The 111101-nt window shown below is 44.7% G+C and overlaps 6 protein-coding genes and 1 non-coding gene across 8 annotated transcripts; 4 read left to right on the top strand and 3 right to left on the bottom strand.

Moving 5' to 3' along the window:
• Positions 1 to 10011: 10011 nt before the first annotated feature.
• Positions 10012 to 41155, bottom strand: CRCP (CGRP receptor component). The gene is made up of 6 exons (XM_075720040.1): positions 41148 to 41155; positions 36503 to 36539; positions 33008 to 33106; positions 29623 to 29717; positions 18639 to 18696; positions 10012 to 10162 (listed from the first exon to the last, which is right to left on the bottom strand). The coding sequence occupies exons 1-6, from the start codon at positions 41153 to 41155 to the stop codon at positions 10025 to 10027; spliced, it is 435 nt and encodes a 144-aa protein (XP_075576155.1). The 3' UTR covers positions 10012 to 10024.
• A 229-nt stretch (positions 41156 to 41384) lies between these two features.
• Positions 41385 to 41455, bottom strand: TRNAG-GCC (transfer RNA glycine (anticodon GCC)). Its single transcript has one exon. It is a non-coding gene; the product is annotated as a tRNA-Gly (tRNA).
• Positions 41456 to 46125: 4670 nt separating this feature from the next.
• LOC142594655 (argininosuccinate lyase) lies at positions 46126 to 54723 on the top strand. Its single transcript, XM_075719572.1, has 16 exons — positions 46126 to 46137; positions 47559 to 47753; positions 48591 to 48674; positions 49003 to 49059; positions 49618 to 49715; positions 50376 to 50453; positions 50901 to 50978; positions 51123 to 51175; positions 51539 to 51601; positions 51785 to 51899; positions 52578 to 52662; positions 52834 to 52893; positions 53143 to 53226; positions 53499 to 53579; positions 53955 to 54061; positions 54573 to 54723. Exons 1-16 carry the CDS (start codon positions 46126 to 46128, stop codon positions 54721 to 54723), a joined length of 1401 nt encoding a protein of 466 aa, XP_075575687.1.
• A 4475-nt stretch (positions 54724 to 59198) lies between these two features.
• Positions 59199 to 68301, top strand: LOC104024441 (argininosuccinate lyase). Of its 2 annotated transcripts, none has more exons than XM_075719569.1 (16): positions 59199 to 59216; positions 61252 to 61446; positions 62284 to 62367; positions 62696 to 62752; positions 63323 to 63420; positions 64081 to 64158; positions 64606 to 64683; positions 64828 to 64880; positions 65244 to 65306; positions 65490 to 65604; positions 66283 to 66367; positions 66539 to 66598; positions 66848 to 66931; positions 67204 to 67284; positions 67533 to 67639; positions 68151 to 68301. In XM_075719569.1, the coding sequence occupies exons 1-16, from the start codon at positions 59199 to 59201 to the stop codon at positions 68299 to 68301; spliced, it is 1407 nt and encodes a 468-aa protein (XP_075575684.1). The 2 variants fall into 2 exon arrangements, with proteins under 2 accessions (XP_075575684.1, XP_075575686.1); XM_075719571.1 differs by having other exon boundaries at positions 59199 to 59210.
• Positions 68302 to 70768: 2467 nt separating this feature from the next.
• GUSB (glucuronidase beta) lies at positions 70769 to 82909 on the top strand. Its single transcript, XM_075719645.1, has 12 exons — positions 70769 to 71008; positions 72763 to 72951; positions 73395 to 73576; positions 74102 to 74244; positions 74757 to 74944; positions 75858 to 76010; positions 76794 to 76972; positions 77359 to 77505; positions 78664 to 78748; positions 80336 to 80512; positions 81181 to 81316; positions 82568 to 82909. The coding sequence occupies exons 1-12, from the start codon at positions 70769 to 70771 to the stop codon at positions 82717 to 82719; spliced, it is 1971 nt and encodes a 656-aa protein (XP_075575760.1). The 3' UTR covers positions 82720 to 82909.
• A 6070-nt stretch (positions 82910 to 88979) lies between these two features.
• On the bottom strand, positions 88980 to 102118 carry VKORC1L1 (vitamin K epoxide reductase complex subunit 1 like 1). Its single transcript, XM_075719797.1, has 3 exons — positions 101925 to 102118; positions 89943 to 90052; positions 88980 to 89237 (listed from the first exon to the last, which is right to left on the bottom strand). The coding sequence occupies exons 1-3, from the start codon at positions 102116 to 102118 to the stop codon at positions 89011 to 89013; spliced, it is 531 nt and encodes a 176-aa protein (XP_075575912.1). The 3' UTR covers positions 88980 to 89010.
• A 3762-nt stretch (positions 102119 to 105880) lies between these two features.
• Positions 105881 to 108314, top strand: CHCHD2 (coiled-coil-helix-coiled-coil-helix domain containing 2). Its single transcript, XM_009480988.2, has 4 exons — positions 105881 to 105953; positions 106467 to 106713; positions 107298 to 107460; positions 107993 to 108314. The coding sequence occupies exons 1-4, from the start codon at positions 105904 to 105906 to the stop codon at positions 108001 to 108003; spliced, it is 471 nt and encodes a 156-aa protein (XP_009479263.2). The 5' UTR covers positions 105881 to 105903; the 3' UTR covers positions 108004 to 108314.
• The last annotated feature ends 2787 nt before the right edge of the window (positions 108315 to 111101 follow it).

The raw sequence follows: 111101 nt of genomic DNA on the forward strand, positions 1-111101 counted from the left end.
CTCACCATGTACTGCTGACCCATCCTGGGGCAGTCAGATAACTGAACACATCTAATTAACAAAAAAATAGTATTTTAAATCTGTCACCAAGTCCTCTCAGCCCAGTGCAAGAGCAGACCTTTGAACCACAGCTGCCAAGAAAATCCTGGCTGATGCCCTCCTTGATGGGTGGCATGGGGAGCAGTAAACTTGAAGATCCTTTTAGACCTGGCAAAAATATCTCTAGTCCAACAGAGCACTTTTTTAAGGCCTTTAGGATGTCTTCAGGGGTTAACTTTCACTATATATATAAATATATGCATATATGAAGTGTGTGAAGAGCTGGGAGAAACCCTACCACCACCACCATGCTCTCCACTGAGCTGGATAATTCAACAGCTCAGACTTTCTATTTTTGGATGCCTTTTTCTCAATGGCATCTGGCCTAGAACAAAAGGGATTTGCTCCCCCAAACTGCCATCCTGTGACAGAGGAGCCCCAGGGACCAACACGGGGCGAGACATGAGGTCAGGGAGCCCAGCTGGCTCTGCTCCCCCAAGACATCCATGATTTTTGCTGGAGGAGCAAAGGGTGAGTGCTTGGGGTGAAGGGGGTGGTTTATCCTGGAGGAGTCCCGAGGGCAGCACAGGGGTTGCAGATGGGCAGAGCTCTCCTCGGCCAGAACACAACTCACCGCAGGGACAGTGGGTTTAATCTCGGGCTTAACGTGCCCTTCTCCCTCCCCAACGCTCTGCAGACCCCCACAGCCCCTCCCCAGGGGAACAGGTTGGGTTAATCAAGGCATTGCCCACTCAGGGGATAGCTGACCCCGTCCAGCACCCCGACCCCGTCATGGAAACCTCTGGGCTAACAAATCTCTGGGTAAAGCAAATCTTTACCTTTGATTTCATCTGGGCACTGCAGGGGTCACAGACTGAGGCCGGGACAAAGCCCAGCGAGAAACTGCTCCGCCGCCAGCTCCTCCACCGCGAGCATGCTGCAGAGCAAATGCTCCAGAGAAGCTGCAAAAACACCCTGAGCTCCAGGAGCAGCAGCCGATGCGTGCTTTAATTCCATAGCTTTTAAGAGGAAAAAGCCAGCCGGTGCGTAAAGAGCAAACCTGGCAGGAGGAATCGCCCGGCTGCAGAAACACAAATGTACCAGGTCCCCGACGTGCTGCAGCAAGCCAACGCCGACAGGAGCAGCAGCGAGGCCGCCTGGTTATTCATTTCCAGCTGAGACCGACGCTTTGAGCTCATCCCCAGCCCTGCTGTGCTGATATCCCGGGTTAAAGCCTTGCTCTGCAGCCCCGCTGCTGTCCCGGCTCACGTTCGACATCGCTGTCCCGCAGCCGGGTCTGGCTGGGAAGCGACGGGGCGTCTGTGACCGCACTGTCCTTCTGTCCCCAGGGAGACAAATAGCGGGGATTTTTGGGGGTAAGAGGTGGAGGACTTTGCAAAACAGCTGGGTTTGGTGGTTTTTTTTTTTCTTCTTCCCTTTTGTTTTTCCCAAATGAACAATGAAGTTTCTGCCTGGCCCCATAAAAGAAAAGGGCTGGGTGATTCTTGCCAGCTTTTCTCCCGCGGCTCGGCGGGGTACCGAGTGGGAGCCCAGCAGGGCCAAGCGCTAATTGCACACAGCGGGTCGGGGGGTGAAGCTGCCCGTTAGAAGGAGGACAAGGCGCAGGATGCACAAACAAGGGCTTTAACCCACATTGGCACAACGAGCCCTCATGCTCAGTGCCAAAGCCCATCCAAAGTGACCAAAGATACTGGTGCCACCCTCCTCTCTTGCGCCCAGGCACTGCCTTGCCAGCAGCCTCCAGCACCAGCTGGGAACAGCTCGGCCCCTCTTTCAAGGGAACAGGAAAAGGCTAAAATAAACCAGAATATCCAATAGCTCTGCAAAACCTGCAAGGGCTGGACATCAGGTGAGACGGAGCCATGCTGCAGCCAGACCTGGGTGGCTGCGTAAAAACGCACCATCAGCACCATTTTGCAGGTGGGCATGAGAAAAAGCCCCTATGACAGGTTTGGCTGTGGGAAAAAGTGGATCTTGGACAGCGATCTTGGTGCCGGGCGTTTCCGGTGCTCCCGTGAAGCATGGCCCCCAGCTGCCTTGCCATGATGTGGCAGAGATGCTGGTGAAAGCCATGCGGAGGATGCTCTTTATTCCCCCGTGTACCAGCCAGCCCAGCCGCAGCTCCCACTGGGCATTCGGCCCCACTGTGACTATTTGCAGCATCCCTGAGCCCTCCCTGCAGCTCCCTTCCCAGCTTTCCTATTTGCATCAAGTCCTTCCCAATGATTTTTTGGCTTTCCCTTCTCTTTCAGATGTTCTCTCATCCCATTTGGCTGGTTCTCAGGCTGGCTTTATTTTAATTATCTTTAAACTTTAACAGCATCGCAGCTACCTTTGATGGTTGTTTTCATAAACACTAAAGTTAATAAAATAAAGATCCTTAATGCAGAGGGAAATTAATTTAAGCAACATGTGCAGGGAGACTTGCTCGTGGCAAGCAAAGGTTCTTGGGGCTTAACAAATGTTTCCTGAGTGCTCGCTGCATTTTAGTTGTGCTTTGGCTGCAGCTCTGATTTTTTCAGCACAAGCATTTCTTTTTGCTCAATAAAAACTTTGCAGCAGGATTTCTTTCTGTGGGAACAGAAAATATTTTCTCTGTCAACGTCTTCGGCAGCTCCAACCTAAACAACACTGCCATCAACTCCCTCCAGGATGCTGGCCAGATCCCAAACTGCGCCTCAATAGCAGCCTTTTGGAAAGGGGGCTAACATGACCTTCCAGGGAGGCTACAAAACATCACTTGTGGTTTTTAAAGGGTGCTTTGGGCTTCTTTAGAGAATTCCCTGGGCTCGTTTGAGGCGGTGGGGGGGAGGGGGGGGTTGGATGCATCCAAGCTGCTGTTGAAATATTTTAAAGAGCTTTAGCATCCCAAGGACGACCAGTTCCCTGCCTGCCTTGATCCAAACGCCCTCGCCTTTTACAGGATCCCACCCGGGAACAGGGATCCCAATCCCTGATCCCACAGCCCAGCATCAGGAGCGTTGGGTTAGCAAGCTGATGGTGAGGAACCAGTGTCCTTAGGGAAGGATCTCCTCACCCAAAGGCATCACCCTCACAGCTAAGAGGTACAACGCTTATTTTAGTACTCACCGCTCATTCATCTCTTGGTGGCTTTCCAGCTGCCTGCTCCCTGCCCTGCTCTTCCCATGTTCCCACCCACGTCCCCAAGATCAGCTCTACTGCAGTGCTCACTTTGGGACACAAACTGGATCTTCCCTACCAACACCTTGCCGATGCAGAAAGGCCAGTTTTGGTGTCCCCGAGTCACCCTTTGCAAACTCTCTTGCCGGGATGATGCCGAGCACTGCCCTCCCCACGTTTTCCTCGAGTCACAGGATGCTCCTGCGCATGTTGCTGTTGTGCCACTGAGGTTGGGAGAGCAACGTCCATGTATGCCAGCTCAGGATCTGGCCCATGATTGCATTTTAAACACAAGAGGAACCTGTGTAATTTAGCTTTCCTGCAGAAACATGACCCTCTGTTTGCCATTAAATAATTTAAATTAGCTGCTTCTCTGGAAAGCATGACTTTCTCCTGCTGAAGGGGACACGGCCACCAGCCCCATGACTCTCTGCAGCCCACCCGCAAGGGAACGCTTTCCTTTGGCTTCATGGCTCAGCCCCATCCTCAGACTTGATCTTGTGCCTAAATCAAGAGCACAGATGTTTTCATTAGAAAGTCACAGTTCATGCAGTTCAGCTCCCTGCTATCTCTGCTACAAGCAATGGGAACGATGTGCAGCACATGCAGGACATGCCTTCATGGTGGGGTAATTCCTAGGGGCTCAAGGCTGTGAAGTCTGGCACTCCTCACCCTACGAAATTCCTAACTCGACTCCCTGTAACAAACAAGCTCCCAAGGGTTTGCCGCAGATATGCAAGTACATGGTGACGTCAGGACTGCTGCAGGAAGGGGACAGCCGCAGCAGAGCCTGCGAGCACGGCAGGCACCCATGTGTCCAGGAGGACGGGGCCACGGTCACAGCAACGCTGCTGCGGGTGCAGCCGTCCCAGCAGCAAGGCACGGACACCCGCACGCTGGTCTCAAAGCACAGGGGAAGCTGAGGGCTGCAGCCTCCTCATCAGCTCCGTAGTTATTAGTACAAAAGGCCGCCTTATCTGTCAGGATGCACAAAAATCTGAAACAAGCCCTTGGGCAGTGCTCCCGCAGTCAGCCTCGCTGCAAGCCCCAAGCAACAGCCTTGTCCGTGCCCAGCTGATCACTCACCTGAGGCCTTCGGGGAAAAAATAATGGCCTTTGGCCAAAGAAATCAAGGCAGAGAGAAGAGAAATAACTTCCCCAAGGTCACAGGCTGGTGGTAGAGCTGGCATTTGCTGACTGAGTCTGGCTCTGAAGCCACCATATCACTCTCCTCTTGCTGGCTGGGTGGTGGTAGAGACCCAGCGGAAAGCTCTCAAGGTGGCAAACGCTGACCCTGCGATGCGGTCCCCTCTCCACCTGCACCTCGCTACCCAGCGCTGCTCCATGCACCCATCCCACAGGCACCTCCCGTTGCTGGGACAGACGCTGTCCGTCCTGCCACGCCAGCTCCCTGCTCCACACCTTCCACCTTAGTGCTGCTCATCTGCGGGAAAGGAAATAAATCTCTAAGGACAAAGAACTGACCTCTGGGAACAGCAGGAGCTGAGTTTTAGGCCCTGCCTGCTCACCATCTCATCGTAAAAGGATGATAGTTGTTGCTCGGATTTAAATGTAAGGCTTTGTTTTTGTGGGTCAGAGCATGAAGAGGCAGCTGCTGGGTGGTGAACTTGCGAGCATCGCCTGTGAGTGCTGCCTGCCTGTGCTGGAGAGGAGTCAACGGAGATATTTCCATGAGTCCTTCTCAGTTACCAGGAACATTTCATAACCACGGATGTTCTTATCAGCGAGGCAAAGCTCACAGGGCGAGACGCTATCTGTTATTTAGACCAACTGGTACAACTGCAAAAAAGAGAAAAGTTTTCAGGCATGAAAGGTCTTCTTCATGCTCCTTCTGCAGTACATCTTTTGAAACAGCCTGGCAACCCCTTTGCTCTGGGAGCTGGTACCAGGAACAGGCTGGAAAAGGCCAGTTATGGCTAGCAGACGGAAAATGAAGAAAGAAAGGTGGGAAAACCCCCATCTCGGTCAAGCCGAGATGCACACAGGCTCCCCCGACTCCCCTTCCCCCTGCCAAAGCCCAAAGCGTTTCAGAAGTCACTCTAACAACAGTAGCTCCCAGTTGAGACCAACACTTTCGAAGCCTGTGTCCAAACACAGAGAAGCGGATTTCATGCCTAGGAAGCGAAGCATTTCCTGGGATACAGAGCGTGCTGTTCGCACGTTGCCATGGCAAAGAGCTGCCACCCCAGGGAGGCAGAGGCAATAAAAAGTTTAGTCATAGGAAATGCAATACAAAAAAATGTGTTTCAAAACCAGGATCCGGAATAATCCCAGTTTGGGTTAGGTTAATTCACCCGTGGCTTGAGCCAGAGGGGCTGAGCACAGCCAGTGTCAGTGAGTGAACGGTTCTGTATTTTGGGCCAAATTTAAGACAGCAGAGACACCATGGATTAATTTGGCCCATGGAGTAACATTAAGAAAAACACAAGAGAAAACCATGATTAAGACCACACTGAAACACCGTCGTAATCCCAGCAGCACCCTGGAACGCATCCTTCAAATCAGAGGAGCCTCTTTTGGAACAGACTCAACCCACTGTCATAGCTGCAACGTGCAGGACACCCTGCTAACGCAGAGCAACTTCCTAAACTGCAATTTCAGGCTCAAGCCACTGATGAAACTGCAGGCACGATAGAAAATCCTGCTGCGATACTTGCAAAACTTTCCCCTTCCCTCTTTTTTGGTCAACACCTCAGAAATAAAGTATTTGCGCTGTGCCAGCGGCCCAAGCACCCACCTGCGAAAGGGCCACGCTGCACCAGGCACAGATGGAAAGAGGGACGAGGGAGAAGCCCCCAATCTGCTGTGTCTCAGCCTTTAATGAGAGCAGCCTTTGCCTCTGCGCTGAGCAAGCAAACGAAAACATCCTGAGTCCCTAGTGGGGGGAAAGGAAAGCAGAATGACGGAAACATTGAGGTTGGACAGGAGCTCTGGAGATCACCTAGCCCAACCCCCCTGCTCAAAGCAGGGTCAACCCTTCAACTATCAGCTGGGAGAAACACGTATTTCCAACGGGATGAAGAGCAAAGTACGGATTAGGCAGCCTGCAGCTCACCCCGCTCCCTCTGAGCAGCCTCCAAGACAGGTCTGGGAACAGCAGGAATTTGCTCCAGGGCACACGCTGACTTTGGTCTGCAACAACTCAGCTGCGTTCTAGTTAAGTTTCTCGACTTTATTTCTTCTAAGATATGACAGTTTGAAAAATATATCCAGTTTGATTATTCTTCATGTGTCAGGGGTCTGCTAGGATTACAGCAGCTGCAGACATCCACGCCTGACGCCGTATAGTGATGTGACTGCTTAATTATTTTAGGGCATGGTTCTCAACCAGTGTAAATCAGCCAGTTTGGTTGACTTCAAAAGCAATAGCTTGCCTATGACCGGTAGAGATTTTAGTAAGTAAAAAGTTATGTACAGAACCATTTGTGACAGGACCTTTTCAAAAACATTTGTATAAACACTTTTTAACTTCAAGACATTCTATAGATGTTATTTAACCCTTCCAGCACACCAACACATTAGGCTTGAATGCCACCTCAATGTACCGCTTTAATGTTGTTTTAAAGACATGCTTCAGAAGAAAACCTGCCCAAAAGAAAACCTGCTTCAGAAGAAAACCAACACTCCAAACTTTTGGGGTTTGCTTTTTAAGATGACACACCTTAATCTAGTAAATACGGCACACAAATACAAACAAAATGCATTTTGCTCCCTGCAAGAAAAGGCGAGCTTGTCAAATTCTGCATTTCAGTGGTGGGCAACAGCCTCATACACAGCCCTGCCACAGCGTGACCACCACCAAAGCTGCTCAGCTCATCGGTAGGGATTTCATTTTATCTTCTACAAAATGTCCCTACGGACACCTCCATTTCCAGTATATCTATTTCTCTTTCCCAGCACCGGAACACAGCCAGGTAAGAGCGACAGCTCCTTCTCCTCCCATAAAACAAAGCTTCTTGCTAATAAAACTTCGCCAGCAAGGACTGCCAAAAAATCCTAAAGAAAGTTGGCCTTCTTGGGCTTGAATTTATGAAAAGAGAAACCCCAGGTATTTCCAAGTATCAAAACAGCAGAGGAATTCTGGCAGCTTGTTCCCCCTTTCTCCCAGAGCAGCGACTAGAGCGCAAGAGCTACCACAAGCAGAGCCGTCAATCTGCCAAGACCCAAATGCACGATACAGGATAAAAGCGAGGATCACACAAGAAATGAGAAAGCCAAAAGTAACATGCTTTTCTTAAATATTCAGAAAGTGTCGAGTATTCTGCCCTTTTCTTCCCAAAATTACAGACCAATCTTTTAAGTGCCCAATATGCACATACTTTTTCTTGTACGCATGATGCATCAGAGGGCCACTCTCTTCATGCTGTCTTGTCTCCTCAAAAAGAACTAGCAGAGTACATTTATTGTGTTAGGTAACTGATTAGTTAAGAAAACAAAAGGTAGCCTTGGAAGACAGGCAGATCTTTTATGTAATATATAGGACACCAGAAAAATGGTATCACATAAGCAAGATGACACTTGCTTTCCATAAATCATTTCCAGGTCTCAGGTTTCCAAAGAACACACCCGAGAGTAAACAACACAACACGAAACCTGCTCTCAGAACCAGAGTAATTCCTCACCTGCACTTACATGGGCAGACAGCACAGACAGTAGATTTAAAAAAAGATTTCTTGATGTAATGCAGATGTTGAAATCCCAGATCCCTTCAAATATTACTCAGTATTGCATTTTTAGGGCAATTATAGTTTATGTATCCTAATTGAGACTAAACAAGCTATCCATGCATTTGCACAAGTTTAATATATGTATCCATCTGGAATTGATTTTGATAAAAAGGTTAAATACAATAGCAAGTGAATTGGTTCTTAGTTAGGTTAATGGTTGGACTTGATGATCTTAAAAGGTCTTTTCCAACCTAAACGATTCTATGATCTTGTACAATAGGCATACAACAGAAGACGACATGGATGCTGGCAAAAATCCCTTACAGTAACAAATCAGCAACTCCCAAGATGGAACATCCAACTTCAGAGATCTGTTAAAATATTCTCGCTGGCTAAAGATAATTGCGATCTGCTTCTATGTGCTTTTCCTAAGTTTAGAACATGCTTCAATCACTTAATTTTAGAAAAAGAAGAAAAATGTAAACACTTGCAGCCCAAGGCCACAGGGTGTCCAAACACCACCAATGACCGCTAAGCATAAAAATGCTAATTTTAAAATTAATTTCACATCATTCCATGATATGATCTACTCATCTCTTCTGTTGCCCATTTAGAGAGAAAATAAGTATTGACGTACCACAAAAAACCCCAAGGACTTTTCCCTCTAATACTAGACTTACCCAGTCAAAACGTACCTTTAGTCTTCAGCCTTGGAATGCACTCAATGTAGATAAATTATGTTTAAGAGGTAACAAATGTATTTTTTGGTAATTTCCTTTCCCCTCCAAACATCAAAGAAGCTTAAAATGCCAAGGAAATGCATATCATAAGCCCCCCAGACACTGGAAGTTATCGCTCCCTTTCATATAAAGCACAACTAAAGCTCATAAAGAGTAAATTCTTTGTATAAAAACACAAAATAAAACCATCACAGAAGTGGGAATAAAAAACCCCAAGACCTTGAATCAGAGTATCTGACATCTTGTCTATAAGCCACAAAATTCCCAGGATGTACTCCAAACATTATTTCTAGTACATTATAATAATTATAAAAAAATCTGCAGTCATAGCATAAAACCAGTGCTATGTGTAACTCACGACTTTACATATATATGTATACATACAAAAGATTTATTATAATTGTCAATGCTTTTAACATTAAATACTTGATCCTGAAATCTTTAATCAGACAAAAGCTCAGTACACAGAAAATTCTGCTTCAACCAGGACTGATTCTCATTCTTCTAAACCAGATTAGGACTTCACTTCCGTGTTGACTCATTCATTTATTCCACAGTTGACAGCATGTTCACAGGACTGTGACTTGTCTATATATAAATATTGGAACAAACGTTCAAAGGGAAAATATACACGTCACGCCTAAATGTTCTTCTGTTTGTATTACTAAGAGCCTTAACATTTGAGTCCAGAGCCTCAACTGCTGTAAACTGGTTCAACTCAGCTGATTTCAGTGGCAATATGTTGATTTAGCTGATGATCTGGATCGCTCTTTTATCAAGTACGGACTGTCAGACATTCTTGAGAACAGTTACCCTACCAACAGATCCTCTCACTTCCATGATGCCAACAGCCTATTTGAAATCGTCTGGCCAGATACCAAGCAGTTCTTGTACATTACTCTATGTTCTGATCCCTGAAAACAGCCCTTTGCACAAACAGCTCCAAAAGTTGGCTTTGTATTGTAGACCGTATTCTGAAAACCAGTTGGGCAATTCAAAAGCACATGAAAGCAATTATAATTATAGTACTGCTGTGATAATTAAAACATTGCCAGCTGTATATAAGCCTATTCAAATGTACAGCTGTTATATGGGTAACGGGAAAAATACAAAAGCTTCAAATTCCATGCCTCGTAATTTTTCAGACTGCTACATTACAAACTCAGTTACTACCATCCCCATTTATGACAAAATGCCAAGACAATAGTGTCCTTTTCCATGCTTTCTTGTAAACAATTGGTTCCCTCATCACCTCCGAGTAATAAAAATTGTAACATATTCTACAATGATGTCCAATACAAGATTAAACTGGTTTCAAGTAAAAAACCAGAAAAATATTAGCTGATTCTCTTCTGCTGAAATTGTTGCCAGCTTTGGTCTAGATGCCTCCTACGCTTAGTCACCTTTGTCTTCGGTTGCCATTGCCGAGTCTCTCTGTTGTTCCTCTGGATCCCCTGGAAGAATACTGGTGACTGTCTGGAGAAGTGACTCAATCTGCTCTTCTGTTAGCCTTTCCTCACTTTCTTCTACCATCTGCAGGTCAAAAAACAATCTATTGTTATCATTACAGCCATACTTCCTTCCTCAGCTCCAAACAGAAGGACTCAACTAATGGGGAAATTCTGTTTTCAATGGATGCAAGACATAGTCTGAGCTCATTACAAAAGCATTTTACAAAGTCGAACTCTTACAATATTTAAAAAAAAAAGAAAGAAGAGCGCCATTGTTAACCACAACAGTTGGCACTCCATGAGGCCCTGCTTTCTTACAAGAAAAGCAACACACTCAGAACAGGCTTTCCTCCCTGGTTTCTCCTCTCTCAACCTACACATCAGTATCTTGAGCCAGGCTTTCATTTAGCTCACGTGCAGAGCTACCTTCCAGAGCTATTTTCCTAAGTTCCTGTGCTTTCATGCGAGAACTGAAATGACATAACCTGTGTCGTGGCTTAACCCAGCTGGGGTTAAACCACGACAACCTGATAGTGGTTACCTGAACCTTGGTATCTTATCCAGCACCTAGACTATAAGTAATTAGGCCATAAAAGAAGGCATCTAATCCTACAGCAGCCATACTTCATTGGAATTTACTTAGATTGTGAGATTCCTGAATATAAAAGCATATAAAAGCTCTGAGTAACACAAAACATGCTGTCACGAATCAACAATAAAATTCCGTAAGATTAATTAGGGACCTACTCTCACTGTGGAGCTGTGGGAACTCTTATATCACTGCTACCAGTAAAAACAACTGCCCTAATTTATAGGCAGCTGTTAAAAGGAAAAGCTTGTCAGAGGACTGGAAAAGCAAGCCAAACGAACTCTTCAAACGCAAATGAAACCAATTAGGATTGCAGGGTTTGAGATTTTCTTTTTTATACAAAGTCCTTTAAAATGTCCTTTGAAGAGCAGTGATTTATATTAATTATGGTTCCAAGTCAATGCAGGTTTATTCAGTTCTAGCTATCAATTGTCAGCTGTTCAGATGCATCTTGCCTTCTAAAAAAGTGGTATATTCAATTAACTTTTCTTTTTTTCAGCATCCTATGAGCCCTCTTTGCACAATCTGATCATCTTTCATCAGCCATTATCCACAGATCCTTGACGAGAGGAAAGCAAGCACACTACAATCCACTCATGTAGCAAAAGGCAGACAGTGAACATCCATTTGCAAATGACTGCTTCTGGGGGCCACTGTGATCAAAGCATGAAAATCTCTGTGGAGCGGTTTTCCAACTACAGTTAGGTCAAGAACTACTGCAGGACCCTGGCTTGAAAAACAGCCCTGGCTCTCATTACCACCAGCTGCTCTACTATACACTATGAGTTAAAATATACTAAAAATCCTCTTAATGTTACCCTTCCGTGTAAGCAACTGCTGCAGCTACTGAAGTGGTATGAGATAACTGCCTGCTGGACGGCATTTCAGAAGTGATCATCTCAGCAGCTTGACTAGCATACCTTGGAGCATCAACATTATACAATAAAGTATGTTACAGTGCGCAAACACACTCTTGGTTGCCAATACTGCTGACAAAGCCATTACTCTACAGATGACCTATGCTATTAAGTTTTGTAGGGGATTATCAGCCTGGTTTTTGCACTGGATTATAGCATTATTAATTACTGTTACATTGAACTTTAAAGGAGACAGCCCCACAGCAGCAGGAACCGTAGAAAGAAAAAGCCTTTGGACAGGCAATATCCCTTAGGGCAGAATGATTTATCTCTTAGTGGCCAATGCCTCCTGCATTCGTTACCGTCCCACTGCTTTCCGATCTTCAGAAAAATGGCACTTTGCCTGGTTTAGATTTGATTTATTGGATCACATGAAGTCCGCCTCTCCGCCATTTAAATTTTATCCCTCCCTATATGTCTCCTTTCCCTTTCTTCTCCAAACGCTTTCTCCTTTAGGTGCTTCAGGTAGCCAGAGTTAAACACAAGGATTTGATCAGAACTTAAACAGATAATAGAGAGTGATTTCTAGATCGGCATCAACTCTTCTCAACATCTGCATTTAAGGCAGCATATACTTATGCGAGTGTCTAATCACTGCTTATGTGCTCCTGAGTGCTGACCCAGTAATGCCCCAACTCCCAGTATGAACAACCATGTTGATGTCATTTGTACTGGCTGAACGTGGAAGCCTGCAGGACCGACAAACTGCAGATACAACTCGGGACACGGACAGACGAGCTCTGGTGATTGCTCTGGCAGTTTAAGAAATCACACTTTACCAGAAAGCTGATGACAGAAAACAGTCTCTCATGTTTCAGATGCATTGGTGCTGTAACTGATGTCTCATTAAACTGTCGAGAAAAACATCTTTAAAGAAAGAGGCTGGATACTGCACTGTGGAGTGGGTAAAGTAGCTCCAAACTCCCTTCTGTTGACAGATCTGTAGACTCTGACAGAGGGAACTGGTAATTCCTTAAACTGTGTAGCAAATTCATCAATGGCTCACCTCTCGGTGCCTCCGAGCCATGCATCCTCACTGCCAGCTCTCACAGCAGGTATTACCAATAGTCAAAAATCTACATTTGGCAGGATGGACAGTTTATTATTCAAGTTGATGCTTCAGCGCTATTTTGCTGTGATACTATTCAAGAGTTCAAAGGATCAAAAGCATAAGCTATAAAAATAAATTTTTTTCACTCTTCAGGGAAACAGCCTGAGCAGCGACTTATGGAAACATAAGCAACTGCAAAGCAGCAAAGCAGCATGCCAAAAGGAAAAATTCAAAAATTAAGCACAGAGAGCACGTAGATAGAGACAAATGAAACTGTCCTAAAGGAAAACAAGTACCAAGGGAAAGAGAAGGTCACTCAGAGGCTTATTCTGGATTCAACAGATGTTCGCACAGTCTTCTGATTTACAACTATTCAGACAAATACCTTTGCTACTAATCGTACCAGGAAATAATTTTATGATGCTCAGAAGAGAAATTACGCGTAAGAAAAAGCCTAAGAGGCAAAAAGAAACAATTGTATTCAAGTACCTACTTTTCCAGCAAGGATTTTACCAATATATAAAAAAAAAAAATCTATCAAAAAGCCTTGCTAACGTCTAGCTTGCAATTGGCTGAAACTGCTCAAGCAACAGACTTAAAGCATAAGCAGTCAGGAATGCAAAGTTTATACTAAGGAAAACAAAAATGCAAATGTTTTTAATAAGCATATGACATAAGATGTTTATGTTGGCAGTGCCACACACACCAAATGGAAGTAGATTATCCTGACATGATGCCATGTGCAAAGTGTAGGGTATCATCAACCAAAGCTCCGCTGAACTGTGTGTTTTCAATATTCAGGGGTTTGCGCAAGTAACAGAACTGGACAGTGTTAGAGTAACACAATTTATAGATAAAAAGCACCCTGATGTGCAGCAAGACAAGCATGTCTACTTCTCAGGGCTGAGAGCAAGGCTTTTCTTGAAATGAACATAGAGAAAAGCAGTAAGTCATGTCAGCTATGCTGCTTCTTGTAATAAATATTTCCCAAGTCGTTACTGCTTTTCAACATTCAAGTCTATACTATCCCAAAATAACTACAGTGTTTTTGTAGCAAGTGTTATAGCATATCAATGTCATTCATACATATACACAGTATGTATTTTCTATGAAATGCAACTACGTGGTCAAGATCAACTCAGTCAAGTCAGGCCTCAATAATAACTTCTATTTCACTCAAACTAGTAACAGTTAGTTATTAAGCTCTCATTGCAATATATCCATACAGTAAGCAATTTTCACATTTCATTTCCCCCCTCAGCCAACGCTCTAAACAATATAATCTACAAGATGACCAAAGAAGAAATCAAGGAAGGAAGCAGGAAAACTTTATTTGATATCTTAATTAGCATAAAATTCTTACAGCTAAAAAAAAAAAAAAAAAAAAGAGGCATGTTCCCCCTGCAGCTAGTATATACTTTTCAAGCCTGAGTACCTAGAGTTGCTTCTTACTTTACTGATAAATGTATTAACAGAAACAGCCAGATCTTCAGAACTATGGAATATACATACAAATTGCTCAGAAGGCAGCTGAAGCCACTGTACCGCTCACCTTTGAGAGCGATGCTACCTACCTTTATTTAGAAGTCTAATAACCAATCTTTCACCTGCTTAAGCACCTTGTACCTACAACTGTTAAGCCACAGCTTATGTATTGACTTAATTTCAAGTACTCAAGAGGTCCAACTAACTTAACTGGACTTTTAAGCTTAAAATTAAGCAAACATTTACTCAATGGAGAGTACGTCAAGAAAAGGATGCCAGTTCCGTTCTGCCTCTCCAGATAGATCTATGCATGGGCTTTCTAACACAGCAAAATGAAACATGCATCACTGAATCTTGCTACAAGAGAATGAAAAGACAAATTGCTCATCAACTGCAGAATTAAACACTGGCAGATGCCTTGCTCAGTAATGTAACTGCTGCTGGGAACCAGAGCTGTGCTTATTAAACAAATGCGTATGTGGAATATTTTACTACCATGCAGCCCTTCCCAGCTGCACATTTTAACAGTAGCTTTTTTTAATTGAGCGCTATGTATGAATTTCTCAGAGGAACAAAACAACCATAATTACCAAATCAGAATGTAATAATAGAATTACATTAAGCAGTAAGCCACATTAAAATCTGCTGATAAATTCTCATGGCAGAAAGTAATTTTCAGAAGCTTTTAAAGATTTTGTTTATTGAGAAGGCAAATCAGAAAATAACAGCTAGCCTGACTATCAAGATAATTGCAAAGACTAAAGTGTTTATTCATAGCATAAATGTGCAAATCTGTATGTTCATAGTGCCACATACACATGTAAGCACAAAATATGAACACAGACACATATACATACATGCATACTTGTCTAGATTTTTTTTTTTTTTAATCTGTAAAACCAGGACAAATGTTTTAGGAACATGCTTTGCCTAATTATAACCATACCTTATCTTTTCTGCTTACCCAAGTACAAGCAAAGTATAAGAGACTTCATCATCCTCACTGTGCTTCTTTTAAGCTTCAATGCTAATGTTTATTTCATTTAGCCTCCTGAGACGTGACAATACACTGCGAATGCTGAAGAATAAATAAAACCACACTGAAGAACCCTAAAACATTCTGAAAGAACTGAGAAACTGTCGCAAGGATAAGTAATATTTAATGGGTAACAAACCTCAGCATCACAGAACAGAACAATCCGTGGGTTAAAAGCTGTTGGTTTTTTGAATAATAAGCTAAGAATTCTATTTTAAAAATAATCAGCAAACTACAGTAAAAAAGGAAGTAGCAGTTCTGATCACTTCCAAAGCTATCAAGCACATAATTTAACTCCAGTGTAGGAGGTACGTATTTTATGAGAAAATGACTGCTATTTCCTCCTTTGAGCAGTAATTTGAAATTGCTCAGAACCAACATGCTAATAGAAAAAAAGCACATAAAAAAGAAATAAAGTAAAAGACTGCATGATTGGATTAATGTTCCTCAGAGATAATTAACCAAGTATGCCAAGTGGAACGCAAAATATATTGTTAAGAAAACAAAATATTTAAATCCTCTAACATCATCCATTTTCCAGAAGAATACTTTATATTATTATTTTCTATTCAACAATAAAAGACAATCTGCCAGGCTGGTTATGCAGAGCACATATCACGAGGTACAAAGCTCTCTGAGATGGAAATCTAGTTTTAAAAAGCACGGAATGAAAATCTACTTTTCCATTCAGAAAGAAGAATGTGGAGCAATTTGTTAATTAGAAAAGATGATGCTTAATCTTCAAACCCATCATGGTTCAGCATTAAGTAAAGCTGGACCACTGTCATGGTTAGATCAACATCACTGTCTTTTTTTTTTCCTCCTTTGTGAATCACTGAGCCAGGAACAACATATGTTAAAGATTAAAACAGGAGGTCAAGATAGCTGCAATGTGTACAACGTTTTACCCTGTGGGATATGAATTAGAATTTCATGCTCCTTTTGTTGCTATTGTTGTTTGAAAATAAATCCTGGCACACAGTCCAGAACAGACAAATATGAACAATTACAGCAATTTATGTATAAAGACTTACAAAAGAACTTGAGATCGAAAGATCACAAGAAAAATTTGCTTTTTAGCTTAAATATAATTTTATCAAAATTGATTTATTGTTCGCATACAACTAAAGGCATTTTTATAGAGGGAAATTAAAAAACCAAAAAGCTGGAAAGGCAAAAAAGCAACAAGCAGTAGTAAATATAACTATCCTCTCACAACAGCTATTAAAAGCCTATCGGGTAAATTTGACTCCATTCCATGGACAGGCAGCACTGAGTAAAAGTTTGAGACATCAAAACCATTTGAACAAGTGAGAGACAGAGATATGGCTCGTTTGGCAATTTGTTTAAAGCTGGCTTTTTTAAAAATAAGACTGACTTTGCCTACATTATATGAAGCAGTCAGAAGTTTTTTTTAATCATCATTTATTTCTGATTTCAACTCCAGGAATGACTCAAAGCTTTTGAGTGGCAGGGGCAAGTTCAATGAAAAGAAAATCAAGGCAGTTTTAGACCTAATATTCACTTCTCTGTAGGTTGTCTCTCATCCATTGACTACAGTGAATTGACCTGCCTGCACAAAATCTGCATATGGGTAGTCTTCTCTCTACCGACATCGAAGAAGAAAATGCTAGCAGCCTCCACGGCTCTGCATTATTTTATATTCAGAGATGCTCAGAGAAGACAGAGGTTTTCTGTGTTCAAAGACATTGCACTGCTACAATCTCCTTCCCCTGTCCTCACCAGAAACCAAAATGATTCAAGACAGCAATCGAACAGCAAAATCATTTCCTTGCTATTGCTCCTAGTCTCTGTATTTCACTAACAAAAATGGCCTGCAGTTTCCTAGCGGTTACTGAGCTCGAAAGACTTTGATGTGCTTTGATGAAAGAGTAAGTGCACTGCAATTCGGGGAGGCTTAATTTAACAGTGTTAACAATCCAGTCAACCTAGTTTACTGTAATACGTGTTTTGGAGAAACTTGCCCTGGGAATTGCAGGCGTATCGCAATGGAACAGAAGTCCTTGCATCCCCAATACTTCCACGATGATACAAATTCAGGCTACTCCCCAAATGTATGAATATTACATTTTTCGCAAGTTGCTTTTGATATTAGAGAAGGGTTACATATCAATAATGGGCTGACACTCAACTCAAATCTTGTATCTACATTCTGTAAGTTTTAGCAATGAGTTTTATCTAACTTTGACATTACAAACTTTGGAATATCTAAAGAACAACACTCTACAGAAACCTGACTTCTAATATAAAGGCCCAAATTTCTTATACTTGCCTCCTGGCCTTCAAACATGACACAGGAGCAAAACTATTTTCAGTATTTTATGGGTAGATAATGAGGAAGAAGGTAGGATAATGAGGGGAGGAGGGAGAAGACAGACAAAACCAGTCACTTGAAAGCGGCAAAAGATTATTGCATTTCAAGAAGAAAAGGGAAAAAAAGACAGTATATGGCCTATATGGGAATATAATAGATCTGTGCCTAAGCACATGAAGCTAACAAAGGTATGAGACAGGCTCTACATCACGGCTTATGACTAACTTCCTAAGCAAAACTCATGAAGCCTTAATGCTCTTGGTTGGGTTGATGACTGATGCTGATCTTCAATCACAAAACACAGTATTAATTCTGCAACTAGAAACATTCTTTTATGAGATGCCTTCAGCATTATAATGTCTGCTCCTTGGCTACAAAAGAAAAATAGTCCTACTGGTACCTCTTTAATCCTCCCCTTTTTTGCAGCAAAATACGATCTCGTTACTACATAGTTTGGTTTCAGGATAAGATTGTAAACAGATGTTCTTAATGTAAGAGATCTTTATTAAAAGAATATCCTTATTGTAATAATCTCTTTATTACCACAGGATTTTGTATTCCTAAGGAGATACTTCAGAGAATATAACCATCTATTTCTATTTAGCGACAATCCCTCTTTACATCAGAATTATGCTTAACAGATTGATAATGGCTGCTTTACATCAGAAAGTCTGTTTATATCCATTTCTCATTCTGCACCATTGCTCAAAATTCCCTATCAGTCATTACTCATTCCTTTTTAGAATATTTAGTTTCACTATAACATAAAACTCTGCCATCAAAACACCCATGTCATCACAGCTGTCAAAAAGTGAAGTACTTGATTACACAGCAGCAGCAAAAAGACTCAGGTTAAATATATTCTTACTCGCAATACTGTAACTAACCTTTAATGACTGCACTGGGCATTTTCAATATGTGACCCTGAAGCAAAAAGAGGTGGAGAATCTGTCCGAAAGAAGCATGGGCAAGTCTCTAAGGAGGTCTCAGAGAGGAAGCAGAGTGGATTTGAAACCATGAATGTAAAGATGTGCATAAAGGGATAAATTCAATCAGTGACCATGAGAAAGTAATTATTCAATTGATCTTCAAGGTTAAAGCTGCTTTCATTTAAGCTTTGAACAGTCAGGAGCATTGTTACTTACCAGCTGTATTTCAACTGCTGTCACAGGCCTGTGGTTAAGCAACTGGAGCTTTTCTGCCCTGTTGAAAAGCAAAGCGTAAAACAATCCACATTACTATATAATTTGAGAATCCCTTCAAATGACTGGTAAGATGCAAATACATTCCTGATAACTTAGGGATGAAACGCCACTGCCAAGAATAAATCTGACCGGGTTTGTAGTGAAGTTTAATCGCCATGATAATTTTGATATTTTAAATACAGTACTTTCTTGTGGTTTTAGAGGTACTGCTGTTGCCACCTCTAGTCTAAGGTAGCAAGGCAGAGGCCCTTAGATCATTGCTGTACAAGCATTAATTAACATGCATTCTTGCTTTGTTTAACGCTGTACAGAAATGCTGAACAACTTGTCAAAGATCAGACTCTCTTGCTGTGAACACATGACCACAAGAACAATTACCATACCCTTACCACCCTCAATCAGTGCCCAAGTTGTAAAAGTACGCTTATTTATTGTGGTTTAAAAGAGAAGTGATAATTCATTAATTTACAATAATTCAAACACTTCTGATTACCTGTCCACACTCTAAGGCAGACAGAAAGCCATTCTACGCATTCAGATTTACGGTCCTGTGCCTTCAGCACAAAAGCATTTCAATCAACATTAGCTTCTTTTGTTTTGACTTTAGATACAGTGTTAGTGTTTAGATACAGTGTTGCATCTGTATTTTTAATAGTTCAATTCCATTCTCCTCTGCCTACAAGGGGGAGAAGTCAGTAAAACTTGCCTGACTTTGGTAGTTAAACACAAAACACTTTAATATTCAGAGAGACAGTGTAGTACCACTGAAGCCAGTGGCAAAATTCCTGATACTTTCAGAACCATCACCAAGCTCATCCAGCCTCACTGCTTTTCTGGATTCATTTTCACCAAACAGCTATTAGTTCTACTTCCTCGTCAAGAAACCATGAGATCTCACAAATGTCCATTTAAACACTTTGATCATTGAAAGAGAAAAAAAGGGGTATGAGGGAAAACCACAACATTTAGGCAATAGCTCTGCAGCCCAAAATTATTAATTTTACACCCTACTTAAATACAAATTATTCTAAAAACAAAGTAAAAACCAGCTGTCATACACCAGTAATGCATATTTCATTGATTTCAGAAGCTCAAAACATTACCATTGACCACATAATAGCAGCATGGCTAACGATCTGAGCCGATCTCTGTATTTTAGAACAGAAAAGCACAATAATACAACACTCCTAAATATAAAACAGATGTTTAAAAGGGCATATGAAACAGTAACAAATGCACTTTTATACTAAAAACATACAATTACAGTGTAATAATAATAGATACAATGAGTAAACAAACTTGACCATACATTTGGGGGGGGAACTTGAATGATAATTACTTGACATACAGCCTCTCCTAGCTGCCATCTATGTTCATGCAGCACCTCTATCGCACACATTCAGGCATTGAAGTGAGAACTGATAGTTAACATGCATGATCTTCCAGTCTGTGATACAGCAGTGAACTAGATTTTGAAGAATTAAAGCTTGGAATTTTTTATTATTATTTAAAAGGCATCTTTAATGCATATTTAAACTGATTCTGAAGAGTTTCCCCTTGGTTTATTGGACCTGTGGGTGGCTTTCAGGAGAAGACAGATGCTGTAATTCATTGCCCTGAGCTCGCCCATGCAGGCATTTACAACCAACAGGTCAATGCCTATGCGCCTGGAGATACTTCAGAGATACCGTCTCTTTTCAAATGGCCTCCAACACGGGCTGCCCTTGAAATCTTACACCAGCTAATAGCTTATAGCATTGTCAGGCATTTCAATACTTTATCATTCACGTATGTGCACCGGTACATGTTCAAAGACCAAGGTGTTTAGACTTCTCAGGAGAAGCCTTTGGCAAGCAATGCATTGCTGCGGTGCGTACATGCACGCACATGTATGTGTCAAGAGGCTGAATTTAATACTTAAGAAGGCAGGCAGCTGACACCCAAAGAGCATAAGGCCCTTCATTTATCCACTAAACACACCGAATGAGCAGCACTAGCATAAGATTTTCCTAGCTTACATCTCCTGAAGGGAGAATTCTCTATTACCACAGACTGGATGATCCAACACACCCTCTTCAGCTAAAATGTCCATGATTGCAAGTGGCTTAGTGATGGGAACAGGACTACGGGAGACTCTGTGGCTTAGTGAAGACAACAGCTTTGCTGATACCAAACATCGAGCTTCATTACACCAGAGGGTTTTGTGATGTGTATTCACAGCCCTGAAGAACAGAAAACAGCTTCAAAGAGATGAATGACGTGCTGACTGTTGTTCTTAGACCCAGCCTGCTGGTGACAAAGTCAAAATCCTAAAAACCCAAAGTTTTTAATTGTTCCACCTAGTCCCTGAGCCATTCTGCCATCACTTTTATAAAATACTGGAAAATAATTCTAATCATGACTTTCAACTTCAAAAGAAAAGCTTGCCATTTTAAAATGCAGCATTTGTGAAATATTAACAATTCAGAACAGAAAGCACCAAGAAATCCTCCTCTATATATATCCATTTACCATTAAAAAGCATACACAACTCAACATCTTGAATTCACATTTACTTTACGAATGTACGTATTTTTTTCCTCTCTAAATTTCAAAATTTGAGAAGGGGATAAGGAATTAGGACTTTATAAAGGAGGGGGAAAAAAAAATAAGAAAACTCCATTTTAATCAACCACAGAACTGTTCAAAATGTCTACTTAAAAAACAAGCTCAAACATTTTGGGTACCACCCAATCCTTTTAATCTTCTTTTCTACTTCTACAGAGCCACATCAGAAGATTTTTCTCAGTCTTCAGAAAAAGCTTGCAATAAAGTGACATTTGGCACCTGGATACATGCCAACAAGTGTGGCAGATTTCACATCGATTTCAGATTTCACAGCTAAAAGATTATTTTTGCTGAAGAACAGGAAGATGTTTCTACCTGCACATCAGCATTTGCCCTTCCAAGCAAGGCCATCAACTTGCTCCTTAAAAAAAAAAGGTGCCTAAATACGTTCCTAAGGAAATATTTTAACAGTGGTTTCACAGTGTTTTCGAAGAAACACCAATTATCAAATTAGTTCCTTGAGCTTGCCCGCACGTATTTGTGTGTCTTGTATAAATGAGTAAGGATCACTATTCCCATTTTACAGACAGTAAGTCCGAGGGGGAACAATTAAGCAGTGACTGCTTTAAAGGCATTGGGTTTTGGAGGTGTAAGAATGGGAAAGAGATGTGGTGTGGGAGGAGAAAAGGAAAAGCCCTCGAGACAGTACATCGCAGCAGATGTTGCTGTATTCTCTGAAGGCTCCACTAAATAATGCCGAAAGGGACCGTGTGGTTGTGGCCCCTGGCCAGACCTCCTCCTTCCTCTTGGAGATTTCGTAGTGCCCTGGAAAGGATCTGTCCTTGCGTTCATGAACTGTATGGCGTATCCAGCCTGCAAAAATACAGGAGGATGCTGGGGGGGGAAGGTCCTTGGTTCAATTACAGCATAAATCAGTATTTAAAGGTAATTCCCACTGTAGTGACTATGCTCTCTTTCCTCCTGCAGAATAACTGTTTATATTTTTTCCCCCCTCTCCTGTTAACAACCCCTTGGCAGCACAGGGTTTGATCTTAAAATTCTGAATATTGTGATTTTACAGAAGTGTCGTGGTTTAGCCCCAGCCAGCAACCAAGCACCACGCAGCCGCTCGCTCACTCCCCCTGCCCCGGTGGGATGGAGGAGAGAATCGGAGGAGTAAGAGTGAGAAACACTCCTGGGTTGAGATAAGAACAGTTTAATAATTGAAATAAAGTACAATAGTAATGATAATAGTAACAATAAAATAATAATAATAATAATATACAAAGCAAGTGATGCACAATGCAATTGCTCACCACCCGTCAACCGATACCCAGCCAGTTCCCGAGCAGCGATCGCTGCTCCCCGGCCAACCCCCCCAGTTTATATACTGAGCATGACGTCATATGGTATGGAATAGCCCTTGGGGCAGTTTGGATCAACTATTCTGGCTGTGCCCCCTCCCAGTAACATTTTAGCTTTTCTCTTCTGTTTAGTAAATATCCAGCTGCCAAGATTATTTAAGAAATACCAAGCATGCATGTGTGCAAGACATCAACAGTTACCTCTGCTTACTCAGGAGGTCCATGTTAGCAGCTCTTCCTGCTGTTTGTACAGAATACAGACATCCACTCCAACTATGAAAATCCGAGATCAGCTCAAGGGGACCCTTTTGATGCTTTGGTCCCAGCTCTTCTCCCTGCGTGCAATTTCTGACCTTCCCTGCTCATAACAAAGGAAGCGACCAGAAGGGTACTACTCTTGGAATCCCCTTGCAGCAAACACTCACAAAATGCCTCTGAAATTCAATGTTGCAATAGAAAACTGGATTCCGCAGCCCCCTACACTAGCAGTAGGCAGTGCAGCACTGCATGCAGTACGAGTTGGAGCTCAGTACCCACTGCACTGACTTTTTTAACACTGATATCAAAAGCTGACTGTTAAAGAGTCGGAGTCTGTGTATCTGGGATTTCTTGCTAGCACGTAGACAAATTAGAACCTGAATACGCACAATTCCATCAGAAATAAGCTTTAAGGAGGGCAAACACTGCAAGCCTGAACATGCATCAGTATCAGTACTGACTGCAGTATTTTGCATGGGCATAGACATGATAAGCCTGCATGTAGTTCATGCTCCATTACATCTAAAAAATAAAAGGAACGTCTTCCAGCTGAGATGAATCCATCTTTACACTTTCTACAGCATGCATGTTTACACTCATGCTCATTAAATAAAAAGGATAACTGTCCCATTCAACTAAACAGAAGGTGAAGAGTATTTTCAGCTTAATTGCCCCCAAAAAAGTAAGTCTTTGTATTTTCTCTGGACTGCCTGGATTTTAGTAACACTGTTTGGAACATGAAAGATGCTCATTCAAGAGAAGAATACATACAAAAGATGAGTGACAGCTGAAAGCCATTTTCTCACATAAAAGCAAGATTCCACTAATCAGAGTTAATCGTCCGTTATGCAGACTCTTACAGGACCTGCCTAGTGAGAAATCCCAAAACGGCAATTACTGCTGTTAGGCTGAGCAGTGCCTCCCCACTTCTAGGCCACATCCAGCAGTAGCTGAGACTCAGCTAGAGCCAAGATCAGCATTTCCAGCTGAGGGCAAAATGATGCGCAGTGGGCTTTGGGACATATAAAGCTTGGGCTGCGGGAGACAAAAATGCGTGCAGTTGTGGGAGAAGAAAATGGGACTGAAGTCTGCATTTGAGGGCAGAGTCTATATTGTAGAAGGTGAGGATGTAGGATTACATTACGTTCACAGTCAAAAAAAAGTTCTCCTAGAAGACAAAAGAAAAAAATTCACTGTCTTGTGGTCAAGATCACACTGCATATTTGGGTAGACAGAATGGACAGCACATTGCTACAGTGCATAAACTCACAGACTCTAAAAAATAGTAAAAATGGTTACATACTGTTGTGCAAATTAAGACAAAATGTATCCTCTTCTGTCAGCAGCTAGCCAAGTCTTTGCAGCATTTATATTTTAACCAAAACCTCACATTGAATGTCTTTGTATTGCCCATTTTTTTTAGCTACTGAACTCCTAGACTGTAAGTAAATATACATGCATGCACATTTCGTTTTTCTAGGAAAAGATCTATAGGCATGGGTAAGAAAAGAACAGTATTAGTGCCAAGATACAGCACACAGAGCTAAAAAAAACCCTAAAACATCTGTGACTGTGCAGAGGCAAACTTATCCTCAGGAATGTGTGTTTTTTAGTTGCTAGGAAAACCATGAAGTAACAGCAGCATACATAACCATGTATTTTATTACTAGCTGAAAATAGATAAGAGTCAAATCCTATGGTCTTGAGTCAACCACGGCAACTCATATAAAATGTTGTCTGAATCAAGATCAGAGGATCTGGCTTATGGATGAGCAGTCCTGAGCTGTGGTCTGTGAAATCACAGTACCAGTCTGCGCGTGGTCTGTGCAAACATACCGGGCTGTATTCTCCACAGGGGTTACCACTGTACTTCAACGTTGGTACGTTTCTGCAGGATGAAATCGGAAGGCTGCTAATGGTATCTGAATGCAAAAAGCTGAGCAACACCGCTACAGATCAAAGGGTTCATTTCAAATCAATTCAGTGGCAAACACGGTGGTCTTTTAAAAGACTATTAAACAATGCTATTGTTAAACTAGCACCATCCTGACTTTGGTGTTGAATATTCACTTTGAAAGCTCTGGAAGAGACAAAAATTACAAAGTAAATCATCCAGCCTTTAATATTTTAGAGGTTTATATTTGTGGTAGTTTTTGGCAGTAATGATGGAAAATACTTTATAAAAGTACTACTGATTTTCAGCTCAATACTTCCTTGAATGTGTTGATTTAAAGACAAAAAGGGCAATCTTTATGTCCAATTTTGAAGATTATGATAATATGCAGTGATTGGAAATTTGATTATTCCAAAATTAGACCTAAGATAGGCTATCAGTAACAGGAAGAAGTACAAGTTGAGCCAATTTTCATTTAAATGCAATTACAGAGCGCAAGCTTAATAAATGTTCTTTTCATGCAATGCCATTCGCACTACCTTACAAAATATGAAGCCATTCCAGGGACTAAAACTGGAAAATTAGCTGCTAGTGGCATACTGTATTTCCAAGTACAACATGGCTTACTGTACTGTAGTGTTAGCCAAAGCTTGAGGCCTCAACAAGGCAATAATAAAATTCACTATGATGTCAGTTCAGAGCTTTTCATTTAAAAAAAAAAAAAAACAAACCAAACCTCAGTTCTAGTTTCAATTTTACCAAAATAACTGATGACAAGGGAAAAAACTGCTTTACCGTACTTTACTGACTATATCAGTGAAATATAGGTTTAGATGTCTTTTAATTTGCTCCATTTAGCAAGGCAGCTATCTGAAATGACTCTGAAAGGTTTAAGTTGTTTTTACATGTTAGTATTTATTTTTAAAATTTGCAGTTTAGGAATGTTTTTTTTTTCCTGCCTGTAACACTAGTGAGAAAAACCCGTCACAAAATTGATGGCTATCAGCAGAAAAGATATGCTGGTCTGTTCACCTAGTATTTTAAGTAGCAAATATCAGCAATAACAGAAAGAAAAAGCTTGAGGTGATTTTACAGGCACCGCACCATTTGCCAGCACAACGCTATCAGCTCTGTAACTGGAGCCAGGACGTTTTAGGAGATCACGCGTAGCCTGACGAGCAATGCATTCTGCACGGTTAGTATTGCAGGTTTGTAGAAGGGGAGCAGGAAAAATGAGAATTCGCTTGATTAAAAGTTCTGTTCTTTAAATGAATGTGCCTCAATTCTTGGTGCCTCTCTGGATGGTGTCCGGACTGTCTTCACTGCCTTGAAATTCTCACATACAGTAGCACAACCTAGTGCTTGTGTGCTGCAATAACATGCTGAGCAGGGCAAGTCAGCTCCTCACGCTACCTCCATCAGGTTTTTAGATATAGCTGCAAATCCTTCTTGTATTCAAAGCCCTCAAGTCCTTGTATTAGAAAAGAAATTGCTGAGCCTAATTAACAGCACAAGCACACTGCTTAATTGTTTCCTCCTTGATTAGAGGCAGAGCCATAACAAGGAATTTAAATGGTAGAGGAAGCAGTCTAAGATGAGGCGGTGTTTCTGACCAGTCGTGCCTTTTAACCAGAACCTCTATTCCTCTTGCAATGAGAAAACAGAAAACGCCGCTGTGCCCTCACTGGGGACAGACACCAACTAACATATATCTTAAAGCAAATCGGCTACCTTCAGAAAACTGTTACCAGCAGAGACAGCATATGACCAGCTAAGAGATTAAGGGAGAAAGCACATCTTTGAATGCCTTACCCAGAAAGGAAGTAGCAAAGACAGACTCTGGAGTTCATTACTCTTTGTGGGAGGAAAGGTCATTACAGCGAGATCATGTAAGCAAGGTCCTGGAGAGCAAATACTGCAGGTTCTTTCCTCTCAAAGGGAGGAAAGCTCTCTACCAGCTAACTGAAACGAAATCTCTAGTGAAGCCTTTTCAACAAATACCACCTCCATCCCACAGAATGGAAATGATTAATGCCTTAGTCTTTAAGTTATTTAACAATAGAGCAGTGTTGAAATGATCTTGGTTATGAACCAAAGGGTAGTTCAAAATTTCCTTGGAGGCATTATTATTTTAAGTGGTTTAACATAAAGTGCATTATATAGTGATTGCACACCATATGCTTTCTGTGTTTTGGTGAGAAGAGGCTGCCAGATGGGCTCCGATACTTCCAGTTTGAAGTCTCTGAATGGAAAAGATTAGAAGAAAGAAAAAGTGCCAGGATCACACTAAACAATCCTAGTTTGAAGTGTCTGAATGGAAAAGATTAGATGAAAGAAAAAGTGCCAGGATCACACTAAACAATTCTGTTTCTTATTTTGTAAAGTACGTGGCAAATGCAGTGCTGGCAAGTTCTTTACCAGATGACAAAGATATTAACTAAAAGTAAAGTTGTAGAGGATGCTCAAGAAACTAAGGTATCCCAGTCCAATCTGAGTTCTGATAAGCCATAAACGTGGTAAATCTGTAACCTAAACTAGTGGATGGCTCTTCACTCTTGTCCTTCTGCCATTATGCAGAAGGAAATTACTTGGTAGTAATTCTCTTGCTTGCCTTACAGACCCTGATTCAGAGAAAAAGGACAGAGAAGATGATGCCTAAAATTAAAGGCACCTCCTAGCATCCATAAAAAGAAGACAAAACAGTCAAAAAGCTCATTTAAAGCTTGTAACTGTGTCAACCTTTGCAGCAGTGCTGTATTCAAGTTCAAAGAACAGGCAGGCTTGGGAAGGCAAATATTTGGGTAGATCTTCTACAAAATAGTTAGGCAGTACGGGAGACTGTAAGACATTTTGTAGCTAGAATTCTCTGCATTATGACCCAACATCATTTAGTACTTCACTCTCAGAGACACCATATGGGGGAGCGGATGTGGTCAAGGTATCTAATGTGATAACAGAGCTCCCCCTGCCTTTTTGGTAAGAATTAACCCTGAGATCCTCGTCAAATTCTACCAGAAAGAAGTTCAGAAATGAGCATTAAAACAAAAGAAGTCCTTTGACTTTTAATGGGACTCATTCAGCTGCTTAAATCCTATTCTGCCTTTTTAACTCCCCCTGGCTTTTTGCTATGATGCAGCATTCTTCTGGTGCTGCGCTGCACAAACTGAACAAGCTTATTTCACTTCAAAGAGGATGACTGCTTCACAGTTTCACAGAAATCAGGGATACCTGCTACTTACTCAAAAGAAATAGTTTATTGCCGATTTTAAGATACTCTCTTTCATTTCCATGCTATCAGCTCTTTACAGTAAACAGAGTATTTTCTCCATACTTGAATACCTCAATGTCAGAAAATAATTAGGATATTCTTGCCCACTACATAAATTAGTATCCTGCTATATAAAAGGAGCTATGGGAGGACTAAACACCGACATACTGACCTGGCAACTTCAGCTCTACAGAAGAAAGCACTACAAGCAAAGCTACAATACCCATGACAAAGCTTGCAAGTACTAGCACCCCTGTGTCTGCAATGACAGCAATACTGTGATCAGAGCTGCTGATATACTGGATGTGAGCATAATTGTAGAGAGGGGGCACTGAAAGTCAACAAAATGGCTGACAATCTGCTTTCTATTCAACTTACTATGCTCTGGACAGGGTAAAAACTTGCCTTGTTAGCCCTGCACTGTCCAGATGCTCTCACTTTGCGTTTCTTCTTGCAACAGAACCAAATTATTAATAAGAGCCTGCTTCCCAGAGCATGAACTCCTTGGGAGTCCTTCCAGCAGGGAAGAAAAATGCAGTCAGTGTCTATACAGCATAAACTACTCCTTCGTGGTGAAGAAGAGTCATTTAGAAGCAACTAAATCTTTGGTTTTTCTGCTTTAAAAATCAGATGACTGATTAGAACCATCCAAGCAAGTAGCCAATTGATTCAATTTCTTTTGGGTCTGATCATTTACAACAGGCTTCACTCACACTCTGGAGAGAGGTTCAAGAGGATCACGCGCTTCAAGCACTGTGGACAGGCATTCACACCCCTGCCAAAGAGGAAAAATGCCCTTTGAGTCTCTGAAGGAAATCTTTTCTATGCAGGACTTCCCAAAACGAGAAGAATGAACTGTATGTTCGGCTTTACTAGAAACTGTTGGGGAGGGGAGGTTGATTGACACAATATTTAGGTAACTGAAATGTACATCTCAGAAATCCTAGCGGACATAAATATCAAACAGCACAAAAAGAGAGTATTAACATCTTAGTTTGCTAAATGTCAGTCAAACCCTGAAAGATGATCTGTAGCAATTGGGGTTCACAGATTCACATAAAACTTAAACTTCAGAATAACATTCCTTCCCATACATCTATATTAGAATTTTATTTACTTATTACCTCCTTGCAATATAGTCACCTTTTTTGCCTCTTAAGAATGAATGCATTTTTGCTTACGGAACTTCATAAAAATAAGACTGATAATAAACCAAGGTTGGGTTGGGGGTTTTTTTGCAGCTCTCTTACTGTGTTCAAAACCCATTTACAACTTACAACTTTTTCCTCAGAAAACATTTTATGAACTCTACTTTGTGCTTGGACCATGTGAAACCATGCTAAAAACCAACATACTGACAAGAATCTGTGAGAAATACATTGGTAAACACAAGCCCGCTTAAGGAAATACTGATCCATGTAGGCGTTAATGAGTGAAGGAAAAAAATGTTTGGATGAATATTTAAGTAATGGCAGAAAATACTTAAAATATGTTAATCAAAACCAGACAGATTATCATACTGTGTACATGGGGATCAGTTTTTCAACACTGCCATGAGTTTATACTTTTATTCAAAGGCACATCTCTACTTACTTGGTTAGCTTATGGCCTTTCATTGCTACGAGGAAATCTCTCACAGTCTCAGGACTCTGGTATCTACAGGGTGTTTTTGAAATGTACTTCAGCGTCTGCAACAAATAGAAAGAAAGTACACATTATTTCACAGTTACTATTTGCTTTACCAGTTGTGTATGAAACAAGCCGATTTTGAAAAGTCCCCTCAGTACTACTCAGAAAAATTGGAAAAGTCAATTCAGGTTTTGGGGGTTGGCTTTTTACTCTTTTTTTTTTTTTTTTTTAAAACAGTGGAAAGTGCTGTCATAGATGACACAGATCACTCACACTTTTCTGTCTTCAGTAAGACTATACTGATATTTGCTGAGTGAGTAAGAAACAGGCAATATGTAACTACAACTTTATGTAATGGAAATGACATTAGTACTTATCCAGAAAGCCTCAGTGAATTCTTTCCATAAAGACATAACCCAGCCAGCTCACTACACACCCAGGTGAGAATTACAGCTTTGACTATTCCCTCTGTGGCTTTGGACGGCCATTTATCTGATCTGTCCAAAGCCCAAAGTCGCATATTGAAGAGTACAGGAAAGGAGCAGGTTTCAGCTCTGTCTACTGAAAAAAACACCTGCTGTTTGTGAAAGACATTTGCTTTCTTGGTTTCACATAATCTCAGGTGATGCTAAGACTGTGATCAAGACATACTTACAGCTGTGCTGAATAGCATCACTCAGATTTACCTCTCCTTTTAAAACCAACAAGCATTTACAGATTCAAAGCTAGTTTAAAAAGGTACCAAGATAGGGAGGGTTGGGGTTTTTTGTGGTGTTATTTTTTGTTGTTTTGGTTTTTGTTTTTTAAAAGCAGTAACACTTCAGAAAAGTTGAATACTATTCATCCTAAAAACCATGTTACCTTCTGCAGTTTTCATGTGCTCAGTGCCAGGGACATTCTCACTGCCAACCCATAAATAACTGATTAAGCTCTCCAATCTATGGTTGTTTTCACCCTTTATATGCATATTTGGCAATGCTTTCTTAAAGTTCATAGAGGCAGGTTAGGTGGGTTGTCATGAAAATCTGCAAGAACACTGGAGTTTAGAAATGTTTATCTGACTTGAGACAACTTATCTGTGCTCCATTTTTTACGTGTAACACGTACCAACCTCAGCTAACTTTTGCAGCAGATATTACATCTGCTTGCTTTATTTAAAACATCACAACACCTAGCAGACAGATAATACATAATATAATTTGACATGAGTGAAAAAAAATTTGTTGATAAAAAACCCACACAAACTCCATTTTACAGCTGTCTTTTCACTGGAAGTAGTTTAGAATCTTCCTGCATGTTGCTTGTTGCTTGGATTAGACCCCAAAATGGAGTCGGAAATAATGAGCATCAATGGAAAAGTCAAGGAAATCCTTGCATTGTCTGCATTGTGTGCATCAGCAACAGAAGGATTTAAGAGAGTATTGTCAATGCTTGTTTTGAATTAAGGAAGGAAATCTTCATCTGTTGATACTGCATAGCTATACATAAAGCTTAGAGTATCAATACAACTGACTCATGATGCACTAAGTGGATTGCAAATACAGACACACGTGTGGTAGGATACCACATGCACACATTATCTATAATAATAATAAAACCCCATAAAATTCTACATGATACTCTGAGTTTCTTTCTCAGAAAATCTTTAAACTGAGTATTTATAGTTGAAAAATCAGAAGCCACAAAAGCTGGATCAGAATTCACAGAGCAGAAAAAAACAGATACGGTAAAAAATGAGCTACAAGATCAGTATGGCAAATAAGAAAATATGTGAATGTATTTCCATTCAAATCTGTTATCATTTAAAAATGCTAGGTAAAGGGAAAACAGACTTCAACAACATAGGATAATTCATCCTACTTAACAGATAGAGTGTTGATGAAATATGAATCACTTAAGGAAATATGAATCATTGTTAAGGACCAGTTTCACTGGACTACTGAGAAATATATTTAAAAGCACAATAAGGTGTTAGATAACCCTCCTTTCTGTAAGCCCTGTCTGACCTTTTCAGATAAAATTGAGTTGTTATTCACCAATAATGACTGAAATGAAAACGTCATATTGTCATGTAATAAAATTATTCAATAGCAGTAATTTCTTTTCCAGTTTAGTCTTTTTTTTGGCAATTTCAAATCAATTAAAATGCCAGACATACAGCAAAACATAGCTCCAGTTTAGCAAGCTTCATCTAGTTATTTCAGTACCAATGGATACAAGCCTGCACAGAGCACATGAAGAGATACTCAGCATGAACAAAGACAATCCTGTAAGGTCAAATTCTGGTTTTCTTTCACTCAAATATAGAGAAAATATACCCAGAGTTTACACCAGCTTCACTCCATGCACAAACCCAAGCATCCTATAAGTATTTAACACATAGTAATATAACAAGGTAACTAAAGCTTTAAGGTGCATTCTGACAAAATATACTTACAGGAACTTTCTCAGCTGTTTCAAAGAGGTACAGGAAGAGACTGTTAGTCTCCATGAAGACTTAAATTAGATTTTTTGTAAGCTCCTATTTGTTGAATACGAGGCTTAGGAATTACAACCCTATACCTTTTCAAACAAAGCCAGAACTAAAACAAAAACAAAGCCTAGGCCAAATCTTATTCACATGAGTAGTTTCACTGCTCAACGGGATTACTCATGCAAGCAAGGCAAACTGTTTTCAACTCACTGCCAATCGTGGTGCTACTCATGCAGTTCTCTGACACAGACACAATAGGTCATTCTGCAAGTCTGTTATGAAGTTGCTAATTTGAGATATTTCAAATGTTAATATTTGCATTACAAAATTTTAGAAGTGCTTCCTAGCAATAGATTATACATTTGTTACCAGTCTGGCATCCGACTGCTGTTGCTATATGTATATGTGATTTTGTTATTCTTCTGACACACACACACAAAAAAAATCTATTTTACTTGGAAATTATTAGTTTAATTCTGTTAATAAAAAAAATACCATATGTGATCTGTGCCTCAGCTTTGAAATCATGATTACATGGTATCATCAATTCATCAGATGATAGCAAGTTCTGCCCTGGGTCTTAAAAGGATAGAATATTTGGAATAAAAAAACCCCACAAAACTAAACAGTTAAAAACCAGGGCTTTTCTTAATCTTTTTCTGATAGATTTTAATAAGAGCAGCTACATGTCTCCACTCTGACAGCGCAGTTAGCCTCCAACCTGAATAAACTGACCACAGGGAAGTGGCAAATAACATATTTTACTGTGTTTTTTAATAGGGAAAATTTGATACAAAATTATTAATACACAGACCTAAGGATGCAAAGTACTGCAGCTTGGGCTAATTTGCAAAGGAATCTCACAGTGCTACTCACTTCATACATGATTGTGTTCAGATTCTGCTGACCAGAGCTCTGCTTGCTTTTTCCACTCTCTTTGCGCTGCTGCTTAAGATCAGTAAGTAACTGGAACACCTGGGGGAAAAAAAATAAAGTGTTTTAGACCATCTGAGAGTATTTTATCTAAAAATATTACAGCAGGAAAACATAAATGAACAACGCAAAATCCTATCAACCAAACAACAAAAAAAAAAGCATGGCTGCTTTGGTGAATGCACCAGCAACTGAAATGAAAAACATTTTGGCACCAGAATGATGAATAGGTATGTAAATTGTTTGGGTTTGTTGTTTTTTTTGTTTTGTTTTGTTTTTTAAACTGTGACTATTTTAAACAGATTTTCAGCACTTGCTAAATGTTATCCAAGAGCCCCAAAGGAGAAGCTGCCAGGATGAATCTATCCTACTTGTTTATCTTATCTCATGTCCCGAACAGAGTTGGGTCATACCCTGCTGTACCGGCACAGAGCTCCCATTTAAATATGAGTGATGCTTGAAGCAAAATGTAACACAAGTTTATGGCCCTACTGGATTTGTTATGACAGATGTGCTCATAATATTAAAATGGATATATATCCTGTCTCGCAAAGATGCAATTTTACATTATCTGCAAAAAAAAGTAAACTTTACAACTGTCACACTGCCAGGAACCAACTAAATAAAGGCTTGACCTATAGATGCTCCTGAGATTAGTGATCCTATTGTAAACTCCAGTGGAGTTATTCATAATAGTAAATGTTACAGTGACCAGCATGGTGTTACAGTATGTTAAGCCACAAAGATTAAATTAGCTCCCTATTTCACTGCAACAACGTAATACAAGCAGACATTCCTGAAAAGAGTGTAATAAAGTTGTCTTCACATTCCTGATGCAGTGAGTATTAATGTAGGAGCGAGATTCAGAAGGTAAGTCTGAAGGCAAGGAAGACATTTTGATTTTTGCAACTGTGCTTTGTTAAATCTGTTGCAACACAACATCTTTATTCATCATAGCTAGATATGCAGCAAAATGTTGAGACAGCATCACAATTATTCTTTATTTCCATATTAAATCACATTAGGTTGAAATTTTTTCAGATGTTTTGCTTCAGGCTTTACGGTATATCCAGAGCCAATAACCACAGCAAAGTAACAGACCACTTCTTACTGTTTATCCCCTAATTTTTGACTAGCTTCATTCAAGGTCCAGATCCAATGGCATTATATACTGACAAGTCCATAGAAATAAAATACAAACATTTCTAGACAGTGAGAAATAAGAACATTACCAGCTATGAATCCTGCAATTACTTTATACTGTGTCTTCTACGAAAAAAGAACACCTTGTGTATCAACCACCAGTAATCAATCCTCACTTGAAAGCCAGAACCGAAGCGATGAACTTTTATCTATTAAATATTTGAAGAAAATATAGCCAGTGACAACAAGATACAAAATGGCAACTCCAAACTCACAGAATAAATGTAGGCATAGGATATACAACATGTCAGTCCTGAATACTCCTTTCAAACGCCACTTTCTGTGCAAAATATTACCCTGATAAAGAGAATGCTAGCTATGCCAGTCAAACTGCAACTGCAAAGAGGAGCAAACACAAAGAGATCGGTAGTTTTAGGGGAGTCGGTACTTGGAAGAGCAGTGGAAAGCCATGCCCCAAAACCCTATAGCTGCAGACAATGCAAATCCCTTCCTGCAAAGAATCGAAAAGCTGCATGCGTGACAACTGCTCTGAAAGGGAAATGAGAAATAAGCACTCTCATCAGTAACTTCGTTTTCCACTTCCTTTTGCTCTTTTTCAACACACATGGTACATTCACCAACAAAAAAGACTGAGATGAAGTTCTGACTGAAGAGCATGAGGAGTGGATTCTGCGATTCTCCCTATTCTGGACCATACTTTTAGGGCACCTATAGATTTTACATGATGTGACCGACACCACTACTTGAACCGCAGCAGGCAGTAATACCTAGATTCCAACAAATATCCCAACAAACGAAGAAGGAAGCACAGATGATTTTGCAATAAATAATCTCAGAAATATTTGCTATTTTCTGTACTGCAATATCACATGTTTTTAACAAACAGACACTTAATACTAATTTGGCTGACATAATAGCATCTATTTCTTAGGCAAGACAGTTCTTTCCAAGTACCTCATTAAAGCTCTTCTAACAGTCACCAGATGGTTGCTCTGCCGTATGCAGACAGATGCAGCTCAAGAGAAAAAACTTCAAGATTTATTTCAGAATAGGATGAAACAGCTGTGCAACTTCCAAGCTTCCGCAATAAAACAATATAAACAAAGCACCTGGGTTATTAAAACCGTTCAAAAAACTACGTTCATAAACAAAGCACTGAAATCTTTCCATTACCTGGCTGAAGTTAAACCAACAAGAACACTACATTTCTTTCTACCTCACTAAAAAAAATACCTTTACTCAGGAGAGAGGAAAATGATTCAGAACTTAGCCACACCAGAAAATAAGATTATTGTTTTATTTGTATGCCTGTATTCATTGTTGGTTATGACAGGGCACTGTAGTTTTCCCATGACACCGCACCAAGGTACGTCACTGGCTTCTAGGAGTGTTTATCCTGAGTAACACATCTCAGATCAGCAAACTGCCTCATGCTTACTATAACCTAACCTGCTTTGGAAACACTTCAAGATCTCTAAAAAAATACTGTCAAGCATTCAGAGGTGTAAGACTGCATTTCCAGTAGCACTTGCTTTAAGAAATTATGCATTAATGAGTTATAGGGTGTGATTTATAGGCACATCACAAGGTTAAATATGAAACAGTGATTCTAGCAGCAGCCATCTGTGAAAAATGTTTGAATTTTTCAGCGAGAATTTTTATTTGCAATATTAAAGAGACTCCAGCAATCAGTGTGCCACACACTTGGTGGTATATTGGCTTATCATATGATAAAATTTAAAAAAAGTTATTCTGGACATTGCTGCTCAGTTACAGAGGTGTTAACATTCCCGATTTGGGATCCGACGCACCATATGTGACACGAGGCACCAGTGAATCCAGCGCACTTGCCCAAATACCCAAGTGTTCAAAGATGTGGAGAATCAAATCCTAAATAACAAACCACTATACACAAGAGATTTCAACAAACTAACCACACAGCAGCAGTGTAAATATGACAAGGCTGAAGTTAAAGTTACTGACATCTAAAGATCTGATCCTCATCTATTTGAAAAACCTATTTATATCTGGTTTTATAGATGTGGGACCAGCCAAATAATACAGTACCAATTACTAGTGAAAACTAGTAATTTTCTAGAAAACTAGATTTTCTTTAAAAAGCTTTTTTCTTAGTAACAAATCAAATGGAGGGTGTGGAAATCACATATAGGTCTTGCTGATTGCCACTGGCAATTTTCAGCTTCCAAAGAAGCATACAAGTGACAACTACAGCTTTAAACTGCTGGTTTAAAACCAGGACACAGATAAACTTACCTCAAAGTTACTTAGCAATGCGGCATTTGCATCTTTCCTAAAACGAAAAATGAAAATATTAGTTTATGTTCCAAATGAGTGTCTAAAATTTTTCTTTGCTGAGTCATGCAGACTCTAAAAGAACAGGCACTACTTTCATAAAGTTTAAAAAAAAAAAATCATCAAGAAATCTCTTTCTGTGATTCTACAATTAGCAAGTTGTTGCCACCTCTAGAAAATATGTAGAATTATTACATAAATATACAGTATATTTTGCACAGTTTGCCCCGTAAATCATAATATATTTATACAACATAATCTTTTTACTCAGCCACACTATTTCATTCACTCACCCAATTTTACAAACTAAAACCAAATTACTTTGCCTCTTCCTTACAAAAAAGGGCCTCCAGTTTTATTTGAATAAAGACTGACAGGAAAAATCATTCAGATTACACACCCTATTTATTTATTAGTCAAGAGTACAGAAAAAACTATTTTCAGTACAACGTACATATGTGTGTGTCTAGATATACATATGGCATTATATTTACACATACTGTACTGAGTAAAAAAAAGACCTTATTGCATTTCCTGTTTATTTATTCTTTGAATCTTTGTGTGCCTACTCCTTCACTAGCAGGTCAAGGCTGAGTTTCCCATTTTCACCAGCCAAACACTCCCCCACTAATTCTGTCTCAGTTAAGCAAGAATCGTTATCCACCGCTGATAGGCTGAAAGCACCGAGTCAAGGACATATTTAGACTAATCACGCCTCTATTACTACCAGATATTGTAATTTTATATTTTTTAAATTTAAAAAAAAAAGGAGAAAAACTGACACAGAACATCCTATATTCCACGAACAACACATTCTGCTGAGCAGTCAGCAGCCACAACAGCAAGTTTCCATACAAAAGGAAAAAAAGGCCTCTCAGGTCTGTGCAGCAGCTTATTAAAAAAAAAAAAAAAAGAAAAAAAAAGGTACAATGTATTGTTAAGCACCGTTAACTGTTTGAATAGAACTGTCACATTCACCACTTTCAAACAAGTTAAATGCATCCACAAACTTCCACAGGTTCTATCATTGTTTTTAAATGAAAAGGACCTGCTAAAATACGCTGAGATGAACTTCAACTTCCATTTCGCTGACTCGAGCGAAACTTCAGCAAGTCAGCTCGCACACACATTAGTTTTCATTCATGTTTTACAAACCATATAGCTTTTGTTGTTAGGTAAATGCAATTCTTCAGAATGTTTGCATTCAGGCTATCGCTACAGAAATCCCCATGGATCAAAGACATTCTTTGTTAGAAACAATAATGCTATAGAAGAATTACATAGGGAATTATTCTGTTAAATAAGTGAAAGGGTCATATAGAGTAAATACTTTACTATGTAAGTGACTGCAAAATCTATCTGAAGTTAAATTATTTAAGACAATTGCTTCTTTTTCAATTCAAAACCACTCTGTCATTCAGAAAATTATTTTTCTTCCAACAATGGATAGCAAATGAGTCAGTCTTAAAACTTCAACAATTTTTGTTGTGCTGAAATACCAGAATTATAAACTGATAAACACGACCAGTTTCAAAAACTTTTGCAGAACTTATATAAAGTACAAATACAATTTTCTTCAGTCCTAACTCTCATGAATCAACTATTATATTTTACATTCAGAAAACAAGAAATTATAAATAATGAATTCTAATGTATATTTTTAAAAGTCAACTAAACAGTATGCTTAATTTTTAAGAGATTAAGACTTAAGCAGAAATTAAAAAAAAAAAAAGTCATGTTAACACCAATGTATAAACACTTTTTGGAATCTCTAAATAGGTAATATTTGCCCAAATTTTAGGCCAAAGCAAAATATTATTGAGGTCTTCTGCATATATCAAAAAATATCTTAATATATGGCATCGCACCTCTAAAAATATCACTGACACTTCATGTGTTTAAATCTACTGCTTAAAATATGTTGCATATTTAAACCACAACATTTTCCGGAGGGTTCTTTAGTAACAGATACTTCTGACATGGTAAGAACTTAGGAGAGGTCTTCCCAGTTGCAGAGCTTCCCTCTATGAAGGCCATCAGGCAGGAGGTACAAGATTAGGATGATTAAATTCCAACAGCAATTCAAGTGCAAAATGGACTAAGTTGTTCCATTCCAATGCAAGGCTCATCCACCCACAGCTCAGGATTTCAGCCCCAGGTCTTCTACCTCTGATGCACCTTGCTATTGGTACTAAAAGAGATAGCACCAGTTAAATAAGTTGGGCTACTCAAGGTAATAAAAAAGTGGATGTATAAGCAGCATCACAGACTTAACTAGTAATGGTATCACAAGCTTCTTTCTCAGCAGGGCAAATCCTATCCTTCCTCAGATGGAGCAGCAACTTTGAGCCTGTGTGTGTGTTTCACAGCATTTTTCAGGATACAACAGCAAGAACAGCTCATTTCCCTGCAGGCTGCTACTCACGGTAAGGCTAACATAATACAAACCTCTATTTCAATGGATGGTACAAACACTTATTTCAATGGATGTGTCTTGTTATCTGCTTTTGAATTTTACATATGGAAGATTTAATAATATATATAATAGTATAGAAGATTAAATGATAATAAAGCATCCATGTATTACATGAACTGCAATAGCTCAGGTGACTTTGGTGGATGCTGACATACACCCCACGGGACTGGCAGCCTCCATGCCCCCATTCGTTAGAAACCAGTGCCCCATACACGTATATAACCACACAACGTAACGGGCTCCACAGCACTCACAAGAACGAGTTTCTAAGCTTCAAAACAGGTCAAGTCCTATTGTTTTGTGCCGAGGTGATGCTAACAAGACAGAACACGCATTGTGCTGTCAGCGCAGGAAGGCAACAAAATTTGCTTGCCTGGGACAGCAACCTGGGGGCTGGCTGGTGTAACTGCCTCAAACAATCCGCTAGCCAAAATTTTGACTCGCTTCTTGTGTTTGGAATTGCTGGCGCACACTCATTAGGTTTCCTCCTTCTCCAGCATAGTCAGCTCCTACAGCGAGTTGTCTACGTGACACAGGAATCACTCTCTCCCAGAAGCTGCAGCAGAGGATTCACGCTTCACCTCTCCCGGGGCCGAAGGGAAAATGGAGCGTGAGGAGACAGGAGGGGCAGGGGAGATGGGGATGGAGAGCGGGATTCAGGCAGAGCCACAACACCTTTTGCTCAAACATATGCTTCAGCAAGATTTTTAAAGGAAACAAAAAACCCTCCTCTGTTTCTCATCAGAATGCCTGAACACACTGCTGGTTATAGGGGAGTTAGAGGCCCAATATACCCCCCATAACAGATTAACACACACGCAAACACCACAGGCAGGCCCATATACATATATCCCCCCACACACACTGCAGGCAGGCCCATATAGATGTACCCCACACACACTGCAGGCAGGCCCATATAGATGTACCCCCCCACATACTCTGCAGGCAGGCCCATATAGATGTACCCCACACATGCTGCAGGCAGGCCCATATAGATGTACCCCCCCACATACTCTGCAGGCAGGCCCATATAGACGTACCCCACACACGCTGCAGGCAGGCCCATATAGATGTACCCCACACACACTGCAGGCAGACCCATATAGATGTACCCCACACACACACTCTGCAGGCAGGCCCATATAGATGTACCCCCCACACACACAGCAGGCAGGCCCATATAGATGTACCCTCCCACACACACTGCAGGCAGGCCCATATAGATGTACCCCACACACACACTGCAGGCAGGCCCATATAGATGTACCCTCCCACACACACTGCAGGCAGGCCCATATAGATGTACCCTCCCACACACACTGCAGGCAGGCCCATATAGATGTACCCCACACACACTGCAGGCAGGCCCATATAGATGTACCCCCCACACACACAGCAGGCAGGCCCATATAGATGTACCCTCCCACACACACTGCAGGCAGGCCCATATAGATGTACCCCACACACACACTGCAGGCAGGCCCATATAGATGTACCCTCCCACACACACTGCAGGCAGGCCCATATAGATGTACCCTCCCACACACACTGCAGGCAGGCCCATATAGATGTACCCCACACACACACTGCAGGCAGGCCCATATAGATGTACCCCACACACACTGCAGGCAGGCCCATATAGATGTACCCCACACATACACTCTGCAGGCAGGCCCATATAGATGTACCCCCCACACACACAGCAGGCAGGCCCATATAGATGTACCCCACACACACACAGCAGGCAGGCCCATATAGATGTACCCTCCCACACACACTGCAGGCAGGCCCATATAGATGTACCCCCCACACACACACTGCAGGCAGGCCCATATAGATGTACCCCACACACACACTGCAGGCAGGCCCATATAGATGTACCCCCCCCACACAGCAGGCAGGCCCATATAGATGTACCCCACACACACTGCAGGCAGGCCCATATAGATGTACCCCACACACACAGCAGGCAGGCCCATATAGATGTACCCCACACACACTGCAGGCAGGCCCATATAGATGTACCGCCCCCACCCCGGCCCTGGAGCCCCCGCTGCCGCCACGGAAGGTCGCATCTCGGGGGGCAGCGGCAGCGGCCCGTCCCCGCGGCCCGTCCCCGCCGCTCCTTACACCTCCATCTTGTCCGCCCCGGGCACGGCCGTGCGCTGGGGCCGCCCTGGCTGCCGCCTCGCCGCGGAACCTCCCCTCGCCCGCACACACCCGCAGCCCGCCCGGCGACGGCGAGACGAGCGTGCGGGACGCCGGGCTTCAGCTAAAGGAAGTTTCGGCGGCCGGGACGGAAGCGGAAAAGGAAAGCGAAATAAGACTGAGGGGAAGGGGAAGAAAAAAAAAAAAAAAAACCTCAACTGCATTGGCCGGGAATCGAACCCGGGCCTCCCGCGTGGCAGGCGAGAATTCTACCACTGAACCACCAATGCCGGCGATGGTGTGCGTTTCCCCGCCCCCTAACTTGTAACTACTGTGGACAGAAAACGGCACAAAGCCGGTCGCCTGTGGTAAAATGCGTTCTGAAAACCCACCCAGGTTCTGACAACCAGCCACTGTTAAGTACGACAAGGGGAAGACAGCACTGTAGAGGTCCTTCCAAATCAGATCTCTAGCCATGTGCAAACAGAACACTGTAAGGCTGAACGAGTTGTGTAATACTGCGATCGTCTTTTAAAGCACCTGTATATACATCTTACCGGGCTCATCAGCATCATATGTCTTTTCCTACCATCACTGTGATTTTTTTCCCATTTAATCTATGTGCTATTAAATTTTGCAAGAGCCCTTTTCATTTTAGAGAAAACTGAATACACTTCATTGAGTGCAAAAAACTGAAAATCCTATTGGCTTCAATAAGGAAAATTATCTGGCCCAGAGACTGAGAGCCAGGGAAACATTAATTAATTTACTTTGACAATATCTCTCAGGCAAAAGTTGATATGCAAAACCAACAACACTAACTCCCTAAGGGGTCACATACACATACGCTTGCTTGTTTGCAGCAGGGCTGTAAGAGCAACCTAGGGAACCAAATGGGTTAGACTTGTGCTTGCAACCTCCATCTTGCAATACTAGCACAAAATCCACCAGCCGCTTTTCTCTCCAGAATCAAGCCAGAAAAAAGTCCACTCCCACTTTTGGGACTTTGCTTCTCCTTGGGGTGTTGCAGATCCTAAGCCAATTCTGAATAACGTGAGCAACTGCAGTGCTTCCGGATCACTCTTCAGTGCCAGGGCAGCGGGCAACAAACAGCTCCCAGCTCTTCAGGAACCATCGTCATCAGATACCTAAGTGCTGGGCAAAGTTTAAAAGCCTACTGCAAAGCTTTTTCAGCCCTTTTCAGTTGAAGACCCCTAAAAAAGTTTCAGTGGACATGTGGATCCCGTCACACACAGACTGTAGTACAGATAGAAATTAATTTATACTCCAGAATCATTTGTCATGGAGTCGTATGGAAAAAGAGCCACAAGAAAGGTCTTCAAAGTGCAGACTGAAAGCCGTTGGTCTGACTCAGTGGATAGGATGTAATGGATGCTGTCCTTTCTCATGTCAGGATTAACTGACCCTGTAAGTTGGCCAAAACCAGCACAGCAAAGGCTCTGTAACTCCTCTGCCGTGTTTCAAACCGTGCACACGCAACTGCCCGTACTCCAGCTCCCAGCCAGGCTAAAGGGAAGAAAACAAGAGGGAGGATGTCAGCTTTCATTTGAGAATGTGGTATTTCCAGACTATCAAATTTCAGAGTTTTGTTCCAGATATCTACTAACCCTTGCCTGCCTCTCATCACTCTCTTTAGATATGGGTTCAGGACCTTCAGCATATTAATTTTATTTTTCTTTATCATCTTTATCATCTTCTCTTTATATCTCTCCCCCAGCACCAATTTATCATCTTTATTTCCGCTGTTTCTCCAAAAGTTTCATTCCAGACCTTTGCTGATACACTTTTTTAAAATCCATGATGGTGATGCCTGATCCCGGCAGCTGGGATGAATGAGCATAATACAAATGTCTCTCTCGACAGTTTGCTTTTATTTTTTTCTAATAGAGATAGTATTCCTAAACATTTTCCAATGGAAACATATAGTCTGTTAGGATGTAAATACATATATGGGCCAGCTACAGGTCCACTGACATCAGGCAAGGGAGAAGGGGAATATCTAAGAGAGAACTCCTTACCCTTACATACAACTTTTCAGGAGACGAGGTGATTAGCTCAGTTCACTCTGTTTTTAACTGCGGCACTTTAGGTGTTAGATAGTTATGCTACACCATCCATAGGGAATGCAGACATAGGTTTTTCTAAATGTGCTTAGCATGTCAACATTTTAAGCATTGGCTTGTGATTGTTACCCCTAAGGCTCGGTGAGAGAGGGGCCTCGGTATTAACTATTGAAAGCAGGGGGCCTAGTAATTGCTATTGAAAGCAGATCTGCAGGGTATTTGTATTCTTTGTCATGAAAGATGTTTACTGTATTCAGCATTTCGCTGATCACCCTATAGTGTCTTTTTTTCTTTTACATTCAAAATTCATTAAACAAAGTTGGGGGTTTTTTTTAGCAAAAATGTCAGCACCGCTTCACATCAGTCTAGCTGACAGTGCGTTTGACTAGCACTTTCAGCCCATAGAGCTTTTTTTTCTTTTTCTAAACCAAAATGACAGTTAAAAAAGAATGTTTTTAAAGAAGGTGCACTGTAGCAGTTTATGCCATCCTTTTTCTTCACTGGAGTCAGTTATGAAAATAAGTCCTATTATGAAAAGTGTATTTCTAGAAACCACTAAAGCACTCCTTCAGAGCTGCGCTCCCTAAGTATTGCACTCTTCCAACAAAAAATGCACTCTCAAAGAAATAGTAAGGCTGTGACTGATTACAAAAGCAAGCACAAATAAAGTTAAAATCTTTGAGGACATCAAAATATATTTCATTAACCTTCTCCATGCTGCAAAACGGGTGATTTACTCTCTAGTACTAATTCATTGTACGTCAGCTTGGAAAAGGGTGTAGCTGGGAATATTAATGTACGAACGATGTGCCATTAGCTGTGCCAGAAGGGAAAATAAGTGGAAGACCTTTCCCTCAGACCTTCCGTGGTATTTAACTGTGGGGTGGGGACTTTGGGGGTTAATCTTTCTATTTCACTAAGCAAATAAAATACTGAAAGAAGATGATGGGAAGTGGAGAGCCATCCAAACCAGAACAAATAGAGAAAATAGTAATGAGAATACATTTCAGTGTGCATTAGAAAACCTATTTTGCAATGCTATTTCACTGTTTTCCCCTCAAAAAAGTTCACATCTCCAGCTCCAAGTGTCTTTAAGAAATCCTATTTCTTCAATGTTCATTTTTATGTTAACAGCTTCTGCTTGGATTTACAGTTTCATTTCCATTTTTATTATTAAAAATATTAGTCTATATTCTACATTGCTTATTATACAGGAAGGATATTGCCTGTTTCATCTAAAAATGGGAAAAGAGAATTAATAATCTCCTACATACAAACTGGGACAGGAGTTAAGCAGCATACTACAAGCAAAGGAATCCCTAAGAAGTTTGCTAAACACACAGTGATACTGCTGACAGATCCCATGTGAAAGCATGAGTCCTTGCCATGTGTAATATCAGACATAGATTAATAAGATCTTATTGACATAGATTCACCCTGGTTATAAATTCAGTGCTTACTATTTTCCCAAAACATCAGCATTCTCCTGTCAAAGCCCAGAGTAAGGACAAAGACACTCCTAAAGAGTGAACAAGACAAGAAAAGTGGTAAAAATGAGGGATTTCAGAGTAGGAAGGAACACGATCACAAAATGATTAAGCACTGTTTCCTAGTATAAATGTCCTAGTGTAAAAAGGAAAAGGAGTTAAGTTGCAGACCTGAGAGAACAGTAGAAAAGGACAAGAGGGTCCGTTAAAGGGAAGAAAAAAACCCAACAAAATGTTGGAACAAGAAAGTTGGAATATGTTTACTGAGTTCTGTGAAAGGTTTGGACCATGCAGATAGAAAAATATTATGCTATAGTAGCACACTCAGCAAGGTGAACCAGCAAGCATTCTGCTTTCTGTAGAGTGGCTGCAGAAAAGTGCTCTGTGTCTGAGGAGCGAATGAGAAATTGGTGCTGAGCCGTAGCTTTGTGAGTTCCTGCTCCCAGACCTCACTTGTATTTTAAATTGGTTCTTTACTTCCATGATAGTCTATGGTTTGATGCGTTTAAGATACGGGCTATTTGCCAAGGCTGCAGAGCACAACCTCACACCCCACAGCCACAGTCTGAGGCTCACAGGAGCCTCTCGGCAAGAGTGACCCCATGCAACTGGTGACAGCAGGGAAGCCCCAAAGCTGGAGCTGCAGCATCCTTACAAGTGGGGTGAAAAGTCTCATCCACACAGAAATGGGAAAGAGCAACTGGCTCCCATCTATCTTATTCTTGTGTGTTTGCTGGGGTGGCAATGGGGACAGAGCAGCAATGATCCAGCCATCGTATCAATCACATTCATATCAAAGACTACTCATTAGAGGGGTATGACACAGAGTGATGTGACTCCTTCAGTCCAAGGATATTCCCACAAAAGGAGCTGATCTGTCCACACACAAGACCCTCTGCCACTGCAGGAGCACTGCCTAAAGCTACACCAATAACTTCACTAACAAGCGACATGAGAGCATCTCTCCCAACCCTCCTTGCAGCAACCCTGCCTCCAAAGAAACTTCTCTCCCTGACTTGCCAATCATGCGCCGGTCGAGCGGGGGCCGGAGGCAGAAGAGGGGTGCGAAGGGCGAAGGGGGCTGGGGTGGGGGGGACACACCGGAGCGGGGCCGGCCCCGGGGACACCCCGCCCCGCCGGGGCGGGACGAGCTGCCAGCCCCGCTCCCGGGAGTGTAAAAGCGGGATGGCGGGGCCGTGGGGCAGCGAGCGACCGGTGACCGGTGGGGGCTGCGCTGCGGAGCAGGTGAGCGGGCACCGGCACCGGCACCGGGGACCCGCACCGGGGACCCGCACCGGCACCCGCACCGGCGCTGAGCCTCCTTTCGCTGTTCCACAGGTTGCACCAGTTGCCGGGATCGCTGCACGAACCAGCAAAACGTCGTCCGAAATGGCAACCGAGGTGAGCGCGAACTTTGCTTTTCCAGCGAAGCGGTCTGGGGGTGCTCTGGCAAACGCGAGCTCAGCTGCCTGGTAACCCCAGTGCTGCAGCCTGCCGTGCTCGGTGCTTCTTCGGGTGCTTCTCTCTACTTGATTCGTTTTCCTGGGTTTTAAATGGAGAAGGGGACAGCAAACATATTTGCTGCAATATTTCTAACAACCCACCTCTGATTCTGGTGAAGACCCATGGCAGTGAAGATAGATACCTCGAAGATATACTTAGATACCTCTTCCCCATCCAAGCGCTTGGCTCCCAGCACTGGCCCTTCGCACCCCCTCCCCTCTGCCATTCACCCCGGGGACTGGTTTCCCAGCGAGGAGCTGCAAAACTTTGCTTTTTCAGCTCCGATTTCCGCCCCCCCCCCCCCCCCCCCCGCCTCCGCAGCTCCTGCTGATAAATCTGCTTCAAAAAAAAGATCTCCAGCACCCCGTGCCTGCACCCTGGCCGCCGCAGGCTCTCTCCTGCTCTGCTCTCGGGCACGCTGGTTCAGACAGTGGCTGGGGAAAGGCTCGCCCGGGTCACCGGGACCAGCCCGGCCGGCCCCGGCCCCGCAGCCGCCCGCTGTCCATGGTAGCTCGGCGGGCGGCCCGGCAGCCCCGCGCCGCGCTGCTGCACGCACCTTCGCGGGGGGCGGGGGGGCAGGTATGGGGCCATGGGGTTTTTTCTTTCCTTTCCATTTTACCCGAACATTTGTCATACGGAAAGGTACCCAGACCTCCCTTTCTGGCGCCTGCACCTTAACCAGTTTTATGCTAATCTTACACCAAAGCTTGCAAGACCATCGGGGACTCTGGTGATGCTTCAAACGGTAACTTCAAACGCTTCATAGTTACAGGAGTGTTTTAGAGCATGTGGCTTGTGCTGGTCCACAGCTCTTTGTCAATTGAATATTTTCTTACAGTCTCCCTAAAAGAGTGGGGGGTTAAAATTATTATTTCAAGTAGCAGTAAATACTTGCCTTCACTATATCCCTGACTTCCTTACTTTTTTCCCTGCCAAGAGGCTATCAAAGGGTCAGTGATAGCAGCTGCCTTAAAAGAGAGATCCATGCTGGTCTTGCACCATATGCCCTGATACTCATTTTCAAGGACAGGACGTAACCCCTACAGAGTCCTGCAGAGGTAAAGTATCTTGGAGGATTCCTGAGCCAGGCCTGACACCTCAAGAGCTAAATTCTAGTGACAGTGACATGTTCTACACCTCTTCAACTCCTTGCCAAAGCTGTTAAACTCTGGGGGTTTTCTGCTCAATGGTACAGCACTGAAAAAACATTCCTATGTCCTCAGTTTTACTTGGATAAGGAGTGGGATGGACACGAACTAATTTTTAGGGGATATATTGGTAAGTCTTTTGAACGTGACTCTTAACTTCATTACTTGCAGGGGGATAAAATGTTGGGAGGAAGATTTGTCGGAAGCACAGATCCAGTCATGGAGATGCTCAGCGCTTCCATTACCTATGATCAGAGGCTGTCTGAAGTTGATATCCAGGGGAGCATGGCCTATGCCAAAGCCTTGGAGAAGGCTGGGATCCTATCTAAAACTGAGCTGGAGAAGATCCTGAGTGGCCTGGAAAAGGTATTTATTTATTCGCATGGGTCGTGCAGGAACGAATGGCTACTTTTCTAATAGCATCTGTAGTAGCTTCCCTGAGTTGCCCTCAGTGCACTTGGAGGCATTCTGGGCGGGTATTAATGCTCAAATTGCATCCCACTAAAGGCACCAAAGCCCAGCAGTAGGATGTGAACCAGCTGACAAACTCCCAGTGAGAGCCTGAAGCCCTGGTGAGAGCATTGTCAGTGCTCATTATGGCAGCCCCAGTGCCTCGGTGAGGTGTGCTCAGTGTGACCTGCCTGCCCGTCCTCTTCAGACTGAACATTGATGAGGAATGGTTTCAGTATGAATTAGGAATATCCTTTTTCTGCTGGCACTTGGGATCCTTTTGAGTCTGGCTGCCTGAGTTCGTAGGAGGCAATGCATAGCATTGTATAGGGGTGAAGAGAAGTCCGCAGCCAAGCACTTTTTTAAAATATCCATTGTTGTTGCTCACCCACCGTGGACAATGGTGAGTCTATACAATGTTTGTACAGGAAAATCTTTGTGGACAATGCTAAAGCAATCACTGACATTTCAGCTCACTTTTTCATTGCATTGCTTAAATCCTCCTATAGCCATAACACTGCAGGAACATCATGGGTAGCGAGATGAATCCCACCAAGTGCAGTACAGAATGTCAGACTATAGCAAGCAGCCAGCCTTGGCCTGAGAGGACAGGAATGCCAGGGCTCACATGAGACTTAACACTTTGATTTCCATTGGGATGGCAGACGTTGGTATTCGCTGGGGACACTTACAGCCCCCACGCGCAGCAGGGTAACAGTAGTGGCTGACTGGTGTTTCTGCTGATGTTTGTAGATCTCTGAGGAGTGGTCTAAAGGAGTCTTTGTGGTGACCCAAACTGATGAGGATATCCACACTGCCAACGAACGCAGACTGAAGGTTTGGGTCCTCTAACCTCTTGTTCCCATTCCCTTGTAGCTAGATGTGCCTGACATGAAGTGCCCGTGCCTCTGTCCCACTGTGAAATTCCTCTGGACCTTGTGGCACTGAAACCCCCCGGTGCACAATCAAGTGTCTCCAAGACCCATTTTGAGGAAGAGGCACTGTACAGACATAGAACCCAAACTTGCCCTTCCCCAGGAGAGATCCCATGGCTTCTCACGGATCCTAGAGCTGAGTCCCTTCCAGGCAGGGAGGAGGTCTGCTCATGTGGAGTTTCCTCCTTAGAATACAGAGATGCTGACAGAAATCCTCCTGTTGTCCTCAGGAGCTGATTGGAGACATAGCTGGAAAGCTGCACACTGGGAGAAGCAGGAATGATCAGGTATGTACAGAATCTTTTTTTTTTTTCCCTTTGTACTCCTCCCCAACCCCATTTCAGGAGACCTTGGACCAGAACGGCCTTTGGCTCTCCTTCTGGAGGACAAGATATAGTGACATTACCACACCAAAATGACCAAATGATGCGAGGAAGATGCACCTTCCCATCACACAGAACAAGGAGGGGTTTAATTTGCAGTAAAAATGGACAATCACTAAGTATGTCACATTCAGCTTTGACTGACCGTGGCCAATGTCATCCAGGTTGTGGATCAGTCTTTCTGCGGATGACCAACTTGTGTCAGTTGAGGATTTTCTGGTCCAAAGTTGACAATAACCAAAAAGTCCACTGAAAAGAATGAGCTTTGTTTCTGCTCATGGAAAGAAGGTTACGGCAGTGTTCACAAATCAGTGACGAGGGACACATCTAGTAAGAGGAAGATGTCCCACGCATCACATAGAAGGAGAAGGGGATAACTCTGCCAAGGCTTTCTGCTGAACACTATTTGGTCACTAAGTATATTGCATTCTGCGTTGTCTGACTCTGGCTGGTCTCATCCAGGTTGTGACTGACCTGAAGCTGTTCATGAAGAATTCCCTCTCCATCATCTCCACTCACCTCCTGCAGCTCATTAAGACCCTGGTGGAGCGCGCTGCCATGTAAGTCCTTTTCCATATCCACAGCCTTGGCCTTGCAGGGGCAGGAGACTTCTAGGCTTGCTCTTTGACGGACACCAATCAGGGCGGCAGCAGGGTCTTCTGCGGAGGAAGTTACAGCCAGGCAGCGTGGGGTAGCACAGGGAAAGACAATAGAACCTCTTTCTCCACACCTCACATGACAGAGACCTTCCTCTTCCCCCAGCATATCCTGGCAAAGAAATTGAGGTGGGAGGTCCACACAAGACTTTAGAAGGCACCAAAACCATCTGAAGGAGTCAGGAACTTTAAGGTGTTTCAAGTTGCTACGTATGAGAAAAGCTCAGCTGTGTTAACTCCCTGTCTAACTCTCCTCCTCACAAACCACGCTCCAAACCAGTGGTGGACTGGGGAATGAATCTTTGCCGGCCGCAGAGGGGTTCCTGTACCAGGCAATTTTCCAGAGAGGTCTGGGACAGACACACCACACAGGAAGGTCGGGAGATCGAAACGCAGTGTGCTTAGGAAGCAGGGGACAGGGAGAGGAAGACATAGATCACATTCAGCACAAGACAGGGTAAAGACATGCTCTTTGTGACCTTGCCAGGAAACTCTGGAGTGTACCTGCCACTGCCCTCTACCCTGACAGCTGCTGCTCACCTCTTTCTCTCCTTTCACATGCAGAGAAATTGATGTTATCTTCCCTGGCTACACTCACCTGCAGAAAGCTCAGCCCATCAGATGGAGCCAGTTCTTGCTCAGGTAACCACCTTTCACACTTGGCTGGAGGAAGCCTTCTCCACCCTTGGGGCCCTGCTCAGCTGGAGCCCAGAAGAGCATCATCCTCTGAGGGGACAGCCAGGGCTGGTGACAAACCAGAGCTGCCCTTGCAAACTGGAACAGGAGCTCCCCGTGTTCCTGTGTGGCTCGGACCAACCCGGGACCCAGGCACGGAGTGGGCAGTGGAGGCCGACTCCCTGTACGCTCCATCCTGTGGCCACAGCTGCACCTTAGCTAATGGGGTGACGTGGAGAGTCTTGCATGGCTGCTAGCTGTTCCACTTGAAAGGGCCTTAGTGCCTAGGCTCCATTTCAGGCCTCTTGTGTGTTCAAGAGGGGATCCCAGGCTCCAGGCGTGGCAGCATACTGCTTGGGAAGGGAAGTGACATTTTCTGACTTCATGTGCTTCATCTCTCGTGTCCTTTCCCAGCCATGCTGTTGCTCTGACCCGTGATTCGGAGCGCCTGGGAGAGGTGAAGAGGAGGATCAACGTCTTGCCTTTGGGAAGGTAAGGTCTACTGTTTGCGTAATCACTGGGCCTTGCTTTGCTCTGCAAAGTCTTCAGAGGTGCCCTCCCTGCTACCTAGAGCTCAGCTTTGGTTGGGATATGCAGGGTATCTTGCATGACTTCTGTTTCTTTCTTCCCTGGCAGCGGTGCTCTGGCTGGCAACCCACTGGAAATTGATAGAGAGCTTCTGCGTAGTGGTAAACGTCTCCCTCTGATGAGTGCCACAGGACCACTTGTAATATCTAGGGGGGAGGGAAGCATTGATACATGGCTCCCAATGGCACTGTAATGCGCTGGCCTGGAGCCAAAGCCTTTCTTTCGTAAGGCTCTTTACTGCAAGGAGGCAGTGCCTGTGAGGTTGGAGCAGGAAGAGCCACCTCTGCTGCACACTGGCTGCCTGGGGCTAATAACAAAGACCCCAGTCAGTGTAACACTTAAGCATGTTTCTGTTCCTGGGACTACTCAAGGGCTCACAGTCACCTGCATGCTGGGGCATCCTGCTGCATTCAAGCTCCGGTCGTGCCAAGCCTGACCTCCTCTGTCCATCACCTTCCTTACAGAGCTGGACTTTGCTTCCATCAGCCTGAACAGCATGGATGCCGTTAGCGAGAGGGACTTTGTGGGTAAGCACGACTCCATCGCTTCTTCCCACCACTGTGCTAGAAGCAGGCTTCTGAGACCTTCCCAGTTGCCCTCTGGGGCAACTCCCTCCCTAGGAAGTGACTCCAAAGCTCCAGTCAGGGCTTCCTGGCTTGTCAGGCAAACAAGCACTTTTTTCACCTCCTGATTTCCTGCCTTCTCTGCAGTGGAATTCCTCTCTGTTGCCACCCTGCTGATGATCCACCTTAGCAAGATGGCTGAAGATCTCATCATCTACAGTACCAGCGAGTTTGGCTTTGTAACTCTCTCTGATGCTTACAGGTACGTCTCTTGTCTCTGGGCAGAGAGCACAGCCTCTCCTCCTCAGCTGTCCTCACCTGGGAGAATGAGAGAGTGTTTGGGGTCTCCCTGCTGCACAAGGCTGACGCAGCATTGAAAGGTTGGCAGAAAGGCAGCCTTTGGGTGAACATTCCTCAGCAATGACCAATTATTTCTGCTTCTGGTAACTCAACCGAGTCTGCATTCAGCAGACACTCCTCCCCAGCAACTGCTGGCAGACGGAACTTCCCCCTCTGCTGGGAATGCCTGCCAAAGCCCGTCCGTGACTAGCTGGCTTTGCAATCCTAACAGACTCCTTGTCTCTCAGGGTGGCACAACCACAGCCCTCCCTCTCCGAGGCCACAGCAACACTTAGGCTGGCCTGCCGATACCACCTAGTTTGGGGGGAAGCCTCCTTTCTGCTTCCCCTCTGAGAGGTGGGACTGTGTGGTAGCTCCAGGCAAGACTGCAAACCCAAAGGCTTTGCTGTGGGAAGCACAAGAAATGCAACACACTCGGTTCACTGCTTTCCTACACCCTAGAAAGGTGTCCAGGGAAAGGGGAGCTATTTTGAGAGCCCCTTTGGAGGGCTGGGCCAGTATGTTGCATGAGCTGTCTTAGCCTGTGTCTGTAGGGACTGGGGTCCTGCTCACCGTTACGCTCCCCACACCTTTCTTTCAGCACTGGCAGCAGCCTGATGCCTCAGAAGAAGAACCCCGATAGCCTGGAACTGATCCGCAGCAAAGCTGGACGAGTGTTTGGTCGGGTGAGCCTGCTAACGAAAGAAGCGGGATGGGGAAACTGCTCATACCAGGCCTGAAGAATGACCCTTCTTGCCTCCGCATAACAACATGGGCCCAGTCTAGGCTCTGAGCCTCTGCTGGGGCAATGTGCTGCTCTTCCTAGAACTAAGTGCCTCACCTGTTTCTCTCTGCAGTTGGCTGCTATTCTCATGGTTCTCAAAGGACTTCCAAGCACCTACAACAAGGATCTGCAGGTAAAACCAATGGTAGTTTTCACACCATCTCTCTGAGCAGACACAGCTGTCTTCTACTCTTGAGCGGTCTTGCCACTCCATTTCCCTGCGCGCACCCTGCTTGCACGCGGGATGCTGCGAAAGGGGCTGAGGCACGGCATGCTGCAGTTGACACCCCAGCCTGCTCTGCTGGCTGGGCTGCTCAGCCTCTTGAGCTTTTGGGCTGCGTCGGGTTGCTTTACAGCAGTTTCCATCCCTGTTCTAACACAGGAGGACAAGGAGGCTGTCTTTGATGTTGTGGACACCCTGAATGCTGTGCTCCAGGTTGCCACTGGAGTGATTTCGACCCTCCAGGTAAGGCTTCAGCCTCTCGCTGTCGAACATGGTTGGGGGGCACATTCTGTGAGTAACACAGGTAAGAGAGCTCTAGACTGGTCCTAGGATGAAGGCTCTTCAGTAGCTCACCCATACTCCCCATCATGGCCCCCAGTGTCAGCTGCTCAGGGGATCAGAGGGTCCCTGTAGAACCAGGTCCTTTCCAGATGAAGTCCCCTCCCTGTTCACCGCTAACGTGTCCCCCAGGAGGAGCTGATGATAATGTCTCCCTCTGACCATCCTTTCTGCAGATCAACAGGGAGAACATGGAGAAGGCTCTGAGCCCTGAGATGCTGTCTACTGATCTGGCGCTCTACTTAGTTCGTAAAGGAGTAAGTATCAGAGGAAGACTTGGCGCTGTGATTTCTTTGGATGCAGAATACTGCTCAGCGAGGGCCTGAGATGAGGCCTTCTGTTCTGTCCCCAGGTGATGATCAGTCTGGGTCAACAAACACGAAAGCTGGAAACCCATTTTTTACATGTATCCCAAGTAGTGGAACTGCTGCCAGGTGGACTTGATAGTAATTTACAGGTGGTGATTTACCTCCTAACGCCTCCCCTCTTCACACCCCAGAAAACCCAGATTCAGATTGCGTTGCCCTAAGTGAAAACAAGCCAACCACAAAAAGACAGCAAATGCATTCTTTCCTTTGAGGCTGCCCCCCAGTTGCCTGGTCACTGACTGTGGCCTCTGCTTCTCACTGCAGATGCCATTCAGGCAGGCCCACGCTGCCTCTGGGAAGGCCATCCACCTCGCTGAGACTAAGGGCACCACCATCAATAATCTCAGCCTGGATGACCTGAAGAGCATCAGGTTCGTATCGCTGTTATTTCGCCGTGACTCCCCTCAACAGGCAGGTATCAGCCTCCCTTTGTGTGGGCCTCCTTATGGTGCCCTCCCCCAAAATGCCTGGGCCAGACAGCTCCCCAGAATCCTCCTGGCCTGACTATCAGTGCTGCTACTGCTGGGCCTGAAATAACTGAAGGGGGACAAGAGCACTACCATTCAGCTCCAGTGGGGCCTGGGCAGCAGCTATTGGGAGGGACTGGAAGAAACTCATGCCCTGACCTGGAGGCACCAGCCCTCCAGAAGAGGTTGGCTCCAAACTTCCTCACTCTCCCCTTGCGGCCGACTCTTTGGTCTGCCACAAGCAGCTACTGCCAGGCACTAGAAGTGCAGAAGCAGAGCTGCAGGAGGCCTTACCCCTTGGAAAAAGGCTCCGTCCCTCTCCACTCCCTCCCCATCTCTGCAGGCAGCGAGCGTGTAATGCCAGGAGACAACACCCAGCACTCTCCAGTGACACCACTTCTCTTTGCCTCCTCAGCCCCCTGTTTGGCAGCGATGTCTCCCAGGTCTTCAACGTTGTCAACAGCGTGGAGCAGTACACGGCCATGGGTGGTACCGCCAAGAGCAGCGTGACTGCCCAGATCGAGCAGCTGAGGGAGCTGTTGAAGAGGCATAAGGAACAAGCTTAGAGTGTGGGGAGATATCCCGAGGATGCAGCATTGTGCCTATCACGCTAATCTGGAGTTAATAAACACTGGGGTGTATGTAGCTCACTGAAACTCCTCTCTTGCGTCTTTCTTCTTGGGGCAAGATTGATCTGGGTTTCCTGAGCCCTTGTGAGGCTTGGGGAGATGTTCACTGGTGTGAAAGAATGGGGGCTATTCCCTTGCTGGCAGTGGAGCTGCATTATGGCGTGTTCAAGTTCTAGGGGGCTGGCAGGTAAAGACCAGCAGGAGTGTCTGTCTACAAGAGACCTTATCGCTCTCTACAACTACCTGAAAGGAGGTTGCAATGAGGTGGGTGTTGGCCTCTTCTCCCAGGTAACAAGTGATAGGATGAGAGGAAATGACCTCAAGTTGCGCCAGGGGAAGTTTAGATTGGATATTAGGAAAAAATTCTTCACCGAAAGGGTTGTTAAACTTTGGAACAGGCTGCCCAGGGATGTGGTTGAGTCACCAACCCTGGAGGTATTTAAAAGATGTGTAGACGTGGCGCTTAGGGACATGGTTTAGTGGTGGACTTGGTAGTGTTAGGTTAACAGTTAGACTTGATCTTAAGGGTCTTTTCCAACCTAAATGATTCTGTGCAGCACAAGGCTGCATCCAGCAGTGCCAGAGTAGGCTACACAATGTGCTGAGGATGGATTGTGGGTGTGCACAGAGGGATACCTGGTACTGCATCTGCAACACGTGCCACGTCTCCAGCTATCACTGTGTTCCTCGTAGGAGAATGCTTGCCTGCCTGCCTGCCTTCTGGCAGGGGAATTAAGTGGCCAAAAGAAGTCTCCTCACCACCTGGCACCAAAACTTGCATAGTCTTAGGCAGGACTTGGCCAGCAGGTCAACCCACAGATCATCCCAGTCCATCACAAAACCACCTCTGGCTCTGGTTTCCACCAAAGCACAGGGGTTGCATGATTCCAGGTCAAGCTTTTTCCTCTGTGTGACCCAGGTCAAGCTAGCTGGGGCAGAATGCTTGAAAAGAGACTGGCATGGCTGGCTGCCTCTTACAAATCTTATACTTCTTCCTTCTGTCCTTACAAAAATATAATCACAACAAAGACCAGGGGAAAAGCCTCACTTGGGGAATGAGAATGCAGCAACCTTGTGTCTTTCATAGGGTGAAAATATTTGATTAAACAAACACTTGAAACATTATGCCCACTATTGTTCTGCAGTGATTTCTGGACAGAATATGCCTACTACTTGATTCAAAAGGTAGCAAAAGGACAGTTGTCTACAGGGAAGGCGGGGAAACTTTCATTAAACACTGAACCAGCTTGAACCTGGCACCCACAGCATAGTAGCGCTAGTTTCGTCATGGACAGTATCTTTTCTGTCACAGCATTTTAAAGCTGGTGTTTTGCTCACCACCCTGTCCTCCATGCTGATGCAGCAACACGTTATTGACTCAGTACCGCAAGAATCTCTAACCCGTGTAGGTAATGGCAGTAACACAAGCATTGCCTCACCATGTTTAGGTTAAGGGCTGTAGCACAGACAGTACAAACTGCCATGAGCTAAAACTCCGGCCATTAACAAAGTACCCTAGGAGACACAAAGTGCCTTCACCCTACCTTTGTAGCATTTGTGCTTTAAACACATGAGAGAACCAGCAACAGAACTTCCCTTTCTTCAACACTTCCCCCCAAACTCAGTCTCCCCTTATTCTGGCCCTAAACCTGATCTATTCTCCTGGCATTTAAAAAATAGCACATTTCAATCACCACTCCATAAACCTCTGTTGTGTTTGCTCTGTAACTTCCTGCTGTGCTTCTGTTTTGGCACTTGTGTCTCACTCTCTAGATAGGTTAGCTGTGGCCAGGAAATCACTTATGCACACTTAGCTGATAGGGAAAAGAAGCAATAGAGGGAGGGCACACCAATACCCAACACCAACAGTCAGAAGAAAGGCTATCTCCTCATCTCCACCTCACAGTTCTTTTTTTTTTCCCCTCACATAAGCTTTCTCAATCTGTGCCACTCCCCTCTTTTTCCCTATTGGTATCTTCTAGCTCTTGCTCAGTACCTTCAGAGGCCTCAGCTGAATAGATTTTTATCTCACTCCCAGCAGTAAATGTCCAGCATTGTTCCTTGTGGCCAGTGCTGAGTAACACATGGCCCTGCCAAACGGAAAGCAAAAGGGAGGTCTTAGCAGATTATTGCATCTCGGTTTCCTACTTAAATGGAATTTCATAATCACTGGTACTTCCTACCCATCCACCCTTTTCTTAAAATTGTGAAATAATTTAGATTGGGAGGGACCTGTGGAGGCCTCTGAAGCTCCACAGACATTACAGGAGTGTGTGGTCCACAGTATCTTCACACTTTCACCATCACCCTACTATGACTCATTGTGATTTGGGTTTTTAAAGCCCTGTTCCTTACCACAGGAATATCTGTACAGACAGAAGGATCAGTGGCTTGGACACTGCTCTGGACTTGGTCTTAAATACCTGCTCCAGGTATTTACAGACTTAAGCCAAGAATTCCTGTAGGCTGATCATGAGTTACTGAAACGCTCAGCATATGTCTGTGTAACTCTGATCTGACACCCAAGCAGATAACAATCCTACAGAAGGGCTCTTGAAACATTACAAAAAGTAGTGAACTCTTCACTGCATCCCGCAAAGGAAAAGATCCCTAACCTGCTTTTACACTCTGGAAAAATCCTGCTGAACATTTGTCTCCTAAACAAATTGCTGAGCCAATAACACTTCTCTGCCACCACAAGAGAGCTGTGAAAACAGATGCACTGCACGACTGCAACGTCCCCTGCAGGCACCATGGATGAATTTGAGACAGCAATACCCAAATGTGTCCATCTAGACTGGACTCCTCTTTGCCAGGGGCAACACAAACCAACTTCACTGTGATTCTTCAACCATTTCTATTCCTCACCTTACAGAGAGATGCACATACAGATAAGTGGAAAAAAATACAGAGAGGCCTGGAAGTAATGGAACAGAAACTGGAGCTTTCGCTGTTATATTTAACTGTGTAACTGTTTAAATACAGGCAATATTTAGAAATCAAAGCTGTCGTGTATCACACATACATAGGGTTAATGATGTGAAAGCACAAATAGCAAAACAGATACAGGGGAACTCTGAAAGTACCACAGGGACCCCATTTTCCCTTTTCTAGCCCTACGGGTGAAAAATGATCTCTGAGGGAGAGGTACCAGGACCAGTGGGGTGCCCTCTAACCCCTCCTGGCTGCAGTGCCTTGGGCACCCTTCCTCTTCTCTTTTTCACTTTGGGCAATTTCTGTACAGTTTCTTCAGACAGAAAGATGCACAAACTTTGCAGGGGTTGTGCATGTTCCACACAGCCATGTGAGCCCATATCACAAACACCACGAGGTAAAGCCTCTCCCTGTATACGATTAATTCTGGGTGTAAATCTAGTCCTTACTGTTTTGCCAAATCCTCAGCAAGCCCAGAATAAGGACAAAGACATTTATAAAAGATGAACACGTCAAGGGAACCATTAAAAATGAGGGACTTTCAGAAGAGGAAGGAATCTTGCAAGAAAATGGTTCAAAGAGCTTTCTCAGTGTAGACAGCATGGTGCTCTGTGCATCTGCAGCCTGGAACTCTGAAAGGGAACAGGGTCATTATCCCAGAAAAAAATTATCGTAAGGGGAAACGTATAAGCAGTGAATTAATAGCTGGCCGTGAATCCTGATAGAGAGTTTGAGCCTTGTTCTGGACTGATACTGAAGGCAGCACGCTGGAAACCCAGCTGCAAAAGGTACTTGCTCATTCAGGCTGGGTAGCCAGACGCTGCCTGATGCTAGCCATGTCAGTCTGCCTGTGTCCTCTCTGCTACAGAAAGCAGCACGCCCTAAATATGCAATCCCAGTGTGCCCTAGACGTCATCTTCAACGCAGAAAGGTGAGGAATAGTAGGACAGTGAAGAACATAGGAAAGACAGCTGGACCAGGTCCCTTCCTACCTGACTTATCCTCCGGTCCTGTGACAACAGGGCTGGTTAAAGGGCAGAAAAACCCAAAAGGGGACAAAAAAACCGGGAGGCACTTCCTGCATTCCCTAAACGGCCTCTGGCAGTGCACAGGGAAAAAAATACGCCGTAGTAGCACACTCCCTCCGGCAAAGCAGGAACACCGCAGGGCTGCGGGGTGGTACGAGGCGGGAGGGGACCGGAGCGGGGCCGGCCCCGGGACCCCCCGCCCCGCCGGGGCGGGACGAGCCGCCGGCCCCGCTCCCGGGCGTGTAAAAGCGGGGCCGCGGGGCCGCGGGGGAGCGAGCGACCGGCGACCGGCGACCGGCGGGGGCTGCGCTGCGGAGCAGGTGAGCGGGCACCGGCACCGGCACCGGCACCGGCGGCCGAGCCGAGCCGAGCCGAGCCTCCCTTCGCTGTTCCACAGGTTGCACCTCTGTTGCCGGGATCGCTGCGCACATGAGCAAAATGTCGTCCGAAATGGCAGCCGAGGTGAGGGTGAACTTTGCTTCTCCGGAGGGGTAGTCTCGGGGGTGCTCTGGCAGACGCGAGCTCAGCTGAGTTAAAATCTAAGTCCCTGCCATTTCCTTCGGGTTCTCCCCTGTACCTGGGAGAGACTAGTAACCGATGCGGTGCATTCCTGCCGACTTGCGTTTAGGCAGGAGGTACTCTACAGCAGCTTGTGTAAACACTTCTCTGTACAAAAGCTGCATTTTCAGTTTCTGTGCCTGGTAGGTGAGATGTGACTAATGGGCTTAGCGAGTCACGCTTTCTGCCTTCCAAATGGCTACTACAACCCTGGCCTCCCCTGCTCTGGGTTGCAGACAAGTGTCCATCAGCTGTCAGACTGTACTAGCCACTTCTCTAATCGGTCCTGCAGCTAGCTAAAGTTAATCTTTCAGTTTTGATTTCCTGATGGCAAATGTATCTGTTGCAATGTTTCTGCTGACCCACTTCTTTCTTTGGTGGAAACCTGCAATACTGAAGATAGACCTGGATCCCCATTCAAGCGCTTAGCCTCTGGTACTGGCCTCTAATTTAGCATCCCCTGTGCCATACTTCTGTGGGCACCAGATGCATGCTGAGGACCTTTAAGACTTTTCAATTCTGATTCCCCCCCCCTCTGCCTTCCATCAGCTCTCTGACAAAGCTACCTTAAAGATATCAAAAAACACATGCTTACACTCTTACCTCTGTAGGCTGTCTCCTGCTGTCCTCTCAGGCACGTTGTTTCAGCAGGGATCAGCAGAGATGTGGAGACAGTCACTAGGAAAAAAGTTTCTCAGGTTACTCAATAGCGCTTTATGTGACTGATAAAGCCCTGGCACAGATAAGCTTGCAGCTGTCCCGCCAGCTTCTTGCTGTCCATGGTAGTTAGAGCATACAGCATGAGAAGAGATTGACAGGGTGTTTAAAAAATCAAGTAGATTAGTAATTATTATCCACTCTGCAATGGCACTTGTAGTTAGACCCTTCCATTAAATGTCCTCACATTTCTTTTTTGTGCCTTTTTTGAAACCTTGGATAAGTTGTAAGGTCTCTGCATGAGTGAAATTCCTATCCATTTCAGTGCAAGTTTGCCAGAGTTAGGGCTTCAGGGGGTGTCCTACCTGGGCAAGCAAAAAGCTTCTGGTCAAGTGACATGCATGGCTCTTAGCTAGTGAATCCACTCAGTTGCTGAATCACTGATGGAAAAAAGTGTACACACAGCCTGCTGTGATGCATAGGTGGAATCGTGTACCTGTCTTTGGTCATCCGGTGAGGTAGTTACGTAGATGACACATTCAAGTGAGTGAGGTTACTATATGAATCTGGGGTGGGGTGGAAAAACAACTTTTGTTCCTATGTGTTTTAAAACCACCTTTTTGTTGATTTATTTTTCTGAACATTCCTTATGCTGAAAGGTACCCAGATCTCACTTTCTGGAGTCTGCACCTTAACCAGTTTTGTGGTAATTTTATGCCAAAGTTTGCAAGCACATCAGGGACTCTGGAGATGCTTCAAATGGTAACTTCAAACACTTCATAATGTGGCTTGTGCTGGCCTAGAGCTCTTTGGCAATCAAAGAAAAATCTCTCTGTTAGCTCAACAGCACAAAAAGGACTTAGAGGACTAGCTTTCACTATATTCCTTACTGACTGCTTTACTTTTTCCCCCCTTTAAAAGTCTATCAAAGGGTTGTTGACCTGCAGCTGCCTCAAAAGAGAAATCCATGCTGGTCTTGCAGCATATGCCCTGATATTCATTTCAAGGACTCCCTGCAGAGTCCTGCAGAGGTGTAGTGTCTTGGAGGATTCCTGAGCCAGGCCTGACACCTCAAGGGCTAAATGCTAGTGACACTGATGTGTTCTCCACCTCTTCTACTTGCCAAAGGTTCTGAAATGAAGGGGCCTTTCTGGTCAGTGCTAGCACATTGAAAGGACATAGCTGAACATGGCCTTTCGACTGGATAAACAGATCACTGGATGTCACATGCATAGGACCATAACTGAAGTTATCAGGCCTCATTAATTTGCTGCTTCCTCTCTCTCAGGGGAATAAACTTTGGGGAGGAAGATTCAGTGGAAGCACAGATCCAGTCATGGAGATTCTCAACGCTTCCATTACCTATGACCAGAGGCTGTCTGAAGTTGATATCCAGGGGAGCATGGCCTATGCCAAAGCCTTGGAGAAGGCTGGGATCCTATCTAAAACTGAGCTGGAGAAGATCCTGAGTGGCCTGGAAAAGGTATTTATTTATTCGCATGGGTCGTGCAGGAACGAATGGCTACTTTTCTAACAGCATCTGTAGTAGCTTCCCTGAGTTGCCCTCAGTACACTTGGAGGCATTCTGGGCAGGGATTAGTGCTCAAATTGCATCCCGCTAAAGGCACCAAAGCCCAGCAGTAGGATGTGAACCAGCTGACAAACTCCCAGTGAGAGCCTGAAGCCCTGGTGAGAGCATTGTCAGTGCTCATTGTGGCAGCCCCAGTGCCTCGGTGAGGTGTGCTCAGTGTGACCTGCCTGCCCGTCCTCTTCAGACTGAACATTGATGAGGAATGGTTTCAGTATGAATTAGGAATATCCTTTTTCTGCTGGCACTTGGGATCCTTTTGAGTCTGGCTGCCTGAGTTCGTAGGAGGCAATGCATAGCATTGTATAGGGGTGAAGAGAAGTCCGCAGCCAAGCACTTTTTTAAAATATCCATTGTTGTTGCTCACCCACCGTGGACAATGGTGAGTCTATACAATGTTTGTACAGGAAAATCTTTGTGGACAATGCTAAAGCAATCACTGACATTTCAGCTCACTTTTTCATTGCATTGCTTAAATCCTCCTATAGCCATAACACTGCAGGAACATCATGGGTAGCGAGATGAATCCCACCAAGTGCAGTATAGAATGTCAGACTATAGCAAGCAGCCAGCCTTGGCCTGAGAGAACAGGAATGCCAGGGCTCGCATGAGACTTAACACTTTGATTTCCATTGGGATGGCAGACGTTGGTATTCGCTGGGGACACTTACAGCCCCCACGCGCAGCAGGGTAACAGTAGTGGCTGACTGGTGTTTCTGCTGATGTTTGTAGATCTCTGAGGAGTGGTCTAAAGGAGTCTTTGTGGTGACCCAAACTGATGAGGATATCCACACTGCCAACGAACGCAGACTGAAGGTTTGGGTCCTCTAACCTCTTGTTCCCGTTCCCTTGTAGCTAGATGTGCCTGACATGAAGTGCCCGTGCCTCTGTCCCACTGTGAAATTCCTCTGGACCTTGTGGCACTGAAACCCCCCGGTGCACAATCAAGTGTCTCCAAGACCCATTTTGAGGAAGAGGCACTGTACAGACATAGAACCCAAACTTGCCCTTCCCCAGGAGAGATCCCATGGCTTCTCACGGATCCTAGAGCTGAGTCCCTTCCAGGCAGGGAGGAGGTCTGCTCATGTGGAGTTTCCTCCTTAGAATACAGAGACGCTGATAGAAATCCTCCTGTTGTCCTCAGGAGCTGATTGGAGACATAGCTGGAAAGCTGCATACTGGGAGAAGCAGGAATGATCAGGTATGTACAGAACTGGTTGTTTTTCCTCCTTCTGTATTCCTTCCCCACCTCAGATCCTTAATCAAATTTCTTTATGCCATCTTTCACGTGCTCTAATACTCTCCAGCGTTTACTCCCTAGGGCTTTAAACTAGTGATGCTGCAGTGACTCATGTGCACGGGGGAACAGGCTCTGCAGGATTGCTTCCTGGTGGTATAAGGCCACAAACTTCCACTGACATCCATTTGGAAGCCTACAGAAAATGTGACTTTACTGGCTGTGTGCCATGCATCTTTCAGGATCAGTCTTTCTGCGGATGACCAACTTGTGTCAGTTGAGGATTTTCTGGTCCAAAGTTGACAATAACCAAAAAGTCCACTGAAAAGAATGAGCTTTGTTTCTGCTCATGGAAAGAAAGTTACGGCAGTGTTCACAAATCAGTGACGAGGGACACATCTAGTAAGAGGAAGATGTCCCACGCATCACATAGAAGGAGAAGGGGATAACTCTGCCAAGGCTTTCTGCTGAACACTATTTGGTCACTAAGTATATTGCATTCTGCGTTGTCTGACTCTGGCTGGTCTCATCCAGGTTGTGACTGACCTGAAGCTGTTCATGAAGAATTCCCTCTCCATCATCTCCACTCACCTCCTGCAGCTCATTAAGACCCTGGTGGAGCGCGCTGCCATGTAAGTCCTTTTCCATATCCACAGCCTTGGCCTTGCAGGGGCAGGAGACTTCTAGGCTTGCTCTTTGACGGACACCAATCAGGGCGGCAGCAGGGTCTTCTGCGGAGGAAGTTACAGCCAGGCAGCGTGGGGTAGCACAGGGAAAGACAATAGAACCTCTTTCTCCACACCTCACATGACAGAGACCTTCCTCTTCCCCCAGCATATCCTGGCAAAGAAATTGAGGTGGGAGGTCCACACAAGACTTTAGAAGGCACCAAAACCATCTGAAGGAGTCAGGAACTTTAAGGTGTTTCAAGTTGCTACGTATGAGAAAAGCTCAGCTGTGTTAACTCCCTGTCTAACTCTCCTCCTCACAAACCACGCTCCAAACCAGTGGTGGACTGGGGAATGAATCTTTGCCGGCCGCAGAGGGGTTCCTGTACCAGGCAATTTTCCAGAGAGGTCTGGGACAGACACACCACACAGGAAGGTCGGGAGATCGAAACGCAGTGTGCTTAGGAAGCAGGGGACAGGGAGAGGAAGACATAGATCACATTCAGCACAAGACAGGGTAAAGACATGCTCTTTGTGACCTTGCCAGGAAACTCTGGAGTGTACCTGCCACTGCCCTCTACCCTGACAGCTGCTGCTCACCTCTTTCTCTCCTTTCACATGCAGAGAAATTGATGTTATCTTCCCTGGCTACACTCACCTGCAGAAAGCTCAGCCCATCAGATGGAGCCAGTTCTTGCTCAGGTAACCACCTTTCACACTTGGCTGGAGGAAGCCTTCTCCACCCTTGGGGCCCTGCTCAGCTGGAGCCCAGAAGAGCATCATCCTCTGAGGGGACAGCCAGGGCTGGTGACAAACCAGAGCTGCCCTTGCAAACTGGAACAGGAGCTCCCCGTGTTCCTGTGTGGCTCGGACCAACCCGGGACCCAGGCACGGAGTGGGCAGTGGAGGCCGACTCCCTGTACGCTCCATCCTGTGGCCACAGCTGCACCTTAGCTAATGGGGTGACGTGGAGAGTCTTGCATGGCTGCTAGCTGTTCCACTTGAAAGGGCCTTAGTGCCTAGGCTCCATTTCAGGCCTCTTGTGTGTTCAAGAGGGGATCCCAGGCTCCAGGCGTGGCAGCATACTGCTTGGGAAGGGAAGTGACATTTTCTGACTTCATGTGCTTCATCTCTCGTGTCCTTTCCCAGCCATGCTGTTGCTCTGACCCGTGATTCGGAGCGCCTGGGAGAGGTGAAGAGGAGGATCAACGTCTTGCCTTTGGGAAGGTAAGGTCTACTGTTTGCGTAATCACTGGGCCTTGCTTTGCTCTGCAAAGTCTTCAGAGGTGCCCTCCCTGCTACCTAGAGCTCAGCTTTGGTTGGGATATGCAGGGTATCTTGCATGACTTCTGTTTCTTTCTTCCCTGGCAGCGGTGCTCTGGCTGGCAACCCACTGGAAATTGATAGAGAGCTTCTGCGTAGTGGTAAACGTCTCCCTCTGATGAGTGCCACAGGACCACTTGTAATATCTAGGGGGGAGGGAAGCATTGATACATGGCTCCCAATGGCACTGTAATGCGCTGGCCTGGAGCCAAAGCCTTTCTTTCGTAAGGCTCTTTACTGCAAGGAGGCAGTGCCTGTGAGGTTGGAGCAGGAAGAGCCACCTCTGCTGCACACTGGCTGCCTGGGGCTAATAACAAAGACCCCAGTCAGTGTAACACTTAAGCATGTTTCTGTTCCTGGGACTACTCAAGGGCTCACAGTCACCTGCATGCTGGGGCATCCTGCTGCATTCAAGCTCCGGTCGTGCCAAGCCTGACCTCCTCTGTCCATCACCTTCCTTACAGAGCTGGACTTTGCTTCCATCAGCCTGAACAGCATGGATGCCGTTAGCGAGAGGGACTTTGTGGGTAAGCACGACTCCATCGCTTCTTCCCACCACTGTGCTAGAAGCAGGCTTCTGAGACCTTCCCAGTTGCCCTCTGGGGCAACTCCCTCCCTAGGAAGTGACTCCAAAGCTCCAGTCAGGGCTTCCTGGCTTGTCAGGCAAACAAGCACTTTTTTCACCTCCTGATTTCCTGCCTTCTCTGCAGTGGAATTCCTCTCTGTTGCCACCCTGCTGATGATCCACCTTAGCAAGATGGCTGAAGATCTCATCATCTACAGTACCAGCGAGTTTGGCTTTGTAACTCTCTCTGATGCTTACAGGTACGTCTCTTGTCTCTGGGCAGAGAGCACAGCCTCTCCTCCTCAGCTGTCCTCACCTGGGAGAATGAGAGAGTGTTTGGGGTCTCCCTGCTGCACAAGGCTGACGCAGCATTGAAAGGTTGGCAGAAAGGCAGCCTTTGGGTGAACATTCCTCAGCAATGACCAATTATTTCTGCTTCTGGTAACTCAACCGAGTCTGCATTCAGCAGACACTCCTCCCCAGCAACTGCTGGCAGACGGAACTTCCCCCTCTGCTGGGAATGCCTGCCAAAGCCCGTCCGTGACTAGCTGGCTTTGCAATCCTAACAGACTCCTTGTCTCTCAGGGTGGCACAACCACAGCCCTCCCTCTCCGAGGCCACAGCAACACTTAGGCTGGCCTGCCGATACCACCTAGTTTGGGGGGAAGCCTCCTTTCTGCTTCCCCTCTGAGAGGTGGGACTGTGTGGTAGCTCCAGGCAAGACTGCAAACCCAAAGGCTTTGCTGTGGGAAGCACAAGAAATGCAACACACTCGGTTCACTGCTTTCCTACACCCTAGAAAGGTGTCCAGGGAAAGGGGAGCTATTTTGAGAGCCCCTTTGGAGGGCTGGGCCAGTATGTTGCATGAGCTGTCTTAGCCTGTGTCTGTAGGGACTGGGGTCCTGCTCACCGTTACGCTCCCCACACCTTTCTTTCAGCACTGGCAGCAGCCTGATGCCTCAGAAGAAGAACCCCGATAGCCTGGAACTGATCCGCAGCAAAGCTGGACGAGTGTTTGGTCGGGTGAGCCTGCTAACGAAAGAAGCGGGATGGGGAAACTGCTCATACCAGGCCTGAAGAATGACCCTTCTTGCCTCCGCATAACAACATGGGCCCAGTCTAGGCTCTGAGCCTCTGCTGGGGCAATGTGCTGCTCTTCCTAGAACTAAGTGCCTCACCTGTTTCTCTCTGCAGTTGGCTGCTATTCTCATGGTTCTCAAAGGACTTCCAAGCACCTACAACAAGGATCTGCAGGTAAAACCAATGGTAGTTTTCACACCATCTCTCTGAGCAGACACAGCTGTCTTCTACTCTTGAGCGGTCTTGCCACTCCATTTCCCTGCGCGCACCCTGCTTGCACGCGGGATGCTGCGAAAGGGGCTGAGGCACGGCATGCTGCAGTTGACACCCCAGCCTGCTCTGCTGGCTGGGCTGCTCAGCCTCTTGAGCTTTTGGGCTGCGTCGGGTTGCTTTACAGCAGTTTCCATCCCTGTTCTAACACAGGAGGACAAGGAGGCTGTCTTTGATGTTGTGGACACCCTGAATGCTGTGCTCCAGGTTGCCACTGGAGTGATTTCGACCCTCCAGGTAAGGCTTCAGCCTCTCGCTGTCGAACATGGTTGGGGGGCACATTCTGTGAGTAACACAGGTAAGAGAGCTCTAGACTGGTCCTAGGATGAAGGCTCTTCAGTAGCTCACCCATACTCCCCATCATGGCCCCCAGTGTCAGCTGCTCAGGGGATCAGAGGGTCCCTGTAGAACCAGGTCCTTTCCAGATGAAGTCCCCTCCCTGTTCACCGCTAATGTGTCCCCCAGGAGGAGCTGATGATAATGTCTCCCTCTGACCATCCTTTCTGCAGATCAACAGGGAGAACATGGAGAAGGCTCTGAGCCCTGAGATTCTGTCTACTGATCTGGCGCTCTACTTAGTTCGTAAAGGAGTAAGTATCAGAGGAAGACTTGGCACTGTGATTTCTTTGGATGCAGAATACTGCTCAGCGAGGGCCTGAGATGAGGCCTTCTGTTCTGTCCCCAGGTGATGATCAGTCTGGGTCAACAAACCCAGATTCAGATTGCGTTGCCCTAAGTGAAAACAAGCCAACCAAAAAAAGACAGCAAACGCATTCTTTCCTTTGAGGCTGCCCCCCAGTTGCCTGGTCACTGACTGTGCCTCTGCTTCTCACTGCAGATGCCATTCAGGCAGGCCCACGCTGCCTCTGGGAAGGCCGTCCACCTCGCTGAGACTAAGGGCACCACCATCAATAATCTCAGCCTGGATGACCTGAAGAGCATCAGGTTCGTATCGCTGTTATTTCGCCGTGACTCCCCTCAACAGGCAGGTATCAGCCTCCCTTTGTGTGGGCCTCCTTATGGTGCCCTCCCCCAAAATGCCTGGGCCAGACAGCTCCCCAGAATCCTCCTGGCCTGACTATCAGTGCTGCTACTGCTGGGCCTGAAATAACTGAAGGGGGACAAGAGCACTACCATTCAGCTCCAGTGGGGCCTGGGCAGCAGCTATTGGGAGGGACTGGAAGAAACTCATGCCCTGACCTGGAGGCACCAGCCCTCCAGAAGAGGTTGGCTCCAAACTTCCTCACTCTCCCCTTGCGGCCGACTCTTTGGTCTGCCACAAGCAGCTACTGCCAGGCACTAGAAGTGCAGAAGCAGAGCTGCAGGAGGCCTTACCCCTTGGAAAAAGGCTCCGTCCCTCTCCACTCCCTCCCCATCTCTGCAGGCAGCAAGCGTGTAATGCCAGGAGACAACACCCAGCACTCTCCAGTGACACCACTTCTCTTTGCCTCCTCAGCCCCCTGTTTGGCAGCGATGTCTCCCAGGTCTTCAACGTTGTCAACAGCGTGGAGCAGTACACGGCCATGGGTGGTACCGCCAAGAGCAGCGTGACTGCCCAGATCGAGCAGCTGAGGGAGCTGTTGAAGAGGCATAAGGAACAAGCTTAGAGTGTGGGGAGATATCCCGAGGATGCAGCATTGTGCCTATCACGCTAATCTGGAGTTAATAAACACTGGGGTGTATGTAGCTCACTGAAACTCCTCTCTTGCGTCTTTCTTCTTGGGGCAAGATTGATCTGGGTTTCCTGAGCCCTTGTGAGGCTTGGGGAGATGTTCACTGGTGTGAAAGAATGGGGGCTATTCCCTTGCTGGCAGTGGAGCTGCATTATGGCGTGTTCAAGTTCTAGGGGGCTGGCAGGTAGAGAGCAGCAGGAGTGTTAGTGCATGTATTGAGGGAGGCCTGTGTGTATACACAAAGAGGGACACTTGGTACAACATTTGCAATACATGCCACATCTCCAGCTATCACTGCCCTCCTCCTAGGATTATGTTTCCCCGCCTGCCTTCTGGCAGGGGAAAAAAATTCTCCTCACCACCTGGCACTGGAACTTGCATAGCCTTAGGCAGGACTTGGCCAGCAGGTCAACCCACAGGTCATCCTAGTCCATCTTAGAACCACCTTTGGCTCTGGTTTATGCCGAAGCACATGGTTGCACAGTCCCAGGTCCAACTCTTTCCTCTGTGTGACACATGCCCTCATTTGCCTCCAACTTAGCTGGGGCAGAGTGCTTTAAAAAAAAATCCCTGGCATTAACTTGCTGTTGCCTCTTACAGAAATCATTTACCATCTTCCTTTCTGTCCTTACAGAAGTAAAATCAGAACAAAGACCAGGAAAAGTCTCACTTGAGGAATGAAATGCCAGGAAGTTCCTGAGTCCTCTGCTGCTTACTGCCATGTTTCTCTGGTTTAGTACATTTTTCTCACCTTCCAGCTAAGTTAGCTGTGGCAGGGAAATCAATTATGTACACTTAATTCAGGTGGAGAGGTGACACCAACAGATTCAAAAGAAGGGTTTATCTCCTCCTCCCCAGCTCACAGTTCTTTTCTTTCCTCACATCAACTTTCTCCCTATTTGTACTTTCTTTTTCCTGATCAGTACCTTCACAGGCCTCAGCCAACTTGTTCCCAGCAGCCACTGTTCAGCGCCTTGGGGGTCAGTGCTGAGTAACGTGGGGCCCTGCTGACTGAAAAAAGAAGGTGGTTTTAGCAGATCATCTCAATCTCTTGCTTAAATAAAGTTCATAATCACTGGTACTCCCCATTTGACCCTCCACCTTTGTGATATTCTCACGTGTCACCAAGCTCTTCATTGATCTGCAATAAACTGAGCTGTTGCTTCTGTAATTGAATCAGATACAGCATGACTGACAGCTGCCTACTGCACATGGAAGTACATGTTCTCATCCAGGAAACAAACATAGGCTACAAATGAATGTACTGTAAAATTAAAATCAATCTGATGGCATTCCCTTCCTCCCTTGCCCCTGTGATACTTTTGTCCATCCTGCTTTATTTATATCACGAAGTTCTGAGGGATGTGGTTTGAATAGGAAATGTTACTGTGCTTCGCAGGTGAGTCCAGACGTGGGTTTCTAATGCTCTCTGCTGGTTTGGCTGGGATAGAGTTAATTTTCTTCATAGCAGCTAGTATGGGGCTGTGTTTTGGATTTGTGCTGGAAATAGCGTTGATAACCCAGGGATGGTTTAGTTACTGCTGGGCAGTGCTCACACAGAGCCAAGGCCTTTTCTGCTTCTCACCCCACCCCACCAGCGAGCAGCCTGGGGGTGCACAAGAAGCTGGGAGGGGACACAGCCGGGACAGCTGGCCCCAACTGATATTCCAAGGGATATTCCACACCGTATGGCATCACGCGCAGCATACAAAGCCGGGGGAAGAAGGAGGAAAGGGGGGACGTTCAGAGTGATGGCGTTTGTCTTCCCAAGTCACCGTTACACGTGATGGCGCCCTGCTTTCCTGGAGATGGCTGAACACCTGCCCGCCGATGGGAAGTAGCGAATGACTTCCCTGTTTTGCTTTGCTTGTGTGCGAGGCTTTTGCTTCACTTATTAAACTGTCTCTAATCTCAACCCACGAGTGTTCTCACTTCTACCCTTCCAATTCTCTCCCCCATCCCATGGCGGGGGAGTGAGCGGGCAGCTGTGTGGGGCGCGGTTGCCAGCTGGGGTTAAACCATGACAAGAGATCCTCCTCCTGCCTGGCCCCAGGATGCGGTCTGGTCGTCAGTGCTCTTTGCCATTGCCAATAACTTCTTGCTCTCCCACCTCCAACAAGTGACTCCGAAAAGAAAGAAAAGGAAGTAAGCAAGTAAATAAATAAATAAAAGAAACCCACCCCAGCCCTCCGGAAATGCAGCAACCCTGGACACAGCCCAACGCCCGCAAGTGTTTTTAGGCCAGGCTACCGACGGCTTTGGCTGGAGGCGCCGGCAGCCCCGTGCGACAGCACCGGGACCCCGCGGGGGCTCCGCAGCCGCTCCTCCCGCCCCGGCCACGGCGAGGCGGGGCCTGCCCCCGCCGCTCCCGCCCCGCGGCCGGGCACTGCCCACAACCAAGATGGCGGCGGGAGCGTCGGGCGGCGGGGTGGGCCGCGGCATGGCGGGGGGCTGCTGTCTGCTCCTGCTGCTGGCGCTGGGGCGGGCGGCGGCCCCCCCGCCGGGCGGCATGCTCTACCCCCGGGAGACCCCCTCCCGGGAGCGGAAGGAGCTCGACGGTCTCTGGAGCTTCCGCGCCGACTTGTCGCCGGGCAGGGACGCCGGCTTCGTGCATCGCTGGTACCGGCAGCCGCTCTGGCAGGTACCGCGGGGTCGGGAGCGGGGCGCGGGCAGGGGCTGCTGCCCCTTCCCCGGGGCAGGGCGGTGTGGCAGGGGGTGCTCCCCTCCCGGGAAGGGCCCCCCTGCAAAGCGGGCTTCCTTCCTCTCCCCGGGGCACCGTTTCCCCCTTCCTTCCCCAGCAGGCTGGCGGAGCGGCTGCTCTGTCCCGCGCTAAGTGATCGCTGCGCAGGGGTTTTATTAAAGGGCTTTCTAATGACCGACCGACGAAACTGCTCGGCGGTCTCTGATGATCCCGCTTCTGCTCGGAAGCCAGAAAGCATTTGAATGAACTACAGCCACCGTTAGCCGTCGTAGAAATCCCTGTGCTGCAAAAGCAAGGCTGGCCTTGCACGGTTCCCTATCGTCAGCAGCACAGAATAAACAAAAACATGCCTGGAAAAGGCACTCTTGAATTATTTATTCCAAAGTAGCCCAGTGCAGATAAACAAGTTCTAGCGTAACTGAAATCCGTTATAAAATTAACACCATTACCCAAAACAAGTTAGTTATTCTATGCATAAAATGTATGTGTCCTTCATCATTTCTATTTTAGCCCTTTGGCCAATTTTTTGCCAAATTGTGGAAGGAGAGAAGAGCTGAAAGACACTACGCTGCTAGAAGTTTTGCAGAAAGAGACAGCCAGAGGAGAGGAATCCTGGAGTATGCCCCCTCAAAGGAAGGCTTAGATGTGTACACTTAACGTACTTTAGACATCAGAGAATCTCCCTGAAGGAGACACACATTATGGCCATCCTAGTCAAAGTCTGTCCTGTATCAGATACTAGAAAATCCACTTCACCATCCAAAGATTTTCCTGCTAGGATTTTCTGATGCCTAATAAGGGCGCTGAGTTTCTCTGCAGTGCCGGTACAGCTCAGTGCTGAGTCAGCCGCGCAGATGATGCTCACCCCTGGGTGACCAGACCTTCCTCGTTCCGCTCTCCATGGAAAGGCTTCCGTAGGAAAGGGGAAGCTGCTGCAGCTGTGTGCTGCTGCAGCGCTTCTTTACACAACATCACGAGCACAGCAGGTGCTAAAAATGAACAGTTCTATTTTGCAATAGCATCCGGTACCTCAATGTTAAATGTATTACGACACTGCCTGCCTACAATCCTTATATTAAAAATAAGCAAGTGAATTGACTATTGTAATCCTAAGGAATCTATGTTGCTTTCAGGGAGTGAGAAAGGCTGGACTCATCCCAACCAGTCTCCACAGACTTTCCCTGGGGGATCTGGCCCAAAATATCTGTGACTCTTGCTACCCTTCTACTACAGCTCTTAGCCTGACAAGCAGCGCCCCGTGCCAGTGAACTGACACCACACCACCAGCATTGTTCACCAAACAGCTAGAGCTGTGCAGGAGAAACTACAGTTTGTGGGAAATCCCAGGCTGAAATAATGATCTGAGCGGTTTTTTTTTTTTTTCCCCCCCTCACTTTTCTGATTCTGCAATACCAGAGCCATTATTAAATCAGGAGGGGAAAAAGATATGAGCAGCTTCTTCCTGTAGGAACAGGCAGGTTCCTGGGCCTGATATTAAGTAGGACTTGTATAGGACCTGTGACAGACCACACTAGTTTCTAAACATGTTTTCCCAAGTATTTCCATTTGGCAAAGGGATTGTAGGGCTGTCAGTGGAAAGGGACACCTCCAGAAGTACAGGTTGGACAGCCAAGGCAGTAAAATTTATTTTTTTAAATGATCTGTTCCCTCCCTTTCTGTGCAATTCCTGCCAGACCGGTCCTGTGATTGACATGCCAGTGCCTGCCAGCTTCAACGATATCACTCAAGACCCCAGCTTGGAGAACTACATCGGCTGGGTTTGGTATGAGAAAGAGGTGCTGCTTCCTCGCCACTGGCTTCAGGATGACCTCAACACCAGGGTGGTGCTCCGTTTCGGTAGTGCCCATTACTACTCCATTGTGGTACGTTGCACGGGAAATTGTCCATGTATTTCCAAAATCATGCTGCACTAAAATCTGTCCTATGACTTCTTCAGCAAACACATCTCTGCCTAGATTTTATACCAGTTTGCTGTTTTCCTCTAGCCAAGAACTTGGCCATGTTTCCCAAGTCTCTCTTCTCTGATCCTCCAATATCAGGACTAGTAACTAAAACATTTCCTTGCTACAGGATCTGCCCAAAGGAGTGTGTCTCAGTGACACTTGCTTGACGTGAGCCAGACCTAGCTCCCAGTAAAGGAAGGGCTGCTAGATTGATCCCTCAAGGAGTAAGAGCCCAGAACAAGGTTCAGTGTTACTGGGAATCCTGACTGCCCTTTGCTGGGCTCCTTCCCCTCTCCCTTCTATGCTTGCCACAAAACCCCAATAACCCAGCCTCTTGGGCTCACGGGTGTCTTCTCTTGCAGTGGGTCAATGGAGTGCAAGTCGTGGAGCACGAAGGGGGGCACCTCCCTTTTGAAGCAGATATAAGCAGCATCATCCAGGGCAGCCCAGGGATCCCCTGCCGCATCACCGTTGCGCTCAACAACACTCTGACACCCCATACTCTGCCTCCGGGGTCAATTCAGTACATGAATGACAAAACAAGGTGAGTTGCTAAAGCGCTGTACTGCTGAGCTTATCCCAGGGATGAGAGAATGGGAATTTATTCAGCTGCTGGTTCATAAGACCCTCCAAGCAACTTACAAAGGCATGGGCTGTATTTATGCCGAAATTCATCAGTGGAGCAGGGAGGAGTTTAAGCTTTGGTGTTATGAGGAATCTGCACTGAGTTATTGCATCAGTTTTATACACAGGAAACTGGGATTAAGTGATTTGCCAGGTTGGACCAATGACAGATTTGACAAGCTTGAATTCAGCTGGAAACTGCAAGTACCAGCTATCCTGAAGGATCAAACTGATTTAGTGCATTAGATGTTTGTTAACTGGTAGTCCCCTTCAGTGTAGCAGCAGCAGCATTACTGAGACATAGATCCATCCTGTTGTAAAGACTATTTTACCACCTAGCATCTATTTTTAGATGACTATTTTACATTGCTAGCATCCATATGCTGCCTTCAGTTCTTGTGTAATGGAACATAATGTAGCCATTTCTCCTGTCTTGCTCACTCAGGTATCCCAGGAACTATTTTGTACAGAACATCAAGTTTGATTTCTTTAATTATGCTGGAATCCATCGCCCGGTTGTGCTTTACACCACTCCTTCTGTCTACATAGATGATATTACTGTGACAACTACCTCATCAGAGAGAGTTGGTAGGTCCAAAACAATTACAGCAGCTACCTCAGGCTCCAAATGGAGCTGACAAGGGCAGCAGAGAAAATATCCTGCAAAAGTCCGATTGAATTTGTTTCGTAGTGGCTTTTTCTTGAACCTGAGCTGGTCTATTGCACAGCTCAGCAGCTGCAAGAATATGGTAAAGAGTTCAGAAGCAATAAGAAAAAAAGAAGTGCTTGCAAGAGACTACTGTTAAAGTGGAAGGATGATCAGGTGTTCCTCGAAGTAGAATTTCTCAGTAGGGGCAGTATTCCTGCCACTTAAAGCAAGATTATTTCTATGTAACAGAGTTGTGTAATACACAAATCTTTCTGGAAACTTCTGAACCTCAAGACAGACAGCTCATGCTTCTTACATTCAATTCATGCCACTCTTGTTGTTCTATATCTCCCTCATTTTTTAATGCTGCTGTATGTGAAAACCCTCCAACAATTGATGCATTTTTCCTTTCATGGCAGCCTCTGATTGTCTTTTGTTTCCTTTGAAACAGCAATGGTGCAATATCAGGTGTCGGTTGTTGGCAGCACACGCTATTCCTTGTCCGTGAGTTTACGTAACCAAGAAGGGAGAGTGGTTGCTACAGGCGATGGGCCAGCTGGAGAGCTAGAAGTTGTGAACCCAAATCTTTGGTGGCCTTACCTGATGCACAAGAACCCTGGATACCTCTATTCCTTAGAGGTAACAGTGACATTTGTTCCTTTCTGTGTGCGTTTCCTCTGTCTAAGAGGGTTAAGGAACTGCCATATGGCCCGTCTTCCATACTCATCTTCTCCCATGGATCCTGTTCATGTGACGAGAGTGGCATCGCTAATTATACAGTAATCAAACCAAGCTTTACCAGCTTCCTGGATGCTGAACTGAAAGGTCTGTTGGTGAGAAGAGGGGGGCATGCCTGGGGTGCACGCATGCACTCTCAGATGCTTGCCCTTCACACTTAGGGCCCAATCCATCCCTTGCAAAAGGACCGTTTGAGACAATACAGGGGAGGAGATATCGCAAAAGCAGAGAGTCTCTGAGAAGCAGGCTGCTAACCTCTTCCACATGCTTTGCCATGCAATTAGCTTTCTTCCCCGTCTGCAAGACAAGAGTTCAGCATCAATAGCACGAGCCTGGAAGACTGTATGTGAGTTAAGGATGAGTAGTGACGTTTAGATGCAGAAATTAGAGCAGGTGAGCTGCTGTGAGTTTCACGACATTTCCATCGTTGCCTGGTATCAAGGCACGGGGCAGAAGAGGTGTACTGCTGCCTTGCCTGGGAGGATGAAATGGCCCAGATGGGTAAGGGGAAAAGAAACTGAAGCTCTTACAGTGAACAAGCCCCAGAAGGGTCATCCAGGGTTCATTCTTCATCCTTCAACTTCCCCAGCTTGGATTTCTGTTTTCTGTTTAGTCGGACTTTGCTCCTTCCCTGAGGAGGTACGTGGGGACCACAAGAATCAGCTGAAGCAGCAGTGAGGAGCAGGCACCATTCTGAGGCTGGGCTGGGAAATGGCTGGGTAGTCAGGATAGCCCTTACAGACAAGGGGGAGGGAGGACAGGGCATCCTTGCAAAGCCCAGCACGTCATTTGCGTCTCCCCTTTGGAAATCCAGGTGAAAATGCAGGCGCAGGCGAACAGGACATTGCTGGAGGACATGTACACCCTCCCGGTCGGCATCCGCACCGTCCGTGTCACCAGCACGCAGTTCCTCATCAACGGCAGGCCCTTCTACTTCCACGGCGTCAACAAGCACGAAGACGCGGACGTAAGTGTGCGGCGCCCGTGGTGGGGGCACCTAATGGCGCCTCGCTTTGTGCCGCTGAGGCAGTGCCCACTCTCACCTCCCCCTTCCACCCAAAGGGGCCGTTTCCTCACACCCTTCTCCCAGGCCGGGAGCTGCCGGGGGACTGGGGTGAAATTTTTGCCAGCATTAAGGGGACGCGATGCCCGGTCCTGCCATAGTCGCGACATCCCGCTCGGGGTGCATGGGCAAGCCCGGGTGCGCTGGCAGAGGAGCTAAACAATCTCCCAGCCATGGCTTCCAGTCAGAAATAGAACTCTCGGTTTCCCCAGCCCGGGAGATGCCGGGGACAAAGTCTCCGGCGGGGAGGCCGGAGCCGCGGAGGAGCCGCGGAGGAGCCGCGCAGCCCGTCCGCAGGGAGGCCCCGGCCCCGCCCCAGCCGCCCGCCGGGCACTCCCTCAGGGCGGCGGGCGCGGGCTCCGCTCGGGGGAGGCGCAGAGCCCCGCCGGCCGGGGGCCCTCCTTCACCCTGTCCTCCCCTGCCCGCCTGAGGGACACCGCCTGTGAAAGGGAGGGAGAGGGCCATCCCCTCCATTCCAAACAACCGGGGTCTGGGTGTGCGTGTGGCAGTGCCCCTCGGAAAGGCAAACGCCGCACGGAGAGGTGGCGCAGTCAGCTAGAAATGGTGCCTGAGGCTGGAAACGCTCTGGGAGCGGGACGGAAAAGCGGCGGTGCCCAGCTGACGTGAGGAGAAGCCCTGGCCTGGCAGTGCGACGGGGTGTGATGTCTCTCTCCCCCCTCCCCCCAGATCCGTGGCAAAGGCCTCGACTGGCCCCTGGTCGTGAAGGACTTCAACCTGCTGCGCTGGCTGGGGGCGAACTCTTTCCGCACCAGCCACTACCCCTATGCCGAAGAGATCATGGACCTGTGCGATGCCTACGGCATCGTGGTGATCGATGAGTGCCCGGGAGTGGGGATTAAAATGCCGTAAGCGATTGCTCACAGGACCCTTCCCCTTCTTTCTGTGTTCATCCCTGCCGCAGCGTCCCCCAGCGCCCGTTGTCCTGATAATGGAAGTACTTTGCTCTATTTAGAAATCAGCCCGTTGTGCCATGTGTGCCTAGTGAGGTTGGGCAACTGGAGGGCGTTTTGCCATATGGCTATTGCGTCATTTGGTCTGGCTTGATTAATGAGCCCAAACCACAGCCCTGAACTGCGCAGCAGGCTTTGGGGAAATAGGGCAGAAGCCATATTCAGCGTCAAGGCTTAGCTGTGCTTATACACCCCAGAGGCTTGATTTTTCACAGGGAAGGTTAAAGGGGATAGATTTTATACTGTCACCTCACCAGGTCTTGCTTCCTTTTGTCTTTAAGCGAGAGCTTTGGGAACAAGTCCTTGCAGCATCATCTTGTTGTGATGGAGGAGCTGATCCGCAGGGATAAGAACAGGCCATCAGTCGTGATGTGGTCAGTAGCCAACGAGCCGGCATCGGAGCTGCCCCCAGCAGCTTACTACTTTAAGTAAGTGCGTCTGCTTGTACACAGAGCTGAGGCTTGAATCTTGGCAGATGATGCATTTTCTTCCTTTGGGATGGCACAGAAAAGCAGTAAAGAGAGGGCAAGCACTTTTTTGGGAACCCTGAAACAGTACCCGCAGATGCAAACTAAAAGCGTAACTGCTGTGTGTGTTGAACTGATGCTCAGAACCACACAACAGTCTCAAACTGTTGTTTCTGAACCAGTAAGACTCTGCAAAATTACCAGGAGTCCATTTGGTCCGAGCATCTCGTCTTGACCTAAGGGTCAAGCAAAAGCAGACCTGATGGGAACAGGATATTCCTTGTTACCAATGGAAGACAAGTGCTAAATTATTTGAGAATTACAGCAAAGCTGGAAAATAATTGCCCTTTAATTCTGAAGACAAGGTTCTTCAGTTAGTGCTGGTTATTTGTTCTGCGGGGGATTGTGACACCCCACTTCAAAGCCACTGCTTTGAGTCCTTACAGACCCCTTGGTTTTATTTTTAAAGAGATTAAAGCTTTGGATAGCCAGGAGTCATCTCTGTAATGGGGTAGCAGACTGTCCCTAGTAGCTGTAGGTGCATTAAGAGGTAACTGTGAATTATTCCTTTTTCTTCCTGCAGCGTCAAGGCTGCAGCAGAGCTTGACACTTCCATTCTCTGTCTCATCTCCCTCATTCAGGGTTTCCACAAAAGCTGACAGCCTTTGACTGCTCTGCCTGCTGTGGTGTAGGGTTAGGGTCTCATGTTTTTGCAGGAACACATCCCAAGAGTTGTTCAGAAACGTCTCACATTTTCATGACCAAACTCACTGTCCCTTCACCAACTTGCAAGCTGCTGGCACCAACATACAAATTAACATGCCTGCATTTGGTATACCTCCACTCTTTTGTCAGGTGGGATAGCAAACAGCTTTGTGACAGATAAAGGTCTCTTTGCCATGATATTTATACTCCTGCAGAACTGGCTCAAATTGCAGGCACTTTACAGCAGATGATCACCAAGTATCCTGCAGTATTTAATTAAAAATACTGTCTGCTAAATCAAAAGCCACTCCAAATGTCTGGGGGGGGTGTGTGTGAAAGGACAGAGAGCCTGGGGAAATGGGGCTGTGCTTCTCCATACTGTTGTTGAACTCCTGCTTTACTGTTTGCAAACAGGACCGTGATAGCTCACACTAAAGCTCTGGATCCCTCCAGACCAGTAACCTTTGTGACAGATGCTGATTACGCTCGTGATTGTGGTGTAAGTTTACTTAATTTTCTAGGGTTTTTTTTGTTTGTTTTTTAATTCATACATTAAATTTCCTCTTGTCATGTCTTCTACAGTCCTTTCCCTCCACCTCCCCAAGTTTACTGGAGATACTTAACAGGGAGATGCAGAAGAAAACTTACATTTTTCTTTCTAGTACAAAGCACTTTATCCTGCAGTTGTAGTCCAGCTGAAAAAAAAAAAAAACGCATCTGTGAGAGAGCAGTTCTTTGTCTAGAGTGAAGTATGCAGGATCAGACCCCTGGATTCCATTAACATTGTCATGCTTTGTTATTCCGTTGGTTGTGTTTACTAATGCTCAGGATTTTCACTTGCAATTGAACCAAAGCTTAAACCTCTTTAAAACGCTAACAGCCCTCGTGGAAGTCTAAAGGAAGGAAGCTTTGCTTTAATTCCTGCTTTAAACTGCTCTAGATCTTCTTTGGCAGTTGTCTGTTAAGGTTGAATAATCTAAAAGCTCTTCCAGCTTCATAATTAAAGTCAGTCCTAGAGCTGTATAAATAGCCAAAAGGCACTTTTCTTGGATGTCTGTGCCTTAAGCTGGCCATAGCATGAACCAAGGATCTTTAACACTCATAAATTTATTTCCAGGGTAGTTTCTATGTAATTTTTAATTTTCCAGGATAGCTTTATAATACTTGTCACTACTGTACAATAAACACTTCTAGCTGGTGAGTTTGTAGGTACACGCTACCACATGTCCCTGCTACAGGTTACACTTTGTATTTCTTTCAACCTGTCCTACAATTAGCAGGAACAGCCTTCTGTAACTCCGAGAGGTCTGTTCCTCCCCACCCCAGGAAAAAAAAAACCTGGTGGCCGTAGTTTTGAAGGAGCCCAGCAGGGATCTGCTCTTGGATATTGTTTCATCAGGCACGCACACACAGACTCTGACATCCCATCCCCACTAGCGTGTTCTCACTAGCTTGAGACACAGGAAAACAAACCCAAAGAATAGATCTCATACACTGATGTGATATTAGAACTTTTCTTTTCTTTTATTACAAAACATGTTAAGAGAACATTGAACAAGTTACATACAACATCACTTTATCTTTAGTGGGCTTTGTGCCCTTTTATCATACTGTCCATGTGGTAGAAATGGCATATAACTTGCAGAATGCTTAGTCTTAGTATTGCACCATTGATGCACAAATTTAGTTGCTAGTCAAAATATTTGACCACTAACTTGATAATCACATTCCAATACTCAAAAAGTACATCTAAGTGTACCAGCAAGCCAGAGACATCTTGGAAACTCAAAAACTTCTAACAAACCTGAGGATGGAATGGGTTGATCTTGTCTAACTCTTTGCTGTGACTTCCTAAGCCTGTAAGGAAAATGCCAAATTACGCTATCAGCTTGTTAAATTTATCCTGCTTTTTTTCCTGGGAAAGATGTCATGTTGGGAGGGCGTGAGTGATGAGGGAAAAGACTTTATTCTCAGTGTAATAAAAACTAGATTCCATGAAATGAACCAAAAGGAGGATTTAGCTTCATGAGTGAAGTTTGTCTACTTTGAGCTCTGTGACAAAACACTCCCATCTTGTTTTTTGTAGGCTCCTTATGTGGATGTAATTTGTGTAAATAGCTACTTCTCCTGGTATCATGACCCAGGCCACCTGGAAGTTATTCCACTACAACTCACAACACAGTTTGAGAACTGGTATAAAACCTACAACAAACCCATTATCCAGAGCGAATATGGAGCAGACTCAGTTCCTGGACTTCACAGTGTAAGTATTATAGACACCCTAGATGAAAAAAAAAAAAAAGCGCTGCTCTTCTTTATAGCATCAGAAAAACTTAATTAGAAGAGATGAGTACCATTGAGCCTGACTACTTAGTTTTGAGATGCATTAACTTGTAAGTGTCTGAAAGACTCCAGGATTGTAATCCTCCTCCACTGAAATCAGTGAGCTTTGCCACTGACTAACAGGTTAGATTCCACCTAAAGAGGAGTTTTTAGCTTGGAGTAAAAGCACTGAGCACTTGGAAATCTGTACTTTGGCATTTGTAGAAAATACTTCATCGGAAGATATGACACTGGAGATTGGACATTCATTTCATGATGCTATCCTGCACAGAAGGGGGTGGCACTCCTATACCTATTGTAATAAAGCACCATTACCAAGCAAAACTGCAGGCTCCCCCCCGCCCCGCCCCCCCCCCCAGCTATATTTGGCATCGTTTGTATTTTATGTGCATTTCCCCTTAATAATTTCAGTAGTTGCTAATTGTCACTAAATAGCCATTGTTAACGCAATGGCAATGAAAAGACCAAGCAATTGTAAAGCTTGTCTTCAGGGCGCAGGTTCCCAGTAAATAGGAAGTTAACATATGGAGCCTTTGCTGAGATTAACCCTCACCTTCATTCAAGGCCACGTCTTTTTCTTGGCTGTAGGATCCACCTCTTATGTTCAGTGAGGAGTATCAGAAAGCTATGCTGAAAGAGTACCATTCCGTTTTTGACAAAAAGAGGAAAGAGTATGTGATTGGGGAGCTCATATGGAATTTTGCTGATTTCATGACGAACCAAGGTAAGCTTCTATTTATATTCTAAGCAACTCTCCATCCTCCCCTGCAAGTTTAAAATAGTTTATGATACACAAAGGATATTGTGCTGTAGGGTAGGGCAAAAAGGGCCCTCTGCTTACCAAGATAGAGCATAGCTGGTTTCTGTGACAAAGTCCAGCGTGACCAGAGCCAAGAGGGAAGGTCCTGCCTGTACTTCATGCATCCTCTCTCTCCAGCTTGAGCACCTAGTGTCCCACCAGCAAAGATGCTGCCCAGAACATGAGACTCTGTGTGAGCAGACCCAGATTACTTTATTTCTTGGCCATCCTCAATTCAAAGTTTCAGTCAGCTGTTAGTGATGTGTCTCACTTGCTTCACATTTCACATACAACTGCCCTTAGTAACAGAGCACCTTAAATAATGTATTATTAACTTGGTATAGAGGTTTAGCAATAGAGGACCAGATGCCACACTAGTAGACAACTGTCTATCATGACACTCCATCCACTATTAATAAGTGCATTTGCAAAGTATGGGGCATTACTTAATTTACAGTGCAGACAGTCATACAGAAATTGAACTATTACAACCCAGAAGGAGACCTAGTAAACAGCCAGTTATGCATATGCCACCTGCAGTGAGTTAGGGTGGTGAACAGTCAGTGTTAATTTCAGTCAGAAACACCGTTAAGAATAATCTGTAGAGCACCAAAATAGGTATTAGAAAGCTAAGTCATCAGAGAAGCAGTCAGCAAAGTGGTATTAGTTTCAGATAGGAGGATGGAGAAAATGTAGCAAGTTCACATACACATACGCAGTTCCAGTCTCTCTACATGTTGCCATCATCTTTTCTAGTTTCCTATGAAAACTAAAATAGGCAAAAAGGATATGGACGCCACTAAAGGACAGTACAGTCAAACAGTTAGTAATCAACATTTTCACCATCAAATTTAAAGGTGGAACTAATGGCAGAAGGAACATCTGCTGTAAATGTAATACTGATCAAGTTAATGGGCACACCTGAATTAACTGTCATCAACTTAGCAGTTGTAAATACAATGAATTGCAGGTATGTTGCTCAGTTGCATCAATTAATCTTGCCAAGATGACGCAAATTACACCTGCCAAGTTCCCTGTTGTACCTGACTGTGTGTAGAAGAAAGTGCACAGGTCTCTTCCACCTAACCCGATTTAGTACATACATTGTAACAGTTCACAGCAGGGGATACAAGAGCATTTTATATATACTTGCTTTACTTTATAACTTCTCTACAGGGACCACACGTGTTTTGGGGAACAAGAAAGGAATATTTACCCGCCAACGACAGCCCAAATCAGCTGCATTTGTTCTTAGAGAAAGATACTGGAAGATTGCAAATGAATCGAACTGTCTTCCTCCTATAATAAATCACATTCCTTCTTTCTAAAATGAAATCAAAAGGTATAGTGGTTGGGTACTATGCTGAACTTGTTCATTAAATTTGTTTAAATAATATTTATGTCTGACTCGAGTCCTGCAAGTCTAATGTAATTTCTAGTCCACTTGAAGTAGTTACTATGATACAAAGCAGATCAGAAACACTAGTTTCCTATGCTTAGCCACATCTGTAGGCTTTCTCTTTCCAGGTAGTAAAATGAATATTCAGAGTTTCAAGGAGCTGAAGATAGAGATCGTGACTGAGGTATCTGTTTATGGGAAAAAAAACCCTAAACAACCAACAAAAAACCCCACAAGCCCCCCCCCCCCCAAACAGATCAATGCTGATGACTTAAAATCCAAGTTACTCTAAATGAAAATCACATCCCTCCAATGTAAATGAGGTTTTCCAGTTATACTCCCCTAACAGTTACACTACTCAGATCACAGCAAATTGTCCACAGGATTACTGAAGAGCACAATTTATATAGCTTCTCTTGCTGGACAGAACGTACAAGGCTGGCTGAGAAATTCTGAGAGTTCACAGCATTCAGGAAGTGTATGAACCACCACTTCTGTGAGGATACCCAACATACTCCAATACAGTATGGAATTCATACTACAGCAGCAAGGTGGAATATGTTAGATAATGTAGTACCTACCTAACTCAACTTTGTTTAAAACTATTTATTTTAGGCAAGAGTGCCAGAACTGCCACTATTAGCTGTGGTTTCACCTTCCAGCATGGAAGAGCTTCCTTCATGTTAAATTGTCACTATGTACTACAGTGATAATAGTCTAAAGGGTAAATTTGATCTAAACCTTTTTGATACTGGCCTGAAGCATTCTGGGGTAGGGCGATGTGTAAATTAATGTGCACATGCTACTTTAGACAGTAATGTAGTGTAGTAATGTCCCTTTCAGGCTGCACGCCAGTCTTAGAGGACTCTAAAGACGAGGATTTAGACTGCAATAGATTATGCCAATACTCACAGAAAAGCTCCAAACACTTAGTCTGCAGCCTCCTTATTGTAACATCCCAGGGCTGTCCTGAGAGCAGCGTCACCCATAGCAGAGCCACTAAATTGGAGGCTGCCTACTGAATTTTGGAAGTTCGCACCATTATGTAGTTTCATTATTCCAATTCACAGATACTGTATGAAACTGTTGCTATGACTACTTTTTCTGCAGCTGGCTCTTCTGCTAGTACCTCAAGAAAGTGACCAAAACATCTGCCAATATAAAGAAAATATTTGCTCTTATGTTGTGTGGTGTCCAAATTCTCTTTCCTTTAGATGTGATACATTAGAACCAACAAAACCTTCCACACTGCCACATGCAGAATAAGGACATACACGTTTCCTGCCGACTTCAAAACAATTCTTCTTGAGTTTTTAAGGGAAAAGAAGAAACATACTATCAACATTCCTTATGATTATACCATGTTAGGTTTACAGATTTTCTATATAACTAAAAATGCAGAATATAAAAATCTATCCATAGTAAAAAGACACTTGGTCAAATGTACCATGGTATAACAGCAAGTACCATATTTAAGCTCACTACCAGTGTTTGAAAGTCATTTCAACTTCTCAATCTCTAGACATAGGGTTTTTTTTAAACCATTTTCTTACCCATTTCAACAGACATGACATACCAACAGCTGCCACATCAAAATACAGATAAAGATTTGACATTAACACATTACAAACTGGGGCTCAGATCCCTATGATAACACACAGGGCTTCAGATCCCTATGATCACACAGGGCTTGAGGTTGCAGAAGAGAAAGGCATTACTTTCATTCAGTCCAACAAAACAGATGCAAAGTTTAATATCCACACGTATGGTAAGCACACATTTCAGAGTCTTAGTTCCTGCTTGTTCTTAACAGCTCAGTGCAATTGTAAACCCAAGCCGCCTATCCAACCCTTCTCCAAAAGCTCCCTCCCTCCCCCAAATCCAGGAAAACATACAGCAATTTCCAGATACTTTGCGATCTTGTTGGAGTGGAGTTAAAGCAGACCCACAGAACCAAGGAAAGCAGAAAGTGATAAAAACAACATACTGAACAGGTTTTTTTGCATGTTGTTTAAAGAACTGTAAACAGTTAAAGCCTCAAGTCAACGCAGCTCAACCTTTACACACCCATGTGCACACAACATTCAGCAAGACACAATGAAGCCGCAGAAAGAAATTCTATAAACTGGTATCTCTGGGGACCCAAGTGCTTTAACCCTTCTATTGCTAACGCACAATGTCTTTGAAAAAAATCACAACTCGGTACATTTCTAGAAACAGAATTACAGTACTTTAAAACAGACTTTAAAAACAGTTTCTAAGGCTCAGACTGAGTCCAAAAAGGCCTCTGATTGGGTTCATTCAAGCTCTTATGTTTGGACTGCATGAGTGCAGCGTAAGAATAATTGCAGCAAGACGTTCACAGGTAATTTCTACATTTATTTTTTATACCAAAAAGTTATGTGCAACAAATAGAATTCATTCATATTTACATTGTTTTACCTGTTAGCAAAATTGTATCCTAAACCTCCAATAGAGAATCTCTCAACCTATTTTGATAAAAGGAACATCTGCCCAATGACTCCATTTAAATGGATGTTTAATTTGGAGTTTAAAGCACTAGTAATAAATAGTCGATGGAACATACTATACAGAACAAACACCTAATATTTAGGCCATGCTTAATACAGTTTTATGGTAACAGAATACTAAAATCTTTTCTGGACCAGTTTTGTCTAGATCACGTTTAAACAACATTGGCAGAACCAAAGCTATTGGATCTCTCTTTGACTTTAGCCCATATAAATTAGGAGCAGCGAGTGCTGCCTGAAGCACCTCACCAATCTTTTTGAACAATCGAGAGACTCTGTACAGCAGAAGACGAACGCGTACTACAGTATGCAGAAATCTCCTAATAAGAGAGATTTATTGTCACTTTAGATATCAAAGGTGGTAGGGAATGTTTCATTGGCCTTAGCATTGCAAACACTTTACAGTAAGAAACTTCCAAGAACATTAATTTCCTAAATGAGACTTGAATGCTTCGTCAGCCTTAAGAGTAGCAAGTACCTTACAGTAAGAGGATTTCAGGAATGTTTAATTCCTAAGCAGGTTCTGGGATGAGGTTCTTCTGCCTTTCCAATCCACCCCTCCCTGCAGAACTTCTGAGAGCCAGGGAGGGGGAGGAAGAGCCCAAATTCAGAAACACTGTTTGTATATTATTAATTTTTTTCCCTCTGTTCTCATGAGTGTTGAAACCACAACCAGAATCTGTGTAATGATACTGCCCCCTGCTCCCTCTGCCAGACCAGGTATTACTTACTAGCATTTATCCATACTCTTGTATCCTCAAGATTTCTCAGAATCTACCTTCGGATTTGTAAGGGCCAAATTAGTATCAACCACATATTTGCCACGACATTTGTTTTGGCTGGGGGCAGGCAGGGGGGCAGCTGCATGAAGCACTCATCAGATTTCCATCACATTACTAATTGTAACCTGAGCCATTTTACTGGAAGAAATATGCTGTTTCTATCATTGGGAGCAACGAGGAAAGAGTCAAAGAACTGGAAGCAAAAAGGTCCAAATTTCTACTGCTAATATTATTTTGCCCTTTATTCAGGCCAACTGCATTTCTGAAGCACAAGAGAGAAAGTAGAAGAGTTAGGGCCATTTCTAGCAAATCACTTCCAGTAAAAAGTAACTGCAAGAAAAGCACACAAGACAAGAGAGTTCACAATTAAGGATCAGATTTGCAAGTTCGTGCACAAAGTGTAGCTGCAAATTCTTCCAGAGACCAAACTCAATTTCCATTTGATCCCTATGTGCACACAAACAAGGACTGCAGACACGACTGCTGAAAATCTGGCCCTGAACAATTTTACTGAACAAACTGAATTAACAGACTATGCCCACACAGACAAGCACAAGACACAGTGAAATTAGCCAACACCTATACTTTCAGCTGATGGGGCTTTTTTCCTTTTTTTCGGTGTGCACTACACCCAGAAATTGGACCAAGTAATCATTGATTATACTTGTCTCCATTGCTGCTTGTTCTGAGATATTAGCACTGCGACTAACCATTTCAGGCAGCACGTGTTCACCTCTTCCTTGGATGAAAAAGATGCATTCCTGTGATCTACAGTAAAGGCATCAAAATAAATCTATACAACATATTAAACGGTGATATTGCCTCAAGGCTTGTAAGAGAGCAAAGTAAAGCCTTGAGGGACCAGTTTAAAATCATTCACTCCCCTCATATCAAAGTTCAAGGCATCTGAGAGACAGAACTAAACATCAAGACAAGCTTTAACTATACTCTGGTCAATACAAAATGCATTTAATGAATTGTTGTCTAAAACCATTAGACAAGAGGGACAAGTAATTTAGTGTTACATGCAACAGATGTTACTCATACCACAGAACTCTATACATAAAAGCAGTTTCCACCTACATCCTTGATACAAACCAGAAAATTACTTCAGTAGTAATTTAAATACTATTTTGTGATTCAATCTAAAAATTCTATTTTCTCTACAGAACACTGCATGTTTCACTGTCAAGTTTATCCTCAGCAACTTAGTGCTTATAATCCGCTTAGCCATACGTGTCTCTGACATTCATGTTTAAGAAAAAAGTCCTAAAATTAGTCAAACTAATTCTTTAAATAAATGGGTATGCAGTTGGAATTCTTCATATTTAGAAGCTGACAAGGGCAAAAAGCAGCACAGCACCAATTACAGAGAGTAGCTGAACCTATACATTTTGGTGTCACAGAGTTTGAAACACAAGTATTTTACTTTTCCGAATCGCACTGTCAACCTTCTGTCGCATTGATTTACATTAACTGAAACAATATTGCTACCACTTCTCAGTCTAAAAACCAAAATAGATCTCTTAATACTCTTCTATCCCCAGCAAGTTCACTGGGAATTTATTTTGTTTGTTCATTTTTAAAGCAAGGACACTTCTGCCTGCCAAGTTCAACACAAAGTATTTGGTTTAATTTAAGACAGAAGGCACTTTTAACGTTCAGCCTTAGAATACTGAGTGCAGAAACAACATTTACAATTTCGATCCTTTGTTTAAATCTGCAGTTTAATTTTTTTTTTCCAATTAGTTATTAGAAAGAGCAATGATAGCACTATATCACATTTCATTTTCAAGAGCACATTTACTTACTTATCCCACTAAGCAGGTTGCCCTTCCAAGGGCTCTTACGTGTGTCAGGCCTAAAGTTCATTTCCCAATATAGCATAAACCAAAGATCCTGACGAAGATCAATTAAGTAACTGCTTCTTCAGTGCACTACTTGATTATCCCACTCCATCAGTGGTTTCCACTGCAAATTGCAATTCTATACTGCAGCATTCATATAACATCAAACATTAGTAACACTGGTCATCTGACCGCAGTTTAAAAATGAAACAGCTCTGCATGGAAATTAAGTGCTTCCAAAGAACATACTTTGATACACCAACCCCCAATCTGCATATAATATCCCGGTGGCAGCTTTCTATTGACCACTTTAAGCTATTTTCATTCTGTACAGAAATTAATGAAGTTGTGGTTTAATGAACATACTTCCGGTTTCAGCTTTAATTCCATTTTTGTTACTGGAGACAAAAAAAAAAAAAAAAAAAAAGGAACAAACCCCAACCATCATTCTTGTGAAAGCACTAGCAGTGAGTGCAGCAACACGGTGTTCTCTATAGAGCTCACTTCTTCCATTATGTCATTCGACTGTTAGCTGAACACTCTGACAGCTCCTAGGCTAACAAAACTGATTGTACAGTAAATTCTCCAGGGATGAAACCAGTATGTCTAATTTTATTTACAGTATAAGTCCTAGTCAAATCTAAGTCCATCAGCTAAAAAAAAAGTAATACACATACTGTAAACATGGCAACATTAAATATGGTAATGCTAGTCTAGAATATTTAATGTCATGATCACATCTTGTTATACCTGAATTTATATACAGGATCTTTTATAGCAAGCGGAGGGGGAAGAGAGAGAGTCTAGGTTTTGCTGTGGCTAAAACTCCTTCCAAGTAAAGTTAAAGCTTGTCTTTGATTGTATTAGAGCTTTCTTTCATAACCACATTTAAATTGAAGATTAGCACAAAAAAATTAGCTAGGGCCCCTTCAAATTTATAATTAAAAATTCAGTTATGATTCTCAGGGAAAGTGTCTGATATGGAGAATAAAAAATTACTGCAAAATAAACTTAATGGAAGTTGGGTCTTCAGACTGTCAGTCAAAAGTTCAAACAGGCATTATTCCTGTTTGGGTTGGAGTTGCCGTTTCCAGGCCTCGTTCAAATAAACTAGTCGTTTGTAGTTGATGATAAAGAGAATGAAGTTCAGCAAATATGTGATGACGCAGACAATGCAAAATTCCTTCAGCACGAAGTACAGAATGTATGCCAAGTACAATGACCCTACTACAGACACTATGGAGGATGTCATGAGGATTAGAGCTGCTACTGCACTTGCTGTCATACCTGCAACAAGAGAGAGAAAGTTACTACTGCTGCTCTCATTCCCCCTTCCACACAAAGCAAAAAACCTAAGCACTCCAATTCAAACTGAAGGCTACTCAGCAAGTTTGTATTACATAAAAGTCTGTTTAAAATACCATGAGTTCAAGATGGCTGACAAATCGCTATTTGGAGGGGAGCTTCTAGGTTCTGTACGACAGTCCTTTGATAAGAAGTATGTGTAGTATTTACCATCTTCCGTATTCCTGAGTTATGGGAAAGTTACAGGCTGGTCAGGTTATGTCTATCAGTATTAATAGCTTTATAGCAGACCGTGTAGTTGTGAAGAAATATGTATACATTACATTTCATGCACTTTTTTGCCTGCTATCTCTATTACTCCTGCAAAACTTGTATATTCCATTTTTATTTCCTCTCTTTATCGTGCAATCCAATGCTAAATATATTTAAGTGAAAATACCAGTACAGCAACTGTCTTGACACTTATATTATTAATAGCATAGCAGGAAAAAATGCAGTTGCTCTTGTTATCAGTTGGGTTTTTAAGCCCTTTGGACAGATGTATCATTAGACTGGTGCTAAAAAACGAGATAAAAAAAATCACATGCATTTATCTGGTCTCTTGCAGATTGTGCAATGTATAATGCACTCCTCTCATCACCACATACCTGTTACATACTTTAGGCTCTAAAATGAATTAATACTTACCGAGTAGCATTTGTAGTATATAAAACACGAGTCCAAAAACACTGTTTGACTGATTTATTGCACTGTCCTTTCCAAAGATGGAACCCAACAGACCGAATCCTCGACCCCATCTGTAAAACAGTGAAACTAATTAACTTGCTTTTGGGCACCAACTGCTTTACATCAGTATTTTCAATTCATCACTGCTGGGGGGGGCGGGGGGGAAGATACATATATTCTGACATGACCACTGCAGTCCTATATGAAGTTCAGGGTTACCTTCGAAAACCAAGCAGCTTGCAACAGGGGGGTACACTAGGTACAACTTTATCCCACACATTGCTGATTAAAGTTATTTGACACACCAGAAACTACCAAGTTCACACAGTTGCAACTTCACCAAATACCACGTCTGCTTCCTAGGGTTGTAGTTTAAAGCTCTTTTGTCAAATAAATACTTTCTTCCTCCAATGATAGCTTGAGCAGTTCTTTCCACCACAGTAAGTGGCACACACGTTCACTGTACAGCTGAGGGAAAATGGTACAACTTGGTAACTAGTTGTTACCAGCTCTACCTGCACTTACCTCACTTGGTCTGGTGAGCAAGCAAATCAGAACATATGTTTGCACTTCAGCTGCTCCTGATCAGTCTAACACCTTAGGAGGAACCCAAATCTGTCAAGCAGACAAGCTGGGGATGGTACCATAACAAGATTCACAGACCTCATTTGTTAGAAGCCCTCGCACAGTGTGACATTTTGAACTAGCACCTTAACCACAAAGTGACTTTCAACTTTTAGTGATAGGGTAGAAAAGGGCACAAGTCCTACAAAACTGCTGCTGCAGTAAGGGCAATAAAAGATTAAATTAACAAATATATTTGTGCTAGAAATCATTAATTTGATGCCCTAAGGCAGATCATGCCATTATTTGTAAAAGCAAAGCAAGGACCACATTTATTAGTGTCACTTGAAAATATGAAAATAAATTAACACTACTTCAACATGCAACTTAATTCACTTACAAGAGAACGTTAGGATATCTGCCAGCATCTGTTTGGAGCATCAAGTCAAGCACTACATAAATGCAAGGCTAGGTTCACATTATCAGATTAACTGTCACATAACTATGCAAAAAAAAAAAAAAGTGCAATTCCTCACTGCTGCTGCAGCAGAAAACACTAGCGTGCTACATTTTTGCTAACAGAAGTGCAGTCTCCGAATAGATTGTTGCACTAGAGGCAACGGTTCTACTAAACCAAGCATGGGTTTGCTCTCTGCACACTGCAGGAACATTGCTCATATACTTCACCATACATCTGAGACCAGTGAAAGGCTACCACCACATTACAAGCAGTGTCCTCATACGAGAAAGGTACCACAATAAGTACAACTTAATACCATACTTCCTAATCTCACAGCCATTTGTGCGATATTTTTGAAACATATTCAAATTAATCACTTTAATTCAAACTTAGTAACTGTCTGCAATTAACTATTATACTCAAGTCTTGTCCTCTTCTCCCCAAGAAACTGAGCAGAGAATTAGGTGCCAATTCCTAGAAAGCATGCTTACTGCATAAACAGTAAAACACCCAAACATACTTCCAACTAGTTTGGTCTCAAATCTTGTAAATGACTGAAGTGAAATTTATGTGCAAATGTAAAGCTTCAAGCCAGCACAGAAAAGACCAACTTGCTTTACCACAGGAACAAGGCCTCACATCCCAGAGCTGTGAGGGGTTAGAAAGACACAAATTTAACTGCTTGGGAGAGCAGTGCAATACTGCCTCACTCCCTCTGGTTATCCCAGTGCAAGTTTGGGGCTATGCAAACCGTGGGGGACAAGACTGGTTACACATCCTCCCTGTATGAAGGCCAACAGTCCCAATTAGCATATGGTATAGTTTGTGGGTGAAGCTGTATCAAGGATGGATGGCAAAGATTAGGAAATGCAGCTGTGGAGATGCGAGTGCAGCACTTCACAGCTAAGAGAGCCAGGCTTCCAAGAGGGAGAGATTTAAGACCAAACACCATGCAACAATACATAAGCAAACATTATAAAGAAATACTGCAAGTTCCAAAGAATCTCAGCTATGAGATTCCTCCCACACATTCAATGTTATCTGGATTTTAAGTGAGAACTGTTTATTTTTTAGCCTTACTTTGATAAGATGGTCACAGCACATGTAACAATTGTCTCATGTTGTGCAGCTACCAAATGCAGTATTAAAGAGCCAGACAAATATGTTAAAGGTATCATCATTTTGCATTTAACAGTCTGTTTATATTTTTCTGTATTACCACATTTATAGATGCTTCAGCTTACTATCCACAGGTGCAATCTATTGTTCTAGTCTCCAAGTGAGACTTGTTTGTAGGGTGACATTAAATTCTATTTGAACGCACTCAGGCTTTCCTTACCGATAGACTAAACAGCGTAACTCAAAGCGTGCCTAAGTCTGTGGTTCAACATTAGCCTAGCTCAAAATAACTGCAGGATGCTGAATTCCTACCCTCTCCCTGCCCTAGCTGTACGCTCTCACTTCTTCTGATGCTCATGAGATCCTGTCATGTTTGAGAGCAAACTCAAGCTTAAAACACCAGAAACTTTATAGACTACAGAATCTGACCCTACAGCTAACTCTGCAAGTGAAGAAAATGCTGCTAATGGAAAGATAATGAGTTCAAGCCCTTCCTGACAGTCATTGTCCCCAGGTGATCTGTTCATAGCTGCAAAAAGGTCAGAGCATGGTGAAAGCTTTTTCTACATGCAACAGTTCATTAAGTATCTTGTTGGCCTTGTAGCAGCTTTAAGGACATCAAGCATTAAATTTCAGTCCATGGAGTACAGCTCTGATCTTGCATCTTATTCCACACACTTCAGGGCAGCTAAGAAGCCTGTGGTTTAAGACGAAGCGCTTTTACCAGCCTTATAAGGTTTGAAGTGTGAGGAAGTTTTCTGCATCAAACTGAAAAGCAAAATATTTAGACTTTGTATACTTCTATTTCCATCTAATTTCTCTACTGAAGAGGCTAAATCATCTGCTGATACTATCAAGGAGGTCCCAAAACCCACTAAAATGCACAATGAACCAAGTACTTTTGCAAGCAATTGGAGGAAGGAAGAGGACCAAGTATGATCATCTTCCTTCTCACACCAAAATCACGATAACTTTCAAAGTCTAAAAACATATGGCAAACAAATAGCAAGAAGAAAGACTGCAGTCCTAATAGAATAAACTCCAAGAAATAAATCATCAGTAAAAAGGACTATAAACTGCTCAGAAGTTCTTCATAGAACTTGCCTTTCTTATAAAGAATATAATTTACAAGAACTATTGTTAACTCAGATCAATTTTTGGGATACACAATGCTAAGTAAAATGAACGGCACTAAGTAAAAGAGTTGCTTGCACAGCAAGATAAAAGCATAGTCCAACATCACCAACTTTTTCCTGGTACTGACTTGTGGCTCCCCATTCCTGAAGCAGTCAAGTGCTCTGTTGTGAAAATCATGCTGAAGTCACCCTGCATGATTCAGAGCACTATGACAAACACATGTGGCAAGCCTATTTTTGCCACACCCGAGTTTCACTCCTATTAAAACAACAACCAGAAAAAAGGAAATCTGAACTAACTTCAGGGAAGTTTTAAAGTAAATTTTTAACATCTTCCTGTATGTTTCAATTAACTCAAATTCCCTCTCTGTTCAAGATGACAGCCTACTTCACTTCTCATTTGCATTCTCAACTTTGAATGTTCTTTAAAAAAAGTTTTCAGAATAGTGATTCAAGAAATCCAAGACAAAGCATTTAGAACTGTTCATGTAGTTTCCTAACATCTCAAATTGAATACTACAGTGACTTTTAGTCAAAGGTGTATTTCCTTTTATGAAAAGGAGGTCTTGAAAATTATTATCCACCCTCTAAACAGTGTCCCTTTTGGTTTGTGATATTTAACAAAGCTCAGAAGTGTTGGATTTTCGGAAGTTTAAAGCAGTATTTGCACGCACTTGACACTTCTTAACAGGAAGACAAGAACAACTGAGGTCATTTTGATCCACAAGTGTCAGATCTCCAATAAAATCATTACCTCTTTTGCACAATTATGAACATCCTCTTCGTTCCAGAGCAGCATATTATGAGAGTACACTTTAACTCTAAACATTTTACTGTAATTCAGCAGAGACAATACAACTGGCAGAAAGGCAACCAGGAGAACCTCATGCAGTACACTAGTATCTCAGTCATCATAAAGGACAAGTAAGCAACCTCCATGTTTAACAAGTTAAAAAGCTGTAAGAGTTATCAGTATTAGCTCAAAAAGCAACTGAATTCCAAGCCTGCCAAACACAACAGTCAAACAAAAAAACCAGTACATATTTAGCCAGGAGTCAGATTATTATCTCATCCTCCCTCTGTAAGAAATGCTATACTGTTTTTTCTAGCCAAGCACTCCAATTCTGACAGTTACCTGCAGGAGATGTTTTTAAGGGCTTTTACAAAGAGATCATTCCCCAAGATGCTCTCCTTGACCTCAATCATCATTACATTAAGAATCGGCGTAACAGACTTCTGAACCGGGGTTTCACCTGCATCAACATGCTTAGTAGCCTACCTTGAAGCCCTCCTGAAAGTACCGAGAGACAGTTTCTGAACACATACTTTTGACCTCCACAACATCCCCCAGTAATGAATTCCGGAATCACATCACCTAATTTTCACTTGTCAATCCTTATTTCTCATGTCAAGAAAAGAACTAACTACTCTATATTCATTTTAACATGAAAACAACCATGCTAGATCAGGTCAAGTCCAGCTAGCTTCAGCACCATGTCTGTGACATCAGGGAGTAGCAGATGCCTTGAACAAAGCACACGTCCCAGTTCACATTCTAGTCTCCTAAACATCTAGTTGAAAGTGCTATCAAATCCTTCAGGAGACCAGATTATTAAATGGCATGTATGATTCAAAGTCTAAGAACACTCCATATTTGTGCAGCAGCAGGTTTTCCAACACGTTTCTCTCTCTCTCTCAATTTTTAGGTTCGCTGCAATGAAAAGGGCAAACAACAGTAATAAAAGATTATATTTTCAGAGAGCTGTAAGTAAAGAACCCAAGTTCTGTTTTCTGAGTAGTAGTAGCTTGCTTAAAGCCCCTCATTTCAGGATTATTTTTCATCCCATAAGCACTGTTTCATTATCAACAGCAAGCATCATTTACCACTTTGTAACCCTGAGGAAGCAATACATATATTCTAAAAAAGCCTACACTTGACAAGTGATATGCACATTTCCTTAAGTGTCATCTGACTTCTGAGATAAGTTACACTACAGAATGAAAGTTCTCGGGAGGGGAGCAAAGCTGGCCTATGCTCACACATTGCCTTCAGTGAAAAGCTCATATAAAGGTCAAAGGATCTGGAGCATGTTAATACTTAGCAATGTTAAGAAACTTTGGTTGCAGCTTCTTTACAGCTTCACTAGAGGATTTTGGATTAAACCTAGCTCATGGTTACAAGGTCGCTTAGGCCACTCTAACAGTTTCAATAAATTAAGTAAAAGCCTTAAATTAGAAGCCATAAGAAAGAAAGAAATGAGATTAGAAATTCCCATTTGTAGGCTTGCCAAGAGTGCTTAAAATTTTTGATTCACTTAATTTCATGTTTAAATCTATTAGCAGTATTTACCACAAACAAATGAGATTTTGTTCTACATATCCTCCAGCTCTACCTCAGAAAGAGTCCAAAAATATCTCAGTGTCTAGATCAGCAAAATCTCAAGCAGAAGACAGTGGTTAATTATTTTATAGCAGTCTTTACAGAAGCACTGGTTATTCAAGCTACAAGCCAACAGCATTGTATTCCTTCTACATAACCTCTTCTATTAAGCTATCATAAATGAAGTCTGAATTTGAACTACAGGCACTTTGTAAAATTTACTTTGCATCAGGCAAAATAATTTTCAGCCCTACTGCAAATTCTAGTCAAGCTAGGAATTATATATTTACGAAAAGCAAAAACACACGTTTGAGATCAGATCACTGTAAGCAGGAAAAAAACCTTCATGTAGCTAGGGTACTGCTGTATTTTATAAAAGATCTGCCTCAGCCACTATATAGTGTATCAGTCTGAAGTATTAAGTCATCAATTTTCCATTAAAAAGATTAGACAAAAATCACTTGAACTATCAGCTTCTACTGCTTTGGGAACAACCTGCTTTAGAACTAACGAAGCTGGTTTTCTACAAATGTTCCTGAAACCCCTTCCTTCCCTAGCATGCAGAATAACTAGATCCCTCCCAGCTTACACCCTCCAGCCTCTGCAGCCTGCCTCCCCAATCAAGTTCATTACCTATCAGCTCTGTCTGAGTCCAATTGCCTGTCTGCCTAGCAGACCAAATGGGACAGATAACCTTAGCCCACACAGCAGGCTTTTTTCCCCTTCAGCACAGGTATTACTCCGAGTCCCTCTCCCCTCCTCTTTATAAAATTTTATAGAAACTTTAGTAACTTGTATCCTTTGTTAAATTTTGCCATATAAAAATGAAAAATTATAAAATAATTAATACACAACACAGGCAAAATCTTCTCAGAAACAAGGCTAAAAAAGCAGGATAATACAACCTTTCTTGGCCTCAAGTTGTTTGCGCTTTTTTGGCTCAATATCCTTACCTGTAAAACTCGTATCACACTCATCTAGCTACAGCTATAGCAATCCACCATTGTCATGAACCTGCACCAGTCCAAATCCTGCTGAAGCAAAGTGCTTGACACACTAGATGAGTTCTGTCTACACTGATTTCCCCCTGCCCAATCAACAAACTAGAGATCTTCAAACCTTCCCTCAGAGAGCAAAAACAATGAATCCTTGCTACAGAATAACTTGAAAAGCACCATTACACCTGCTATCTAACAATTTGCAGAACTCAGAAATAAACAACAACCAATTTTAAATCACAGGATAGATTTTTACCTCAGCCTCAGGAGACCACATTTTTATGTAAACTGCTTCGGTAGCCTAAGAACCAGAAATCTGATTCCTGTTGAATGACCACCAGCTGCTCCACATACTGCCCTTCAGCAGTTTAATCAAAGTTCTATCTTTTTCTGCACAGAATCAAAGATGCCTAACAAAAACAGTAACTTGGCTCAGGTTAGAGAAATTACTGACTAGCAAAGACTTACAAAACTAGTAAAATTTAAAAAAAAAGCACATGAGCATCTTTTGCCTATGCTGGTTCACAAGAATGGACTAAACAAGCTTCCCCTTTTATACTACCTGCATAAAGCTAACTTCACCATTTCTCACCTTACATCAGTCACTAACAATTGCAGCTGTCAACCTCAAACATATCTGAATGCTTGTTTACAGCAATAAAAAAAATGCTGGGACATCAGGAACTTACCATTAATATGAAAGATAACTGCTATATAATGTTCTTAACCTGGAATCAAGCAAACTTGACAGACATCAAGTTTACAGGAACTGCCCCACAACAGAACTGAATGGGAACCTGCAATATAAACATCAGGTTAGGGAGGAGGTCAGAGAAGTTTTCTTCCATGTCCCATTTCCTTAGATAATGGGGTTGTTCTTGTCAACTTGATCTCTGTTACGGTCTGCACTCTATAAAGATGCACTGGAACAATAGTTCTGGCAAGGTGTGCTTCACTGAAAAACCAGCACTGGCCAAAGTTTTAACTGCAATATCTTATAGCATAACTGCACACCCGCTCTGCAGAGGAATAGGCTCTACACCAGCATAATTATACTCACACAACATAGCATTGAAGTTCTACGTCACAAAACTAAGCAATTCAAACATAACAGGTCTAAATTCAGTGTATAAATGATTTATGAAGGTGAGCAGAACAAGACAATAATACTACAGTTGTCACAGGCCATGCTTGGCAAATCCAGTAAAGCAACTGCACATCTGCACAGATCTGTCCACAACACGTGCAAAATTTTACAGATGTACATTTTCAAGAGCTACCAGATTATTCTTTTGGTGCATCCACTAGAAGACGTAAGGCAGACACACATATTAGACTTTTTCAGAACAGCCACTTCAGAGTGGCTCAAACACAAGATGACAATCCAAGACCTTGCATTGTTAGCATAAAGCTCAGAACAGGGAATCCCTAAAATATGTCATCTATCAAATTATATCCAGATGAACACAGAGTCTTAAAATCCTATTTTGATTCTAGAACTTCTTCAGTGAGTTGGCTAAAGATATCAACTCAGATCAATATTGACTATTTCCAAACCTCTTCACTTACGCAGCTGGCCAAAAGCTACAAATATTGCTAAAGATATACAGTGGCGTGCCCTTTGGTCATTCATGCCAGCTATCTTAAGCCTGTATTAAAGTTATTAAAGCATTAACACATGCCAGGCTACAAAACTTCCTTCAAAAAGAGCCATCCACTAATCTGCTCTGCAGAAACCTTATATTAATCAAGACAGAAAGCAGAAACACATTAGAAGACCCAAAAGTCTCCCAGGGCACACAAAAGAACAGAGCAAAAAGCTCTGGGTCTCTGCATTACTACTTAAATGACACATTTTATTTCAAGCCATACCACTATCCATATCACTTGAAACTTGTCTATTAGTTTAATTCCCTGTGTGAAACTATTGTAACAGCAAAACCAAAAATATTTTTCAGGAACTGCTATTAGCTAGTTTCATTATAAATAAAACCATTCTTGCCACTTAATTATTCTCAAATATAAGACAGCAATTCACTTAAAACTTCTACAGCAACTGCCAAATGAAAGTGTTAAGTATTTCCCCTAATACCTTCCCTTACTATACAGTCCTTAGCTGTTTTTCTTTTTAAACTATTTAATGGACTTTCCCCATGATAAAAGCTTGAAATATGCTGACCATTAATATTTTGAATAAGGGATACTAGGAAGGTATCTTTCCAGCATAATCTTCTGGATGAGTCACTCTCCGATATAAGATTTTCCATGCTCCTCCCTCCGCATGCTGGTAATCTTTACAACATTTCTGTTTTGTTGTTGTGCCAATACCAGATCTGGCTTAAAAGCAAGACTTGGAAATACTAACAGCTTATTAGTGAAAAAAATCCCCCCCCCAAAGACCAGAACTTAGTTCCAAAGTAACTCAGCTCAGCAAAGAATATGCTAATTTAGTCTAATTATTCTATACAGGTAAAATTAATCCCAACACCATGACGTGATTTTCAAAGTTCAGTCCACCACTAGACTCAACACATGAAACGTGAAGATCATTACATTCCAAGTTCCATTAGTAAGTCTAGCTTAAATAAAGTCACACAAGTGAATGAACACCCTAGAAGCCAATAAAAGCCACAAAGTACAAGTCTGTCACCCCTCTGACTCTGTAGAGTTAACTCTGCTAATCAGCTAACATAATTTATGACTGCTAGTGTAATAGCTTAATGAGAAAAGAAACAGTTGAAATTTAAAGCTGCATTACATGTGAAAATACTGGAACGCCATATTTGACACTGCTATCTCAGCGAAATAGTTAAAAGTTGCTTTTAGAAATCAAGTTTCAGAGAAACTTTGGCAACACGTGGTAGTAACAAGGCATATTCAATTGCAGAGAGGGAGAAAGAATGACTGATGGATAGGGAGCTGCGGCAACATGGAAAAGAAGATTAATTTCTTTCAATGTTATTCTTACTTCAAAGTTTAATAGCTTGCCCTCTTGTCTTAGTTTTAAAGCAATACTCCTTTTTTGTGTGGGTCCTGTACAGTGTAGAAAGCACATTCTTCTCCAAATATGGTTTGACCGAACAGAACTCACACACTCCTTTTCCACAAACTCCTTTTACCACCTGCTCTAATTACCATGAGCTATCCTGACATTTGCAATACTTCAGTCTTTAAGCATGATTCTCCTAGCAACTGCTAGTGAGATTTTAGTTGATTTTTTATCCCTAACTGCTTGTAGTATTATATAGACTACCTGCAGTAAAGTATTTACAGGTCTTACCATGGCATACACAACATTTCAGCTGCAGCATTACTAACAAGCACTACAATTACCAAACATTATTCCATTATTAGAAATACCTAAAGATATAATTGGAATTATTTTACTTCTTCAAAGTGTTTAGTAAGCATGCATTAAAACTATTACTTCAAATTCCCTGTCTCAATAGCAGCATTTGCAATAACAGTAAAAAGCTAATGAAGGACCAATTCTATACAAGAACAGACTACTACAGAGGCTACTTAGGTGCTTAAATCCCCGTTATTCTCTTTTTACCTCTATAGCTGTGGTAAATTTGAGATTACTGACAATACTCACAGGGTTTAATCTCAGTAGCCTATGCATAACTTAAACTTATAAATTAAAATTATCTGTCAAGCTTATTGAAGTCTTCTTCCCCTTTAGACTGCAACTTCTCATTTCAGGACACTTCTCAAACGTGAAACGTGAAAAAGCACCTTCACAAACTAAACATTATCTGATGACAGACAGAAAAGCAGAGTTAAAGCCCTCATTCAATCACAAGAACCTCCCTTCAGACATCTGTAGATACACATCTCTCTGTAACATAACACAATCCCTCTCCCGTCACCACAGAAATGGTTTTAAGAATAAGAGTTCCCTGTATGTTTTGCCTAAACAATTGAACCAGCTTCCACCTTGACAGAGTATGGACATATTCTCCCCTAATGGCCTGTATGATAATACAGCAAGTACCTTTATAAAAACTGTGACAGCTTTTATGCAGGTGACACTGGGGGTGGGGGGGGGGGGGGGATGTGTGGAAATCTCAAGTACTTATTTAGCTGAAGATACTAACATGATAATAACAAAATTCTCATTAAGAAAAAATAGGAAGCATTTAATATATACATTTGCTGAAGAACCAAAACCCTCCCCTTCCCAGCTCCTTACCAGTGGATACCTTTGCATATGTCTTTATATGCCTATACACACTCACATATATATATATATATATATATATGCATGGAGGCATTTTGAGACTGCTGACAAATCATCTTATTCCTTTAGTTGAAATACTTGAGAATATGCTTTTCAGAGAGTTTCTTCACTAAATTACACCTGAAAGTATTTCCTGTAGCACATTTATACAGGTAGCACTTGTAACTATACAGCAGGTTAAGTCTTTTCATTATTGTAATTCAATCAACTAGTTACTTGGCAATAAGTCAAGCTAGCAGCATATTCAAATTTATACATTGACTCTCCTAACAGAAAAAAGAACCATTGACCTTTAGAAAACAACTGCTAAAGTAATTACTGACAGGAAACCTGTAAAATAAATCAAGATTTGGATTAGGCTTTTGCTGCTGAGGCATACAAATCTCTCTCAAATTAAGCACTTCCTCTGTATCATGAAGACAATTTTCTGTGCTGCCAGGTAACATTATAATGAAAAAGCAATTTGGATACTCCAATTAAAACCTCCCAAATCCAATCATCTACAATTGTACATGTTTATGTTGGCCTCAACCACTAGTCACACCTACAGCATTTCACTCTAACGTGCACTTGCCACCAAAATGCCTGTCACTCTAGCTAATTGCCATTGATTGCAACACGGAAATTGCGGGTGCCTCACCCTCCAGCCCGTAGCGATCCCCCAAAAAAGCCACCCCACACCAGCCCTCCAGGGAAGTGGCTGCCTAAACCGGGAGCCCCGACACCCCCCTCCTCGGCCTGCCCGCCCTGTGGCCCCCAGCACAGGCCCAGCTGGCCAGCCCCCGCTGCGCCTCAGGCAAACCCTCCCCGGGACGAGCCCTGGCCCGCAGCCGCAGGCTCCTGCCGCCCGTACGCTCGGCCAAGCCCGCCCGCCGCCGCCGCCCCGCTCAGAGAGCCGGGCCGGACCCCCAGCAGTCCCCGCCTTAGCCTCCAAGGCACCGGAGGCGGCGCTCCGAGGCCCGGCCCCGCTGCTCCCCGTGCCCCCAGCCCCTTCTTCCCGCGGCGGCCTGAGGCGACGGCGGTGGGTCCCATCCCCGCCTCACCTGGAGGTGATGGCGGCGGAGCAGCGGACCCGCTCGCTGAGGTCGCACAGGGCCTGGTAGTGGAGGTCGCGGCCCTTCTCCCGCTCCAGGTGGCAGGCGTAGAGGGAGAGCAGGATGCCGGCCGCGCACACCACGGAGCGGGCCACCCGCTCCCAGCGCGGCACCGACACTCGCAGCAGGACGGGCGCCGCCATCTTACCCCCTCCCTCCGCCTCAGCCCGCGACGCGCGCCCGGCGCCGACGAGCCGCGCACGCGCGCCCACACCCCATTGGCTCGCTGGGCGGGCGCGCCCGTCCCGCCCCGCCCCGCCGACGGCGCCGGACGTGGCGCTCCGCGACGACGTCACGTCAGGCCGGGGCGGGGGAGGGGGGGCGTGGCGCGGCCGGCGGTTATGGTGCCGCCTGGCGGCCATCAGGAGGCACTGCAGGGCACCCCCCCCGGCCCGGGCCGCCCCCCCCCCGCCCCCCGATTTCAGCAGGAAAATCCGTTTTCCTCCTTTTTCCTCAGTTCTGGGCCGCTGGGGAGAGCTGGGCTGTTCCGGGGAGTGCTACGAAACCCGGCACGGCTGAGGTGACCCTCAGGGCTGACGTGCCCCTTGGCTATAGCTAAGGCGGCGTTGGTCTCCTAGACAGGTACTCCAGTGAGCGCTCCAGGTTTTTTCCGTGATTTTGGCGAGAACGAGCCAAACCGCCGCAGCCTGCAGCCACGCAAAGCCCATCTGGTGCCTCCTGCACAGAGGGACCTTGGTGAGGGCCTGTTACATTCCCAAAGTTTACCCTGAGACATTCTGGGATGTGTAATTTGGACAAGCGACATAAAAAGCGCATTAAAAGTTTGGTTTTTTCTAGCGCACACCATAGCCTGGTGTGCCGCCTGGCTCCACGGCAGCTGTCGATGGATTCTCCCAAGACTTGCTTGGCCTTATCTTTGGAAGACTACACTTCACACTTGAGCAACGGGATTTCGTCATCTGTTTCCCAGATCTAGGATCACATTCGTTTCACACCTCTAAATATAGCCAGCAGACCTGTGAGTCAATAGCGCTAGTCAGAATTAGACGGATACAACCAAAGGCAATCAGGGCTGGATCTTCTTTCTTTCGTGTGTCTCTGGTTTCTATTAAAGTAGCACCAATACCTGTCTGGCTGTAGTTTAAGAAACCGGCTAATATCTCTGGTCTACCAACACAGAAGTCATCTAGTAGCTGAAGATAAAACAATCTTTGCTTACTGTAAACACCCACCATAACCACCATTATTGCTTTATTCTGAGGATGCCCACCGGCTCCTTCTTCCCTTCCCCATTTTCTTGTACGCACATTATTGCCGGGCATTAGCAGATGGAAGAGCGAGTCAGTACAAAACGAAGCTCTGCGAGCTTTCCCAAGGAAGGCAGGATGACAAAACACAATGGCAGTATTCATACCAGCGGTTATGCCGTCCGTGCCTTCATTGTTCTGCAAAACAAAACAAATTCAAAGAGAGACGTGTTGCAAAATGAGTTCAGCAAGAAGAAGGAATCCCTCTGCCAGCAAAAAAAGGGAAATTGAAAACTATTAATTAAAAAGAGTTGAGAAAAACATTCATTAAGAAATGAGTTGTTTGAACTCTAGCTAGCGTATAAACTAAATTAAAAATCTCCCGGTGTCAACGCTGTGCCTTCTGCTATCAGTGGGAATGAGGGGAGAGGGACAAGGGGAAAGGAGCAGAGATGACGGGGCAACCGAAAAAAATAACAGATGTACTAAAGCTGCAGGAGAATAAGTCACTCTATCTCATATGTTTATAGCTTGGCCCTTAAATAAGATGAGGTCTAGTCAAAGCTCTTCCCTTTTGTCAGCCGTATGGACACCATGGGAGGTTGGGCCCCTGGAAGCATTGCCCAGGCTGGCAGCAGCGGATGGAGGAGCAGGGCTGAGCTCTGCCCTGCCCTGACAGGGTCTCAGCGGTCCTGCCTTCCTCCGGGAGCTATCCACCGGGCCAACCGCAGGAGAGAAAGTGACAAATCCGGAGTGAATTACTTACTGTCCGTCTGGAGCGCAAAACTCATAACGCTTTCACAGGCATTTGACAAACCCCCAAACCCAGAGCTGCTGAGGAAGCAGCCAAAATGGAGGGAGGCCAAAAGCAAAAAAGAACCAGAGAGAAGACGCGTGCAGAGATGAGCTCCTGCGGCAATGCCAGCAGTCTGCGCTTACATGGATGCCGCTGTTCTGAATTGCAACACATTGTTTATATTTACCTCCTAATCATTTTTACATTAACAGCAACTGCTTTTCCGACCGAAGCTTTGCTTTTGGATCATCATCACTATATAAACCCATAATATTCACACTTCCTTCATCAGACAATAGTTACATCCCCTTACATACAAGATGTTGAAATGACTGGTCTTATGTAGCTACCTCCCTTACAACTGAATAAACTGTGAACAAGCAATTTTTTGTCATGATAACAGATTTATAATGAAGTGATAATGATGCAGGGCAGCAATGGCATTTTGGGGATGAATGTGTGTATACGTACTCTAAGGACAAGAAGCGAGGTGCTTGCTTATGATGGGAAATGGAGTTGTTTGAAATGTCACTTTTTGTTGAGCCTAATTTAGGGAGTTTATTAACTCACTAGGCCTAATCCTGTGTATGCTAGTCATCTGGACCCTTTTCATTATTTTCAGTAGGTTTTAGACCAAGGAAAAAACCAACTTGTGTGCTATCTTAACTGAGTAAGGAAGGGATCAGATTTCAGTGGAACGGTTTTACCTCTGGTATACCTGGACTTAGGTAGCAAACTCAAGGGACTATATTTTAATTATATTCCAAGTTATATGGCATAACTTGTGCCTTTCTCCTTATCCTTATTAAATGATTCATTCTTTTCTAAAGCTCTGCTAAGGTTCATAACTCCTAGCAGATTCCAAAAAGAATTTGTTTTGTCTAAAGAACTCCCTCAATTTAACAAAGTGCGTGCAGTGTCGTTCACTTTATTGTAACAGCTCTGGACCTAGTATCACAACTACGCAGTAGAAGGCCTGACTTTTATTTATTCTCTTCCATTTGCTATTTTTATTGTGCTCCTCTCCCTAAACTACGCAATACCAGTCTTTTCAAGCCGTCTTTCACCATCTGTCTCTAAACTTCCCAGCATATTTTCTTTTTTTTAAAAAAAAAACAAAAAAAACCACCAAAAAAACCCAAACAGCCACCTTCCAAGCCCTGATTGAGGTGCGCAGACCCCCTGGGACAGCCGAGACAGGGTTAGGCCTTGCCGGAGCGACCGGTGACCGTGGCGCTGTCATGATGTATCGTGTTAGAGCCGCTGTGTTGAAAATCAATAAATCAACTGGTAAATTAATGAATAAACTGTAAAAAGACACCCCTCAAAATATGGACAGCGCTTTAGAACACCAACCCGAAGAGCACGTGCCAGCCCGTGCGGATGGTCTCGTGCACGGGGCTGAGGGGGGCCAGGAGGCGCCCTCGCTCCTTTTTGGGGGCGGATGGCGGCAGCTTTTTGGGGTGAAACCCGGCAGTTCTGTGAGAGGCCGAAGGGCTTTTGGGGGCTCCTTCACGCTGCCTCGCGTGCCACCTCCGGGCGTCTCCACAGAGAGGGCGATTCTCCCGGGGCAGGCGCACGTTCACACACGGTTAACGTGTTTATTTCTGCAGAGGTACCCGCCGCCATCCCTCCCCCGTGTTTATTTCTCCAGAGGCACCCGCCGCCATCCCTCCCCCGAGCCGCCGTTTCCCGCCGCGCGGCAGCGCCTCAGGGAGCGGGGGCGGGGAGGCGGGGGGAAGGGGCGGGGCCGCCGCAAGCCCCTCCTCCCCGCGCGGCGTTACGGCAGTGACGCAGGCGCGCGCGGCGGGTGTCGGGTGACCTTCAGAGGCGGCGGCTGGCGGCGGGCGGCAGGCTGCAGGCAGGCCCAGCTCGCCCTGTTCTCTACTCGCCTCTCCTCGCCCCAGCAACCTCGCCCGCCGCGATGCCGAGGGGTGGCCGAAGCCGCACGTCCCGCGTGGCGCCCCCCGCCAGGTGAGGGCCGCTGGGCCCCTTCCCTCCTCTCCTTCCCTTCCGCGCCCCCGTGTAGGCCGCAGGCCGCAAAGGCCTTTCCGCCATTCCAGGGCTGCGTGATGTACTCGGGGAGGGGGGGCGGCTGCTTTGAGCTCGGTTATAGCGGGGTCGGCGCTTTGCGGGGATGGAAGTGGATCTCATTAGCGGTCGCTGGGCGGCAGGGCCCGGCCATCCAGTGCCTGAGTGTTAAGGCCCTATTTAATCAGCCCCGTTTGTGTTGTATCTCGCTTTCCGCAAAATAGCGCAGTCCTTTGGGGCGTGGGGGTGCGGCTAGTCTTTAAAAAGCAGTCAAAAAGAAGCCTGTAAACTTTACCCTGTTGTGCATAAATCATTCACCAGAACATTGAGTTCTTGCCATCAACGCGGAGGCTGTAACAAGGAGGAACTGCAAATGCTTGTGCCCTGCAACCAGGTGGCCTCTGCCCCGTGTGAGTTTAGAGTGATGATGTGAGGTTTCTCTTTATGTCCTTGCAGTCGGGCACCACAAATGAGAGCTGCATCACCAGCGCCTGCTGCTCGGGCGCCCGTCCCAGCAGCAGCACCGGCTTCAGCTGTGGCTGCTCCTGCACCGAAGCAGCCTGGTCTGATGGCACAGATGGCTACAACTGCTGCTGGAGTTGCTGTAGGCTCTGCTGTAGGCCATACCATAGGTCATGCGCTTACAGGAGGATTTGGTGGAGGAAGCAGCTCTGAAGCTGCGAGGCCTGATATCACTTACCAGGTAAGAGGAAGCATAACTGGATGCCAGCTAATGAGGTGCAGCTAACTTAACAGTTATGTATAGGCTGATGTAATTGCTATAGACATAAAGACCACATGAATCATGGCTGGGAAAGCTGAGGTAACTTTAGCAACTCAGTCTCCAAGGTAACTACCACAATCATTGTGAGTATCTTAAAAGTAGTTCAAAGGGATACATGAGTGATATGTGCTTGTGGTAGGGTATTAGTGTTGTGTTCTACTGTAGTGCTTGTCTGATTCAGACAGGACTTCTGTATTTCAGGTCTGATGACACTAAGATCTACTGCAAGGCCTTTTTGCACTGCTCAGACATTAAGATAATGCTGTTACCTTGCCCAGGTGCTGTCCAGAGTTACCTAAGTGTTTGTAACTTATAAAACTGTGTCACACTGCTGCTGGAAACTATTTTGTACTTCAGCCCATTATTTGTTTTCCATTTTAAAAGTAACACAACATTTTGACTAAAATGCAGGGAAGAAATACACAGCATGCAGTACTGGGGTGGTGCGGCTTTGTAGGCTGGAGCTGATGAAAGGGCTCTTACGGAGGTGTCTGCCATTTCAGGAGCCCCAGGCAGCTCAGCCTGCCTACCAGCAGCAGCAGCAGTCGCAGTTTGCTCCTTGCCAGTATGAAATGAAACAATTCCTGGAGTGTGCGCAGAACCAGACTGACCTCAAGCTGTGTGAGGGCTTCAGTGAAGTACTGAAGCAGTGCAGGTTTGCTAATGGTAAGTAGACAGTGCTACCAGGCAACTACTAAATGAAATAATCGGTAAAATAATCATGGGAATGATGTCCTGGGTTTTTTTGATCCATCTGTAAAGAATGGGGATTGATACAGAGCAGATACGCTGATGTCAGTTAAAGCAAGTTGCTGTTCTGTTTGGCTTCCTGTTTTGGTCCTCTGCATGTAGATGGAGGTGGTGGGCTGGAGAGGATGAATTCTTGAAGCTTTTGTGCGGAAGCTAACTATTTAGGAGAGTGGCAGCAGCAGGCTTGGAGAAGCAGCAGAGCATTGCTGGCCTGTAGCAAGTGCCTGTTTGGCACAACTGACAAAACCATCCTGACCTGGGGGGAAGGAGGCTGCTGAATGCCGGTGTCCGGTGGGCTGCTGAAGTCTGCAGTTCAGCATGTCCCAGCAAATAGATGAGGGGAGAGGGAACACCCTAACACACATCTGCCTTATAGCAAGGAAGACCATCTGCTGTTCAGGGCTTCCAAACGTACTGCAATTAACTGTGATAACTTCTTACTTTACAGGTTTAGCCTAAGCCTTCAGAACAAGGTTGCCGAAGACCATCATATAAGAACTGACCTATGAATGAAAAAAAAGCTTCAGTAATAAAGTCTAAAGCTGTCTGATATCTTGTTAGTTCATATATTCACACTATTGTCCTCCTTGTGGCTTGATTCCTGCCATAGCCGCTACACATGTGATACAACTTACAGCAGCAAATTAATTTAGCACAGAATGGAAGAATGAATAACAAAGCAGAATGAGCTAACTTGGGTTAACTGGTTTGCTGATTGTTGTGTTGAATGTAAGTGATATGCTGTATAAATAAACTTCTCTCTAGAAGTACCTTGCTTTAGTGGACTTTGGAGTTGAGTCTGAAGGGTGAGCAGGTGAGAAGGGGATTTTGGGAGGCTTCTGTCTGCCTGCCCGCTGTGCTGCCGGCAGTGGTGCCCGAAGGGCTGGAGGTACAGGAGTTCAGGAACACCCATACGTAGCTCAGTGGTTGCCAGACATCTCCTGCTTGGGTGTTTGAACCCTGCTGCTGATTAAAACAGGTAGTGATGAGGGAGGCTGTGTCTGACTGCTATTCTGTGTGCAGTGTGTCTCCATTCCCCAGTGGCCTCCTGTCATACTTTTAAAAACAAGCTCTGTATTCAGATTCAGGAGATCCTGAGAAATATCTTCCTTCTGCTCAGAGAGGACCTCTCTAGTAGGCCATTGCTTGAGCAAGCCTGTGTGCTATCAAGCAGCTGTGCACTTCTAAGATGATACAGTCTTACATCAGACTCACAGTTCCCAATAACGCAAGCAGAGGCTGTAGGTTTTTCTTCCTCCGTTTTGTGGTAGAAGTTATGCGCTGAAACAGGAGAAGATGGGCCAGCTGACTGCTGGTGCTGTGGCCTTTCCCCTCCTCGCACCTGGCTTAGGCAAGTGACAAAGCTACTGCTGCCATGTGAAGGCACTTAAAAAGTATTTACTGATGCAAATACTCATACCCTGCTAAAATCCCTGGAGCCTGCAGAGCAAACACCCTCCTGCACTTCAGCTGTGTTATAAACCCTGCACTGCGAAGGGAGGGCTGCGAGTGCCAGGATGGTGTGCTCTCGCGGGGGAGTGTGGCAGAAAATAACCTTGCGCCAAAAAGTGTAATTCCTGTTATAAATACTTTCATAGCATGACCTGTTTCTCCTGAACTGCTCTTATGCTGTTGTGTACTCTGCCTGTTCCTAAAAGCCTTCATTTCTGATCTGCAGTTCCTGTGAAGTGAAAAGATAAAAATCAGGATTCAAAATGGGGAAGGGTTACCTTAAACATGGGTGACAAGCACACGACTACCTTTCCCGGTGACTTAAGAAGCTTTGCTTCTGCTGATCAAGCTCGAGTCTCGGTTGCCAGGTGTTTCACGGTCCTGGTGAAAAGGAAGAAAAACATTTTGGGCCAGAAACGCCTGCGCTGGGCTGCTGCTGAGTTTGCAGCAGACATCCCTCAAAATACACTTCACGAGCAGGCGGGGAGACGCATTTAGACTTTGGGAACAAAATACCCAAAGCGGGAAAGCCGGCCTAACAGTCTGCAGCTCGCAGAGGTTGAAAAGCAACGGGGGGGAAAGCAGCGCCCACGCGGGAAAGCCGGGAGGGGGACCGGGCCACGCGGGGGGGCCGGCCGAGCCCCCCCCCCCCCCCCCCCCCCGCGGCATCGCCGCTTACGAGCGGCTGGGGCCCAGCCCCGCGCACGGAAGGGTTAAGGCGGCGGGGCCGCGGAGGAAGGCCCCGAACCCCGCGCTCCTGCGCGGCTCTTCCGCTCCCCACGGCGGCGGCTCCTCTGCTCCGGCCCCCGCCGCCTCCCGGGGGGGGGGGGGGGCTGGTGGCGGTGCGGGCTCCCCCCGCCACCCGCGGCCGGCCAGGAGCCCGCTTCAAGCCGCGGCCCAGCGTGCCCGCCCGCCCGCCGCGGCTGCCAAGCCGCGTTGCGCTTTATTTTTGGCTCGGCGGCGGCGGGCGGCCCTGAGCGGGCGGCGGGCGGCAGCTCCCCAGCGCCCAGGCCCTCGGCCCAGCCCGGCCTCCGCCCTTCGCCCGCCATCGCCCGCCCCAGGCCCGGGGACGCGGGGGCAGCCGGTGACGGAGCCGGTGGCGGAGCCGGTGGCGGAGCCCGGCTGCCTGCGGCGAGGTGAGGCCGGCGGCGAGCCGCTCTGCCGGGAAGCCGGTCGTGGAAGAAACCGGCTTCAGGAGACGGCGCTTCAGGGGCGGGAGGATTTCGGAGCCGCTGTTGGTTTTCAGCTCCCCCAGAAAGCTTGCTTTCGGTATTATTTTAAGCATTATTTTTGCCGGCGCTGGTTCCCCGGGAGCTGCAGCGTCTCCTTGCTCGCTTGCCCTCGCCGGAGCGGGAGGTTTCGGTCCAGAAACCCCCGGGGGGGGGGGGGGGGGGGGGCTGGGGCTTCGCCGTGGGTGCTGCTGCGGGGCTGGGCCGGGGCGAAGCGGAGGTTTGGGGGGGGGTGGGCACTCCCGTGCTGGCCTAAAAGCTGACTTTAGCTTGGGTTTTCCAGGTTTATCTCAATAAATATTTGCATGTTATTAAATATTTTCCAAGGCAAACAATTAAACCCCTGTTTCACAGCAGCGGGCCGGCCACGCACCGGGTGGCAACGTCCAGTGCTGTCTCCGTTAGCATTTCTCCATCCCTGCCTCAAGACAGGAACCTCTCCCCCACAACCCCCTTCCCCCCCTCCTTGCACTCCCATGGAGCTCATACAGCTGTGATAATAAAACCAGCTTATCCTGTTAGTGCTCTGTACCGGCTGCTTATAAATGTCAGGACGTTTTGAACAAACTCCAGGCTCTTTCCTCCCAGAAAGCGGCACACAGACCCCAGGCTTCTGGCAGTGCTCCGCAGATGCTCCTCAGCCTCCAGCCCTTCCCTGCAACACCAACCCCCAGGACTTTGATTTTCAGCTTAAAAAAAAAAAAATCAAAGTTACTGGTTCTCCCCCACCTCGGAGGTATTTTCTTTTCCCTACTCCCTGATCCTGCCTCCCATTTACAATTTCAGCCCTGACTTGGTTTGGCATTGCTCACAATATTTCCAACAGCTAAGATTTTATAAATTAAATCAAACTCACAGCTGTTTAGAAGTGCTCCA

The sequence above is a fragment of the Pelecanus crispus genome, chromosome 12 (assembly GCF_030463565.1).
Source record: "Pelecanus crispus isolate bPelCri1 chromosome 12, bPelCri1.pri, whole genome shotgun sequence".
Lineage (NCBI taxonomy): Eukaryota > Metazoa > Chordata > Aves > Pelecaniformes > Pelecanidae > Pelecanus > Pelecanus crispus.

Coding starts and splice junctions, on each gene's coding strand:
- CRCP (XM_075720040.1), bottom strand. Junction 29,718..33,007: donor TGAACACAATCATGTATGAA/GTGAGTAGCACT, acceptor TATTTGTTGCAG/ACGCTGAAGTACATTTCAAA. Junction 18,697..29,622: donor AAAGGCCATAAGCTAACCAA/GTAAGTAGAGAT, acceptor GCTTTTCAACAG/GGCAGAAAAGCTCCAGTTGC.
- LOC142594655 (XM_075719572.1), top strand. Junction 49,060..49,617: donor GGAGAAGCAGGAATGATCAG/GTATGTACAGAA, acceptor GGTCTCATCCAG/GTTGTGACTGACCTGAAGCT. Junction 53,580..53,954: donor TCTACTTAGTTCGTAAAGGA/GTAAGTATCAGA, acceptor TTCTCACTGCAG/ATGCCATTCAGGCAGGCCCA.
- LOC104024441 (XM_075719569.1), top strand. Junction 62,753..63,322: donor GGAGAAGCAGGAATGATCAG/GTATGTACAGAA, acceptor GGTCTCATCCAG/GTTGTGACTGACCTGAAGCT. Junction 64,159..64,605: donor TGGAGCCAGTTCTTGCTCAG/GTAACCACCTTT, acceptor GTCCTTTCCCAG/CCATGCTGTTGCTCTGACCC.
- GUSB (XM_075719645.1), top strand. CDS start 70,769: ATGGCGGCGGGAGCGTCGGGCGGCGGGGTGGGCCGCGGCATGGCGGGG. Junction 76,011..76,793: donor ACAAGCACGAAGACGCGGAC/GTAAGTGTGCGG, acceptor CCCTCCCCCCAG/ATCCGTGGCAAAGGCCTCGA. Junction 81,317..82,567: donor TGATTTCATGACGAACCAAG/GTAAGCTTCTAT, acceptor ACTTCTCTACAG/GGACCACACGTGTTTTGGGG.
- VKORC1L1 (XM_075719797.1), bottom strand. CDS start 102,118: ATGGCGGCGCCCGTCCTGCTGCGAGTGTCGGTGCCGCGCTGGGAGCGG. Junction 90,053..101,924: donor TCCGCCGCCATCACCTCCAG/GTGAGGCGGGGA, acceptor ACTGTTTTACAG/ATGGGGTCGAGGATTCGGTC. Junction 89,238..89,942: donor TATACTACAAATGCTACTCG/GTAAGTATTAAT, acceptor CTCTTGTTGCAG/GTATGACAGCAAGTGCAGTA.
- CHCHD2 (XM_009480988.2), top strand. CDS start 105,904: ATGCCGAGGGGTGGCCGAAGCCGCACGTCCCGCGTGGCGCCCCCCGCC. Junction 105,954..106,466: donor CGCGTGGCGCCCCCCGCCAG/GTGAGGGCCGCT, acceptor ATGTCCTTGCAG/TCGGGCACCACAAATGAGAG. Junction 106,714..107,297: donor GGCCTGATATCACTTACCAG/GTAAGAGGAAGC, acceptor CTGCCATTTCAG/GAGCCCCAGGCAGCTCAGCC.